The sequence below is a fragment of the Hibiscus syriacus genome, unplaced genomic scaffold, assembly GCF_006381635.1.
Source record: "Hibiscus syriacus cultivar Baekdansim isolate YM2019G1 unplaced genomic scaffold, ASM638163v2 tig00110893_pilon, whole genome shotgun sequence".
In the NCBI taxonomy this organism is placed as follows: domain Eukaryota; kingdom Viridiplantae; phylum Streptophyta; class Magnoliopsida; order Malvales; family Malvaceae; genus Hibiscus; species Hibiscus syriacus.
Genome location: NW_024062901.1, coordinates 4,387,527 through 4,496,217, shown reverse-complemented (window position 1 = coordinate 4,496,217; position 108,691 = coordinate 4,387,527). Strand labels below are relative to the sequence as shown.

The 108,691-nt window shown below is 34.5% G+C and overlaps 4 protein-coding genes and 13 pseudogenes across 4 annotated transcripts; 8 read left to right on the top strand and 9 right to left on the bottom strand.

The window, feature by feature from the left end:
* Window positions 1-2,602: 2,602 nt before the first annotated feature.
* Window positions 2,603-4,721, top strand: LOC120145065 (annotated as a pseudogene).
* Window positions 4,722-9,185: 4,464 nt separating this feature from the next.
* Window positions 9,186-9,729, top strand: LOC120145599 (annotated as a pseudogene).
* A 606-nt stretch (window positions 9,730-10,335) lies between these two features.
* Window positions 10,336-13,626, top strand: LOC120145598 (annotated as a pseudogene).
* An 8,081-nt stretch (window positions 13,627-21,707) lies between these two features.
* LOC120144992 lies at window positions 21,708-24,035 on the top strand (annotated as a pseudogene).
* A 3,705-nt stretch (window positions 24,036-27,740) lies between these two features.
* On the top strand, window positions 27,741-30,447 carry LOC120144990 (annotated as a pseudogene).
* A 218-nt stretch (window positions 30,448-30,665) lies between these two features.
* Window positions 30,666-31,775, bottom strand: LOC120144993 (F-box protein SKIP28). Its single transcript, XM_039158910.1, is given in 3 exon segments — window positions 30,666-30,976; window positions 30,978-31,297; window positions 31,425-31,775. Coding segments are annotated over 3 exon segments (945 nt in total). The 3' UTR covers window positions 30,666-30,702.
* Window positions 31,776-31,991: 216 nt separating this feature from the next.
* On the bottom strand, window positions 31,992-33,289 carry LOC120144995 (annotated as a pseudogene).
* A 652-nt stretch (window positions 33,290-33,941) lies between these two features.
* LOC120144996 lies at window positions 33,942-35,129 on the bottom strand (annotated as a pseudogene).
* A 1,615-nt stretch (window positions 35,130-36,744) lies between these two features.
* On the bottom strand, window positions 36,745-37,663 carry LOC120145597 (protein PLANT CADMIUM RESISTANCE 2-like). Its single transcript, XM_039159414.1, has 4 exons — window positions 37,484-37,663; window positions 37,315-37,386; window positions 37,036-37,248; window positions 36,745-36,908 (listed from the first exon to the last, which is right to left on the bottom strand). Exons 1-4 carry the CDS (start codon window positions 37,611-37,613, stop codon window positions 36,745-36,747), a joined length of 579 nt encoding a protein of 192 aa, XP_039015345.1. The 5' UTR covers window positions 37,614-37,663.
* A 4,909-nt stretch (window positions 37,664-42,572) lies between these two features.
* Window positions 42,573-43,341, top strand: LOC120144994 (annotated as a pseudogene).
* A 6,272-nt stretch (window positions 43,342-49,613) lies between these two features.
* Window positions 49,614-51,823, bottom strand: LOC120145596 (annotated as a pseudogene).
* A 2,927-nt stretch (window positions 51,824-54,750) lies between these two features.
* On the bottom strand, window positions 54,751-57,220 carry LOC120145595 (annotated as a pseudogene).
* Window positions 57,221-59,676: 2,456 nt separating this feature from the next.
* LOC120145593 lies at window positions 59,677-60,837 on the bottom strand (annotated as a pseudogene).
* Window positions 60,781-64,548, bottom strand: LOC120145592 (annotated as a pseudogene).
* A 26,851-nt stretch (window positions 64,549-91,399) lies between these two features.
* On the top strand, window positions 91,400-93,599 carry LOC120145537 (DELLA protein GAIP-like). Its single transcript, XM_039159363.1, has one exon. It carries the CDS (start codon window positions 91,541-91,543, stop codon window positions 93,380-93,382), a length of 1,842 nt encoding a protein of 613 aa, XP_039015294.1. The 5' UTR covers window positions 91,400-91,540; the 3' UTR covers window positions 93,383-93,599.
* Window positions 93,600-99,481: 5,882 nt separating this feature from the next.
* On the bottom strand, window positions 99,482-100,059 carry LOC120145131 (annotated as a pseudogene).
* A 6,742-nt stretch (window positions 100,060-106,801) lies between these two features.
* LOC120145591 (WUSCHEL-related homeobox 9-like) lies at window positions 106,802-107,666 on the top strand. Its single transcript, XM_039159413.1, is given in 3 exon segments — window positions 106,802-106,925; window positions 107,048-107,197; window positions 107,200-107,666. Coding segments are annotated over 3 exon segments (741 nt in total).
* The last annotated feature ends 1,025 nt before the right edge of the window (window positions 107,667-108,691 follow it).

Here is a 108,691-nt window from a genome sequence, read left to right as displayed (position 1 = left end):
TATGAGGTTAAGGTGTTTGTTGTAATGGTGTTTATCACCATAGGAGGATATTTCGTGTAATCTTTTGTATTGGGTATTGTTATTAATATAATTTGAGGTACTCTTTTCTTACTTCGAATGTTCGTTAACATACTTCTTAGTATGTGAACGAATAAGAAGGGAGTTTTTAATGAGACATCCAACTTCTATAAAAAAAAAATCATTCGCCCTAAGAAATTTTTGAAACATGCATTTGAAACTAGGCAATTGCTTTGTTTAGCTTTTGATTCTAGATGGTCTTCAGCTAGGACAATTGCCTTGCCTGTAGTTATTCATTTTTGAATGAAGATGGCGCTTTTCGGCTCTCACCGAGTTAGCTGTAAGTCTTTTTGGGTAAGCTCATTGTCTTCAGACTTTAGTCTATGGGTGAACTTTTCTGTTTGCCTGAGTTCTGAGCTACTTTGCTCGTTGCTATATCAACTTGCACCTTATGATCATCCAATCATGAATCATGATGGCTTTTGAAGCTACTGCTTCTGGTTGAACTCGGTACTTTGAGGAAGGAATGAAAATCCCTTCCCGATGCTTGCATTATTCCGGTAAATATAGTTAATCCCTTTATATTTGTGGATGATTTTTGCTTGACTGCGCATCAGTGTGAGGAAATGTTTGAATCCCAAACCACAAAATGACTCGTCGACAAAGGAACGAAAATGATGTTTCTAGTTAGCCATCTGCCGGAAGTCGAGGGCAAAAACAATATTTATTCGGTCACTACTTTTAGTGTTACTGGTTTGTTGAAGGGTGGATGTCGAAGGACTTCAATCGGTCCCACAAGTTGTGATGGAACTGTGTCGAATGCTGTAAGGCATGGATTTCTCAGGTACAACGGCTTCTTTGTCTCTGACTAATGGGTAACCATAAAAGAGCTTGACAGTCTCTAGTTTGCTTAGATGCTTACTTCTTATGAATTTGTTTTCTCACTGTAAATTTTACTCAGATGGGTAGTGCTTTATGTTTATATATTCAAAAACACTTAGGTTTTTTTTCTTTTCAATATGAATTGGTCATTCTACATACAGGACGGAGTGAGGATCAGACAAAAGTGGGTTAAATTGTTTAACTTCAAGATTAATGAGTTAATACGCATTTAATTTGAAATTTAGGATTAAAGTTTAATTTGAGAATAATTCAAACTAGTATGGACTAAAATCACCATTAGGTAAAAATTATTGGTACACGAAATATACAAATATAATTAGAGAAAAAGCTAGTTCATGGGATTAAACTAGATTTGATCGGATAACTTTTTCAATTTTGAGATATATATATTTTTATTTTTAGATAAACTATGTATTTAATACCTAAATTATTAGTTTTTGTTCGTTTTAATACTTAAACTTTCTTTCTTTCAAAACCATAACTAACATTTAATTTTCATTTAATTTTAGTACTCTGCCGTTAAAACTTTAACGCGTTTATTACTTAAATTATCAGTTTTGGTCCGTTTTAATACCTAAAAATTTTCAATATGTTCAAAATTTAACGTTAAATTTTGAATGAGGGCTATAGAGATGACTATCCAGCTCAGTTGGTCGAGCACAAGGTTCTTAACCTTGAGGTCGTGGGATCGAGTTCCACGGAGGGTATTTCATAATTCCGAGGTCTTCTACAGAAGCTGCTCTCAACCTGGTGTTGGGGGCAGCCTACTACTTTACCTCCCCCTTACTTCATTACATATAGGAACAAGGGACAATCATTTTTGAATGAGGGCTATAATGAAACAAAAATTAAAGAATTAAAGTTTTTAACAATCCAAATTAAAATGAAACAAAAGGTATGATTTTAAAAAAATTAAAAAATTTAAGTATTAATTGATAGTTCAAGTAACCTATTTAATATAAATACTTAACAAAAAGATTTAATAAAAAAATGGAGTGCTGGACCAATCACCAATTGAGACGGGGAAACAAAAAAGTAGGGGGCGTGTATACGTGGTTGAATGTTATTGGTTGAGAACAGGAGGCGTTGAACAGCGTGTTTGTCGTTGAAATCTTTTCACAATTCCAAACTTCCAACTGCTAATGACATGTCTCGATTCATAACGGTTAAGAATCTTAAGATCGATTATCGACAACTCAATAAAACCAAAGTCTCCTCCGAACTCTCTTCTGATCTTCCGAGGTAAAGGTAAACATTTAGAAAAGGCCGCGATACCGATACGAAGTCGATTCTGAATGAACACGAAGAAAATGACCATTGGTGTACTTTACCCTAATTATTTTTAAGTACCTAGATGTTTTGAAGCTAGTCAAATTAAGCCATGCCTCTTATGGCTCCTTAGGTCCCTATCACTTTTAACATTAAGCAATTTCACCCCCATGGTTTTATCCTTGTTATGTCATTTATTGTAAACTTTATAATATGATACCAAAGCCCCTTTATCTTTTGTAGTGATTAAAAAATGGTCTAAATTCTTAGATTAGTTAAAGCAGTAGGTGAAAATGATTTAATAATCATTATAATAACAATATATGAAAAAGAAATCAAAAATGGAAACTCATGTGAAATATGAAGCTAGTGTCCTCCTTACGTAAATTCCCCTCAAAGCAACAATCCTCTCTGTTCTCAAACACACCAAAACAGTGTCGTCCAATTGTTTTTTAATACTCTGAAATCCTCTCCTCTAAGCCATCCCTCACTCTCCTTTCTAAATTCTCTCTTTCAAACACTTCTTTTACTCCCCAATGGCTTTAGCGACGGAAGAAACGTCGGTGATTCTTTTTGTTGTTCTTTTTATATCGTTTTTCTTCGTCAGGCTGTCGTATACAGCCACCGATTCCTTCGTGTTCGGGGGCTGTTCGCAGCTTAAGTACACGTCGGGCTCGCCTTATGAGTCCAACGTGAATTCGGTACTCACTTCCTGGTTAACGCCGCCATGTACACCTCTTATAGTAATTTTACGGTACCGGACACGGCCTCTCAGGACACTGTCTACGGCCTGTTCCAGTGCCGGGGCAACCTCGACGGCGGTGACTGTGGCCGGTGCGTGGCGAGAGCCGTGAGTCGATTGGGTACTCTTTGCCTTGACTCGACGGGTGGGGCGTTGCAACTCGAGGGTTGTTTCGTTAAGTATGATAATACGAGTTTCCTGGGTGTGGAGGACAAGACTGTGGTGGTGAAAAAATGTGGGCCGTTGGGTTCGTCTTACTCGGACGAGTCGACTCGTCGTGATGCGATGTTGGGTTACTTGGGATCGAGTGATGGGACGTACAAGCCATTCCGAGTTTCCGGGTCAGGGGATTTACAGGGTGTGGCTCAGTGCGTTGGGGATTTGAGTCCGAGCGAGTGCCAAGATTGCTTATCGGAGGCGACCGGACAGCTGAAAACCGAGTGTCCGGCGGCCAAATGGGGTGACATGTACTTAGCCAAGTGCTACGTGCGGTTCTCGGAAGGTGGAAACCCCTCCCATAGCCAAAATGGTAAAGGGCTCCCTCAAACCTCGACCTCTAAAATATACTATAACAATAATGTTAAAACAATTTTTATTCTAAAAAAATTAGATTAAATTACGTGTTTAATATCTAAACTATCAGTTTTCATCCGTTTTAATACTTAAACTTTTAATTTTTTTTAAAAATCATACTTGAGTGTTTATTTCATTTTAGTACTCCGATGAAAACTTTAGTTTTTGTTTCATTTTAGTATCTCATTCAAAATTTAACGTAAAGTTTTGAAAAAATTGAAAGTTTCGGTACTAAAACGGACTAAAACTGGTAGTTTAGGTACTAGCGCATTAAATTTTTTACGATGGTATTAAAATGAAATGAAAACTAAACGTTAGGTATGATTTTGAAAAATTAAAAGTTGTGTATACTAAAACAGACCAAAACTAATAGTTTAAGTTATAAATGCATAATTTGCCCTAAAATTAGTATAATTTTGCATGAAACTTACACTATAAAACTTTTCATGATTATTTATTTGGTGAGTCCAAGTAATTAAAAATATCGTCATTCTTACGTTTTGGTTTTTCAATTCACATTTATGTGTGAGATTAGGGATGAGTATATGATTCATGTTCTATTTGATTTTAGGGTCGAGTATATTAAGATAAAAAATTAAATTCGAATTGAGTCGAAATTTTTGAAGGAGGAAATCAAGTTGGGATTAAATTTAAGGTAAAAACATCCGATCAGATCCACCCTAAAAAATAATATAATTATTCTCTATATATTTAAGAATAATCATAAGGATATCACTTTCTCTATATTTTTTATTAGAACCCTATTTTATTTAATAAAAATAATTTTATATTTATATTTTTGTCGATTTGAATCGGGTAGAATACAAATTTTTACTCTAAAAGTCGAATTAAATTTTAGATACGAACATTTACAAAACTAGTCATTTTGCCCTCTATTACTAGTATATTTCACCCATGGGACCTGGATCATACTAATAAATCAGTTATACACTGTAGATACGAACGACGATGACGATGAGATCGAGAAGACGCTGGCAATTCTAATCGGACTCATCGCCGGAGTTGCTCTGCTCATTCTCTTTGTGTCATTTTTATCGACGCTCTGTGAGAAAGGCAAAGGTAAAATACAACTTCACTTTCACTTTCACCTTCACCTTCTTCAAATATTCTCACCCTTTGTTTCTCATTTTCTACCTGAAAATTTGCAGGTGGTAAATAAACAAACACGCCGCCAAGGATACAAGCAAAAACCCTTTAATCTGATGAATCCTTTTGCTTCTTAATGGCCCTTTAGCTGTAATTTTCGATTTTTCTTTACATTTGATGGTACGGAAACAGGTGCCTTTGATCAAAGTGAAGAGAGAGTTGCGGTTTAAGGTGGAAAAAAAACCCTAAGAACTGCGACCAGTTGAGATTTTCATCCATGGCGAAAACCTGTTTCTGAGTGTATAATTAGTGAACACTTTTCGTGGAAGAAAAGAAAGTGTTCTTTCTAGTGATGTAATAGGTGGATATGTCGGCTGTAATTACAACTTCTGCTTACTTTATAGCATATGGTTGGCAAAGCTTGAATTCTTCACCCATACTTTTAGATTATTTACGTATAATTTGTTTTACTTTATATAGTTTTGTAATAATTAGAATAATGTTTTCGATACCGATTTCAAGATACTTTTAGATTATTTTCATAAAAAACCTTTATAATATTGATTTAAATTGATCGATCAATAAATTTTTATAAATACGTACATCCTTCAACAAAACTGACAATATTCGATATTATTATGAAAGGTTTATAATTGAGTATAAGTACTAAAATTTGATAATTATTATATGTCAATGAAAGCTTTGGTAGAGTGTTAGAGGATGTTAGGTATTATCCTTATACATTCAGTTTTAATCTTTATATTGGGTAAAGCATAAAAATTAGGGTATAGTGTACTACTTATTAAGTCCTTTGACTATTAAAAGTTACAAAAGTCTTCCGATTATAGAATATTAAGTCCCTCAACTATTAAAAGTTACAAAATGGTTACTTGAGTATTCATTATGTTTCAAACTCGTCATTTCTGTTAAAAAATTGGTGGTTGTCTAAGTTGAACGTTAATAGATGATGAGATATGATAATCGTTTGAGATTCTAGGATCGGATTTGTCATATCGCATCCAATAGGTTAACGTTTATTTCAGAATACCACCAATTTTTTTAACAAAATAGGACGGGTTGACATAATGAATAGTCGGACGACTACTTTGTAACTTTTAATAGTCCAGGGACTCGACAAAGCAACACTCTATAGTCAAAGGACCATTTCGTAACTTCGATAGTCGGGAGACTTAATAAAGCAATACCCTATAGTCGAGGAACCATTTGTGTACTTATCCCTAGAAACTATTTACGAATATTTTAATTATTAATATGATTATGTCCCTGTGTTTGAATGCTAATAATTGAATGGTTTAGAGTTCATGAATCAGCTAAGAATCTTCTCTCTCATCAATTATCAAACCTAATATCGGCTTGCATTTTATCAAAAGAGCTTTAACCTCTGTCCCATTATGCAAAAAAAACCCCTTTGTCACTTTGTAATTTCTTTTCTTGCATCCCCAATTCATTCTTTTGGCACCTTTCCTAGCGTGGGCTCAAAGGGATATTGGATATAATTGGCGTCGTAATGCAAATTCCAAGGCCCTTTTTGTGTAATTATTCCAAGACAATCATGGAGAAGGAGAAGAGATTAGATAAGGACGGCTTTAAACAAAGGGCAAAAGCAAAAGCTAAAGCTAAAAAGACATGACAAGTTTGAGGACTGTAAGAATTAGGGTTTGGGAATCAAGCAATGTAATGTTGAACATCATTTCAGCTCTTGCTTTTGGCTACATGTATAATAATCCATCAAATCTTTTGCATAACTTATTGGTTTAATCATATCACCACTTTACACATGCCGACATGTTGCCTTGCAGTTTATTATTATTTTTCAGTCCCCCGGATAAATTCTTTTTTCCTTTTGTGAATAGAAAATGATTTTTGGGTTGCACGAATTAATTTATCTTAGTAGTTAAAAGAATCGTTATTATTTAGGTTATATATCGAATATCAGTGTAATTAAACATTCATATCAAAAAGTTAAGAATATCAAATCAGATACTATTTTTGAATCTAGCTTAATAAAAGAAATGATTTTTGGGTTTCATTTATGAGAGATGAATCGTTTGAATTGTGGTCCCTTTGTCTAGTGTAAAATTTCATTTGAGCCCTCTGCTTAACTTAATTTAATACATTTTGATTGTTTTTTGAGATCTTAGGTTTAAACAAAAAAATATCAGAGATATCAAACATTTGATGTTAAATAATTAATAAAACAATATATATATAACTATGATAATCTATTAAAATAAACTAATCAACTCGAAAATAACCAAATTAAATAAATTAGCTTACCCTTTTTTCTATATGTAATGGGGTAAGGGGAGGTAGGATAGTAAGTTGCTCCTAACACCAGGTTGAGAGTAACTTCCGTGGGAGACCTCCAAATTATGAATTGCCAACCATGAGACTCGATCCCACGACTCCAAATTAAAAACCTTGTGTTCTACCGACTGAACTAGAAAGATAATTCAAAATAACCAAATTAACATATATGTGTATATATATATATATATATATATATATATATATATATATAATATATATATATATATATATAAAAGGATCATCATTACCTTTGACCATAAAGTTTAGGGTATGTGTCAAAAGTAGTAATAATGACAAGGGAAAAACAAGTCTCTAGAGACTAGAATGCCTTTTTCTTAATTCATGGTCTTTTGGGGTAAGTAGGAGATATAAATAATAATATTTTGAATGGGATAACTAAAACCAAGTGTTAAACCTAAACAAAGTAATGAGTTGGCACTCGTTGTTTGTGAAATGCCGCAAAGAATCTCCTTTGCATAATTATACGTAATGTAAACGTGGCACCTATGGCACTCAGATGAAACTCCCACTGAATGTAAAATTCTTATGTAATACTGAAAAGGGGAGAGATAGGGATGTTGACCACCGAAGTAAAGAAAAGAATGATGCATGCGTAGATATATGGCTGGTTAGGTTTTCTGATTAGCCAATTTAGTCCTCACACGTGGTTCGGGTTAGTTGGGTTTTGAGTACTTAATTTACTTTTTATTTTTCTTATGAATTTGTCTTTGAATAAGCCATGATTAGAACCCTAATCCCCCGAGAGTATAAAGGATTGGATGTGGGGAAAATTTCAGCCCAACTTTGGGGCCCGGAATCATCAATCCATTGGCAATTCTACTCGCACCCACTTTCAGTTACTTGATTCAATAGAGGAACGTTATAGTAATGATCTTTAAATAAAGGTAAAAAGGTACGTGAAGTCTCTGTACTTTAAAAATATTTTTTAATGAAATCTTGTAATGTAAAAAACCAACATATGATCTTTTAATTAATGTTTTTAGTCATTGATCAACGGCTCCGTTAATTTCTATTGACGTTGATGTTTTCTCAAATCTGTTACGAAGAGAATATTACTTGTGACTGTTAATAGACGAAAATGGTTAGTTTTCGGTTGTAGCCAGTTGTTGAAGGGGAATGAAAAGAATCATGGAGATAGTTTTTGCAAAATTTATGGTTGACTTAGAACATCCTAATAGCGAAGGACTTACATTAAATTGGTCAATGACGAAAAACATTGTTCAAAGGATTACATTATGTTCTTTTTTGAGTTAGAGGGTCACATTGAGAGAGAGAAATAATACGAGGGTCACGTTGATTTTTTAAGTACAAAGACTTCGTGTACCCTTTAACTTTAAATATATATATATATATATATATATATATATATATTTATTTATGTTAAGAGATAAATTTAACATTTTAAAAATAAAAACATTATAAAAAATTTAAAATATAAATATTTACGATTTTAGGAGAATGATAGCTCATTCACCTCGCTTAAATCTATCCATGTATATATGAGAACTATAATAAGTATATTTGATTGGATTAAAAAAATTTACTTTCAACTTCCCTTTATAAAAAAGTTAGGGTAAATTACGCGTTTAATACCTAAACTTTTAGTTTTCTCAAAATCATACTTAAAGTTTAGTTTTTGTTTCGTTTTAATACTCCGCCGTAAAAAACTTTGTTTTTGTTTCATTTTAGTTTCCCATTCAAATTGGTAGTTTAGGTACTAAACGCATTAAGTTTTTAACCATGGAGTACTAAAATGTAATGAAAACTAAACGTTAGTTATGTTTGAAATTTTTTTTGAAAATTTGGGTACTAAAACATACCAAAACTAATAGTTAGAAACTAAATGTGTCGTTGACCCTAAAAGTTTCTCAACACTCAAATTCAAATTAAAAAAAACTATAAAATCAAACTAAACTCATCGGGGTCGAATAATTTACCATCTATACCTTTAACTGCAATATATATAGCGTGATATAAGAGGGTTCAACTAATTGTTTCAAAATTTAAAGATTAATTTTAAACACCGACGATAGTTGGAGGAAATTTGATAATTAATCACAAAAGTGACGTTGGGATAAAATCGGGCCAAAATCCAAATGAATAAAAGCCCAATCCCTACTTAACAGGCCATGTGTACCATCAATGCCACGTGTACTTCGTTACATTCGAAGAAAAAAAAAATCGGTTCTTAATTTTCTTTCTTCTTTCCTCGCTAAGAAAAGCACATTGAAAGCTCCCACGGGCCACCCCGCAGCTCAGAAAAATCAATACCTAAATCAGATCCAGTAATTTTTCCAATTTTCCTGCGAAAATGGCTTTAGAATGGGTAGTGCTAGGCTACGCCGCCGGCGCCGAAGCCATCATGTTGCTGCTCCTCACAGTTCCAGGGGCCTCGAAGGACTCCGCAAGGGTTTAATTGCCGTCACACGTAACCTCCTGAAGCCGTTCATGTCGTTGTTCCTTTCTGCCTCTTCCTCCTCATGGATATTTACTGGAAATACGAGACGCGACCTAGCTGTGACGACGAGTCGTGTGCCCCTTCCGAATATCTCCGTCACCAGAAATCCATCATGAAGAGCCAACGCAACGCGCTTCTCATCGCCGCCGCTCTTATTCTGTACTGGCTCCTTTACTCTGTTACTAGCCTTGTTGTTAAGATCGAGCAGTTGAACCAGTTTATTCTTTCCTTTTTTAATATCTTTTGTTTGAATTTCCTCACTGATGTGCTGGATGATTTGGAATGTTTATCTACGATAATTGTATGATATTATTGCCTCTCTGTTTTTGAATTTATGATTGATTACGAAAGAAAGTTGAGATTGGTTCAAACTATTGCTTCAAAATTGAAACTGCTTTTGGAGTTGAAATTTGGACTGCAATATCAATTAGAACAAGTTGATTATCATTTGGGATTTAGCTATGCAAGGCTAGATGATGATCGAATGGGCATAATGAAAGTTGAAACTGCATTATCAATTGTCTCAATTTGCATTCTCATATTCTATAGTTTCATCATCAGTCGCCCTAAGAAGGTGTTTAGATGCGACTTTGGTGAGGTTATATGAGGTAAGGTTTGTTGTAATGGTGTTATCACCATAGGAGGATATTTCGTGTAATCTTTTGTATTGGGTATTGTAATTATAATTGAGGTACTCTTTTCTTACTCGAATGTTCGTTAACATTCTTAGTATGTGAACGAATAAGAAGGGAGTTTTTAATGAGACATCCAACTTCTATAAAAAAAAAATCATTCGCCCTAAGAAATTTTGAAACATGCATTGAAACTAGGCAATTGCTTTGTTTAGCTTTTGATTCTAGATGGTCTTCAGCTAGGACAATTGCCTTGCCTGTAGTTATCATTTTGAATGAAGATGGCGCTTTTCGGCTCTCACCGAGTTAGCTGTAAGTCTTTTTGGGTAAGCTCATTGTCTTCAGACTTTAGTCTATGGGTGAACTTTTCTGTTTGCCTGAGTTCTGAGCTACTTTGCTCGTTGCTATATCAACTTGCACCTTATGATCATCCAATCATGAATCATGATGGCTTTTGAAGCTACTGCTTCTGGTTGAACTCGGTACTTTGAGGAAGGAATGAAAAATCCCTTCCCGATGCTTGCATTATTCCGGTAATATAGTTAATCCCTTTATATTTGTGGATGATTTTTGCTTGACTGCGCATCAGTGTGAGGAAATGTTTGAATCCCAAACCACAAATGACTCGTCGACAAAGGAACGAAAATGATGTTTCTAGTTAGCCATCTGCCGGAAGTCGAGGGCAAAAACAATTTATTCGGTCACTACTTTAGTGTTACTGGTTGTTGAAGGGTGGATGTCGAAGGACTTCAATCGGTCCCACAAGTTTGATGGAACTGTGTCGAATGCTGTAAGGCATGGATTTCTCAGGTACAACGGCTTCTTTGTCTCTGACTAATGGGTAACCATAAAGAGCTTGACAGTCTCTAGTTTGCTTAGATGCTTACTTCTTATGATTTGTTTTCTCACTGTAAATTTTACTCAGATGGGTAGTGCTTTATGTTTATATATTCAAAAACACTTAGGTTTTTTTTCTTTTCAATATGATTGGTCATTCTACATACAGGACGGAGTGAGGATCAGACAAAGTGGGTTAAATTGTTTAACTTCAAGATTAATGAGTTAATACGCATTTAATTTGAAATTTAGGATTAAAGTTTAATTTGAGAATAATTCAAACTAGTATGGACTAAAATCACCATTAGGTAAAAATTATTGGTACACGAAATATACAAATATAATTAGAGAAAAGCTAGTTCATGGGATTAAACTAGATTGATCGGATAACTTTTTCAATTTGAGATATATATATTTTTATTTTTAGATAAACTATGTATTTAATACCTAAATTATTAGTTTTTGTTCGTTTTAATACTTAAACTTTCTTTCTTTCAAAACCATAACTAACATTTAATTTCATTTAATTTTAGTACTCTGCCGTTAAAACTTTAACGCGTTTATTACTTAAATTATCAGTTTTGGTCCGTTTAATACCTAAAAATTTTCAATATGTTCAAAATTTAACGTTAAATTTTGATGAGGGCTATAGAGATGACTATCCAGCTCAGTTGGTCGAGCACAAGGTTCTTAACCTTGAGGTCGTGGGATCGAGTTCCACGGAGGGTATTTCATAATTCCGAGGTCTTCTACAGAAGCTGCTCTCAACCTGGTGTTGGGGCAGCCTACTACTTTACCTCCCCCTTATTCATTAATATAGGAACAGGGACAATCATTTTTGAATGAGGGCTATAATGAAACAAAAATTAAAGAATTAAAGTTTTTAACATCCAAATTAAAATGAAAACAAAGGTATGATTTTAAAAAATTAAAAATTTAAGTATTAATTGATAGTTCAAGTAACCTATTTAATATAAATACTTAACAAAAAGATTTAATAAAAAAATGGAGTGCTGGACCAATCACCAATTGAGACGGGGAAACAAAAAAGTAGGGGGCGTGTATACGTGGTTGAATGTTATTGGTTGAGAACAGGAGGCGTTGAACAGCGTGTTTGTCGTTGAAATCTTTTCACAATTCCAAACTTCCAACTGCTAATGACATGTCTCGATTCATAACGGTTAAGAATCTTAAGATCGATTATCGACAACTCAATAAAACCAAAGTCTCCTCCGAACTCTCTTCTGATCTTCCGAGGTAAAGGTAAACATTTAGAAAAGGCCGCGATACCGATACGAAGTCGATTCTGAATGAACACGAAGAATTGTCGAGGGATGAATTGGAAGGGTCGATTCAGGTGGTTCTTAGGTTGTTGAGGAACATAGTCAAGGAACCTGGGAATGACAAGTTCAGGAAGATTCGGATGAGTAATCCGAAGATAAGGGAAGCTGTCGACGATGTGTCCGGAGGAGTTGAGCTGTTGGAGCATGTTGGATTTGCGTTGAAGGGAGGAGGTGGAGAAATGTTTGCAGTCATGGATGTTCCTGAAAGAGACAAGATTACTTTGATCAATAGGGTGATAATGTCGTTGGAACCGGCGAAGATGGACGATGTTAAGACTAGTGATAGTGTGAAAAAGAGGAAAAGGTTGAACCAAAGAAGATTGAAAGACAGGTAAATGATCTTGTTCTAAGAGAAGGATTGTTTGCTGCCATTTTTATTGACTTGTTATACAAGCAATGAATTGTATGGTGTTCTATGCGTATGAACTCACCTTGTTACGTTTCTGGAGTATCAGTACAAAACTCGATCATATTGCTTTCGGTTCGATTGTTCCGTTTCTCTGTTTTTTGTTTTCTGTAAACTTGCTTGTCGTTTCAATTGTTCATCCTAGTTCATCTTGTTCCATGTTGATATTCATCGAGTATGCACGAGTTTGACATTAGTAACATGAATTTTGTCATTATAGATCTGGGTCTTCTTCTCCGTACCCGAGAGCGTAGCTGCGAAAATCGAGCTACCGGATTCTTTCTATAACCTATCAGCTGACGAGTTGAAAAGAGAAGCAGAATTGAGAAGGAAAAAGATTGCAGAATCCAAGCTACTAATCCCTAAACTTACAAGGAAAAGAAGGCAAAAGCAACCCGGAGGAGGTACCGAAGAACGATGATTCGCATCCTGTTACCCGACGGAGTCGTTCTTCAAGCCGTTTTCGCTCCCTGGGAACCAACTAGCAACCTCTACAAGGTTAGTCCTGTTTTCCAAATGTATGCGTCACTTCTTATCCGTTTCTTCATTTCAGTTGAGACCATCTTATAACATTAAACTAGCCTGTTGTTTCCGGACATTAGCAGTGCCGGTTTCATATATGTCGTGTATTGCATCCGTATGTTCGGTTTGCATCGAGCTAAAATCGTTTAACCTTCGGAAGACTGCATGCTTAGATGTTCATCCTGTTAGATTATGTGAAGTGATATTGTTCTTTATGACCTCCAGTTTGTCAGCTCGTCCATTAAAAAACCCGCCTAGGCGTTCTAGTTGTTAGGTCCGATTCTGGTCAAACGGCGAGTGATACCATCTTTTCCGGCAGCCGGACAGAAGCTTCGAACACTAGACGAGGAGGATTTGGCCCCTCAGCTCTTATCAAGTTCAAGCCTATCGAAACCGATTTCATCGTGTTCACAGGGCTTTCAAATGAACTCTCGGAATTGAGTGAACCCCTTGTAACCAACTGAAAGAACTCCTAGGTGTTTGAACATACGATTCATCAAAAATTCTTAAGAGTTCATGTTTGATATATAAACTCATGTCTTAAAGATATTTCTTAAACGATATGAATTGATTAAGAGGAATATAATCTCATTTAAATCAAAAGGAATATAATCTCAGAACAAATATGATGAAAAAATGGGGTTACGAGGGAGCATATCACATGGGGAAATATTATCCAACAGGATCCGAGGACCCCCATCAAAAAAGACATCTATAATCGGTCAGCTAACTCAAACTAGCACGTGCTTCAAAGAAGGGTCAATAAACCAGCATGTGGCTGGTCTAGTCCATCTCTTGTAAGCCCCCAAAACTCTTGAAAGATTTCGACACATTATGAGCAGTGACGATGCCATATATTATCATATCATTTAGGGATGGTAATATGACCCGAACGCGACGGGAAAACCCGAAACCCGGTTAAATTCGGGTCGGGTTGAATGATATCGGGTCGGGTTCGGTGATTTTTTTCGAGGATTTTTTCGGGTCGGGTTCGGGTTCGGGGCAAGGAATCCCGACCTGATTATATAATTATATATATAATATTTTATATTTTTTATATTAATTATATATAAAATATTTTCGGGTTCAGATTTAGTTATAATATTTTGGGTTGGGTTCGGGAACGGGGCAAAAAAATCTCACACGGGATGCCCCGATAAAAAACCCATCGAGAATCGGGTCGGGGTCGGGGACAGTGCTTCATTTCGGGTTCGGGGACGGGTGAGCAAAACCCGCCCCGAACATGACCCGTTGCCATTCCTAATATCATTTGATCACAAGGCCATAGAGAATCATTTGAAATATGGAGGGTCTATAAACAATAGTTTCCACTTTTGCTTTCTGTGAAGAAGCCGATTGATGGGACGTAAAGAAGTAAAAAAAAAAAGACCGATGCAGGGTTGGTAACATTTTACTCTTCGCTTGTGTCGTTAAAGTTAAAATAATTATATGTTTTAAATACTCTTAAATATTTAATAATGAATGTTTAATCATTTTATTACAATTATTTATGTTTAAACTAATGACTTTTACGAACAATAATAATTACTTTAATTATAGTTATTTTTCTATTTATTTTCTTTTAAAAAACTTTAAATCTTGACAATGAACGATTAATCACCTTAATATTATCGTTGGTGCTTAAAATTCCTAACTTTTATGAATAATAACGATTCTTTTAACTATTGAAATAAGTTAATTTGTGCACTAATTATATAATCTAAGATAAGGGACTTAAGATCTACTATCAAAAACTAAGATCTAAGAGTAATACAATTTTTGTCTACTCCAATCTCTTAGGTGTACGAGATTTTGAAAATTTGTGTTAATCTCGATGGTCGTTCGTCTATTATTGTGATTACACTCATCGGACCGAATTAGTTTCTAAGGGAGTGGATCACCACGGTTCAGTTTTTGATTCGATTCATTTTATTGTTTATATTTCTAGCCAGTGCTAACAATTTTGTTTTGCAGTTATTACTAACATGTACGAACCAAGCGACCTTGGTGATAAAAGAATTATTGTTATTCATTCAGGTCCTAGATTCGAGCACCAGAAATGTTAGAGATATAAGTGTCCAATGTCAAATGATTAAGAATTATCTTTGAACAAACATTATTTTTCACCTACCATAAATAAATAAAAAAACTTAAGCCAATATGTATATATATATACACTAAAACAACAACAGAGAGTCCAAAAGAACAAAAAGCTTATATAATTATCAATCAGTTCAAATTTGTATAATTAAAAAAGTACTTTAATAAGTTTGGCCCCAACTTAATTAAAATAAAAGTGGCAATCCTGCAAACTAGGTTTTTAAATTAATCAAATTAAAATTCTTGTTGAAATTTTATTAAATAGTATAAAGGTAGGCAATTTTATGTTAAATATATCAAATAGATAATTATTTTAAAAAATAGGCCCTCCACGAATTATTTGGACAAACAACCCCCAAATCATCTATAAAAAATGATCTCACGACTTACAAACAGCGTGTTAAATCCTTACACCTTCCAATACGTAAGATATGTCCGAAGTTGGCGGACTTTTTAGGTAAGCCAATATAAGAATTGAATAAAATGACTTCACGCATTGCGAAGCGAGAGATAATTTGATAACTAAAATATAGCGAGATTTATTAGAGACCTCGCGGCCTATAATGCGCGAGGATATTTCAAATTAAAATTAATAACAAATATAAATTGACTTTTTAGTATTTGTTTAGTTTATTTGTTTTGGTATTTAAATAATTTTTGAATATTTATTTTGTAGGGATATGAACGTGTATTAGAGTGTCATATAAATTGTGTGACAACGCCCGATGCAGATATTATTGACTATTTACATTTAGCGGGTTTCAGATATATCAGTAGTATAACTGGTGACAGTATGAAGTTGCATCTTCCACTTATAAATGCGTTGATAAAAAGATTGAAACCGACGACATGCACGTTTCATTTACTGTGTGGGGAAGCAACTATTACCCTATAAGATGTTGAGCAGACGTTGCCACATAGCATATTCAATGTCGATCCCGGTTTTAGTGCCAGTGGTGGATCGATTCAATATACACCTGTTGATCCTGATGTTAAAGAGAAAGAGAAACTACGCTTACATCCGCGTCGGACTCGTCGTCCAGCACGATGCGAAACTGGTGGATATATGCATTATTAGCTCTTATTTATTTCTTTATTAAAAATTAAAATATTTGTATTGAATTATTTTATTTTTAGTTACTTAAAATATTTTTATTAATCTATCAATGCATTTTATCGAAAATTTTTACTTTAATCGAATCATTTTGAGTTATGCAAACTCTTTTCCATTAATCAAATCATTTTGGTTATATATAAGTGAGATTTTGAGTTATTTTTCTAATAAATTAATAAAAATATGTTTCTGAATTCATAATGAAACTCGCACCCTGCAACCTGCTATATCAACAATCACGTGAGCAGAACATCCAGGTTTGCAAAATTAATACCAACTTTTATGTTATAAATTTAAAAATATATTACAATAATAATAATTATTATTTTATTATATTTAATATATTATACATATAATTTTTTATTATTCCAAGATTTACAAACTATATTATAATTATTATTTATAAAATATATATTTTAATTATTATATTTATTTATTATTATGTTTTAATTGTTTATTATATTTAATAATTTATATTATTAATTATTATTAGTATATTTATTTGTTATTAATTTCAATTTGAAAGATCTTTGTGTGTTGCAAACTGCTAGGTCTCTAATAAATCTTGTGATATTTTTGTTTTCAGGTTACCTCGATCTTCGTAATGTGCGATGTCATTTTATCCAGTTCTTTTATTGACTTATCTAGAAAGTCCCCCTATGTCGGACGTATCTCGTGTGTTAGAAGATGTGATGATTTAAAATGTTATTTGCAGACCGCGATATCGTTTTATGTGGACGATGTGAGGGTTACTCTTTCAAATAATTTATGGATAGCTCTATTTATTTTAATAGATATTTATTTGAGACTCTTAATATAAAATTTCCAAGATAGTGATAGTTGTCAGGTTGTGTTTATTATTATTTTTTAAAAATAGCTGATGTTTTAAAATCCATTAATAATTATATTTATCGATATATTAAATATAAACCGATAATATATGTATGTTTAACTTTTTTTCCATCAAAATGATTGAGAATTTATCTCGAAACTCAAAAATAAAAATATATGACTTCCTTGTCAACTTAAATTGGAGAACAAGAAAGATTAATTAATTAGTTGAGTTAATTATGTCATATGTTTTTAAATTATGATTTATTTTAAGTTAGTTTTTAAAAAATTTAAATATTCCAATTTCATCTTCAAATTATGATATTCATTCTAAATTGGTCTCCAAACTTTTGAATCTTTCAATTTTAACTCAAAATTCGTTCAAATACATAATTAGTTTCGACCATAGTTAAACCTAAACTTTATAACATTTTTCAAATATATTATAATATAGTGTGGCCTAACGATTTTATTAACGGAAGATGTGATTAGCATATGCCTATAGTTCTGGATGAAATTGAATTATTCAAAAGTTGTGAGACCAGTTTTGAATAATGACTATAATTTGAGGATGAAATTAAAATATTTAAAAATTTTAAGGGTTATTCTAGAACAAGAGTTGTAATTTAAAAATAAAATTAGAAAATTTCAAAATTTATGACAAAATTAGAATAAAAATCATAATTTACATACATTAGATGTAATGAACTCTAATTAATTTAAACATAATATTTCTAAAATAAAAATATTTTTAAGATTTCTTGGGAGCGCACAATGGACTTTCCATGTGCATTAATTATTTTTAAAGTACACAATTATTTTTATATAAAATGATTGAGAGTATTTTCTTAAAATAAATATTCTTAATGGAGCTTTCCATGTGCGTATAAATATTTTTTAAGTACACAATTAAAAAAATAATTAAAACATATTTTCTTAATTTTTTTTGTTAAGGTGGTTGGATTTTAAAATAATTAAAAAATAATTTATTAAAAAAATTCAAATGAGTGATTCAAGCTTATTCTAATTTTAAATGTATGCAAGCTTAAACATATTTCCCTTGACCATTTCTTCTAGACGTATGCAAGCTTAAACTATAATACCTCTGAAAATTTAACCTAAAAATGTTCAATGTAATTTTTAAGGGTAAATTATATGTTTAGTACTTAAACTATCAGTTTTGATATGTTTTAATACTTAAACTTTTATTTTATAAAAAATTATACATAATCTTTAGTTTTTATTTCCTTTTAGTACTCGCCGTTAAAAACTTAACGTGTTTAGCACCTAAATTATTTGGTCCGTTTTAATACTTAAAATTTCATTTTTTTTAAATTTAATGTTAAGTTTTTAACGGGATACTAAGATAAAACAACATTAAATATCATTTAAAAAATTAAACATTTAAATAGTGAAACAGACCAAAATAATAATTTAAATATTAACACGTAATCTATTCTTTTTTAATGAAAGAAAAAGTAAAACTAAACAACAACCTTGATAACGTGTTCAAAGATGTTAGGTGCGATCACATCCATGAAAAGATTAAATTTTATTATATTTAAAATATTTTTATTAGTTATATAAAATTTTACCTTAAAAGTTATAATTTTAAACTTTAAATTTCTACTGTAATTTTTTAAATTATATTTTAAATATAAATTATTACGTCTATCCTATTCAAGTTTTTATATCAAATTCAATCAAACACTTTGTCTCTACCATAAAGAAATATTTTAGACATGTTTCTCCCGTGTGAACTTTGTGGTGGGCATTGCAATATTAAATCTATAGGACAATAATTGCTGTCCAGGGGATGACCACCCAAATATTGATATTTTAATCCATGTAAAATAAAAATTATTATTGAAATAATCGCATTGATTTTTTCTAAAATAAAAAAAATAATGAATCAACAATTAATTAGTTTAGTAGGATAAAATATTAAATCTCTTAAGTAATGTCAAAAATTTGAATCGTAACAATTACGAATGAAACAAATTAGATTAAGAAGGGCGGCCTTTACTAGGGGTGTGCAAAAATACTGACCCGATTAACCTTATCCGCCGACCACGAACCTAAAAAACGGGGTAATTTCTAAAAAAATTTACCTGGCCGGGTCGGGTGTCCGACCCGACATTTCTAGAGTCGAGCCCGAGTCACAAAATGAATTTTTCCAGGTAGCTAGTTACCGAGATCCGGTTAGGGATTTTTTTTTATATAAAATAATATTTTGTTATTATTTATTTAATTATGGAACTTTTATATTACCAATTTCCTTTTAATTTAAAACAAAAACAATAATTTTTAAGTTTTGGAAATGATATTCAAAAATGAAATGTTAAAAGATTCAATATTGCTGATTGGTGAGGTTTTTATTAAAAAAATATTTTGTATTGAGATGATAGATAAATAGTGTTGGGATTTAGGCTTCGACTATTGCCATGGCTCCGCTGCAATGCGGCTGATGAAGAGGCTGTCCCGGCCGGAGCTGACGCCAGATAAAGGGTAAAAAGGAATGGGATAATTATATACTTATCAAATTGTATGTTTGGAATGGACTATGTAATTTAAAGTTTTGAACATTTAAATTTGTATGTTTTTTAATTAAAAATTTGAATAAAACTCAGTATCCGAGTACCGTAACATCCAAGAAGGGATATAGATCGAGAAATCAATTACCCGAATTTGCAACCCCTAACCTTTACCTCTACAATAGTGGACAAATGTGAACTATTCACTGTAAAAAAAATAAGCATTCAATCTCATTAAAAAAAACTTTAATTTGGGTGTGAATTTATCTTAACTCTAGATTAAATCCTAAAAATTGGAACAATATAAATTATTTTTTATTTAATTTGATTAAGCTGATGATAAGCTTATTAGTAGCTTTAATTTATTAAAAATCCCTGAATTAGTTTAATTTTATTTAAATAATTTATTCTTACGTGGTTAATTATTTTATATTTACAATATTCTTTATTGATATAAAATCTCTTAAAATAAAGAAATGAATCTATCAAACGATCTTGTGATAAAAAAGTATTAATCTTTCTAAAGGCTTTAAACTTGAACAATAGATTTACAAAATGTCTATACGTTGTCAATAAATCATTTTTTTTTTAAATATATACTACATTACAATCGCCTTAAAATAAAATAAAAAACTTAAATAACAAGTTTATCATATATATATATATATATATATATATATATATAAAGGGTAAACTATACGAATGATCTCTTTTATTTAGGGTCTGTCTGACTTTAGTCGTCAATTTAAAAATTAAAGGTAAACAATCTCAACCATTATCGGTCCGCCCGATTTAAGTTATTCTGTTGTTGATCCTTAACGAATATGTGACATAGCTAAACAATGGCGAATCCAGAAATATTTTTTTTAAGGTGGCTACACATGGGATAACAATATATTTTTTGAATCGATGGACACAAATAAAATTTAAAGTGAACACCATCAGTGAAATAAGGAACTAACCGAAGAAAATTTTGTTTCAAGGTGTGCACAAATAAAATTCAGAGTGGAAATCATCAATAAAATAAAGAACTAAGTAAAAAAAAAATCGTATTCATGGTAGGTATGTGCCCATCCTCAAGTATATGTAGCTCTGCCACTGTAGTTGAAGGACTAAAATCGAACGAAAGTTAAAAACTGAGGGATTAAAATCGAATAAATTAATAATGTTATGGCCTAAAATCAAACGGACCGATAACGTTAGTGATCATATACCCTTAATCTTTAAATTAGTGACCCGGATAAAAAAAAAAGAGTACTATGCAAATAGTTTACCCTATATATAAATGATATTTGTAAACTTGTAGTCTAAATTTTATTTCAATTCAAATGTTTTCTTGTAAAGATCTATTCAAATTTATTATATAATTATGATTGTACATTTTTAACAAAAAATATTTTCAATTTTCCTTACACACTTTTATTTGTAAGTGTGATAGATATTATTTACCCAAAAATCGGCGAGTACCGCGCAGTTATTTCCCGATTAGTCGGCCACCAAAACGTGGTCAAAAATTAAAATCCAGCAATTCAATTGCAATTAAAGATTTAAAGTTCACGAGTGTGGAGGATCACGTGTTTGCACACGTGTCAACCTAACAGACCAAAGAAAATACACATGTGCAGTCACCACCGAGTGATGTCTGGAAGTTAAAGCCCCAGAGCACGTGTTCACTTACAGGTTTATCCGGTTACATCACCGTTTTTTACCGGTGATATTCACACTTGTCTAAATAGTAGAAATTCATACTATATTAATATTAATTTTTATAGAATATATATATATATATTTTTTAACAGAAAAAAATTCTAACAAATTTACATATTAAAATGGTAATCACAAATAATTAGTACTTTTCTATATTCACTTCAACGAAAATAATTAATTACAAATGATAAATAAATAATTTGTTAAAGGACGTGATGGTTGGGGCAGATTTATGCTATAAAACAACCGTCTTTCTTTGCCTTTATTATTTTTTTCCCCACCAGTAGGAAAGCACTTCGGCTTCAGTTTTTATATATTTTTTTCATGTTTGGTGGAGGAAGAAAAAAAGAGAAGAGGGGACTCGTAGGAATTGAAATATTTTTGTCTACGCAGCTTTTGGGTTGATTTTTGAGGTTGGTTTTGCTTGAATTTCGAAACAAGAGAGTCAAAGAACAATGGAGAGAGATTTTCTGGGTTTGCATTCAAAGGAACCATTGGTTGTGGTTAAGGAAGAGGCTAACACTGATGGGTACAAAGGTGCGTGTGCTCTTCTTTTCTCTTTAGTTTTCCCGGAAATTCTTTAAAAATTGCTCTTTTGTACTCTTCTGTGGTTCTGAAATTTGGGTTCTTGTTGAATTATGATATTTTAGTGGGGAAATAAGAGGGATTAAGTGAATAGTGTTTGTTAGTAGAAGTGTTGAATTTGTGTTATTGTTGGATTGGAATCATGTAAGTAATTGCATGGAAAGAAGAAGAAGAAGAAGAAGAACAAAAGGATAGATTTGGTTATTGATGATTGTTCATAGAAAATCATGTCAGTTTATTTAGTTATGAGAATTGTGCCCTGTTATAGCTATTCATTTATCTAATTTTTAGTGGTGTTTTGTTCATTTTTGTTTGGGATTTTTTAGGTTTTACTAAAAGCTCAGGGATAAAATGGCCCTTTTCAAACAAGATTTCTGCTGTTCCACAGCTGATGAACTTTGATTTTGCTCAAGGGGATAAAGTTAAAAAGGTCGGATATGATCCGAAAGTATCCCCTATGTTCATGCCTACCTCAACAATGGATGCTACTGAACTTCAGGTTTGAAACAATCCCCTTGCTTTCGCTGTTCTGGATTAGGCTGCTTGATTACACATTTCGATCGAGTCTTTAGAGATCATTTCACTATGCGATGTCTCGAACTGATATTGTTTTCGCTTCCCTCTTTGGCTTTTTGCAATCTAGAAATTCAACCACAGTAGGATAGGTGGGAGTCATTTTCCATTGACACCTTCTTATGTTCAACACGATGGTAAGATGTTTCCGGTCTCGAACCGTGCACCTTTTATGAAGAATCATTATGCTACCACCGGTCAAAATTTTCCTAGCATGAGACCACAATTGCTTGGAGGGATTCCGGTGACGACTCCACATACGATTCTTCCCACACTTGGTTCTATTGGTGGAAGTGTCGAGCCACGGTAAAGTTGAAAATCTTATCCTTTAGTTCAGTTACTGCAGCAAGCAATATTGTTGACAGTAAGATATTGAGACTTGGTACTAATCTTTTTTATGATTAGGAAAAGCGTCAAGGCCTCTGTATCACCTTCTCAACTGACCATCTTTTACGCCGGCGAAGTGAATATCTTTGATGATATTACCCCTGAGAAGGTTCACTTTTTTCTTTCCATTTTAGTAATAATGCTTTGTTTTAAATGATCTTTAAGTCGGTGGAATGCTTAGAAAGTTAACCCTTCTTTATGGATCTCATACAGGCTCAGGCTATTATGTTCTTGGCTGGGAATGGCTCTTCCATGGCTTCTAGATCGACTTTTCCAAAAGTCCAAGTCCAGACTCCTGTTTTGAAGCCGGTTCAAGTTGAAAGTGTTCCGGCTAACCATATAAAAAATACACAACTAAACTCCGGTACGTCAAGCCCTCATGCTGTTGCTGCTCAGTCAGGGACTGGGTCCACTAGTACCGACGATCAGATGATATGCAAGACCTCAGGAACTCCAACCCCCATCTATCCCTATTAGCAAATTGGAGGCTCCTAAATTGGGGAATGCCATGGGATCTGTTGCTGCCACAGGCATGATGCCTTCCGGTATGCACACTTACACTCTTACAAGATTTTCTGTTCCCGCATCCATATTTTTAACTAATTTTGTAGCTCGGAACGATGCATCATTCGTTTATAACTAACTTCGAATTATTTGCCTCCAGTTCCACAGGCTCGCAAAGCTTCATTGGCTCGGTTTTTGGAGAAGCGCAAGGAAAGGTTAGTATTGAAACTATTTCAAACCACTAATTGGCCATGTTTACATTGTACCGTCGTAGAAAGCCAAAAAGTCGCTAGACGTATAGGATGCAACTGCTATATCGATTGCATATGCGATTATGATTAAACACAATTAATCAAAGCTCGATGTCTGATATCAATCTTGAACGAATCTCCCGTAGGGTAATGAATGCAGCATCACCATACAATTTTAGCAAGAAGCCTATAGATTATGCAACTACGTTGGAGTCGAACTCATGAACTTCGCTGCTACCCTCAGCAGCAACAACGATGACGACTTCTTCCTCGGCAACCAAGGAGGGTAGGGTAAACTGCATGGTTAATGATTCGGAATTAGAAGGTAAAGTTTATATTATGTGTGGTCAATTGCCATCAACTAAAGTTTATTCAGTAGTTGGTACGAGGTTATTATAGACCTTTGGTTTTCTCTTTTGTAACATTAATGTGGATGTTTTAGCTACTCTGTAACCCCATTCAATTGTTGTTACACGGTAGAAATAATGCATTTAAGACCCTTCTTTTGCTTGCTTCATCTGGTGTTTCTTTTATATAATACCAAATAATTTCTATCGATCGTTTAGATTTGAGTAACCGTGTCTATTATTATACGTGAAGCGACCAACGTACGTATACATGCGGATCTACAGTAAATAGAATGTATTATTTTTTTTATATAATCAAATAAATTAATAATTATAAAAAAAAAGAGAATTTTGGTGGCCAAAGATAAAGCATTAAACATACGAAAAGGAAATATATAGTGCAGATGGGTGGCAGTCAGGTGTTGTTGACGTCAGTCACTTTCTCTTGACAGTATGTGTATGTGTATGTGTCTTTCAATAATTTAATAATTAATTTGGTAGACGGTCCACGGGGTCCACACCAAGTTGTGGTGTACATAAATAACCCAACGTACAGTATTCGTCAAATATCTCAACCAATACGTAAAAATAGGGATGGCAACTCAACCCGAATCCGACGGGTTCCGATCCGATCGGGTTGGATTTTTTTAAAAAAAAATTGGGTTCAGATCGGGTCTTTTTTAAATGTACTGTTCGGGTCGGGTCGGGTCGGGTCGGATTTAGGGTGAAAAAAATCCGACCCGACCCGAAAAATATATATAATTTTATCCTATATATTTAGGGATAATTACAATAATGTCCCTCCATATATAATTTTTTTCAATTAAGTCACTGTTTTCATTGAATAAAATTTTTTTTATTATTATGTCGGGTCGGGTTTCTAAGTCATATATTCGGGTCGGATGAAACCTTAATTTCGTCGGGTCGGGTCGGGTCACGTGTGAAAAACCCTTTCTTCTCGGGTCGGGTGGCCCAAAAACCCGACCCGACCCGACCCATTGCCATCCCTACGTAAAAACTATGGTCCCTCTTTGGATCAAGATGATATCCTAGGACCCTACTTATAGAAATATTGAGAAGAGTAAGATATTTAATTTTAAAATAATGAAGATTTGTTATGTATTTAATTTTAAAAATTTGGGGTATAAGTCTAATTTTACTTAAATTTAAATTGATAAGGACCTGAAATGTTATAAAACTAAAAATTTTGGGAGGGCCCTTCCCACTTCCTATATAACTCTATCCTACCTGTAAATGTAGTCGCTCAAATTCATGATCTTAAGAAATAATAATATTTTTTTAATTACTAAGACTATTTGGTAGGTTTAAAATTTAAATATATTAAAAATAAATTAAAAAAATATAATTATATGAGTACAATAATATTTATGATGTCTATAACATAATTAACGTGCGTGGTACGATACAAAATTAGACTCTTAAGTGATGTCACAGTTTTATGTTGATTAAGTGGTTGTTTGTTTACTTCAGAATGATTAAGCGTCGAATGATTCAAATATTGAATGATTCAGAGGCTCTGTATGAATTAGCTCTGAATGTGACATGCTGTTTGATAATGGCTCTGAATAATTCAGAATGTACTTCTGTGTTGAATCATTTAACACTATTTTGCTGAATCAGTCAGCACTGAATCATTCAGATGTACGAAACAAACAACCCCTAACTCTATAATTTATTAAATAAAATCTATTTTAGATTTAACTAATATTATAGTCCAGGTCAATCTTGCATAATTTATTTATTTATTTATTATCAAAAGAAGTTAATATATTAATTATTATGAGAAATTTGTTTTTATTATTAATATTAAGACTCTACAAGGAAGGAAGATAAACACTATCATATGACTTTTCAAGTGAAAAACATGTGTCTAATTAAGACGATATTTGGAGGGTGAGATAGCAATAAAGAAAAGAGTTATTTGCATCACGTCCTTAAATTATGACCTTCATTCTAAATTATTCCCTAATCTTTTAAATATTCTAATTTCATCCCTAAAATATGAATATCATTCTAAATTTGTCCTCATAATTCTGAACATTTCATTTTCATCCCCAAACTATGATCTTCATTCTAAATTGATCCCTAAACTTTTTGAACATTTTAATTTTATCCCAACTTATATGTATATACTAATCACATCCCTTGTTAATAAAATTGTTAGGCCAAATTATATTATTACATGTTTGAAAAAATAAAAATAGGTTAAACAATGATTGGAATGGATTACATATTTGGATGAAATTGGGGATAAAATTGTAAGATTCAAGAGTTTTGGTACCAATTCAACATGAGAGTCGTAGTTTAAGGATGAAATTGGATTGTTCAAAAGTTTAAAGACTAATTTAGAATGAGGCTCATAGTTTGATGATGAAATTTGAACTTTTAAAAGTTTAAGGACTAATTTGAAATGAGGGTCATAGTTTAGGGGCATATCATACAATTAACTCTAAAGAAAATGAGTCAAAGTAAACCAAAATATGTCTAGGTTTTTTTTTTATGTGTTGGGCTTCCGTTTAAGAGTAAATTTGAATTGGATCATGGAATGGCCGGTTTGAGTATTTAATGAATACTATTAGAATTGGGCTAGGGTACTTGCCCCCAAAATAAAGGTGCCACCAATTGGATTTGGAGCCTACATAATTTATTTTTAAATAAATTTTGTTATTATAATATTTTACTATATTTAAATTTATAAAAAAAACTAAATATAAATTTTAAAACAATCTAAAGTATATTTTACGCACTGGTTTTATCTTAGTGACAACAAATACGTATTACAGACACAATTAATTAAATTCAAAATTTTTAAAGAAAATAATATTTTTATCATTAAAATCATTAATGAATTCTATAAACATAGATTAATCGACAGTTATTGATTTTGAAATTATTTAAATAAAAAATAAAAAATATTTAAAATATCATTATTTTTATTTAAAACACTAATTTTTTTAATATTTTTGATAAAAATGTTAAACAATAATAAAAATATAGTGTCTAATAATATTTCAAATATTTTTTTTAAATTCGGTAAAACACCCAATAATAACAAATCGATAGCATCTAATAATATTTCGTATCATCTTTTACCTATTTTATTATTTAAACAATACCATAAAATTAATAAAAATATTTAAAATATCATTATTTTTATTTAAAACACTAATTTTTTTAATATTTTGATAAAAATGTTAAACAATAAAAAAATATAGTGTCTAATATTTCAAATTTTTTTTTAAATTCGGTAAAACACCCAATAATAACAAATCGATAGCGTCTAATAATATTTCGGATCATCTTTACCTATTTTTAAAAATAACAACACCTTACAATACACACAATCTAAAAAAGAAAAAACAATAAATTGTAGATACACGTACACTGCTCTCCTGTGGTAGGCCTCAGATGCTTACAATGCACTACTTTTGAATCTAGGCCGTTGGATCTCTGACACAACCTCTGATCAATATACATGTAGGATTGTAGGCTAGTAAACTAAAAGCTAAAAGCCCCACTCTCTCCTTACAGTCCCAGTTCATCACTTGGTTTATGTCTGGTTCGAAGGCTTGGTTTTTGTTTTTTGGTTTCTTTGGCGGGTGTCTGGGTTCTTTTCGGGGTTGAAGTTAAGAGCTTTGTATTGGTTTCGAAAGATTGAAGCTTTCACTCAAATGGCCATTTTCTTGCTGCTTTTGCTTGTCTCGGCTGTTTCTGCTTCTGATGAAAGTAAGTCTCTTTGAAGCTGTATATGCTTTCATATATGTGTATGCCACCATGTTTGTCTCTGTTTTTTTTTCTGGTTTACCTTCATTTTCTTGAAAGCAAGTCTTTTTCTCATCGTTGGAAACTCTTCTTCTGTTCTTTCCTTTCACCATGGGAATCTCAGCTAGTAATGCATTATTCTCTAGGGACCAAAATGACCTCATGGAAGGCCACCAACTTCCAAGTGTTGGAAGCTGTGGCATCTTAGGGATATGTTTATTTGAGGGTAGTATTGTCATCTTTTATGGTGTGAAGTTAACATCTTTGTCTAGCTGGTCCCGTATATAATATGTAGAGTCTCATCACCTTCCTGAGTATTTTCTTGTAATGAAATAATATAGTAAGATGTGTTCTCAGTTCATGTGCTTTGTTATTATCATGATGGATGATGCTATGCCATGTCTGATGTCTTGTCAGTTTAACTGATGTTCGATTCCTTAGTTGTATGGCGTGATATGTTACCCACCCTTGACCTACTTTGATTTAATATTAAAAAGTTAGCTCCAAAATCAACATTTTTGCTTCTGTCTACCAAGAGAAAAGAAAGGGACGATCCGAAAATGACTCGGTAACCTTCGAATTAAAGCTTACTGCTGAAGAAAACATGGATTGTCTGAGAGATTATATCTGTTGAATGCCGATTTTAAGTTCGAAATTCATCTTGAACTTTATGTAGAAACCTTTAAGACACTGCTCGAATATGATGAAGTATTATTAGCCTTCTAAAAGTTGCAATGACTAGATGAAAGTTGATCGCTATGAAATTTAACATTCTATTTGTGATATTATGAACAGTATTCGTTTGTCGATATTCTATTATCGAGATGGAAGGCCTTTTAGTTTCAAGGGATAACTTGTCTTAGCGTCGGTCTATGGAACTTCCTGTGCAGAAGCCTTCGTTGGTGTGAACATTGGGACAGACCTTTCTGATGTGCCCAGCCCTACTCAAGTGGTGGCCCTTCTCAAATCTCAGAATGTCCGGCATGTGAGACTTTACGATGCCGATCGAGCTATGCTTCTCGCACTTGCTAACACAGGCATCCAAGTGATTGTCTCGGTCCCCAATGAGCTGCTCGTTGGTATCGGTCAATCGAATGCCACTGCAGCCAACTGGGTGGCTCGCAATATTATAGCCCATGTCCCTGCCACCAACATAACGGCAATAGCTGTTGGTTCCGAAGTCCTAACTACACTCCCGAATGCCGCTCCGGTCCTCGTTTCTGCCTTGAAGTTCATCCACTCTGCACTTGGTGCTTCTAATCTCGACAGTCAAATAAAAGTCTCTACTCCGCATTCGTCTTCGATTATCCTGGACTCCTTTCCACCTTCTCAAGCTTTTTTTAACCGTTCATTGGATCCTTTCATGGTTCCATTGCTAAAGTTTTTGCAGTCTACCGGGTCGTACCTTGTGCTCAACGTATATCCATATGATGATTACATGCAATCAGATGGCGTGATCCCATTAGACTATGCACTTTTCCGTTCTCTCCCGCCGAACAAAGAAGCCATGGATGCTAACCACTCCTGCATTACACTAACGTCTTTATGCTATTGTTGATGCAGCATATTTTTCGATGTCTTACTTAAACATCACAAATGTTCCGATCATAGTAACTGAGTCTGGTTGGCCTTCTAAGGGTGATTCATCGGAGCCTGATGCTACAGTTGAAAGGCAAATACATACAACAGTAACTTGATCAAGCATGTAATTAACAACACTGGGACTCCTAAACACCCCGGGATCACTGTTAGTGCTTACATTTATGAACTTTACAATGAGGATTTGAGACCCGGGCTGGCCTCGGAACAGAATTGGGGGCTATTTGATGCCAACGGAGTACCTGTTTATGCTTTACACTTGAGTGGTGGTGGCACTGTTTTTGCAAATGACACTACGAACCAAGCTTTTTGTGTCGCGAAAGAGGGTGCTGATCTGAAGATGTTGCAAGCAGCTCTTGATTGGGCTTGTGGACCAGGGAAAGTTGATTGCTCACCTTTGCTGCAGGGGAAACCGTGTTATGAGCCCGATAATGTGGTCTCCCATTCAACTTATGCTTTCAATGCTTATTTTCAGCTGATGGGGAAGTCGATCGGAACCTGTGATTTCAAGGGGGTGGCTACCATCACTACAACTGATCCAAGTATGTGACTATAATTTTGTTCTTATAGAATAAGTCTACCAGAACCTATTGACTTACTAATGCTGTCCATTGGTGCAGGTCACGGTTCCTGCGTATTTCCTGGAAGGTATGTATAGATTCTCCTTATCATTATCATCATATGTGATGCCTTTGATGAAATCTGATTGTAATATAACTTCAATTTTGACTGTAGTTTCGGGAAAAACGGCACCATAACTAACGGCACATCACTGGCTCCTTCATCGAATGACATAAGTTCAGGCTGCACACCGCATTATTTCTATGTGAGTGATTCACTAACCTCCTTTGTGATTATAGGTGCCTGCGTTTTCCTTGTCACTGTTGTTTTCTTGTAGTACTTGATTGTACTTTATCCCAAGGTTTTAACCGCATTCAAATTTATCGAAAAATTTCGGATTCCATCTCTGTGGAATTGAGTCGAAGGTTGCCAATTTAACTGAACATATCGATGGCAAGTAATTCTTTAGACCAAGTTAGTTCATTGTCATTGGATTATTGTACAAAAAACCAAGAGATTGTTTCAAGATAGTTGATTTGAAAGTGTTCATTGATGTTATTTCTTTTTGAGTAGCTAAAGACATATATCTCATGTTCAAATTATATATATTTCTTCCGTTTCGGGTTAGGGGCCGTGTGGTAACTCGGCTCTGGGATAGATTTATTCAAAGATCATCGTATTTATCATGACAAACGCTGCAAACCCACCCTATCGAACCGGTCGACATTAACTTCATGTTGCTATGTTGGTTACAACATGGTTTATTACAGAAATTACATTTGGAAAGCTGAATCCAACAATCTGAGCAAAGGGTATCAGCACAAACAGTCTCTTCCAAGTCTTCATTTTCAACACACTTCCCGCATTCTTCACACCTCGGAACGCAAAACACGCACATCCGACAACTGGTTATTGAATCGTATCGCTCCTTTTGCAATCCTCCTAGGACAATCGAAAAGAACCCGTACTTCGTTGCACTTGGGACATATTTCCACATCAATAACCCTGCCATGTTCTTCCCATCTGTATGCTTGAAACTTTCTGTAATTATGATATAGCAAAGGCTGTCTCCTTGGCTGAACCAGCTGCAGTTTCGGTTTTGTTTGAAGGTAATATTGAATCCTTTCGAGATGTTCTTTCTTCATGTTGGCGATGCCGTTTACCTGAAGGCTTTTTAGGCTGTGTTGGCAATCAGATAGCTTCTGTACTGCTGTTATTACTCCATTAGGGGTCAAACCAGTGCAACCTGGTATATGCAGCTGAAGCAACACAGAGAAAGACAACAAAATATAATACTCATCGTTTTGAACCACTCATATATAAGAAAAAAGGGAAACTAATCCCAGCCTTTGAAATCCTATCCATTTAAAGGATCAAATTTAATACCTTACTGATATGAGGGTTATGGTCGATGACCCTTTGAAGCCCATCATCTGTAATTTTGGCACAGAACATGAGAGTCAATGTTTTTAGCCTACCATTTGCCTTGGAAGCAATTTTCATCAGAATCTCATCCGATAACCGAAAGTTGAGCGGCTTTTCGACGATTATGTTTAGCCATGGCAGTACGTCGTTTTCCACTGCTTCTTGCAGCGACCTGCAAACTCGACTCATGGAAAGAAGCTCAAATAATGGAAGGTACGCCAAGACAATAAACAAAGCATCATGGGGTAACCCTGAAGAACTGGATTCCTCATGTGAAAGGGGAGCAAGTTCCATGGTTCCTACAATCTCCATTTTAGTTTGGATTTATATAGAAATTGTTATCCTTAACAAAGAAGTAATCAAAATGAAGATGTTGACAGGAAGGGATTCTACTGTAATAAGTCGGCTCGAGTTTGTCAACATATGTTATCCATTTAGATTTCTTGTCCTCGAAGGATTTGCTTTCCTCCATAGATACCTTTTCCATGTTAGTTAACATCTATTGGGTTCTCTGCTAAGAGCAAGAAATTGACAAAACCTATCATTCATTTATACTTCGCAAATACAACATGAATGTTGAAGAATCAACGACAGACATGTTTATCAGTTCTGCACTCCGTAGTTGTACATGTAACTTCAAAATGGAATTGTTACCAACATAAGAACACTCGAATCCGTAGAAATCATCAACTTTCTAAGGGCTCGACGGCTGTCTTGAAGAGAAGGATGTAAATCTTGTCGATCGAAAAATACAAAAAACCTCCTAGTGAATGTGTCACGTACGAGCCAAAGCTAGTTCCGACGATGCTGAGTCAAATTCCTGAGAATCAAAGATCACACGAACTAGTATGACAAAAACAGTAGGTGATCAAATTCTATGAAAAAGTAAAGCTTGACAATAATGAATCAAAGCTGATATAAGCTGCATCTTCTTGCAGTTGGAATAAGTGCTTAAGCAATGTGGTTTAAAGCAACATAAAACACTGGAATTCATAAGAACATTTACAAGCAGGATAACAAACCAAAAAGGAATAAATCATAAATGTCTTCAGTTAAACTGGAACTAAGAAAGGCAAAATTTGGCTTGGATAACTAGAAAAAGAAAACTTCCATCCTACTCTCACTAGAATTCCTATGAACCAAAGTAAAGCTAATTTATCCAACATGCAAAAGTTAAAACTGTGTCAACTAAAGCAATCGAATGAGAAATCTAAACAAACCCAAAACAAGAATCTAACAGACGATCACTGTAACAGGAAGATGGAGAAGAAAAGTCTGATTCTTTTAACCTTCTTAAGGGCAAGAGCTAGGCGTTTCCAGGCATATAGTCAAGCTGGTCTCGGGCACATTTAAAAGTATTGTTTTGAAGAGCTAAAGGCATATCAGAAGCTCTGACTTTAACATTAAGACGTTCAGTTTGCTCTTGTTGTTCTATAGCTTTCTTCTTTTGAATCAAACTGCTCAAGAACTTGCTCTCCTCTTTAACTCCAACTCCGCTCCATCCATTTTTCCTATCTCTTTCTTCAATTCCCCGACAATATAAGAAATACCCAGAAAATGTAAAAGATCAATGAAGCTAAACAACAAACCAAATTAAAAAAAAAGGTTCCTTGATTTGCCAATCGGCACCGCTATGCGTGCCACTCGTTTGATAAAAAGCCTTAAAGGTGACAAAAGAGAGGTAAATGCATTAAAAGAACAAAGCTATGAACGTTATAGAAATACATCTACGTAAAATATTTGGTTTTTCAAATTTGTTGGGCTTGGGGTTGAGGAAACATAAGGAACTAAAATATAGTAGTGATTGGAAAGCGGGAAATGAAGTAATGGAAAATGATGCCCTGCTCCTGCTCGAGCATTTTTCATCATTGTCTTTATAAGTATCACTTCTGTCTTTTGTTTTCTTTTTTTGAAACAAAACTTACGAGTGTACTACTATCTTTGATTTGACAATTTCAGGAAAAGAAAAAAGAAACAGGCAAGATGCCGAATCAATGGCATTTCTCAAGGTTATTTGGTTGGAGGCAGACAAGCGTTAATCACCGGTGTCAAAAGAAGAGTCTGATCTGATGGTTCCCCGACCAACACTCGAGAGTAAAGACGAGACGTGACACTAGTTCCTCGTGTCGTCTTCGTCCTCTATGCAAGTGTAAAGAGAGAGTTTCAGTGCTCCCTAACTTTGCTTCACCTAATCAGCTAAACCTCATGGCTTGACATGACCGTCCACTTGCTTTTACTGTATCAGCGTCGATCAATCGACAGCGTGTAGTTTAACTTATATACAAAATAAACAGAATCGTAAACATCAATCAGTTTGAACGTCGAATGTAACATGTTAAGGTTTGCTATAATAATCAACTGGTGATTAATCAACGTGATGTTGTCTTATCTGTTACGAATCATTGAGTATTGTGTCATCCACAGACACCAGGAGATAAACTAATTACTACCAAATTTTCCAACAAACAAGGATGAATCTGATTCCGACTGAACAAATCTTTCATAAACCAAAAGTCTCTTAGTTTTCTCAAACCAGGAGATAAACACACAATTGTTTCTTATCAGGTCTCGATTTATGCAATACCACACTGACAAACCCTCAAAACAAAACAGTAGTGATATAAATCCAAGATAAATTACACTGGCATCACAATTAACAATATAAATTGTATATATATATATATGGTGGACACTCAGATAATATAAATTAGTACTAGTGGTACTTTAACAAGATGTTCATTTGACGTCTTCTTCGGCTCATGCCATCTTCCACCACCGGTGGCATCGCAGTCATTGCCACTTCACGACTCTGCTTTTCCATGTTCCCATGCCATCCTACACGAATAAATGGTTTCCGATTCCGATAAATTTATATATATTTGATGCACTAACGATGTATACGATAAATAACAGAGGATTAATTACCAATGGATAAATCGTAGCCGCGGGCTTGAAGCTCGCGGTACTCTTGGCACAAGGCGCAGTACTCGCAGAAGCAATGGACGAGGCAATCGCCGCAGGGGTGTTTCTTGAGCATGTGCTGTTGCCTCATTTTGGCTCGGTAAAAGCACGAGTAGCAACACGAGCAGCCGGTCACGCATGCTATCAAGGTGTAGAGTGCTCCGTTCACCCACATGCTGTTCCATTGAAAACAAGTTAAAAGTTTATTCAGATTCAGAATATTTGGTGGCTGTGGGTTCAACTTACATGATGACCTTTGTCTACTATCTCTGCAATCTGACCAAAAGTTACGCAGGGCACCAACATGTGATGCAACCTGCAAAACAAAACACGTACAAATTTGTTCAGCTGCAGCGCGTGAATGAAAGCGCCGCCGTAACCCTCCATTTTGGTTGCAAATAAGAGTTGACTTACAGTTTCTCCAGTCAGAGAAGCAGTCGCATAGCCCCGAAGACCAAGGGACTCGAGTTTTGGTCTGAGAACTGTCGGTGTAGTATTGGTTTGAGGAGCTGACCGGAACTCCAGTTGTGGCAGCTTCTGGGCCGAGCTTCTGTGGTGCTGACGGCGGAGCTGAAAACTTTTCGTACCCACTTGAGTTGAAGGACGCCATGGCTAAAGCTTTGTTCAGTAGAATACAAAACAAAAGCTATAGAATGCAAATTCAGGGAAATTAGATGGAATTTTCCTGGAAATTAGACAAGAATTTGGATGAATATATACATACTGAGAAAATAATAATGTATAATAATAGCTAAGATAAGTCAACAAGGGGTGGATGTTAGTGGAACAAGTCAAGTTTGGCGCTTGTTTATCACGCACTTTCACTTTGCGGGGGTAATTGAAGGAACCGCGTGAATCGTATACACGTGGCACTTTTTTATTTGAAACAGAGCTTGAACTTATCTGAATGGTTTTATTGGTTTTTTTTTAGAAAATCATATTAGATAGTTAATGTAGTGATTTTCAAATTTAGTTTTGGGGTCAAAAAGTATTTTATATTATTATAAAATTATTTATAATAATTTACTAAATTTACGGTAAATACAAAATAGCATATATTTAAAAAAAAATTAACTATTTTGATAATAAACGTTCAAATTCTTGACATAAATAATGATTAAACTCGGTATCTCAAGAGATAAAAATAATTTTTAACTATTAAAATTGTTTGATTTTTACCTAATTAAAAAATTTAATAATAAAATAACTATTTAAACATAATTTAATAATTGTCATTAAATTATATCCAACATCATATAATCTTGTATTCAATATTTTATTTTATTTATCCTTTTATATGAATAATTAGAAAACATAATATAGTTTCACAAAAATCCTTATTATTAGTTGGACTTATATTATTTAAAAAGCAAACAAAAAAAAAACTGAATTTCAAGGGCATAATTAGACTATTTCAGAAACAAAGTCAATTTCTTTTATCATCTCTTGATTAAGTGATCGAGTCATAACTAAATATTGTCAGTGGCCAAAATATTAAATTATTTAAAAATATAAATATTTATTAGATATTTAAAATTAAAATTAAGCACGAACCGAATAACTTCAATGATTAAGAGATTGTTATTATCCTTGAGGTCTTGAGTTCAAGCACTGCACATGTAGGAGTTGAGCGTTCATTGTCAAATAGATGAAAGTCTTTGTACATATATTATCGTGTACACACCCTAGATTTATATAAAGAAACTCAAAATTCATAAGATAACTCCTAATTTGTCTAATATTTAAACTTGTAATGACCTAAATTGTTTAGATCAAAAATTTGAGAACATGGGGTTATCATTCTTTAGTTCGATCCTTACCTAATTACATTCAATAAATTCTTATATTTTTAATTTAAATATTTATTTTTACATGAATTAAAATACATTAGACCAAAATATATCGAATATACAAATTTTAACCGGGCCGGAACCTCTTTGGGCCCTCCGCCCTGTCTTGATTGCAAAAGGAAGTGGAATCCATAGGAGCTTCCATTAAAGAAGGTAATTTAGTTTCCATTATTATGCTTAAATAGTGTTTAAGCTCAAATTACTTCAAAAAATAAATCAAGTTCATTTCAAAATTATATATTTATTTATGTATTTAGTGTGCTGAAAATCAAATAATTTATAGGGGATTTGAATATCCTAGCAGCAATCACAGAGTCCGGTCGACCAAAGGACTTCCCCGGCGGCGTGCATCCGTGCATGTAATAATTTTGCAGAGGAAAAACATAATAGTTTACGTTAGTGGGACGAATCTATTATTAAATATACAAATATATATTGAAACCAGCTTCAGTATATAATAATAACCAAACTCACGTCAACATTACATAAAATAATTGCACTCTCTCTTCAAACCCAGAAGCTTCTCTCTCTCTCTCTCTCTCTCTTTTTTTTCTTTTCATGCCGGTTTCCATAACTGGAGCCGATGACATTTGCTCATCTTGGTTTTGTTGCCTCGCCATGTTTCCATGCCATCCTGCATATTCCAAACAAAAAACAAAATGCACATTAAAAACCATGGGATCGAGTGAATTTAATGCATACGATTGCAAACTATAGTGTAAAATTTTATGTGATTTTTCGATAGTGTAATGAATGACTACCGATGGTCATGTCGAAGCCACGGTTCTTGATCTCGCGATATTCCTGGCACAGTGCGCATCTCTCGCACCAGTAATGTACGAGGCAATCGTTGCAGGGTCGGTCTTCCAACATGTATTGCCTCCTCATTCTTTGCCGATAGAAGCAGGAGTAGATACATGCACACCCCGTGAGTAGTCCGATTAATGCGTACAGTGCTCCGCTTGCTCCACATGCTGCCAATTATTTCGAAGTCAACCGATTTACGGTTTAAGATTTTGGGTATAGAGTTTAGGGCTTACATGTTGATCCTTGGTCGAGGATCTCAGCAATTTGTCCGAAGGTGATGCAAGGACAACAGCATGTGATCCAAGCTATAGGATCCAAGTAAATCAAACAACATTGAGCCATCAGTTGGAAAGAAATAAAAGAGAAGATCATGATAGGTTTATTTGAAAGGAAAAGCTTTACTGTTGGAAACATCGGAGCCGCAGTCGAAGAGGCCCGTCGACCAAGGGACCGGCTCCCCCGGTTGCTGCATACGATATTGCTGGTTCATTGAGTCGACGGGAACACCGGTTGCTGGTTGGTTTGTGTACATGGTGAAGCCCTCATGCGTTCTTTCAGAGTTATTGCAAATAAGAAAATGAAAAATCGTTGAGGGCTTCAAGGGAAATGAAATGGTGGGTCTACATTTATATAAGTGAAACCACGGGAAAGGAAATATCATAAGAATCTTCACAAGTTTTACGAGTCAACTCAGCTTCCGTGAAGATTTCCATTAATACCGATCCGAAGCATCAGTTAGCGCTTATAGACCGAGTCTTCGTTAACCAAACCAAGGAAACCGGTAAACGTGATGACCATATTATGAGCTAATTTTAAGCATAAAATAGATGAAAACAATGAGATTTTTCTACTAAATTTCCACTGAGCCGTCAATCATATCACCTACCGAAATGAGATACTAAATTTTTTAAGTAAAATCATGTATTCAAACCCTAACGTTTACGAATATAATGAATTGCGTTAAGAGGATCATACTCGTCTATGTAGTATCAGATCTAATTTAATCGGTCAATAAATTAAATATCATTGATTAATTAAAATAAATTACGTTGAACTCGACAAAGCCAGTTGCAGTAAGCCGCCACCGGTGAAACCAAAGTGCCAATAATTAACACGTGTATGCCATCGTTTAAAATAGGCTCTTTGTTTTGATCATCACATGGCCAGCTCAGTCGTAAACTCATGAGTTACCCCGAAACCTGAAACATTTTCTGGTCAAATTTAGTTCTGGACACAGTTTTTCTATTAGGACGATAAATTTATGAAATTTTATAAAATGTACAAAAAAATTTTAAATGAAAATTTAAAAAAAATTAAAGGGTAATTTACGTATTTAGAAAACTATCAGTTTTGGCCTATTTTAGTGCATAAAATTTCAGTTCGTTTCAAAACATAACGTTAATTTTTTAACGGTACTAAATGAAACAAAAGCTAAACGTTATGTATGATTTTAAAAAACTAAAGTTTATGTACTAAATGAATCAAAACCGATTGTTCGAATACTAAATGTGTGATTTACCCAAAATTAAATTATAAGAAAATTTAAAACTTTTAAAATTTATTATCTCATCACTTCTCTATCTTTAATCGTAGCAGATCAGAAAATAATTATATTAAAATATTTTATGATATTCGTATACAAATGGCTGATCATACGTTCACGGTCGAATATCCCAAACCTAAAGGATTTTGAGAAAGTGAGAGACGGCTGAAAAATTGGTAGTTCTATTGTACGACAACCTAATATAAGATTAAGGAAAGACACTACGAAAATGTTAATGTTTTTTAATATTTTCGGAAGAGCGCTACCTAAAATGTTTTTTTAAAATAAATTAAAAATTAAATTCATGACTTTTATGGTTAAAGGGATAATACTATTCTTAGAGATTCTTTATTCGAGCATCAGTGACTACAGAATATTTACGTGTTCAATGTCAAATGGTTGGCAGTCTATAAAACATACGTACTCTCAATCACCTAGTTAATAAAAAAGAGCAAGCACATTGACCGGTTGACCAAACTGTTTCCTCACATTTCTTTAGGTCATGAGTCCTACCCTATTAAGAACACTACTGCATTCCTTTAAAGTCTTCCTTCTCCTCCTGTGTAGATAAGTTTAGGATTGGATTTAGAACTCGTCAAAAAGATTAATAAAAACAAAATTGTAGAAAGTAAATTTAAACAATAAGGACGTTAGGCCCAAAAGGTTGAAATGGAGAGGTATGCATTGGAGTGCCCTCTAACGTGCATAAACACCCGTTATTTATAGCCCTATGCGCTAACCCTTAATATCTTTGGGTTTTAAATTTGGAATTTTCAGCCATTCAGTTGGTTTGGATAATTATACAAGTAACGTGGAGGTAAGTTACAACTAAATGATAATTATAATATATCATTTAATTAATTTTTAAATTAACAACAATAACAAAACCCTATTCCCATATACAATGGGATAAAGGAGAGGTAGGTAGTAGCTGCTCTCAACGCCAGGTTGAGAGCAGCTTTCGTGGAAGACCTCCGGCAGTCAGAAAATTTAAAACTAAAAATAAATGCATGCATATAAATAATAATACATAGTTAAACAGTCTTCATATGAAGTCTTCATATACCGTGTCTGTAATGGGAAGTAATCCCTGCAAAATAAATCCCTGCGTAAAAATCTCTGCATATAACATAAACGTAAGATCCGACTAAATTTTTAAATTAAAATTATTATAAAGTATTATTTGCTAAAATAATTCAGTCATGAATGACGTAAATACAATTACTCGATAGAACATTTCTATTGCTAAGATCACTTTTACCACTGAAATCGCTCAATAGATTTATTATTTAATTAAATTAAAATTAATTAATGATAACCTTTGAGATTAGCAAAGGCTTTAGCCCCTCATTCACGGAGTCAAATTCTCCCGGTTCCTTTTGAAGACAATGATGCGGTGGGCCACAATTTTGTAATAACATCATCCAACATAGATAAAAAAAACACGACCAATATTAATAATAACAAGAAATTAGTGTGGACAAAGGCTTCCTACCTCTTTAGATTCACTTACAAAGCTAGAATTTTTATGTCCCCCCCCCCCCAAAGAAAGGTTCTTAACTTTAGCTTAATAGATTCAATTGCGCCGATGGGTCCGTAAAACATCATTTGCCTCTTTTTCGCCCCCCCCCCTTTAACCCTAACAATATATAGTTTTGCTCGTGCCAAAAAACTTCCTACTTGGTCCTTGGTCGCTCTGTATAATAAAACTTCTTTTTTCATAATCTTTGGGATGTGGTGGGAAGCTATGTATTTGAAAAAGCTTAAACATTTTACATGTAGGGTTGTAAACGAGTAGAGTCGATTTCGAATATTGTTGAATTCAATTCGACTTGAAAACTTTAAAATGGAGCTAGGCTCGAACTTGAAATCATGAATTCAAGTTAAAAAAGCTCGTCAAAGTTTGAAGTAAAAAAAAATCTTGAACTTAACTCAGTTGAAACTCAAATTCAAACTTAAACCTAAAAATTAAGTACGTGAACACCTTCTGCTGCATTTTTAAAAGATTAACACATAAATGTTAATTTTATTAATAATTTATTTTTTAAAAAAAATAAAATTTTAATATATAATCTCTTCGATTTGTCGGCGAGCTTTTCAAGTCGAGTATTAAGTAACTCGTTTTGGATCGTTAAGAACTCGAGTATTTATCGAGCGTTGATCGAATCGATCTCGAATAACTCACGATCTGTCTCGTCTCGTTTACAACCTTAATCACACGTTAGGTATTAGCCCTAACATGGCTGACTCATGTAGGACTTATATAGGGACTTAGAAATGTCAGATGAGGAGATTGTGAATGGGTTGGGTATATTAGCCCTAAAACCCACTAAGCAGAGTCACCCCTCCACTCTCGAAAGCAAGAGAATCAATCTGGGAGAAAATGGTTGTGTCGGGCCCTACAGTCGGTTAAAGCCACCGCAAATAGTGCACGCTTCGCTGTGGCAGTGGGGCAAGGAATAATAATCACCATTTGCCATTGCCATCGCGTCTTCAAAAGTTCTTTCTTTTTTAAGCTACCCTAGCGAATCTACTAACCCACCCTCCCCGGCATAATATAAATAACCTTGACGATGATTTGCAACGAAAATGTCACGAGATTAAATGAAAGAGTACATCACATCTTAGATCACATTGAAATAGTACGTTTGTATATTTAAATTTGTAATTTAAAAATTCTCACTCAACACGTTAACGTCACTTTGATTTATTTTTATTAAAATAAATAAATTAACGATAAAATTAACTTCAAGCTAAAGGCCTCTTTTATAGCATCGTATTATTATATAATAGAAGCATTTTAATTGCTTAAATAAATCTACAATTTGGCTTTGACGATTAGGTTGCAAGCCACAATGTTGTGTTATGGTCCATCAACAGTGGACGTGCTTTGTGAGCCACTTGCATGTTTTTGTTAATATATATTTTTTAATTTAAATATTTAATTAAATTTATTTTTTTAATATTTTATCCTGAATTGGTTTGTAGTCCATGCTTAGACCCGATGTCGACTTATTGGTCGAGTGCTTGGTGGATGCACCGCCTCCAAGCAGCCGCTATTTTTAAAGTCAGATATGCTTTAAGCGCTATTTTTCTTCGAACGCTGCGGTTTCACACTTGCACGCGCCACTTCTCCTTGTCTCTACTAGTTAAGCGCTTTTAACTTTCGTTGCTTTTAATTGGTTAATAAATAAATAAAAATAATCAAATTAATTTTATAAATTAATATTTTCAATAAAATAGGAGCATCTAATGTTTTGATCAAGAACAAATACAATTTCATGGATTTTGTACCATATTCATCCTAATTAAAGTGGAGACAGATGTAAAAATCATATCTATCATGAGTAGTGAGTAATTGACGGATTCGAGACCCCACTATCCTGCATCCGTTCGTCATGCATCTGTCTACTTACTAACTATCCACTATATATATTTTGAATCATTATGAATTTAAGTAATTTCAAAAACTATGATATAAATCTTAAGATTTTATAATACGTGGCCTTTAATTCAACCAAATGTTATAATATAAATATTTTTAGAACTGAATATTGTTGTTTCTCCTATCACAAATTGGAGAGCATGAACGTATACATATGGATACGAGATGAATGATAGGTATTTCTAATTAAATAATGAGTATAAGCATATTGATTTGAGAATATATCCACAAGAATGAATATGAATTTAAAATTTTATCCATTATAAATGGTATGTAAGTGATAGATATAAAAATATTATGTGTATAAAGATGGGGAAGAGATGTATGCATCTACTCTGCCGTTTGCCATCCTAATCAAGGGTATTCGCCAATATCGAACAACAATGGCATCCTTGAAAATACACTAAATAATAACGGGGTAAGTATGTAAAAGAACATCCACTCACGAGTCTACAAAACCAGAACCACTGTCCACACTCACTCATCCCTAAAGCAATCGCCTTCCCTTCCGCACAGCAACACGGATCCCGAAATGACTTCTTCTTCTTCTTCGTAAAAAAAAAAAACCGTTAAAATAACCATAGCCATGATGAAATCCTTCCTTCTAACATTCTTCTTCTTCTATCTCCATTCAATCCCAGCACTCAGCTCCGCCGGATATGATTCCCGCACCACCTCATCAAATGCCAGAGACTACATCCGCACAAGCTGCTCCGCCACCTTATACCCCGACCTCTGTTACGCTTCCCTCTCCGGCTACGCCAAAGCCATCCAACAAGACCCAGCTCGCCTAGCACGTACCGCCATTGGCGTCAGCCTCTCCAGGGCCCGTCACATGGCGGCCTTCGTCTCTAACCTCTCCCGCGAGGCCGACTACGGCGCCGACCCACGAGCCAGCTCCGCCTTGCACGACTGCTTCTCCAACATGGGTGGCGCCGTCGACGAAATCCGGGGCTCCTTGAACCAAATGCGGAAGCTGGTGGCTCCCGGTTCCGAGTCTTTCAGGTCCCAAATGGGAATGTCCAGACGTGGATGAGCGCCGCCCTGACTGACGAGGAGACGTGTACGGACGGCTTCGAAGATGTGGGCGACTGCCCGACGAAGGCGGCGGTGTGCGAGAGGGCGGCGAACGTGAAGAAGTTTACGAGCAATGCGTTGGCGCTGGTTAATAGTTATGCAGAAAAGGGTAGGAATTAGTTGTTGAATATATAAGAAAAAAATGTATAATTTATGATCAGACAGCTTTGTTTAATTTCAACTTTTGCTTCTTTTTTGTACAGCGATTTTAAAGTGTTTTTTGTTTGTAATTTGGACTTTCTGAGAATGGTAAAGCTGCATGTTCTTGTTTGCTGGAAACTGAGTTTGTGTTTGTCGAGTTAAACTCTGACTGCACTGATTTTTTTTTCATTTTAATATTGTTATTATAACCTGCATGAAAATATTGATTTAAAAATTATATAAAGCTTAGTATTTAAAATAATTATAATAAATTATAAACACCAATTATTTCTTCTAGGCACCTGAATTTTTATAGTCATGATTAAAAATTTCATTTAATTATTTATGCAAGATTTTAAGGACCCACGTCAGTACTTTACTATTCGTAAACACCAATTATACGTACGCTAATCTAATATGAATTATTTTAACTCAAAATTAAAACTTTATGAGTTAAAATGCTAAAAGAATTATGAATCTAAACAATCATTTAGACAATTTTAAAAACTAATTTTGTCATGTGTCCTGTACATGATAAAATCAATTGAAATAATATTGGATGGATTAATACAATAAATTTTTTGATACAGTTATGGCATTGTCTAAGGTTAACCAGTTCCACTTCATTAATTACCGAGCAGCTTCAAAATCGCCAATGAGAGAGCGACAGCCAGATGATGTCGGGTTCGTTTAGGCGGATTTGGATTTTTGTAAAGCGACAGCGAATCGATGGAGTCCGTGATTAGGGATGTACATATAATCTGAACTTAATGAGTTTCCACGTGATTTAATTTTATCAATGTTTTTAAAATCGGACTAAACCTTAAACCGATAAAAGTACTGGTTCACTGGTTCAATCAGGTTCAATCGGATTTTATATAAAATAATATTTTTAAATTTTACATAATATTCAAAACAATATTAATATATATATATAACACTATTTTTAAGTTTACAATAATAAAAAGTACAAAAATATCACAAGTCATAACATATATAAGTTAAAAACCATAAAATCAAGTGAAACAAAACGATTCAAATCAACTACAACATAATATTTAAGGTAAAACATTTTAAATAATAAATATAATTATATAACTATAATAAAAAATAAATTTGGTGCTGAAAAAAATCATAACAAACGATGTCGTTTGGTTTAATTTTTTTTTAAAACAATCCCACATGGCTAAGAAACATAGAAGAGCATCTCAACTGACTTCTATAAATACTAGAGGTAATTTGACATTCAAAATCATGGAGCCTATTGGTGAGCACAGAGCGAACTATTCTTTCGCTTCAATTGAGCTCGAATTTCAGGCTTTCATCAAGCTTTTAATTTTTTTTGAGTTCGAGCCTTTTCGAGTTCAAGTTTCAATATTATATTTTGAGTTCGAGTTGAACTTGATAATTTTTAGCTCGTGAGTTTTTGAGTCGAGTTGAGCATACTTTTAAAGTTTTCGAGTTTAAGTCGAGCTTAGCAGTACTCGAGTTCGACTCGGCTCGTTTAACAAATGACGTCGTTTAGTTTATTTTTTTTTTTTTAAAAAAAAGAGAATCGGTGGTTCACACCGGTTTTGCCGGTTTTTAGCCGATTCACCCCGATTTTACCGGTTCTACCGGTTCTGTGCTCATCTGGTTTTGGGAGTTAACCAAACCGGACAGGCCACCGGTTCACGGTTCAACCGGTTGAATCGGCCGGTCCGGTCCGGTTTTAATAACATTGAATTTTATCGGTTTGGATTTTTATAAAAATTTAAATTTGGGTAACGTTATTTTTCAAATATTAAGTTCATATCGGATTAGGTTTGGGTTTAATCTAAAAAATATTCGTCCCAGCCCGAAAAAATTATAATTTTACTTTATATAATTAGAGCTAATTGCAATAAGATCCTCTATATTTTTTTTAATTAAATATCTTTTTTTGTCAAATACAAATAATATTTTTTATAAATATATTCTTTCAGATCGGAACGAGTTCATGATTTATCTCAAAATGATGGGTCAGGTTCAGATCGGGCATATAACATATAATTTTTATATAGGATTCGGATAAGATGGAGATATATAATTTTCGAATAAAATCCAGATTAGATGGAGGGTATATGATTTTCGGATAGAGTTTATAAAAAAATCCGATCTATCCGGATCAATACCCATTATTACTCTTGACTTAGGAATAGTCGGGAAAGATTGAAATCGAAAGGAAACCGAGAAAAAAAAAAAAAAAAGAACTTGGCTGTCCTTGTTTTCTTTGCTGCTGTTCATGTCTTGGCATTAGGACCAGCAGCTTTGTCTTTCGGTTCACGAGTCGCACTTACTATCCTTTTTATTATTTTCACTCCCTTGATTAAATCAGTTTTGGTCTTTGGGTCCCAAATAAACTTCTTACTTTCCACAAAATACATATTTCAACTTTCAATAAATGTTTTGTTTTTGTATTTTAATGGGCTATGTATGGACTCATTACTACTAGGGTGTTGAGTTTGATTTGCTTTCACATTGTATATATATATATATATAAATAATAAAGTTACAATCAACACGTTAGTTCAAGTGGTAAGCAGTGTGATATTGCTTAAACAATATCTCATGTTCGAGTCTTAATATATATAGAAAATCTAGTTGGAAGATCCACCCACCACAACGAGTGTGGTACAAGTAGTTGGGATTCCGAAATCTAAACTTATAAAGCTAGGTTGAATCTTCTACTGTCATTCTTGGTGGACAATATGTAAATTCCTATATAAATCTCAATTGGGTCTTAAGTATGCCTTGATCTTTGATCGGGGGAGCCACCCTGATCTAATTTTTTTTGTACCAAGAAAATATTTGTAATGTACATTATTGCTTATCAAATGAAAATATATTTATATAAAATAATATAATATCCATATTTCATTTGGATCCGCATAGATAACATGTGGAGCTTGAATAGGATAACATATTTTTAATATTTTAATTGATTTATAAATTAATTCGATATTTGTTAATATATTATTTATTCAATTAAACATTAAACTTAAATTGTTAATTCAAGTGATACACGTAGTTACTCTCATCGTTAATATTATTTCATTCTAATGCAATATATAAAGATTTTATCAGAATTCATTTTATTCAGTTTTTAAAATTTAAGGAAATATAGAAGATGGGTTAGGCCTTAGCTCCTGTGGATTTCACGAGAGAAGTGTTAGCCCATATTTGAAGGAAATTGGTCTACACTTGTAATTTAGGGCCAATACTTCAATGCAAATTTAACCTTTCGTCCAATAATAGAAGGGATGGGCAAGGACGAACCCGGTGGGTTCCTATTCGAATCGATCTGATCCGAACGGGTCAGATATTTTAAACAAAATTTGAATTCGGATCGGGTTGAGTATATTTAGAGTACAAGTTTAGGTCGGGTTCGGTTTAGGGTGAAAACTGATTCGGCCCAATCCGAAAAAGAATATAATTTTATCTTATATATTTAGGGATAATGATAAGAACACTCCTCTTTATATATTTTTTTTTCAATTAGATTATTTTATTGAATACAATTAATATTTTTTTAAATATATTATTTAGGTCGGGTTCGAGTTTATTTAAAAAAATTAGGCCGAATTTCAAATTGATGAAGTCATTCTAAACTTGAATCGGGTCGGATTCAAATGGAGGACGTCTATTTTTAGGTTAGACCGAGTTAGCCGAAAATCTAGCCCGACCCATACCCATCCATAATCAATAGCACAAACTTAACCAATTTTAACCCCTTAGTCATTTAGTCTTATCTCTTTTATTGTGAGTGCTTAATCTCGTTTAATCAAGCTATAAAACCAATAAATAACTCAACTCGGCTTAAATATTATCATTCTTGATGACGAGACTAAGCATCTTCCGACTAATCAATGAAAGTTACGTTTATCAAGACGTTTGATTTGTTATACCATTACGTCTACTGCATGCAAGACTGAGGAGAGTTGGACATATACAGATTAGTTTAAGATGATTTCATTGTTAATCAACTTCTATTTAAATAAATGCAGTCACGATGAATTGTTTGTGAATCATTTGTATAATTAATTACGAATTTATTTTTTATTTAAAGCCTTTGAAATCAGAATTTGTTTTGTTAATTATTCATTTTTAGATCCGTCGCTGCGTATAACGATCATTCATTAAGCTAAATAAATGAGTGTAAACACGATTTCATGTCATTAATATACGAATAAATGTGTGTTTGATTTGTTACGAACAAACTCGCTGAAAGCTTTTATTGATCTTTTATCAATCCGTTTAAGCTCGTTACTCAATTTTCTTTTCCTTTTGTTTTTTACATTTTATATCTGCGAATGCTAGATTAAATTGAACACATGTTGAACTTGGAGTTACCTAAAGAGTTTAAGGACTAGTGGTGCAATTTTATCATCTCTAAACATATAAATAAATAAGTTCACCAACGTTGAACAAACATATTTATAAATATTAAATGAATCAGACATAAATATTAAATTGAGAACTTTCTGTGCAGTTTCCTTCGTAAAAGAGAGGATATAATCCATGAGGCACTCACGAAGAACAAAAAGGACATGAGAAAAGCCAAAGCCAATCCGCAATTAGTTTGAGTGAGACAGCTACCTGGCGGATGCTGCTGCTCAAATTAATCTATATAATTTTTAGGCTTAAATATAAAATAATTATATGCGTCTAAATTACTTTTAAATGATATCGATATCTAATGTTACAAACATTATCACTTTAAGTGTATGGACCGTCAACAACGTTAATTTCTTCCGTTAAGTGACGTGTCACAATTTGATAATTTTATATAAAAAATTCATAATTTCTTATATTGAAAAAAGCCCCAAAACCCTAACCTAACCCGCCACCCTTTTCGACCACGACTACGCCAATGTAGCTCCTGTCATCCTTCTAGTCATACGTCGCTGTACTTGTCGCCAATTGGCTGTAGGAATCACGATTTTTATCCTAGGGTTCACGGGGGAAAGCTTTCAAATTTTGGTACCTAAACTATTAGTCTTGTCTTTTAGTATCAAAACTTTTAATTTTTTTAAAATTTAATGTTACGTTTAGATGGGTACTAAAATGAAACAAAACTAAACTTTAGGTATGCTTTGAAAAAAATAAAAGTTTGATACTAAACATAGTTTACCTATTTTTATTAACCTGTGATAAGTACAAAGCAATATGTTCAAAGATAAACTCTTAACCTTTCGACATTGAATGCTCACACTCCTGTTATCTATGATGTTCGAACCCGAATTCTAAGGAATAACAACAATTTATTTATCACGTAATCCACTTGTTTCTACCATATATATTCTAAATCATATTCTTTTATATATAAGAAAGGATTTTATTACCAAGTTTTGAACCCTTCCACTTACTATTTTCGACATATTCACATTCTTGAAACCAACTTATTAGCCTCTGCTGAAACTTGGAAATATTAATTGCTTAATCTTCTAGTATGATTGATTTACTGCCCTTTTCTAGACTGGTTTAACCATAGCTTACTTTAATCAATAAGGCAAAAGTGGTAATTTAAATCAAATAGACCGAAATATGAAGACTAACAGGACGGAGCTCCCTTAGAGGCCTTAAATTTATATAGTCGATATAGTTTTGGTAGTATTTTAGTTAATGTAAAATAAATATTTAATTTAAAAAATATAAAATTATTAAATATTTAATCAAGTAGGGGTCGAACTAAAGAAAACGTATGTGTTTTCAAATTTTTGGTATAATTACAATTTAATTCATTGAAAATTTAAATATTAGATAAATTAGAAGTTGACTTTTGAGTTTCTTTTATTTTTAATTTAGGATGAATAAAGGTAATATATGTACAAAGACTTTCAACTATTGACAATTACCGCTCATACTCTCATACGTACTTGAATCGGGACCTCAAGATAACACAATCTCTTAATCACTAAGGTCGTTTGGTTCATACTGAATTCGAGTTAAATACCTAATAAGTCTTTATATTTTTCTTAAATAATAATATTTCATCACCTGCCAATATTTAATTCTAGCCGTCATGAATACTATGATTGTTTGATTAATAATAATACAATTTAATTCATAATTTTGGTGGACAATGTATTAGTAGTGTCTAATTGTAGGAGGGGTCCTTCAAACAAGCTTTAAATTGGGATTATATTGCTGCTAATGTCTAGTACGCTCTACCAACCCCTTCCTTTTAACGAATTTCAGGAGTGCTCTCAAAGGAACTTGCCACCTTACAAAACAGTTCCCTTTTTCTGAATAATTATCTTTAAAGTTAGAATACAGATTCCTGCACATAAACTCGAGTTAATCACAATGATATAAACCAGAATACTACATAATTTAACGGATTTACATGCAAATTACGAGTCACTAAATCCAAACCCTAAACAACAATTAGTGGATGAGAGAACTAAGCACCACCTAAGACAATTTCAAAGAAGTTACACTTTCGGCGGTCGACCACGGCCTCGTTTAACTTCGGGAATTGGAGGGTCGGCGGGCGGTGTCGTTTTAGCCGTCTTAGGGGGGCGGCCGCGTGGCCTTCCGGTCCTGGGAGTGGGTTTTGGTTTAGGCGGAGCAAGTGGATCATTGGGAGGACGACCACGAGGTCTAGCGGAGAGACGACGGTGCCGGCCGGAAGAGGAGCCTTGGGCTTAGGCGACGCCACGTCCACGCTTGGGTGGAGCATTCGGGCGGGTCTCATGTAATTGTTCTTTAACATCACGATTGACCGCTTTGTTTCATCTTGTTGAGGTGGTGGGAAAGCAGAGTGGTGTGAGCCGCCGGGAGATCGGAATGAGTCGACTCGATGTTTGGCTATTGTCGTCTTGTTGGACCCGGCTTTCTCGTCCAATGCGTCTATGGCTTCCAAAATCAGCTGCCAAGACAATTCAAAACGAAAAATAAGATAACATTGAACGCAGCAAAAAAAAAAAACTTTAGGGCAAAACACAAGTACCTGAGTGTAATCTGGAAGTAAGATTGTCGAGCTTGTGGGGGACCTTGAGTACCGTTAGTGACGTAACATTGAAATTTGAAGCTCTCTGTCTCTTCCTTCGTCCGAGGGAAAGAGAACTTGTTGTAAAGTGAGATAGATGATTGTGGGTTTAAACTTAAAAGGAAAAGGAAGTGGGAGGAAGAAGGATAGGAGCTATGATCCAACGGTTGGGAAGGTTTACATCCAACGGATGTGATTTCTTACATAGGAGATCACGAGGATCGGTGACGTCGGAGGTAGCTAAAATATGATTGGAATGTAGTCTCGATTTATCACTTCATCGATTTTGAAAAAGTCTTAATTATAAAATAAGTGTTCAAACTATAGTCTTTTTAAAAAAGATGCCTAAACCTTTTTCTGAATGACTAATGCGCTACAATATTAATTTTTTCATTAAATAACATGTGTCACGTTCTGATAATTTTAAATTTTTTATTTAAAATTAAAAAACTTTATTTCAATCCTTATACCCACGTCAGCAATCTTGTTTGTCGTTGTTGCCATCAAAAACCTCCAATCGATCGAACTGTCACTGGTGACACATCCACCCAAAAACGCAACTACCCTAATCAACGATTTAAACTCGACAAACTCTAAAAAAATCTGAAATTGAAGCATCTCGACGGCTTGACGACAATCAAGATGGATTGGTAGGGATGACTGACAAGGACGGTGTTGATGATTGTGGCTGGCAAGGGTGGTTAGGTTAGAGATTTGGATTGAGGTTTTTGTAATTTTAGAAAAAAATAGGATTTTTATAAATATATATTTTTAAAATTCAAGATTATCACGACATGACACATGTTACTTACGGAATTTTTAATGGTCATTACGTTACGGGCACCTAAAATGTTAACCTTTGTAACGTTAGACACCTGAATTATTCAAAAAATAGTTTGGACACCTATTTGTGAAAAGTGGTTTAGTTTATACACATTTTATAGTTAAGCCTTTGAAAAGAGAGGCTTCACGGGGTTTTTTTAATGTCTATTACATTGCGGGCACCTAAAATATTAACGTTTGTAACATTAGACACCTAGATGATTCAAAAAATAGTTGAACACTTATTATGAAATCGATTTAGTTTAGATACTTATTTTATAATTAAGCCTTTGAAAAGAGAATCTTTTATTTTTCCTCGTGTCAAAATTCTTGGTTCCTCAGAAGGCTTCAGACTTATGAACGAATGGAAGAAGGCCACGTCGTTGAAATCACGAAGGAGAATATAGCATTTGGTCGTACAATAGACCCACTCACTTCGTGGCTGTCTAGAATGTTATCCAAACCGTACAGGTAACGTCAGAGGCATTAGAGTTCCTTTGTCAGCAAAATAACAACCCGACGCATGTCGGGCCGTAATTGCGGATCACCTTGTGTGCATAGTAGCCCTTTGGATGCAGGAAGCTACTGTTCCGGGACTGCGGATGAGGCCAAGACAGGGTCCATCAACTCCAAGCTTTCCCCTTTCTTGTAAAGCTTATAAGCCTGCAACAACAAGAAGACCCCACAAATGCATTTAGCCATTTACCATGTCTTTTCTCCTAGAGCCTTTGACTTCTATATAAAGTTGATGTTTGAATTCTTCTGCAACTAAAACTTATCTTTATGCTTATTGGTGGGAACTTAAATAAACACCAATACAACGTCGTTCTAACCTCTTCTTTCCTCTAATTTGTCTCTACTGCAAATGGTCATCATTGTGTCGTCGGTCGTCGTCTACCGTCGCTGATGGTAGTCGTTCAGTCTCAAAATTCATAAGTCGGTTCTCGACTCCTTAAGTCCAAATTTGATGGTACATTCACCGAAAAATGTCTTAAACCCATGAATCTTGATTCAATTTTTCGATTTCCTCACTTTTAATCCCAATTTGTGAATTCGGAGCAGTTTCAACAAAATGGATGTCGGATTCGACTTAAGGTGTCAAGACAAAACGACCCATGAAATTTGGACCGAACGACCACCATCTACGACAGTCGACAGTGGCCTACTGTGGTATCTAACCACCTTCTACTTTTTTTTATAGTTAGGTGGGCAAATAGGAGCGAGAGTGAAGTTAGTCATGAACGATGTAATTTACCCTTTTATTTTATAATAAAAAATGACACTTCATCACGCCGTTAATGTCGTTAGAAATTTAACAGCATAGTGAATAAAATGATTTAATTGTGAACAAAATAGAAAATTAAAGTTTAATTATTTTTAAAAAATATAGTCCACCAAAAATATCATTCGGACAAAGGAAAAGGTCAATCTTTTTGCATTACACCCTTCTTATTTCAGTGTTATTTAAATAATAACAAAATCGATAATATTTTTTTAACTGTATATTAAGACTATCGTACGTGGACATTCCAAATTTCGGTATATCTGGAAGTCAATTTTGGAGATATTTTCGTTTAATAAAATAGTAGTATCTGAAATTTTCTGAGATGTCATTGAATAGAACGTGTGAAATTATAAGTTCACGTGAAGATTATTAATACATGATTTTCAAGGGATGGATAGTAAGGACTTCAAAGTCATTATCTTTTGATTTGATTAGTTTATGTGATGAACATAAGAAAATTGAATTAGATGACCTTTTTATTAGAGTTTTTTTTATGAATAAAATGATTATGGAGAATGGTAAAACTATTCGAGGGTAAATTATACAAATGATCCATTGACTATAATGTATTATTATTAAGTCTTTCAACTATTAAAAGTTACAAAACGGTTATCTGATTGTAGAATATTGCTTTGTTGAGTCCTTCGACTATTCATATTCCGAACTCATCATTTTCCGTTAAAAATTGACAGTATTTTAAGCTGAACGTTAACTGCTGATTGTGATATGATAAATATGATCATAAAATCTCATACAACTATCATATTTCAGTCATCATGTAACGTCTAGCTCAAATGACCATCGATTTTTAACGAAAAAGGACGACTATGGAACACAATGAATATTGACTGATCATTTGTAACTTTTAATAGTATGTACTCAACAAAAACACCCTCTAATCGGATGACTATTTTGTAACTTTTAATGAACAATAGACTTAATAAATCACTATCTTATAGTCGGGACCATCCGTATACTTTACTCGTATTTCTACTACATCGAAGACTTCAAGGCTTAAAATGGATTGACTTGAGTTCACGTATCTATTTAACTTATGTTGCAGTATATTTTTTTCCATATATAATATTGTATGGTGTATTACATTAAATTTTATATTGTATATTTATAATGGACTAATTTGAATCAACCCTCAATACTGAGGGCTTGATGCATGATCTTGAAACCAATTTTAGATCATAAATTACACCTCATATTGTATTTTTAATTTTTTATTGAAAATAAATAAATTGATTACCGTACATTTAATAAAAGTAAAATAATTTATCGATTAAAGATTTTATTAATTTATCGTTAATTATTGACTAATCTTATTCATTAATAATTTTGCCAACAATTAATGTTAGAACATATAAATTTTTGGGTAAAGTGCACAATATCCTTCGACTATAAGATATTGTTTTATTTTTCAATTATTAAAATTACAAAATATTACTCCAACCATATATTACTTTATTGAGTCATTATACTATTAAAATTCGTTATACCATGCCTTGATATCATCATTAGATAATAGTTACTTCTTGTGCTACAAAGTTAAGGGAAAAGTCGTATTAATGAACTCACGTGAAGTGAATAAACTAAACTAATTTGTGTAGGTATAATTTCGACCCACCTGTGTAGGTATAATTTCGACCCACATTCTTCATTTCTCTTATTTATCCCTAAAGTTTGCATATGATATCAATATTTTTAACTTTTGAAAGTTTAGTGACTAAAACGACCGCTTAATATAACTTAGTGACTTTTGATGTAATTTAACCTTTTATTATTAGTAAACCTTTTTATATAGTAATGGCATCGATTAATGTATTGAAAAAAGTGGTGTTAGGTGTTGTTTTAAGGTTGAAGCAAAAATCAATTTCTGAAAGCAATCTTTGCGTCTTAATATGAGAAATAAAATCAAAATGAGTAAATTACGCGTTTAGTTCCTAAACTTTTAAATTTTTATCAACATTATATATACATTTTTGTTTTTGTTTTATTTTAGTAGCCGTTCAAAACTTAACATTCAGTTCTGAAAAATAGAAAGTTTAGGTACCAAAACTGATAGTTTATGTACTAAATGCGTTAAGTTTTTATCGGTAGGTACTAAATGAAATGAAATTAAACGTTAGGTATGGTTTTGAAAATATTAAAAGTTTAGGTACTAAAACGAATCAAAACTAATAGTTTATGTACTAAATGCATATTTTACCCAAATAAAATATTAAACCATTTCACTGTTGTTTTTTATACTTCTTTTATTCCTGTACAATCTACCTGTCAACCTCTACCATGTCCACTGGAAGTTTACAAGAAAACAAATACAAAAAGAACAGCTCCAAAACATAAACCACTCACTTTATATATACTTTACAAATCGATACATGTAGTTTACAACTAACTCAAATTAGCCCCCAAATATGATGAAATGATGCAATGGGAAAGTGACAGACTTGCGATTTCCGGTCTACCACTTCGAGACTTATCGATCGTTGAAGATATCGCCGATTCATTGCCGGAGTCAGTTTTTTTTCTCTTCCTTTCCTAGTACTAGATTTGCTGTGGTTAAGCAACTCCAATTGAGCATTCTGCAATAATCAAGAGCATGAAATCAATAGGCAGCATCTATGATGTGAAATTATGGATACATGGAAATGTGGATTATGGTTTACCGATTGGTTTTTCTGAGTGTGTTCCGATGAATGCGAACTACATGGCGACATCTTCGATGCTCCTTGCTCGAAGTTCGACGCTCCTCAAATCGCGGAGATTTTGTAAAATCTCTTGAAGAAGATGAACACCTTTATCTCCTTTCCTCAATGAGCTGATGCAATGTTTTAGGAACTCTCTATCTGCCTCAAGTGCTTGTAATCTCTCGTAAACGTGGTTCACTTCTTCCTCGATCGCGAGCTTTTTGGTCTCGAGTTCAGGTAAGGAATGTCGAAAGGCTGCAGAATGGAAGTCGTTTTCGTGTCCATTCGATATCGAATCTACCATGTCTGCATCAGTGGCATCAAAAAGTGGGAGAAGTCTCTTTGCCTCTGCAGCCATGGGGATTGTTTTCTCTTCGTGATGTTTCCCGTTCACTCCCTCGAAATGACCGTTCGCAAAACCGTCCGTTCCGTGGCTGAAATCGGGACTCTCGTGGAAGCCATTACCGTTCTCTTCATACAAATACTCGAAATGTTGTTCTGCCTCTTCATCATTCAATGAAATCAGTTATCTTCCAAGACCTTGAGCTGCTCTAGAATGGATAGCCTCTCTTCCTCGAAGCTAGCCAATGACTCCTCTAAATACAAGACTGCATCAGCAGGGGTATTCGGGTTAACATCCTCTCGAATTTGATGGTTTCTGGAGCTATCTTCTTCCTTCGATTTGTGATTTAAATCGACCAATACACCATCACTGTCCTCAGCATTGCTGCAAGACGCAGAACTTGCATTCCGAATGCTGTCATCTTCCCTTCTTCTCAGCATTATCGTTCTCTCTTTAGCCTCGTAATCGAACACCTTCCTTCGATATACTTCGAGTTCCTTTTCGAGCTGCGCCTTCTCCCTCTCCCGTTTGACCATAAGCTCATTGAGAAGCTGCAAGGCTTCCTGGTCATACTCGGATTGTTCTTCTCATCTGTGATACTGCAACGCTTCCATCTGCATTGCTGCTTTCTCTTCTTGAAGCCTATTTATCATCACCATCGTCTGGCTCGCAGCCACCGCAGAAGCACTCCGCTCTTCCTCGAGCTCCCTATACAAAGCATACAAGGCCTTCCGTTCGGTTTTCAAAGCCGATTTCAACTTGTCTACAGTTGATACCCCATCAGCAGCCTCAATGTCACCGAAAACACTTCGGTCCAACAAATCTTCGGTTCCCGACTCCTTGTGCAACAGGTGGAAACCGTCGACCGTAGTCGGTGTATCGGGAACTTTATCTTCCTCAGCATCCTTGGAGGGTTCAATATCTTCAATTGGTTCATTTGCTGCAGAAATTGCACAAAATTGACAAACTCAACAATATGCATTTGGTAAAAAAATATTGAATTGGATTAGGAAAGTACCTTGATTAACATCTACATTGATTTTCCCTCTATTGTTGCAGCATTTGATTGAACATCATCTTCTTCTTCCTTCTCATTGGACTTCTATGTAGAACTCCAGAAGCTTGGCTAGAATCTCAGGAGATTCCTCTTTGGTACAAGCGATTTGACTCACTTGAGTCAACTCATGGTCATCCACTGACAAAACCAAGTCTCCTTCTTCAACTGATATTTATTGATCTTTCTCCAAAACCACATCGCCTCCATTAGCAGCCGCTTGGCTGCAATCAAAACTGGAAATAAAACATGAAAAGTCATCATTTTCCAGTTTTATCCGTTCATCACCATCAGAAATGATGGATACGCCCTTGTTTTCTTCAATCCTCTGTTCATCTTCTTATCAGCAGACACAAAATCTGATCTGATTCCATCCGAAGCATCGACTTTTTCTCCAGCTTCAGAAATTAAAACGATGCCGCAACAAGAACACTTCAATTTCTCATCACCATTTTCCGTTTCCGGCGGCGACGAGGACAGGCAAGCCGCGCATATCTCGAGATTCAGATAATCTCCGATGATTAGAGCAAAAACCCAGTTTAGAAATCTCATTAGCATGCTCATCACACACAAGATCTATAAGAATCCGGTGCTTTGACGGCTCAAAAATGATCAATCCTAGAACACCAAAGGCATGGCCTTTAAGACCAAAGCAATCAGCAAACTTGATAACCAGATAAGAAAACAGGAATTCAAAAGGAGAAGAGCGATCAGAATCCATTCTAGTAAAACAAAGACAAGACAAGAGTGATTTTGTTTGTGTTTTTATGCAACACGGTCGCGAATTTGTTGGCAGTCATTAATGAAGCTCTGTTTTTTTCCTGCTATGTACAGGGATTCCAGAAGTTATCAAAAAGGAACAAAGCAAACATGAGAAGAGTATGGAAGAGCTTAGCTTTCAATGAAAAAGAGAAGAGAAGATAAGAGAGATAGAATCATAAAGCTTAAAGGAATGAATATATTTTAGACTTGTAAAATTTTAGAAGTCGATTTGAGCAGGAAAATGACAGCCAAGAAGACTGGAAAACTGAGGGAAAAATGAAGCTTGAGTGTGAGTAAAAAAGGGATTCTTTTATTACAATACCAATGGAATTAAGGTTTAATTAAGGAAGAAATAACTGATGTTATGATGAGCAAAAGTGGTAGACTTTTTTCTCTTCTTAAGCTGAAGGTTAAAGGTGAGGCAGCCATGGAAACCCCACCCATGGAGTCCATACAGTCTGGTTTTTTGGGACAAAAAATGGGAAGGTCCCGAACCTTACCAATGAGTTGGTGACCAGTCTCGAAGGTAAAATGTGGGATCCTTTTAGGACAGTTGCTAATTCATGTCCCTGCTTCATTGAACTCTGCTCTTTTTTCATGCAGACTTTTCATCCTTCAACTGTGACAACTTATTCTTTGTGCAAGAAAGAGATGCACTTTTTGAAATCCAGTTTCTGGCTTTGGATTCCTTTAAATAGGATTAGAATGTTGAAATTGTTATTTAAAGGGGGAAATTGAGCATATTAAATTAAAGGAGGGTGTAAATGCATGACCTAAAAGCAATAGTTAAAAGATTGTAGTTACAGTTGAGATAATCAGCCATTGTTGAACTGTCTAAATCAATAGCTATTTCAGTGAACACAATATTGCTTCTCTACTACCATTGAATTGTGTTCGATTTTTTCCGGGGTTTTCCTTCCCGTGTTTATAATTTAGGGTAAATTATACCGTTACTCACTAAATTTTATTGTCTTCTATTTTATTCATCGTATTTTATTTTTTTTAATTTACTCACTAAATTTTACAGGTTGAATCATTTTGCTCACTCATATATCTCTCTAACGTTGTGATGATATGTTATTTTTATTATTATTTAATATAAATAATTAAAAATAAAGGGTAAATTATATCATTCCTCACTCTGTTTATTTCTCTCTTATTTTGCTCATCAAACTCTAAATTAAAACAGAATGTGGCCGTACCACGTCGACCGCTATATATGGTGGTCGTTTGGTCTCAAATTTCATGATTGCTTCGCCTCGACACCTTGAATCCGAATCCGACTTACATTTTTTCGGAACTTGCTTCGAAGTCCATGAATTGGAGATCAAAAGTGAGGAAGTCGAAACGTTTCAGTCGAGATTCACGGATTTTGGGATATTTTCTAATAAAACAATCAACCGATTCTGAATCAGGAGTTGAGACAAACTGACCCATGAATTTTGAGATTGAACGACCACCATCAACGACGGTAGACGGTGACCGGAATGAAAAATGACGTGGTAACCAGTGGCGTCAATCGGTCACCTTATATGCAAATTAGAGAGAAAATAGAGGGAAAGAAGAAGATTCGAGATGACGTCGTTTTGTGTATTTGAGTTTTTAAAAACGTCGTTTTGATGTTGTGCTATATCATAACACCGTTAAAAAGTTAACGGCATAGTGAGCAAAATGATTCAATCTGTAAAGTTCACTGAGAAAATTAAACAATTAAAAATACAATGAATAAAATAGGAGAGATAATAAATTTAAGTGGGAACAGTGTAATTTACCCTATAATTTATTGATTTCCAGGTTCACTTAAATGAAGAATATAAGGCTTCGTGAACTCTTAAATCTTACATTTGATATTAAATAAGTTCAAAGCTCTTAGACAAATTTAAACTGCATGTTGAGGAAATCAAAAAGGAGAAAAAAATCAGTGGCTCGGGCCTGAATATAGTTTTGGAAGAGGGAAAAAATTAGTTGGCATGTAGGGGTTTTGCCATGGCCATGTCGGGAGAAGATGGAGCAAATTTGACAGAGTTTCGAACCAAAAACGAAGATGAAGTTATTGTATAATTCCGCGGAAATTTTATCTAAATAAATTTAGTTACTAAATCAGGGTCGTGACAGGATTTTCGGGGTCATGTACAAATTCGTAAAAGGACTCTATTTTTTAGATATATTCGATTTCAGGGCAATAATAGTGACGTTTTCTTGACAAACGTCGCGATAGATCCATCGACGTTTTATCAAATAAAGCCGCAATATGACGTTTTTTTTTGAAAAAACGTCGATATATACTTTTGGGGTCCTATTTTTTGGGGCCTGCGGAGTCGCGCAGTTCGCGCCGCCCCGGCCACGGCCCTGTTAAATAATATCGATCATCAGAATTGCATCGAAATCTATCAATTAAAATTTGAGTCGACACTGATATCATGTCCAAAAGAATGAACGAAACTAGGAGTTGAAGCTGGTGGTTTCACATGATGAGGTCGTCGATGAGAGGGGTGGTGAATGGGAGCTTGATGACCCCAGAAGCCACTAGCAGAGAAATGGTCCAAATTGGTAGGATCCATTGGAGCACAATCAACAGGATTGTCTTTCCTGCACAAAAACAATTGGCAATCAAAAGAAAAATGGGATTTACAAGTCAAAGTTCACATCTTTCTGCCTTCACATTTGGCCAAGGAAGTGGCTTGAAAAGAGCACTTGAAGAGCTTATTTAGGACTGAGTTTAAGATGAAATACTGGAGGAACGAAAGGTTGCTTCAGTTGTGGAACCGATCCACTCCCCAGTCTCCCGGAGTTTCTTCTCGATTTCACTTTCAAATTTACCACCACCAACAGGCAACAGCCCGTCAAATATCGTTTCCTCCTGTCCTCCTCCAACTCACTGACCATGTTTGACCAAACCAAAATTCAGACGTTACTCAAAACCCGGCTAAAAACAATCAAGGAAGAAACTTTGAAGAACATCAAAGAAAGGGAAGGGGGTTGAAGAAGATATGCCTGGAGTCAGCGTCACGGAAGGAGCCGGCACCAATGGCGCGTTCAATCTGGACGATAGAAGGAGGAGGGTGTGGCTTCTGTTGACGCAAACGTTGTCTCCTTCTTGCTGTTTTGGATTTCGAATTTGTATCAGTTTCTTGAGGAGAGGGTTTATCCGTAAGAGAAGCAAAGGGAAGAACCACAGCTCTGGGCTCTGGCCATGGAAATGGAGCTGCAGGATCAAGCCATTTCCTGCTTCTTTGGCTTTTCTCTGTTCTTTGCCGACTGTCCAAGGACAACTTAAAAAAAAAGCAGAAATATCTTCACAAGATACTAAGGGACAAAATTAGAAGAGAGGCCCTGTTTTGTTAATGGTCAAATTCATAATCACTCCCTGTATTCTGCAAAAGTAATGAGAATAGCCCCATATTGTAATTTGTTCCATTTCAAAACCTATACTTCTTTTTAATTTTAAAATTTGAGTCCTTTGATAATACAAGAATAATATGAAGAAATACTTGTCACAGAAACATGGACTTCCGGTGAAATTATAGCAAAAATGGCTCCTGAATATAACAAAAATGATTTACAGTATCCGTACATCGCCTCCAAAATCTAGTTTTCGTGTTGCCGTCACACAGGTAGATTCCTCAGCAGACGAAGTGCTCGAGTCCAATATGATCTTTGTGATAAAACAATCTTGCTCAATACCGGCACTGCCTCGGCAGCTATGATTGCTGAATGATTCTCATTGTACATACTGAGATTATACAGTATCAATAAGGCCGCTTCGACCGCCCTATCATCCCTTTTTCGACAAGTTTCACCAGTGGAAATACCGCCCCCAGATGCGACAGCTCGGGTGGAATCAAAGAACCCTTCGGAAATTATTCTGTTAGGTTCAACAGCAGCAGCTTCCTGCGTTTCCGGAGAAAACGATGATTGTATCTGCTCTATAAGTCTTGGTATTGCCTCATAAAGGGTTACCTCTATGTTGATCGGATTCTCGTAGTCTACGTAAGGACCGGATAAAGAGCTCAGTTTAACAAGGCAAGCGGCAACCCAATCTTTGGTTTGAAGAGGTATAGCGGACTTTAGGATTTCGCGGATTTAGTGAAAAGGGTAGTGTCTATTTTCCGAGAAAACTGTTCCGAATCGAGAAGTTTCGTAAGTAGCCTTGAAGCTGCACAGACTGATTGAGCAGCTTCTTCAAGTTGGAGAGCGTTTGTCTGGTTCCTGATCTTCTACATCAGCTTCCATGTCTGCAAAATAGCAAAGGTACTACAGTACTTGTCTAAAGCGGTACAGCTCAAGTGTTTCGACAAAGACTTGAAATCTCCTTACCTTTTAGAGCATTTTGTTGAAAAACAGCTTCCAAACCGGACCATATATCTTCTTTGATGATCGTTTCCATGCTAGGTTCGATTACTGTCATGAATTCCAAGATAGAAGCTGCTTTTCTTTGCAAGTTTGATGAAGTCTTCATAATATCAATCAGGCGGGTAATGACAGCAGAGTCCAGCAATTCTTTCCTAAAACACATTTCCAGGATATACAACTGCTCAGAGTAAACAATTAACAATCCAAGTATACGATGGTACAAAGGAGGTGTCATTCGATGGAACATCATATTTCTAAGAAACAAAGACACGAAAAAGAAGAGGAAAAAACCTGGAATCCATTATCGACACGGGCCTATCGCCAGAAGCATCAACGCTGCTTGCAGCACATATACCTGTTTTTAAACCATTCACTGGTCCATTGTAGAACTAGATACAACATTACTAGCGTAAGTCAATAGAAAAATACAGGGTCCAAATCACCCTGTGTGCGTGGGGGTGATTGTGTTTAGAAAACTCTGAATAATTGAAGGTGTTTTAAGTGTCAAAAAATCACAGATAAAATGTCTTCGATCATTTACACTATGATGTAAGACGGATCGACTAACCTTTGACTTCATTTCTTACTGGGTCTAAAATCCTAGCAAGTATATCTAAAGTCTGCAAGTGCAGCAAGAATCCATGTCACTAATATCAAACTAGGGTCATTACAATTCTATCTTGAGAAAACATAGCTTTTACCTTTTCCATCAAGCTTCCGGAGGTCTCCGAGTGTTTCAGAGTACAAACTAAAGGGTGTAAATTCCTTCAGCTTTTAGTCCCGGATAAACAACGGGGCTGCAGCAAACAAGAAATTTCAGAGAACATTCTATCTTATCTAAAAATTGAGATATCGAGCACATTTATTGTTAGTTAACTCCGAAACTATCAATAAAATAAGAAAATGAAAATGGACAATGAATGAGAATACGAGCAACTGGCAAGTAAAGAGACAAAATGTAAGCTTCCTCCAATACCAAAACTTGATAAATTTCCCCCCATTTAAAGCCGAAGACATTATCTAGCAAGACTAACAAAGAGAATAACAATACCAAACAGACAACCTCTCCAAAGCATGGGTCACAGCTGATCTGACAGCATAACTATTGTGGTCTAAAAGCCGAATCAAATGCTTGATGGCTCCTGCTTCCTTGAATGAAATCCGCATAGATAGATGAGTCAGCAATTGACTCGGCAGCCCTCGATATGGGAGAAGAGTAAGTCGGTTATCAGTGGGGGTATCAGACTGAGATTCTCTTTGCCATCCAACTCCATTGCCCCTATACGAGCAAGAAATTGTTGCTGTCTGTCCAAATATTGCATTCTGCTTAGCTTCCTCTATCTCGGCATTCTCGCCAACATTTAACCCGAGGAGTAATTCAGAAGAACCAAACCTCAAAGGACATTTGGAAGTCTCGATCTCTGTACCATCTGGCATAGACGGCCACAATATAATCCTGGCCTGAAAGACTTGTAAGCGCTGAACCAATTATCGGCACAGGAACCAGACCTTCCTCTATGATATTGTTCTTTAACAATATTGTTCCTTAACAATATTCTATAATATTGTTCCTTAACAAGTTCCAATAAAGCATTTCTAGCTTCTTTCTGAATCACTTTAAATTCTTCCAAGTCAGTTTTTAAGAGCTTTGCCTGCATTCGAAATGAGAATGTTTCATCGGGTCCCATTGAAAAAGATTCAATTACCATTAAGTCCAACTGGTTGTTCTTCATCCATTGAAAAAAGTCACTATACTTCATCTACCAGTCAGCGTGAAACCAAAAACCATTAAGCTAAACCCCGTTCAGCAAAGATCCTCACCAGTTTCGGAATGGTGCCGGCTTCAACTATTATGCCGTGATTACAATGGCTCAAGGCCAAATTCGCCAAAACCCCACCTGCTTCCTTCACTTTTATGTCATTATCATCGAGGGAATTGATGAGCAATGGAAGGATATCCGAGTTTGCAATTTCACTCTACGTTCCTCATCTACAGACAAGTTCGATAAGTACACATACTTTGCTCTCTAACCTAAAAAAGTTCAGAATGTCTAAAATTTCAGCAAACAAGACAAACATTTCGAAGGCGAAATACCTTCACTTTACCTCAGAAGTCAAGGAAGGTTTCAATAAACCAGTTATCCCTTCTATTGCTCCACTTTCCGCTACAATATCTCTGTAGAAATTGATTGACGATATAGACCGAAAAGACCAGCAGCCGCTTCACATGTAGCACTAGACTCGGAGCTGAGAAGGTTCACCGTTAAGTTTACGCAGCCCTGAAACTGCATAATGGCATCAATGCACTTCTTTCCACCTAGTGAAATTTTCCATAGTGCTACCATCGCCTGTTCTCGGTCAAGAGCATCATGGTCTAGCCCAAGCATTATAAATAAGGCCACATAATTGTCACCTAAAGTGGAAGAGCTACTGTTTGCCCCTTCACCAACCTGGAATTAGCATAACAAGCTGCATGATTATGTATCTTAAACTAACTACCATGGCCAAAAGAATAAAAAAAAACTGTTTTTAATGTCGTTATAGCTCTGTACTAATTCAATATAAAATTCCCCAACCGGTAAACATGAATTCTGAGTAAAATTACGAGGACCCATATAGGAAAGCAATAAGCTTAGAGTTGTACAACTTACAGAAACAGCAGCAGGATCCTGTAGGGTGCCACCGTCATCGTTCACTTTCCTGAGGACTGAACGGAGGGAACAGCGCTTGGGTTTGAAGATATCGCTCCAAAGAAGGTTGTAATGATGCAAATGATGGGACTTTGTGGGAAAGGAGGAGTTTTTTGTGCTGGATTTGTGGGTGAAAATACTTGCTGGGGATTGAGCAGCTTGAAGTTGAAGCAAGTCGGGAGAGTTGTTGAGGCTATCATTTTTGGCCTAAAACAGTGAGTTTGGAAAGCAGGGATTTTGGGGTTTTATATAGTTCTCGCTATACAAATGGTAGTCAACCCCCCTTGTTCCACTAGTCGGATTATAAACTTACTAGACTGCCGACGGATATTTAAGTTGAAATAAATTACATATTTAATATCTAAATTATTAATTTTAAATTTATTTTAGTGTTTAAACTTTCAAAAAAAATTAAAGATTTAAAAATAAAATAAATGTTCAAACTATATAATTTTTTATGAATTAGTGCCTAAACTATTTTTTAAATCATACAGGTGACTAAAGTAACGTTATCACTTTAGATGTCTCGATTCTATGGTCGTTAAAATAATTTGTTAAGCGATATATGTCATAATCTATTTTGTAATTTTTTTTAAAAAAAGTTAAAAATATTTTTAATTTCAAAAAAGCTTTTTTTTATAAATGAAAATATTATTCATCCAAAGAAATTATTCCTATACAAACTTCAAAATTTATAAACTACTCTAACCAAATAAAAAGTAGAAAGAAACAAACCCACAACATAACTAAAGAATCCAATCAAAACAACACCTAAACTTGACAATCAACCAAACCAAAATAGCATCAATTTATCCCCTATTTAGCAGCTAAACTAGAAGGAGGGGAGACCTTTACATTACCCTTCAGCCCCACAATGCCTTTAATGAACCAGATAATTTCATCAGACATTCTTGGAGGAGCACCATGATACCTACCATTTCTCTCACGTCAGATATGATAGACATAAATGCACCAAGCTAAATGAACAATCTAGCTCGCAACGATTTTCCTTTACCATTGTCCTGTACCTACAACACCATATCCCCCAACTAGAGCTAATTCTACTAACATCGTAAGCCTGCACAACCAAATCCCACACTGTCGACGAAAATCCACATTCAGCAAACAAACGGTCCATTGTTTCAATTCTCCCATCACAGAAAACACAAGACAAATCCAAATAACCCCCAATTAATCATTCGGACTCTAGTTGGTAAGCGGTCTAAAATTACTAACCAAACAACAAAAGAATGTCTAGGAATCGATAATCCCCCCAAACAATTCTAAACCAAGGGACTCTTGCCTGCTTATGTCGGAGGATATCCCAAACTTTCCTAACTTGAAATTTACCATCCGAAAACCATCGCAAGATCATCTCACAGCTTCATAAGTTGCCTTCAGGTCAGCCCAACTATAGGAACTTCTTACTTGTGCCTGCCAAATTGAACAACTCTTTAAAACGTAACTTTCAATCCAAGTCACCCAAAGAGAGCTCGCCTTAACAAAATAAACCATAAACTACGCATCATACAAGCTCTACTCCAAACCTGAATGTTCTTCAAACCAAGACCACATTCACAATTTCGATGACAAACCTTTTACCAACTTACTCGAGCGTCCCTAATCGATCCCTTTGAGCCCTTCCAAAGAAAAACATTACATATCCTCTCAATTTGCTTAAGAACCTTTGAAGGAAAAATGAATACCTTGCACCAAAAGTTCTGAATACTAAAAATTACAACTTGAATAAGTTGTAATCTTCCCGTAAAAGAAAGGCATTTGGCCGGTCAACTTCTAATTCTTTCAATAATTTTTCCCATCAAACCTTTACAATCGGAATAAGTAAGGTTCCTGGAGACTAAAGGAGCCCCTAGGTACCTTACCGGAAGTGAACCAACACAAAAACCAGTGTATTAAATCAACACTTAGACCTCAGGCCCACCTAAATTCGCACAAAAAATCTTACTCTTGTAATCGTTCATCGACAACCCAAATATCTCGTAATATTTTCCCATAATATTTTTTCACAACCATGAGTACCTCCACACTACCCTTAGTAAAAACTAAAAGATCATCCGCAAGACAAGTATCAGTTAGACCAATTCTCTGAATTTTTCGATGAAAATCAAGCACCCTACTTACATGTCAGGTTCAACATACTAGATAAAACATTCATCGCCAGAATAAAAATATAAAGGGACAAGAGGTCCCCCTATTTGACGTCTTTGGTCCACTAAAAATAACCAACAAATACACATTCAAACTAACAAAATACTTTGATTTAGTAATGCATGCACGAATCTAACCCATAAAATGAGGAGGAGACCCCATTACCCTGAGAACCTGAAAAACAAACTCCCAATCCAGGGAGTCAGATGCCTTCCTAAGGTCGAATTTAAGAGCACACCGAGCAGATAAATGTTTTCTCTCATAACCCTTTACCAATTCTTGAGCAAGCAGCACATTCTCCACCAAATCCCTCCCAACAAAGAAAACAATATGGTTAGACAGAATCAACTCAGGGAGCCACATCATTTTATTTACCAAAATCTTTGTTATGTATTTGTGCCCAACAGTACAACAAGAAATGGGTCTGAAATTAGAAACCAACAATGGAGAAAAAAATCTTTAGGACCAGGGTTAAAATCGTAGAACATAAACCACCAAGTAGAGTAGAAATATTTTTTCACAATACTTATGAACTCCTCACCAACTATGCCCCAAGCATGCTGAAAAAAACCCGCAGGGTATCCATCTAGACTAGAGGCCTTGTTTCCATTCAATGCAAACAGAACATCTCGAATTTCCTTAGAAGTCACTAGAGCAACTAAGTTATCTTTCATCTTAGAAGATAACTCCACACCTAGAATTTCTCCCAATAGAGCATTAGAAATTTGCTCCATATTTGAATCAACAGTCCCTAAAGAATCAACAAAATGCCAAATTAGTTCCTTAGAAATGTGCTCAAAAGTATCAAGCTTACGCCCCTGTGAATCATACAATATCTGAATAGAATTAAACTTCTTCCGAGCAGTAACTTGCTTAAAGAAGAAAGTTGAATTCTGATATCCCTCTTTAATACATTGCACTCTATATTTTTTCTTTAGAAGCTTTTCTTCAGCTTGCAACATTTCAGCCAATTATTGAGTAATACTCTTCTCATGACCAATATTTTCAGCCGAAAGACAACTCAAGACAAGCTTTTGCGCAATCTCCAACTCCTTTCTAAGTGCACACACCCTACCAGGCAACTCCTCATAGTGCAATTTGTTCAAACTCCTAGGTGAAGACTTTAATCTCTTTAATTTAGAAAATAGAACCTGCAAAGGATTTTCTGAAACTGGCTTATCCCAAGAATCATTTACTATACTCAAGTACTCCAGATGATCTGTCCAAAAAAAATAAAAACTTAAAGGCTTAGGTGGTGAATTAATAGGTTCCTTAATTACAATATTACTGAGACAATGATCCGAGCAATCAAGGGCAAAAAACTCGACTATTGCATCAGGAAACTGCTGCAGCCAACCCTGATTGACAAGAACCATGTCTAATTTCCTAGATAAATGGCAAGATTCCCTCATATTACTCCAAGTGAACACAGGCCCATCAAAGGGGCGATCAATAACACCAATACATTCCTAACAATTTAATAGGTCTTGCATAGCACCAGAAACACCTGGCTCCCATCAAAATCAGAGCTCTTTTGAGGACCCCTAACAATGTTAAAATCACCAACCAAATGGACAATTCTCAACAACTGAATAAATATCACTTAAACTTATCCACAATTGTCTCATATATTCTCTGTTGTTGCACACATATATAGCAGGAAAATAAAATCTCATACTTTAAAATACATGAGATATGTTGATTCGACTTACAAAATCCACCACTTGTCACAACCCCTAGTCAAAATACATTTTATGTTATTAACTGCCTCATTATAGTTTAACTCTATACTCAAATCCTTAAACAAACCACGAAAAACTCCCTCAACACTAAACTCCTTAACTCAAGTTTCAATCAAACACAAAACCTCAACTCTCAGTTTATTTTCCAAAGAAAAAATTATCTTATTCTTAGAGAGGTCATTACAACCTCTAACATTCCAAGTAAAGATCATCTACAAGATGGGGAGCATCACCCTTCAAACCACCCCGTCCTTGTTTTTTTATTCACACTGCCACCTTTACCCATAAGCTTCAACTACTGTAACAACTCGACCACCCCATCAGTTGCAGCCCTTGTCTTCATAAGAGAATCGATAGACTTTGGAATATCATATAAAATAACATTTATTAGGACTGTGCACCTGCTCAACATCAACAATCTTAGAAACAATAGTAGAAATACACCCAAAAGAGCACCTCCTCAATATTATCTCCAACAATATCCAGCATAAATCCATTATTTCCCACACAATCATTTTCACATGACCCCACAGCATAACTAATAACATTTTTCCCTTCCAAATCATCCGGACAGACAACAACAGAACAACCACTACTACTCCTACAACTATTATCGCTACCATTATCATCCTCAATCACATATACTGATGTAAGGTACTTGTACCTTTTCAAATGATTGTGAATCTAGGAAGGAAGCAAAACAACCTGCAAAGTGAATGGCTCAAAATAGAATGGTTAAGGGTGGTAGACGTATGGGTGAATTGGTAGGCTATTTAAATAATGAGTAATGGAAGCAGAAGATAGTTGATAAGGCTATGGTTATGGTGATGAAATAAAAGGATGGTTGTGAGGATAGTATCTTGAAGAAATCTCAAAGAAGAACCAATGCTATATAGAGCAGAGACCCAATCTTTATATTGTTTCTTCAAGGGATGGTGTTAAGTACTTTGACCCACTAGTTATATGAACTAGGAACCAGAAGTATCAAGATGAAAGGAAGGGGTTGACACCACAAATATAAAATACTTGATAAGTCGATAAAAAGTCACCAGGACTTAAGAAGAGAATAATCTCACTTTAATTGAATAAAAAGGTGTAATTACAAATGATGGAATGTTTTCCTATTTATAGGAAATGGAGAGACATGGCCGAATAAATACAAGATGATTCGGCCAGCCTATGTATCTCCCTATAAAGACATAATTTAAATGCTAAAAGAGAGGATGGTTCGGCCCTAGATGGAGGGAAATGATCCTTGGCCGAATAGTTCTTGTGTCTCCTTAAGTTGGCGCCAATTTGGATGGGAGATGATGCTTGACCGAATAGGGAGAGGGCTCTTCATCTTGGCGCCTAAATGAGTTCACATGCAAGGCACATGGGGGCTGGTCATATGCACGGCACATAGGTGTTCTAGGAAGCCTTGTGGTGCACCCATGTGTATTGGATGATGGCTGGTCATGTGCTTCTTCTTAGGCGTGCATGTGTCTCCTCCAAGCTAGCTTGAGTGTTGAGCTAGCTAGCAAGCATGGGGCTATTTGTGAATGATCTTCCTAGTCGAGTCCTTTTGAGCTCCATAACAGCATGTTCAGCTACATTCAGCTACCTTTGTCATCACTTTTAGCAACTCAGCTTCAAATAGTCCAACTAGCTAAGTTTAGCTAGCCTGAAGCTTCTCCAGCTGAATCGAGCTTCCCTTAGCATTCCATGAGCTGCCTTGTACTTTGTGAGCTGTTTGTGAGCTATATATGACGTCCAAATCATTCACCAAGCTACCTCAACATGCATCACACTCCATTGTACCTATATGTGCAAGGAAACAAGGTAAGTTCATGATATTGAGCTAAAACGAGCTAAATACCTTGCTGCCATGTTTGTTTATGGTAATGTGAGCTAAGTATGATGGTCATGAGCTAAGTACATCATCTCCTAATATGTGTAAGATAATGTATAAAGCCTAAGAGTTAATATGAATGCAAATAAACTAATGAAATGCATTATAAGTATGCTGCCTTGATGTATATTAATAATCATGCTTAATATGATAATAAAACTATCCTAACATGCTTAACATATTTGAAATAACATTGTGCATCAATTATAAAGATGTGAATGCATGAATATCATATAATATAGTATTCATAAATGATAAATGGAAACATGTAATAATAATATCCTAAGAAATGATATGTAATCATAACATATATTTGAATGATATGAAAGACATGATTAACTAAACATAGGATGGAAATAATGATAATTTATACTAACATGTGAATGAATGCTTATGATAAAATAGAATGTATAAATGATATAATATAAGATAGGGTAATGAAGAACTCCCTTAGAAACAGTAATGAAGAGCATCCATGGTGTGTTAAAGTCATGGAGAAAATTGGAGCTAGTTTTGATCGTATCATCCTCCTCTTCTTTTAGGCGATTTTTCCTCAAATCGAAGTAGTTTCTCATTGAAGACCTTCTTGATATAGGAAGGATTGAATCCTTATGTTTTCCTCCAATAAATGATTCACACGATATGTTCAGCCTCTTGGCTTCAAATCTAGTAACTTCACATCCTTTGATGGGAGGACACAATGTTTGGGAACCATCATATGTCCTTTGAATGGAAAAGACGTATTCCTTCACGAAACAACTTGATCCTTTTACTTTATTCTTTGAACCATCACAATGCTTGGAAATGACCTCTATATCTTCAATTCCTCCTTTTAATTCACCATGCTTGTTGGTGAAAAGGTTTGTCTCTTGATTGGAGTCACCATGTCGCTTGGTGAAAATAATTGTTCTTTGAATGACTCCTTTCACCTTTGTGCCTCTCTGAATAATTGCTTTTAAGGTTGGTAGTATTTCATCATAAGGATGAAACAAGTTGTTGCAACACAAATCAAAGTTAGTAAATGAAAAACTATTAACAATAATGGAAATAGCAAACCATGGAGGATGTTTAATGGGTGTTGGTTGCTTGATGATGAAAAATTCCATTGGTTGCTGAAATCTCTTCAACAGTTGTAACGTACTTGGAGCCTCAATGATCACAACTTGTGGCACTTCAAGTGACACATCTTTTTGAACCTCAAGTGGCATAACTGTTGGAACGTCAAAGGACATGTCTTGTGGATCACCAAAAGTGACTTCTATTGATTCTTCAAAAGACATGTTTCTTGAATCTTCAACTTGAAGTGGCATGTCTATTGGATTGTCCTGCACAACAAAAGAAAGAATAGGAGTAGGATTAGATAAAATATGTTCTTCAACCTCATTTTCCTTTTCCTCTTTGCTCTCATATTCAATCCTTTCATTTTGTTTATTTTCAACTCTATCCACTCTTTTCTCATGCAAAATTCTCTTTCAACTTTCTTCATGGCTTTAGCTTTCTCCCATTCCTCTATACGTGATTTGAGGGTAACCTGACATTCATGTACTTAATTTGGAAGCATAGGCGCCAATATGATTTTCTTTCCTTGATGTTGGAAAGAGTACTTGTTAGAAAATCCATCATGGGTAGCCTTCTTGTCAAATTGCCAAGGACGTCCTAATATATGTGGCTTGCACTCATGGGCACCACGTCACAAAGGACTTCATCATTGTATCTTCCAATTGAAAAAGGAACAATAACTGTTTGGTTACCTTGGCTTCCCCACATCATTGAGCCACTGAAGTTTGTAAGGATGAGGATGCTTGGAAGTCTTGAGACCCAACTTTTCCACCATGTGAGACTTGCTACGTTTGTACAACTTCCTCCATCAATCACCACATAAACTTTATCTCCCACGTGACATTTGGTATAAAAGATGTTCTCTCTCTTTCATCATCTTAACTTTGAATGTTCAAAGTCCTTTGACTACAAAGATGTTGGATGGAAGAGACATGTTAGCAAATAGAAAAAAATGAAATGTGTAGGACCTTACCAGAATGTACTCTCACAAAGCCTCACGAGTCACTCCAAGGAAACTTGAATGTCACTCAATCCGCTCGTGTTTGCACTCTAGGACTTTAATGGCTTTTACTTGTCCTCTTCTAATCTCACACACTCCAGCCTTTTTCCTCTCGATCTCTTGTCTCAAGTTCTAAAAACTTTTACTCAAGACTATATCAAGTAATTTTACTTGTTTGACGTCGGCTGCAAATGGGTTAGTAGGAATAAAAAGAAAAATATAATGAAATGGTGGCTTAGAAATAGAAGAAGAGAACAAAAGGGTTACTTACACAAGTCACTTCACAACCTTCTATCACCACAATCAAAGGCTTACTTGAATGGCTTGGTGATGAGAATTGTTGATGATGCTTCCAACTTTTCTTTCTTTCCTTTTTTTTTTTTCTTCTTTTTGAGTGCTTTGACTTTTGAGTCTTTCAATTTTCTTTGCTGATTTTTTTCTTTTTTCTTTCACTTTGCACTTCACTTTACACTTCTTTTGTATTTTTTTTTGTTGTTGTTGCACGTTGCTTCTTCCACCAAAGCTCTGATTACCGCTTGATGTAAGGTACTTGTACCTTTTCAAATGATTGTGGATCTAGGAAGGAAGCAAAACAACCTGCAAGTGATGGCTCAAAATAGAATGGTTAAGGGTGGTAGACGTATGGGTGAATTGGTAGGCTATTTAAATAATGAGTAATGGAAGCGAAGATAGTTGATAAGGCTATGGTTATGGTGATGAAATAAAGGATGGTTGTGAGATAGTATCTTGAAGAAATCTCAAAGAAAACCAATGCTATAGAGCAGAGACCCAATCTTTATATTGTTTCTTCAAGGGATGGTGTTAAGTACTTTGACTCACTAGTTATATGAACTAGGAACCAGAAGTATCAAGATGAAAGGAAGGGGTTGACGCCACAAGTATAAAATACTTGATAAGTCGATAAAAAGTCCCAGGACTTAAGAGAGAAATCTCACTTAATTGAATAAAAAGGTGTAATTACAAATGATGGAATGTTTTCCTATTTATAGGGAATGAGAGACATGGCCGATAAATACAAGATGATTCGGCCAGCTTGTATCTCCCTATAAAGACATAATTTAATGCTAAAGAGGATGGTTTGGCCCTAGATGGAGGGAAATGATCCTTGGCCGAATAGTTCTTGTGTCTCCTCAAGTTGGCGCCAATTTGGATGGGAGATGATGCTTGGCCGAATAGGGAGAGGGCTCTTCATCTTGGCGCCTAATGAGTTCACATGCAAGGCACATGGGGGCTGGTATGCACGGCACATGGGGGTTCTAGGAAGCCTTGGTGCACCCATGTATTGGATGATGGCTGGTCATGTGCTTCTTCTTCGTGCATGTGTCTCCTTCAAGCTAGCTGAGTGTTGAGCTAGCTAGCAAGCATGGGGCTATTTGTGAATGATCTTCCTAGCCGAGTCCTTTTGAGCTCCATAAGCATGTTCAGCTCATTCAACTACCTTGTCATCATTTTAGCAACTCAGCTTCAAATAGTCCAAAGCTAAGTTTAGCTAGCCTGAAGCTTCTCCAGCTGAATCGAGCTTCCCTTAGCATTCCATGAGCTGCCTTGTACTTTGTGAGCTGTTTGTGAGCTATATATGACGTCCAAATTCACCAAGCTACCTCAACGTGCATCACACTCCATTGTACCTATAGTGCAGGAAACAAGGTAAGTTCATGATATTGAGCTAAAACGAGCTAATACCTTGCTGCCATGTTTGTTTATGGTAATGTGAGCTAAGTACATCATCTCCTAATATGTGTAAGATAATGTATAAAGCCTAAGAGTTAATGAATGCAAATAAACTAATGAAATGCATTATAAGTATGCTGCCTTGATGTATATAATAATCATGCTTAATATGATAATAAACTATCCTAACATGCTTAGCATATTTGAAATAACATTGTGCTCAATTATAAGATGTGAATGCATGAATATCATATAATATGGTATTCATAATGATAAATAGAAACATGTAATAATAATATCCTAAGAAATGATATGTAATCATAACATATATTTGAATGATATGAAAGACATGATTAACTAAACATAGGATGGAAATAATGATAATTTATACTAACATGTGAATGAATGCTTATGATAGAATAGAATGTATAAAGATATATAGATAGGGTAATGAAGAACTCCCTTAGAAACAACAATGAAGAGCATCCATGATGTGTTAAAGTCATGGAGAAAATTGGAGCTAGTTTTGATCGTATAATACACCCAAAAGAGCACCTCCTCAATATTATCTCCAACAATATCCAGCATAAATCCATTATTTCCCACACAATCATTTTCACATGACCCCACAGCATAACTAATAACATTTTCCCTTCCAATCATCCGGACAGACAACAACAGAACAACCACTACTACTCCTACAACTATTATCGCTACCATTATCATCCTCAATCACATACCTTAGGATCAACAGTGACCAAGAACATTAATCCCTCTTTCAAACCTTTATTTCTCTCATTACCACTTATCTTACCCTTACCACAATCAACTACCTCAGCTGTTGCACTCTTCTTTGAATACTGCTCCCCTAGATGACCAGATATTGCATCGAGAACACATTAAAGAAGCCCATACCAGCTTAACTTTAATATCAACCCTATTTACTCCCTCAATTCCACTGTAACCGAACTTGAAAGTTCAAACTTCGCATTAATGTCAACACAAATTTTTTACATAATCAAATTGTTGCTTCATAGGAGTTGTCTGATCTGTATATAAAGGCTTGCCAAGTACACTCGTAATGTACCCAACAAAGCACATCAGGGATCATCCCTAGCAGTCATCACCTCAGTATTATAACCTTCTGCTGGATATGCCAAGAACATGACACCAAAACCCAATCTCTTACCCTTTGTGGGGTAATTGAGGATATAAACACTAGGTGTTAAAAATATAATCTCAATAGACCCCTCCTTTCCTCGTAGTTTGTTCATTGTTCTTTGAAAAACACTAAGAATTGGGGACTTCCCCAGAAACGTACCCAACAAAGCATTCTCTCATTGTTTTACCCCATCAATTAAGGCTTCCTTAAGGGGTTCCATCTCTCTCAACTGGGGGGAATAAATTCAAAATCAATAAAGAGAGATTTTCATTCCTTACCTGGAATCACCGACCCAACTTAAGGTAATATTGATCCAGCCTCAGGTAACGCCAACCCAACCTCAGGTAGCACCAATCCAATCTCAGAAGACATCAATCCATCCACAAATGACACTAGACCACCCTCGTGAAGAACCGGCCCAGCCCTAGGAATTACCAAATCAGATCCAGAAGGCACCGATTTATTAATAACTAGAACTGCTCCCCCAGCAGAAGCACCTAATGGCGGGAAATTTTTCAAACCCAAACCAGCAGACCCACAAGCATTCAAACCTCCACCCTTATGAGAGATCATGAACAAAACCAAACGAAACCTAAGCAAAGAAAAAGAAATCAAATTGAACGGAGAAATCAATCGATTCTGATCGAAGCTAAACACGGAAATCTTATAACCCATTAGATTGACTAACATGCGCCAAAAGAGAAAAAACATGCTCCGTCAATTTACCCTAAGCCCTTATTTATCTAAAATTCCAAAAAATGCCCAAACTCTTAAAATCTCTTATTCTAGTCCCATTTACTCCAATCGTCAGTCATCTTCAGTCACCCATTCGCCGGTGACCAACCACCCACTGACAAATCACAACTCTTATTACCATCCCAAAACCAAAAAATTTCAAATCCCTACATTTTAATCTATAATCTCTAAAATCTCAAATACTCAATTCTTTAAATTTCTTTAGTCGATCGTAGTAATCAGACGTTTAACTGAATGTGGCAGCCAACCCTTTGATTGATCGTTTGGCCATGGAAAATGAAGAATGAAAGCAAGGTGGGACGCAGGTTGGGAAAACATGTTATTTAACTATGTTTTATATTGGTTGTTACAGTTGAGGCACCTAAAGTTTTAATGTTTGTAACATTAAGCACCTGGATGATTCAAAAAATTATTTAGGCATCAATTCATGAAAAGTGGTATAATTATGGCACTTATTTTATATTAAATCTTTTCAAAACCATACCTAATTTAGTTTTTGTTTCATTTTAGTATCTCATTGTTAAAAACTTAATGTTAGTGCCTAATATTAGTTTATGTTCGTTTTAGTACCTAAGTTTCAAAAAAAAATTCAAAATTTAACGTTAAAGTTTGAATATGAGTACTGAAATGAAACAAAAATGAAACTTTAAGTATGATTTTGAAAAAATTAAAAGTTTAGATATTAAAATAGACCAAAACGATAGTTTAGGCATCAAACATGTACTTTACCCTTTAAATTTTGGTTAAACTATATAAATTGTTACTTATGTTTGAGTAAAAAAAAATTGAATAACGATTTGATCACTTATATTATCGATCCATACTAAATTAGACCTTCACCATTAATATTCGCTATTGGGATAGTGAACTATTTAAACCAACCATGAATTCCTTTCGACATCAAGGATTCAAGATACTACATTCAATGAATGGAATCATTAATCAAACAACTAGAAGAATAATAAGATGGAGCCCAACATGAAATCTGAAAATTGAGGCCTTTATTTTTTTTTGGGCCCTAAATTCAGTTCAGGATGCACAAAGCTACTAAGTTTTGATCATTCAACCGAACTATAATCTTTCTCCTATTTTACTTATTGTGCTTTCAACTTTTCTAATTTACTCATTAAACTTTCGAATTATTTATGTTTTGATCATTCAAAATTATTTTATTATTATTTATGTATTACATGATATTTTTATTATTATTTAATATAAAATAAAAACAAAATGTGGTCGAACGTCATCTTCGACCACCATCGTCCGCCTTAGAAGGTGGTCGTTTGATATCAAATTTCATGGGTCGATTTGTCTCGACCCTTGAGTTCGGCTCTGTTGGTTGTTTCACCAAATATATCCCAAAACCCGTGAACCTCGACTGAAAAGTTTTGGCTTCCTCACTTTTAGTCTTTAATTAGTGGACTTCAGAGCAAGTTCCGACAAAATGGATGTGATATTCGGACTCAATGTGTCAAGGCAAAACGACCCATGAAATTTGAGATCGAACGACCACCATCTACGGTGGTTGATGGTGGTCGGAATGGTATCCGACCACCTTTTTTATTTTCAATTATTTTTATATCAAATAAAAATTGGGTAAACTACAAGGAGACCACTAAACTATGGTCAAAAATCAATTTGACCACCGAGTTTTCAATTAAATCAAGAGAAAATCGCCTCAGTGACCAAAAATACCTTATAATATACGATTTTAACCAATTTTTTTTGGATTTGCCAAAATGACCAATAAAATCGCAACGCGATATCAAAATCGCAACGCGATTTAGAAAATCGCAACGTTAAAAGGAAAATCGCAACGGTCAAAAGAAAATCGCAACGCGAGCTTCCAAGTTCGCAACGGTCAAAAGAATAGTTAAAAAAATTTTGTTTCTTAAGAATTTTCTCTAAAAAGATAGTATCCGCGCGGACGTGTCGAAGACACGTATTACCAGACCACACGACCACGACCACGACCACGACCACGACCACGACCACGACCACGACCACGACCCGAGACGAGACGGCGGCGGCGGCGGCGCGCGAGAGTCCCCCTTGTCCTCTTTCACTCAACAAGGAAGTGCAAAATACAAGCCTTAAATACCATTCCCAATAGTATTTCCAATACTATGTGGGATTGAGCATTACCAACACTTGTTCCAAATATCATTATTCTTCATAAGTTATCATCCATTACAATATGAATTAGTCGTGTTAATGAACCAATATACCTCATTAATATGGTATTTTGAACAAAGAATGATGATGATGATCTTATTAAAGACCATCTAATACGAAAGAATCCAATGCATAACCGATACCTTATTGTGAAACTAATTCACATAGAGGTTGTACGTGAAAAAAAAATCTTTTACTTTTATAGTAAATATCTATCTCAATAATTTTAATATAAAAAATATTTTTTATTTAATAATAGAATTATTTCATGTATTTCAAGTTATAATTTAAATACTTATTAAAATGAATTAATTTATTATCGATAATTCATATTGTAATGGATGATAACTTATGAAGAATAATGATATTGGGAACAAGTGTTGGTAATGTTCAATCCCACATAGTATTGGAAACACTATTGGGAATTATATTTAAGGCTTGTATTTTGCACTTCCTTGTTGAGTGAAAGAGGACAAGGGGGACTCTCGCGCGCCGCCGCCGCCGCCGTCTCGTCTCGGGTCGGGTCGGGTCGGGTCGGGTCGGGTCGTGGTCGTGGTCGTGGTCGTGGTCGTGGTCGTGGTCGTGGTCGTGGTCGTGGTCGTGGTCGTTGCGATTTTGATATCGCGTTGCGATTTTATTGGTCATTTTGGCAAATCCAAAAAAAATTGGTTAAAATCGTATATTATAAGGTATTTTTGGTCACTGAGGGGATTTTCTCTTAAATCAATCAGACCGTCAAATTTTTTAATTGATTTAATCAAGCCACTCTCCGTTAAAAAAATAACAGCACGTCCGAGACGTGACTGTTCAATAACCTTATTATTTTCAGGTTGGATATGCATAAGACCACGTCACAATACCACATAAGTAAAAAAAAATAGCATTTAAAGGAACTCAAAACTCTTTGTTTCAAATTTTTCCTCATTTTAAAAACCCTAACATATGTGATACTGAAATAAAAGAAACAAAGAGTGAAGGAAGAAGAAAAGACTGCTTCGAAATATGGATGAATAAAATGAGAATCAGCTGTGCTTCAATGGAGTTCGTTCGACGTCAACAACCGGCTGGACCGACGAAAATTTTGGTAGAAGATTTGGGTTGTACCTCAGATGGGAGGTGCAGTTTATAGGTTGGAAGAATATACGAAGAGAGGACAGTGTAGGGGAAAGCGAATGGCTACTTGAGGGCCTCCTATTGGCCTGCGTATGCTGAGGTATATATATGGTTCGGATAGGTCGATGAAACGGTGGAGCAAGAAGATTCCAACAATAGAGGCCATCGTGGACAGTGTAGTAGAAGTTGTGGGAAACGAAGAGAGTGTATGAAGGTTGTTGTAGAAGGGTTGAAGAAGAACGACGGTGGTGTGTGGAATTTGATAGAGCATGAAGTTGGGAAAAGGGGTTTATGGAAAGTGAAAAAAAACAAGCAATGAAGACTCTTCTTGAGATTGGCATTCGGGATCAAAGCTATTAGCTTAAGCAGTAGGAGAAACAATCCTTTTGATTTATTTTACCCTTTTGTTTACCGTGTTACAATTTTTCATCTACATTTGATGTTACCACGATGTAGCTGACAAATATTGTTGCAATAAACTAAACAGTTAATCAGGTTTGGATTAGCAAAGTTTAATGTTTGATCCATTTTCAAGTTTATACCGTGCCAGTGGAGATGGATATAATGTGCGCTTTTGATGTCATCGTTATACCTTGATCCAAATTGGCTACAGATTTACCGACTCTAACTTCAAGAGTAACGATAACACCCATAAATGTAGAAATATCGAATGATTAAACATATTTGATCATATATCAACTCGTATTTTATCTATATTTTTAATTTTCTGACTGCCGGAGGTCTTCCACGGAAGCTGCTCTACCTGGCGTTGGGGGCAGCCTACTACCTCCCCTTACCCCATTACATATGGGAATAGGGTTTTGTTGTTGTTGTTGATCATTTATCAACTCGTATAATATAACGATGACCGAACTAAACCAGATGGAAGGTAAGCTCACACGTTGATTATTTGTTTTATGTTGTATATTGAAGTGTTTATTTGACTAACAGATGGTGTTGAAATTACATGATCTAACACTTTTTATTCTATAAATAAAGAAGCTACATAGCTTCGATGTTTCAAATGGCTATTTATGGTTGCACCTGAAACCAAACTAACTAGATTGTTGTTGGTTGTAATCATTGAGCGTAAGCACATCCAACACCTTTCAGTACCTACATGCAAAATGGTTCCATCGTTCTGGAATCCACCCATCGCACGGTTCTACGTTGACCACTATCTAACCAGGATTTGCATACCTGAGACACTCATTTTGATTCGTCAGAGGCCTGATGGTCCCGTCTGGGTATATTTCTCATTCTTGTTCAATATCCTTACTCGCACAGTTTTCCAGCAGCACCATGCTTCCATTTTCTACCAAGCACATGCCATTGTAACTGACAATGGTGGTCACGGTGACATTGTGTTTTTGGTGACAGTAAAAGCTTGTTTAGAAGCATTAACATTGAACTCTATATGTAGATGAATTCCGCTATATTATGGAAATCCCGTCAAGACCACCGGTTTTAGGATCTTATACTTCCATCACTCTGGATTTCTCATTTGGTGGCATTAAAGTCTGCCTTGTCACAAGCATAGATCATCACATCGGCTTGGGAATAGTATCCATTTTTCGTTTGATAGAATTGCGTTATCGTCTGATCTCAATGTCCACAATTGATTGGTTCGATTATGTCCACATGGCCATAAGACTACTTGGTGCCCATCCTGCAGTCGAATGAGCTCCAATAACCTAAAGAATGCCTTCCAAAATCACCTACAGCAATCAAATGAGGTAACACCTCCAAAGAAACCGTTGACATAGCCATGACGCCAAGAGCTTATCCTGCTGCCGATGATCAGAAATGAGGATTTTCAACCAAACACATCCTCAGTCGAGATAAACTACTCCGGATAATGTAAAATATCGGAGAAAACTTCATAAACTGTATCCATCCACAATCAATAGAATCTGGTGCTTCCAGAGAAAGTATTCTTGGAGAGTTTGAGTATATCTAGCTTTGGTAGATGTTGAATAACTGTCGTAAAAGAATGTAAACTGTCGGACGAATCGGTAAAATCACTCATCGCCGAAGAGGTACGACCAGCACTACCTGTATGAGAACCATCAGCCATGGCAAAGCAAAAAAGAAGATAGAATCACGCTCAAGAAACCAAAACGGAGCTTGCGAACAACGCCCAATGATACCATGTTAGAATAACCAAGGAAATCGGAAGAGAGACGACACTGCATTTTATTTAATTAACCTGTAATATCCCAAAAAAACCAGGTGATATACAAGGGAAGGAGGTTAGTGCACTGCTGAAGATACCAAAAGAGTGCCTTTAAATGTTGTTTTTTTATGTGGTATTCTAACGTGGTTTTATGCATATCCAACCTGGAAATAATAAAGTTATTGAACAGTCACGTCGGACTCACCGTTATTTTTTTTAACGGAGAGTAGTTTGATTGAATCAATTAAAAGTTGGTGGTGATTGATTCAATTGAAAGTTCGGTGGTCAAATTGATTTTTGACCATAGTTTAATGGTCTCCATGTAGTTTACGCTAAAAAAATATATAATGTCATACAAAAATCATAATAAAATAATTCATAGTGATCAAAACATAAACAATTCGAAAGTTCAGTGAGTAAATTAGAAAAATTGAATGTACAATGAGTAAAATAGGAGAGAAGGGAATGGTGTAATTTACCTTATATTTTATAAAAAAAAATTAGGTTAAATTGACTTTAGGCCTATATTTGTTTTGAAACTATGCAAATTAAGCCTTGAACTGTCGTGTTACAGTTTCACTTGCTAAACCTCTATTAATTTCAAAATTAAGTAAACTAGATCCTTTTCAAATTTTTAAAATTTTAAAATTTTAAATCAATGATTTAACTATTAGATTATGGCCTCTATTTATTATTGTTCAAGTTTGGGCCTATGAAGTTTCATCCTGACCCGTCCGTGTCTTAAGGGTTTAGGTTCAATTGGTATATGAGCATGACTAGTTGGTTCCGATTAATACTTAGGTTTTTTTAACTAATTTGATCCGAAAGATCAAATTCATGTATTAATTTAACCTAAGAATACACTATCAAAATTGAATCTTGAAATTAAATCCATATACTAAAATATGAGTTAATTTTTTTTTTGTTGATATTTTTAATGTCCAATATGATGCATTAAACTTATTATATGGAGTATTGAGTTCAATTTAAGGTAACAATAATTTTCTAATATTTAATTCATAAAATTAAATATGACATCTTATTTAAAATATCAACTTTGTTAACTTTCAATCCAATATATATATTGAACTCATTAGATGATTTTAGTAGTAAAAATACTTTAACATTATTTGTAATGCGTATATGTTCTCAACAAGGGCGGAACTAGGATAAAATTACGGGATGAACCAAGTTGCTTATCTTTGAAACTAACGAGGTTTTAAAAGTTGAGTAAACCACAAAAAACAGAGGGTCGGGACTTAATTTCAATAATTTCAAAACCACCATGCCTTAAAAACTAATTAAACTAAAAACTAGGAGTAAGAATTAATTTATTTAACTTAAAACTGATAGTGTCTTGAAAATAATTAAACAGAACTATTTGGGGGGGTCGGGACTACTTTAACGGTCTCAAAACTTTCAAGTGTTAAAATGCAATTAAATCATAAAAGTTGGGTGGGCCTAGGGATGTACACGGGACTTGAATCGAATGGGCTCCAAACTGACCCATCCTTATCGGGTCATATTTTTAAAAAAATTGAATTCTAATTCAGGGGTTGGATTTTTAGATATTATTTTGTGTCGAGTTCGAGTTTATGATGAAAAATATTCTACTCAAACTAACTCGAAAAAAAATATAAGTTTACTTATATATTTAGGGATGATTGCAATAAGATCTCTCTATTTTTTTCAATTAATTTTTATTTTTATAGAATAAAATAATATTTTTATAAATATTATTTCTAATTCAGAAATAATATAATTTTTGAGTCGCGTCAAATTGACCGAAAACTCGACGTAAACCAATCTATGCTCATCACTAAATGGGACATGTTCCCCCTCCACCTCACGTGGTTCCATCGCTGATTCTCAATAAACTAAGAAAATGTAATACAAATATTATATTATAATATCCCAAAATATTATATATATGGATAGGGGTCACCTAAGTGAAATTTAAACACGTGACTTTTCTGCAATGCGAAATGAATAACTTGAAATCTCTGCTCCCCGGCGGGGGGCGGGGGATGTAAGAATTATAGGCATTAATGTAATGAAGGGGGGCATGCGCTGGCTGCTGTTGATTGTCGAACAAGTCGGAGACAGTCGACGGAAATGGCTGACATCTTTACATTATTTTTTGAAACTTCCAATCCATGTGATCCCTCTCACCATGTTTCCTGTTTTCTCTTTCAATAATGTCATTATGTTTTAATTTTTTTCATTTTTCGTTAAAACATTGAAGACGATTTAAGTTAGAGTTAATCTGCTTATAAGATGATAAAATTTGATCTTAGAATCTCAAATGACTATCATATCTTTTAGACAACAGAGTAATATTCAACTCAGACTATCGTCATTTTATAATAAAAAAGAACGAGTTTGGAACATAACGAATAGTCAGGTGATCGTTTTGTAACTTATAATAATCGATGGACTCAACAAAATACCATATAGTCGGAAGACCATATTTAATAGTCAGAGAACTTAATAAAATAATATTCTATATTCGGGGGACCATTTGAGCATTTTACCCATAGTAATTAATTACTTTCAAATTTGAATTTTATAGATAGAGAAAATAACAAATCTAATGCCCCCCACTTGTAAAAATTGCCTTTGAAGTAATTTTAATTATTTCAATCGAATATATTTAATAAAAAATTAAAAAAATTTAGGTTGAATCGGTTCACAGTCTGATCCGATTCGAACGATTCTTTACGGTTCATTAGAACCGATTCAACCGAGATAGAATGGACCAGACCAGACAGCGATTCCCGATTGAACCGGCCGATCCGGTCCGATTTTCAAACATGCTCCACCCCCCCCCCCACCCCACACTCCCTAAGGAAAATATAGTTTGATGAGGAACAATTTATCTATCAAATGTTAACGGTCTATTCTTTTGGTTTAAGCAGAGAATTACGATAATATAACGATCGCTAGTCGGTGTCTGTGTATGAAAAAGGTAAAAACGTAAAGGGAGAGATATGAGTGAATAATAAGGGAATAATAAGAATTTTCCTTTTCTCGTATTTAGCTTAGAAGTATTTATAATTATTATAATTGATGGTATATGTGATAAAGTAATTAAGATTATTCATAAGTCAATAGATTAAATAGATTTTACCGTTAAATTTTAAATTTTATTTTGATAAATCATGTAGATCTATTACATATATTATATTATCTATGTATTGTAGATGATTCGGAGATCGTATAACTGCCCCATTTCATAATGCTCCACTATCACTAGCCAGTAACCACACTTTAGTGCCTATAAGAGATCAAATTCATCGACAAATCAACAAGTTTTGAATCCCGAATTCCTTAACAACGTTGTCTATTTTCTAAAAAGAACATATTTTTTTACAATATTAAAGGTTAATATTCAATAAAGCAGCTTTTTCCCACCATGTTGAGTCGACATCTTTTCAACCCTTCACACTTTGTTCAGCCGCCTCTAACTGCCAAGTTTTGGCGACTGAGTTCCTAAGCACTTTATATTATAATTTGTCCATTATTTTCCTTTTACGTGTGGAATTAGACATGCTCGTGCATGTTAGAAGGGAGTTACGTAATCCCAAGATTTACAACGATAGATCTCTAATACAAAGTATTCTTCTAACACAATCCTCTTGTGCGTGAGTTTATGGAATTTGGATATCATTATTAGGGTTTTCTCTAAAGTTTAAAAAACATATTGAAATACCTAAACAATAGAAATATGAAGATGTAAAGAGTTTGTCCATCGAAACCCAGCCTCGTAATCTTATGAGACACTCTAAACGCTAAAGTAATCTTATGACTCCCTATAAATCTCGTGTACAAGCAGATCAGTCCATATTAATCAGGTGAAATCCTAGAACGGGAAAACAAAAAAACATATGTTAACATACAATAACCATAAAGTTTCAAGATTAGTTTTGAGATTACAAGGTAGTGACTAGAATATGAGACTCCAAAAGTCCATGAATAATAGTGTTGAAATTGGAATTTCATCGTCATGTTTCATACACAAACTTTAACTAAATTGACCCACAAGTTTGAGTGGCCTGATAAACACCACTCTGCAGTCGCCAAAAGCTTGTAGGTACAGTGGAAAGGACGGTGAAGTGTAGGGTAGTTTCCTTTATACGTGGTCGCAGAAGACAGTTTCTTAATTTCCTAGCCTTTAACCTTTTTTAGAACATTTGATTTGACACCATTCCACCCTTTTTAGAGCTATCATAAAACAACAGCACGAGTTTTTTTTCTTTAACTTTTAGGGTAAAATAAATGGAAAATGAAAAGAAACAGGTGTCGGTAAATCGACCGGAGGCCTCCTCCACCACCACCAAACGGTGGTTGGAGTGGTGGACCCCACTTACCGGACGGGGAATCTTAACACGTGTAAGCATCGAATGGTGTATGCCCACCAAGTACTGATTCCCTCATCAAAGCATGTTATTTTCACACGTGTAAGATCCACGTTGTGCCGTGCTATTGTCAGGGTCATCTTCACAGAGCCCTTTTTAATTTCTTCTTTTTCCCTCTGAAGAACTTCAGTGTTCAGATTTCAGAGCTGAGACCGAAAAATAAATGAATGAATGGACCTACCTAACGGCGTTAAGACGGGACGGAGATTGGTAGATCTCTTCGTACTTTCCGTTAACTAAACGGAGCGAGAAGCCGGCTGACGCTGTTATTATATTTTATCAATTTCTTTTAGGACAAAGCACCGACTATAGGATAAATTAACTTATCATATTCCCTTGTGTAATGGGGTGAGCGAAAGTAAGGTAGTAGGCTGCCCTTAACGTCAGGTTGAGAGCAGTTTTTATATATGACATTCGATAGTCAGAATTATGAATTTTTCACCGTGAGACTCGATCTCACGACCACAAGGATACATTATATTAATTCCTCGACTATTAAAAATTTAAAATAATTTTCTAACTATAGAATATAGCTTTGTTACGTACATCGACTATTGAAATTTACAAAATGATCACTTGATTATTATGTACAAAACTTTTTTTTCTATTAAAATTAACGATATTCTGAGTTCAACATTAACCTGCTAATTGTGATATGAAAATCTGATCTCATAATCTCAAACGACTATCATATATCAATCATCGTGTTAAGGTTCAACTTAAAAAATTGTCAATTTTAAACGAAAAGAGACGATTTTGAAACATAATGAATAATCGAGTGAACATTTTGTAACTTTTTATTAGTTGAATGACTTAACAAAATATTATTCTATAATTTTAAGATTTTTATAATTTTTAATAGTCGAGAAACTTCTATTAAGCTATAAAGTAAATAAAAAAAAAACGCAATTCAAGTCATCAAGTGGATGAGCATTGGATAATTTGTAGATAAGAATATGTCATTACATAAATGAAGTTTCATACTAATGTTGTACCTATTCTCCGTGTCATGTTGAAATCTATCTCTCATCTAAATAAAGAGTAAATTACGTATTTAGTACGTAAATTATCCGTTTTAATACTTATATTTTAATTTTTTAATCATATATAACGTTTAATTTTTATTTCATTTTAGTTTATTACCGTTAAAAATTTAACGCATTTAGTGCCTAAACTATCAATTTTTGTTTATTTTACTACCTAAAATTTGTTTATTTTCAAAATTAACGTTGAATTTTAAACAATTATACTAAAATGAAATAAAACTAAACTTAAATAGATTTTAAAAAATTGAAAATATAATATTAAAATGGACCAAAACGGAAAATTTTATACATTAAACCATGGTTTTCAGAACCGGCCGTGCTACATGTTCACTGGTTCAACCGGTCAAACCGCTCAGACCGGTCAAAAGAACTGGACGACGTCATAATTAATTATTATTTAAAAATTAAATAAAAATATAAAAACATTTAATAAAATAGTTTATATCACAAGTCATATTCAAAGCAAGTTATAACATATAAGTTAAAAATCATAAAATCAAGTGAAACAAAATGTTTCAATCAACTACAACATATTTTAAGGTAAAACATATTAATAATAAATATAATTATAACTATAATCAAAAAATAAATTTGGGGCTAAAAAATCATAACAAACGATGTCGTTTGGTTTAATTTTTAAAAAAAAAATCCCACATGGCTAAGAAACATAGAAGATCATCACAAAAGTCTAAAGAGAAAATATAAAAACAAAACAATCCCACATGATTAAAAAACATAGAAGAGCATCCCAACTGACTTCTATAAACAATAGAGGTAATTGACATTCAAAATCATTGAGCCTTTTGGTGAGCACAGAGCGAACTATTCTTTCGTTTCATTGATTTTGAATTTCAGGCTTCAATCGAGCTTCAAAATTTTTTTGAGTTCAAGTTTCAATATATTTTCGAGTTCGAGTTGAACTTGATAATTTTTAGCTCGTGAGTTTTGAGTCGAGTTGAGCTACTTTAAAGTTTCGAGTTCGAGTCGAGCTCAACAATACTCGAGTTCGACTTGGCTCGTTTAACAAATGACGTCGTTTGATTTAATTTTTTTTAGAAAAAAAACAGAACCGATTTTCAACCGGTTCACGGTTCACTAATAACGGTTTAACCAGTGTAGAATGAACCGGATCAGAAAGCGGTTCTCAGTTGAACGGCCGATCCGATCCGATTTCAAACACTGCATAAACACAGTTTACCTAAGAAAAATCAACCTACCTAAATCATCCTAACCTATATTTTACCATCAATAAAGTCAATCTCAAATACATATGGTCTTAGTTTAACTCAAATATAAAACAAAATTTTTCAAAGTCTTAAATGTATCATTGTCCCTTAAAATATATCATTTGTATCGAGTTGTCTCTTAAATTATTTCTCAAGACATTTTATCCCATTAACTTTAAACCTTTACTCTGTTTACCCCAAATCGTTAATTCTATTTGGAAAAAATTTGGTGACCAATCAAAACACGCCACATCATCCTATCATTTTTATTTTCTTTATCTAAATAAATAAGAATCGAATAAAAATTAAAATAAGTGATATCTCTAAATACCCCTCTTTTCACCCACCTCCACCATCAAACCCCCCCCCAACACCCTCCTCTTTTCTCTTCTCACTGTGCCCCTCTTCCCCAGCCGTCTTATCCATTTTTTTTTTGTTTATTTTCAATTCAATCAAAGGCAAGCGAATATGTGAATAATTGCATGTAGAAGAAGCAAGAGAATTTCATGGAGAATATAAATTTATATTCCCGTAACACCAACTCTTTTCTTCCGACCAACAACCTGCGAATGAGCCGTCGTGGTCTAACTCGAAATAAATGATATAATTTAGAGATTAAAATGTATTTAAGCATTTTTTTGAATGATATGTCGGGTGAGACAAGTTGGCGGCATAACATAACCCCTCACGTTGGGGACAACATGCATGAACCAACCAAAAACGTGTTTTTATGTTTTCGCCAAAATAATTAATTATTTGTCCAATGTAGCAGGGCACGGCAGCCGCATGACTGCTTCATGAACCGGCTTGGATAAATGATAATTTGACGGTCAACGAAATTAACCACTGAGCAAAAACATCGACTCTTAAGCCACAAGTTTTGCATGACCATGTCACCCGATCCTGACCCAATCCTCAATTATGGTACACGTGTTCCTTCATGGCCATTGTTGTTTATATAAGCTCACGGTTCAACAGTGACAACGGTCCATAAATATTTTAGATCATAAACAAAATTTTAGAATGTATATTTTAAACGAAATGAATAACTAATATAGAAAATTTTAGGTCATAGGTGAGACCTTATTCAAAATGAGTTATATATATCTATTATCTATCATGACCTGATATTTCTTATATTTTAAAAAGATACATATTGAATGAATTTAAATATTTAATATTATTAGTGATATTCGAGTACGAATTTGATGTAGATTAAAGGCATGTGTTAAATTTGTCAAATGCGATTTACACCCTTCGTTTCGAACCCAATAATGTGCATTACTTGCCTTAAAAATTTTACTACAAGGGGTATTGACTTGAAGCATATATATTTTTAACGTCAACTACAAATCTAAACTTGTCATTTTTCGTTAAAAAATTTTGGCACTGAGCTAGATGTTAGTCTATTGTATGAGATATGATAAATCTGATCACGGAATCTCAAACATCATATCTCAGACAACAGACTAACATCGAACTCAGGCTCCCGTTAAATTTTCATGGAGAATGATGTGTTTAGAACATAATGGATACTCAAGTGTTATATTATAACTTTTAACAGTGGAGAGACTCATCAAAACAACATCTTATATCGATACACCATTGATAACTTTTAATAATCGATAGACTTAAGAATCATTTGAATACCTAAATTTTAACCATAATCATAACGTGAAGTCTCCTACTTGAATAAAGTTCTCATAAATTAAACTCTTCCCTAATTTCGTAACATTTATTCTGATAGTAACACTTTAATTAAATTACAAGCTTACGCTACTAAACTGGTCCTAAGCTGTAAATTGAAATTATTATCTTTTAGGGGGCGTTTGGACGGGGGAATGTAAGATTCACATGGAATAGAATTCACATTCTCCAGTTTAGTTAACCCGGAAATCTCATTCTCGGTAATGTAAAATTACCAATAGTGGATTTTTTTGGGTATATTATCGAGAATGTCATTACATCAATTTCCTTAGGTATTGTTGGATTACTGGCGTTTTGGACTAAAATGCCCTTAAAATTTTTTCTCTAAAAAATATCATTCTTCTGTCATTGAATATAAAAATTCTACGAAGATTAAATTACAAATTTATCCTTAAACTATTTTAGATTTACAAAAAAAAGTATATAATTAAAATTTATATGAAGTTCAAGGGTTAAAATAAAATTTTACCCTTTCATTAAACCTTTTTATTTTTCAATTTTATAAAAAAATTATATAAATTTTATGAATTTAAATTTTCAAATAAAATATATAAATATTTTCCAACTTAAAAAAAACAAATATATAATAAAGACAATTTGGTCAAATATATATTCTAATAATCTTTTATTTATTTAACCAAACACGGTAATCTTTCATTCGTGTTAAACCAACCAAACACAAAATACATCATTTTCAGTAACCTTATTCCCAAATAATCTTACATTCCGTGAACCAAACGCACCCTTATTGATCAAAGCTTAGATTCTTCCCCTTAATCTAACGCTACGGCGGCGGCACCCATTAATTACCGAAACCTGTTCCGATTCCCAGGGTTAAAAAACAGGATTATGGATAAGAGGTCACGTGAATTATTACATATGATTAGGGTCAATTCTTTTATTTAATTTTGATTTATTTCAGCTTTGACGACGTTTTAATTGTCTTAATCCATTAATATTTGTATGGTACAAACTCATTCGACCATCATTAATAAATAGTAATAGAATATTTTTTATTTTTATTTTTCCATGTTTAAATATAACGTAGGAGGATAGGCTAGGGAAGCCCATAGATAGGAGTCGGTAACTTTTCTGATCAAATGACGGGGAGATGGGAGGTAAGTGGTTAAAACCTAGTAACCAAATAGGAATTCAGCTGTAAAATAAAAATAATTACACTCTTAAAAAGGTTGTCTATAAAAGGTGTGAAGAATTAATTGAGGTGGGGATGCATTTAGCGGGAAGTTTTACGGTCTTAATATACAGTTATAAAATATATTATCTATTTTATTATTATTTAAATTATAAAATTGATAAAAAATAATCGAAAATATTATTATTTATACCAGTTTTAATTATCGACATAGATAAACGCAGTAAAAACACTTGGTAAAAAATAATGTTTTGTGTTACGTTTGAATAATTTTTTACCGTTTTTATTATTAAAAATAATAACAAAAGTGATAATATATTTTTAATCGTATATTAGAATAACATTTCGCCGCATTTAACAGCTCCACATTACTGCATTTTCAGTAAAAAAAACCCAAAAAACTATTTTTTAAAGAATTAAAACATCTCAAAAAATAATTTTTTTAAACAAGTGAGGGTAGAAACGTATATTTTCATCTTATTCGTTTGAGCTGTAGTTGTTGTAGTTAGCCTCCGTGGTTCATCGGTTGCCGCGCCATCACGAGCTTTTTTTTCCTCTCATTTGATTCCTTTTTAAAAATATGGATTTTCTATTAAATTGTTAATCTTTTGCTCTGATGGTGAAGTAGAGTAGTGAAAAACCAAGCAAAACCCCCCAATCCCCAATGCTTAGATTCTTCACCCATTCATCTTTTTTCTTTGGTTTTTGAGCAATCGACACAAATCCATAGATACCCAGAAATTGATCGACCATGAAGAGAGACAATAATCATCTGCAACACAACCCAGACCCATCCTCCTCCCTCTGCGGTGGTTCTTCGGCTGGAAAGGCGAAGCTTTGGGAGGAGGAAGCAGCCCAACAAGACCGCGGAATGGATGAGCTTCTGGCGGTTCTGGGTTACAAGGTCAAGACTTCGGACATGGCCGAAGTGGCCCAGAAGCTTGAGCAGTTGGAGGAAGTTATGTGTAATGTTCAGGATGATTGGATTTCGCATCTTGCTTCCGAGACTGTTCATTTTAATCCTTCCGATCTGTCGACTTGGCTCGAAAGTATGCTTTCTGAATTTAATCCTCCTAGTTTTGACCCTTTTGGTGCTGCTGGAACGACGGCGGATGCGATGGTTACTTTAGATTATCCGTTCCTCGGTGGCCCGGCTGAGTCGTCTACTTTAACGACGTTGGATTTTGAGAACAACAATCGGAAACATCAGAAAACTGGGCAACAAATCTTTGATGAAGCTTCCTGCTCGGATTATGATCTGAAATCCATTCCCGGTAAGGCTATTTATTCTCAGAACACCCAGACTCACGATTCGTCGTCTTCTTCAACTCACAACAACAACGTTAAATCCGAAAAACGTTTGAAATCCACATCCGGGTCGCACTCGGATATCTTCCCTCCTGCTGCTGTTTCCTATGGAATTCCGACTGAGTCAGTTCGTCCCGTTGTCCTTGTCGACACACAAGAGAATGGAATCCGACTCGTTCATGCTTTGATGGCATGTGCAGACGCTGTGCAGCAAAACAATCTCAATCTCGCTGAAGCCTTGGTGAAACAAATTGGGTTCTTAGCGATTTCCCAAGCTGGGGCTATGAGGAAAGTGGCTACGTATTTCGCCGAAGCATTAGCTCGACGGATTTACGGACTATATCCTCAAAACCCACTCGACCACTCTTTATCAGATGTTCTTCACATGCACTTTTACGAGACTTGTCCTTATCTCAAGTTCGCTCATTTCACAGCTAACCAAGCGATTCTCGAAGCTTTTGAAGGTAAAAAACGAGTCCATGTTATCGATTTTTCGATGAATCAAGGCATGCAATGGCCTGCTTTGATTTTAGCGTTAAAAGCCAGTGGTCCGCCGGCTTTTAGGTTAACTGGTATCGGACCTCCTAGCCACGACAATTCGGATCATTTGCAGGAAGTTGGTTGGAAGTTGGCTCAGTTTGCTGAAAAGATTCACGTTGAGTTCGAGTATCGTGGGTTCGTCGCTAATTCTTTGGCCGATTTGGATGCTTCAATGCTCGATCTCAGGCCGAGTGAAGTCGAAGCGGTCGCCGTTAACTCGGTTTTCGAGTTACATAAATTGTTGGCTCGGCCCGGTGCCATCGACAAAGTCTTCTCCGTGGTGAAACAAATGAAGCCCGAAATTGTCACCATCGTCGAGCAAGAAGCGAACCATAACGGCCCGGTTTTCCTGGACCGGTTCACCGAGTCATTGCATTATTACTCGACGCTGTTCGATTCGTTGGAAGGGTCGGTGAGTAGTCAGGACAAGGTCATGTCGGAGGTTTATTTGGGCAAACAGATTGTTGTGGTGGCCTGCGAAGGCGTGGACAGAATCGAGAGGCACGAGTCGTTGACTCAGTGGAGGAACCGATTCGGCTCCGCCGGGTTCTCACCTGTTCATCTGGGCTCCAACGCGTTCAAGCAAGCCAGCATGCTCCTCGCCCTGTTCAACGGCGGGGAAGGGTACGGTGTCGAGGAGAACAGCGGGTGTTTGATGCTGGGATGGCATAATCGCCCTCTCATTACAACCTCAGCTTGGAAGCCCGCCATCAAAAACACCGCAACGTCCACCATCACCAACTGAGTCGACTCAACGAGTCATGAACCCGAACTCAAAAGTCTGGTCCCTAGTACGAAACCCTTGTCTGTAATTATCTGTCAATGTTTTGGTCTCAGAACTGGCTGCCTTTCCCAGTCTCCCAACCCTTTATTATCATCGTTTTTCTATTTTTCTGCTTAGGATAATTTTTCTTTCAAGTTCTTATTTTGGGAAATCTTTTTGTAATTTTCAGGGTGAAATCGAAAAAGACTTGAAGTATTATATATATATATATATATATGTAGCCTTTGCTGGAAATAAATGAAGAAAAGTAATTGCAGAAGCTTTAGTTGAAAACCCAGCAGTTACTTCACAAAATATCCGACTGCAAATATCCTCAGCTTCCTGGCCGCAATAACGGCACGGCACTGAGGAATCACCAAATCCGTGATAGACTCTTCTTTCAGGCATTTAATCAAACACATTGGCTACAACAAAGAAAGCATCAGCGGGGAGCCATTTTTGTTTGCATTATTGCTGAAGAAAAGAATATTGCATTACCTGGAGACAACTATTTACAGAACCCCGTCTGTAGTTTTTAATGTCGGCTAAAGAGCACAATCATAAGTGAAAAGAAATGCGCACTTCACTTAAATGTCAAGTTCTCAACTTTATTTAAGAAGGCTTTCACTTTCTTATCTTCCCCTTTTTAATTTTCTCGGGAAAACATTTTTTTTTCACTTCTCAACTAAGAGTCTTCACTGATTATGTCTCGTGTAGAACCTTTTTTTTCCCACCTGTTTTCTTCTTCTTTTTTTCACTTTCTTGTTGATCTATAACATCATCAGCGTATGTCTACTAATCTTTATGTCTACTAATCTTTTTGATCTACATCATCATCGTATGCCTGACACCAACACTTAAGATTAAATTTATTATATGACGATTACGTCTACTAATATTGTTGATCTACATCATCATCATCATCGTATGTCCGACACTAACACTCAAGATTTGAACCTAATTTTTTTTTACTCTCGTAGAATCATTGATCATGATTATTCGTTCAAATCAAAAAGAAATAAATCTCTAATTTTAAATTAGGCTAAGCTCTCCATGATTGGTGTGGGAAGGCAAAACCCAATGGTATTGTGATGCCACGTCATGTTGTCAACATCAAAGGAGGGATCTAATTGCCCACTAACTCGTCGGATCATGAAAGAAGAAGACACCATCTTTCATGGGTTTTAGCCACTTGTTCTCTAACAAGTTCGTTTTTGGTTGATGCAAAGCAACCCCATGAGAATGAAATGAAATGGAATTAAATTCTAAGCATTTTTATCGAGAGTTGGTTTAAGTAATAAACAGTTTAATAATATACGACCAAAGTTTTATGTTTAAATCTTTATATATGCATAAAATTATTCACCCGTCAAAATCAAAACCAAGTGTAAGATGTAATCGATTCGAATTAATTGAGGTGAAACTCTAAATCGTGGATTCCCAACACTCTTCACTGTGGTGTAACATCTATATTAATTGTTAACGTACTTTTGCCTTTTCCAAACATGTATCATATACCTAATATCCAACCCCATCTCTCCTTAAACCTTCACGACATTTGCTCGACTTAGGGTTGCTTCAATTGTTAGATATAAAAGAAATTCACTTGTTAAATATACTAAAAATGACAAATTGCACTAAAGGCCAAAATTTTAAGGGTACTTTCACTTTGATCACCAATTTTTTTTAAAACTTGTATTACAATTATTAAATTTTTAACTCGCTTTCATTACGATCACTATCGTTGAAAAAAACTGACATGTCATGACACGTTAATAAATCCTAAACTTTTCTTTTAAATTGACAAAAATTGCTCCTTCCTTCGTTGTCGTTTCTATCATCGTTCTATGGTAAATTTTTTAAAAGTTCAATCATTCTAATATCTTTCGATCCACCCCGACATAATACATTAAATTGAATCTTTATGATGTTAATAATTATAAAATGTATCAAGAAAAACAACACAAAATAAAACATGAATATGGTATTTCCTTTTGATATTCAAAATATAAAAATCAAAAATAATATTAAACTCATACATTACACGGATTCATTTTAGTACTCCACCATTAAAAACTCAATGGACGACTGACGAGACATAGTTCCTATGGATGAACAACCAATCCGAATGGTGGACCACGAGAGAATGACAAGTCAACCAACATAGTCCAGTTTCATGCCATCGGACCGTTAACGACGAAGATCGGAGGATGAATAGTCGAAGAGTCGATCATCGATTTGAGGAGATTAAGGTATTTTTTGGGTAAAACGGAGGCGAAATCGCGTTCATGGGTCGACAGGGTGCGAGCTGGAAAGTTTGGGCTTCATCGACAGACGGATGTGATGACCGACGACTGTAGGCGTATCGGCCGGTGAGCCCATTCGTTAAGTTTTTAACGACAGAAAACTAAAATGAAACAAAAATTAAACGTCATGTATGATTTAAAAAAATTAGATACTAAAACAGACCAAAACTGATAATTTATATTCTAAATACGTAATTTACCCTATAATATTATATGCTTTCTTAATCTTATAATTGTGACATGAAATTCTATATTTGACCAACGAGTTGCCAAAGCTTTTCTTCACTCATGTTTTGCCATTTTGAACATCGCGTCACATCCCATTTCAACTCACCTTTACTTTTATTTTAATTTCCATATCAATTATTAAGGGGAAAAAAAGAAATTGACAAATGAATATCAAAAAGGTAGGCGTGCAACCATATTTTCCTTTTTGTTTAAAAAATGGTTTAATTTATTATTATTTTTTAAATTATAGTCATGTGACTGGACATTTGTGGTCCATTACTTAGAATATTAGGAAAGAAAATATAATTTTTAAAATTATTTTTGTATTCATTTTACCAATTATATTTAAAATTTATGATTATTTTAGTAATATTATTTTTAAAATTTAAATTGTTTTTTAGAATGTAATATATTTTATCAATACCTCCCATATTTATCACTCCTATTAAATTCCAACTCTTTGGTTGGTTAACAAATACAATCACAATAGAGTTAAATTGTCACATAATTTGTGTTTTATTTTTACTATACATGTAGTTTCAGAAAATATATTTGATCGAGAAAAACGACAAAGTGATCTCTGAAATGTGATTGATAGATTTGAAAATTTTATTTTAACAGGGGGTAAAAGAGTGAAATAGATAAGGATAAAAAGGAAAATGTAAGTGTTGTTATCGGTTGACTTTTCAAATAAGATATTTTAAATGTGATAATTTTAAAAAGTAAAAGAGACAAATATAGTGGAACAGAGTGATTATCGTATTTAAACAAATTTTGATCAAATCCTATTTATTAAGATAATTTTTTAAGGAAGATTTGATTTGAATTATTTTTTCAGAGATAAGATTGGATTCGAATTTATGATAAAAAAAATATCATATCAACCTGATCTAAACATTATAATATATAACTAATCTTTATATATTAAGAGATAATTGTACTAACCTCTATATCTATACATATTCTTTTAAGTAAGTTTCTATTTTACTTAATAAATATATATAATTGAATTAAATTGAATCAAATGTGAATTTTATCCTCAAAATGGGTTTGAGTTTCAAATCCCAAGAGAGAGAGAAAAGAAAAGAAAAAGCAAACAAAATTGTGCCTTTTAAAGTGTTTGTTTGGTGGGCTATAGGCCTAAGACCTAACATTATTGAGGTTTATTTGGGAGATTATAATGGGTTCTTCCCCAAAAGGCCCAACAGTTTTATTAATAGCCCAATTGAATATAGAAGTTCATTTTAAAATCTACGGTGCTTGTTATAGTATTCAAATAACTTGTCACGTCGAGGTGACGAATTTTTCTAAAAAATAATTTTTTATTCAAACTCGTCACGTCGAAAATGGTAAATTATAAAAATATATTTTTTATTAAATTTTATCACATCGATGTAAAATGTTCGAATAAAAAATATTTTTGCTAGAACTCATCACCTCGACGTGACAAGTTCCAAGCCACTATAACAAATATCGTAGATCCCTAAATAGATTATTTTGAGTTAGTAAGCCTGGCTACCTACTTATATGGATATGAGATCATAGTTGTCGCGACCGTCTTTCGGTTGGGCCCCAGAATTGGGCTTTGACGTGAATGAATTGGGTTAGAGTCGCCACCAATCACTTTAAAACAAATTTAAGTGGGTCGGAAACCATCTTACCTGATCTGCGTTGTACCAGAAACGTGTCGGGTTCGGGAGTCGGTTACGGTCAAGGAATGATTAGCACCCTTGAACCGCCCTTTCGGTACCAATTAATTTTTCGGTTATCTTTAATTGCGAAAATTGAAATTTAAAAACCCGATTCAAATTATTTACCTTCGGTTGAAATTACTACCGAAGAAAAAATAAACAAAATGGTAGATGACAAAATAAAATGTTAAATGCTAAACAAAAAGGAAAAAAATGAATAATAAATAATAAAATAAATAAATAATAATAAATAATATATTATCATTTCTTAATTCATATTTATTATGACAAATGAACATAAAAAATACCAACATGTGAAATAAACACAACAAATATAGAATTCGTCCATTTTAAAACAGTCAGCGTTGATATTTTATAAAACAGAAAAAAATAACAATTGTACTTATTAGAATGTAAGAATATAGTTAAAATATTATTAATTATAAACAGTAAAAACGTCCCTTTAGATAAACCGTAAAAAAGTCACCATCACAATCCATGTACTTATTCCTAATAAGGCGTTTAGATTTAAAATTTAGGGTTTTACTCCTCCCAAGATTTTAATTAGGGTCTACAACCTTTGTTACAGTATCGAATAAACTCGTCACTTTGAGGTACGAGTTTCTTAAAATAATATTTTTAATGGACCCGGATGAATAGTTCCATGTGGGCACATGGGGCCATTAATTTATTATTTTTAAGCATACTTGTCATGTCGAGGTGATAAGTCCAATAAAAAATATTTTATTATTATTGAAAAAATGTAAAATTAAAATTTAAAAAAAAATAGTAACTCGTCACCCCTCGAGATGGAAAAAAACCCTAAAATTTAAATCTAAAAGCCTATTGGGCCAAAAAAAGCATTTGGTTATTACTTATAAACCGTAAAAAAATCTCTTTAGATGTTAGCCGTGAAGGATTAATATCAAAATAAGTGATCAAATTATATTAATTTTTATAAATAGGTGTTTAAAATATTTTTGACTCATCCGATGTTTAAGTTATAAACATTATTATTTTAGGTGCTCGAACCGTCAACGACGTTAATTTCTTCCATTAAGTGACACGTGTAATATCTGCCATATTCCTAGTCACAAATCCCTAAAATCTCCTAATCCTAACCTTAAACCGCTATCGCCACCCTTTTTGGCCACGACCATCGTCGTCGATGTAATATCTGCCATATTCCTAGTCATACGTTGTCGTAGTTGCCGCCAATTAGGTCCTTATTTTATACCAAGTCGGTTCGGATTTATACTCTAAAAATCTTAATAGAGTCAGAGTCAGGTGGATAATATATATTTTTGGGTCAGGTCGGGTCGGATGAAGGATATATCATTTTTTATTCGGGTCAAGATGTGATAGAGGATACATATTTTCGGATCGGGTTGGCTTGACCAAAAATCTGACCTTAACCCGATCTGTTGCCATCCTTACACTCAATCGAATGTCAAACTCATTTTCTGGTATGTAATTTAAAATTAATTTTTATTAAAATAATAAATATTTTTTTGTTGATCCAATTACACCTTAAACAAATATAGAGGTGATCTTCTATTTATATTTTTTATTTAAAAAACAAGCTTAAGTTAATTTTTCGATTTTAAATATACGTTGAACAGCTTCCAAACCCCTAAAAAGTGAATATATTTAGAGTAGCGTCGATCTCAACATTGAACTCGAGCTTGCCGATCACAGGCGACGATTGCCATCGTTCGCGCCTCGATTTCTCATACATAGAAACACATAAAGCTGAGCGCTCCACCCTTACAGCCTTGTAAACAAAACATGAAGATCCCACTTTTATCTTAGATTGGTACTTGAGATTAATAGAAAACGCACACGGTCAACATGGGATTTTGTCATATAATAATGGTATAACTTATTTTTCGTTGACGAGGTGACCGCCCATATCGCCGGTAAGTTCGATAAAGAACTGACGCAAACTCTCTAGGTGTCCGATGCCGTCGTGAAGCATTTCGTACTTCAAAGTCCAGTGCGCTATGCTGCCTTCACCATCCTTCTTGGGGTGACTTTTAACTGCAATCACGAAGCTCTTGTATTCCTCCATCAGGTCTCCTTCAAGCATCTTGAATCTTATGGACTTGTTCTCCTCGTCTATTTCTTCAACTACCTGCTTGGCTGTTTTAGCTTTCCCATCTATTGGATATCCAAAGAAAAATCAGAGAGATGAAATGGAAAAAGAAACGAAAGATTTGTTGATTTGGGTTAAAACTAGCTATACATTATACCGTGAACATATTTCCAGCAAATTATGACACCTGGCTTCCCGAACTCGCCTTCGTGTAGGTCGCATCCTTGTACTTTGTCGAAGCTGGTGTGGTGCACATGGTGCGGCCTGTATGCCCACATGGTGGAACTGTTCGGGAGTAGCGTCAATCTCGAGCTTGCCGGTCAGAGGCGACGATGCCATTGTTTCGTGTTCAGTTGAACTGCTTATGTATTGGGTGGTGACCTTTTTTATAGGCCGTTGTCCATGCATGCTGAGACTCGCCATGTGTGTTTTGGGGGGGGGGGAGCAGATGTTGAATTTTTGTTACAATATTGAATCGCAGCAGCACCATGAGAGATCATTTCATCTAAAAAACGAGTCATAAGCAACAAACGCTATTTTTCAAATAAAAACAAGGCAAAAAATCAAGATGTTTTTTTCCATTTCTGGATAGAAGCTTCGTTGAATAGTAGGGTTATAGTTCATTCGTTTAAGGGGATTAATATCTTAACCTAATTTCCTCAAATCCATCATTCCAAAAGGGTAATTTTCAAGCAAACTCGGTGCGAAATCCTGTGGCCAAGAATTCTTCGAGTTAGGGTCATATCTTTAGAGAAACCCTTATTGATTACTTAGCCAATGAACCTTAAATGCAAGATCTTGCAATCACATAAGTGGGACGTAAACTATCAGAGTGTTCGGTGATCTATTCATGAACTGTTCGTATAATATTCGTTTATCAAGCTAAATAAACAAGTATGAACAAAATTTTTATGTTCACAAACAAGCTAAGTTAAAAGTTCATTTATAATCTCATTTAGAAGCTCGTTTATTTTTTATATTTTGTATATTAGTGAAGGTACATGCTAAATTGAATATATGATGAAATTTAGAGTTTAAACTATGAATCTAAAGAAGTTAAAGCACCAGTTGTGTGGTTTTACCATTTTCTCTATTATAACACAAAAAGTAACTTTTTTTGTCGTCCTCTTTTATTTTTTATTCTAAACTAATATGTTGATAAACGCTAAATGAATATGTTCATAAATATTAAACGAATATGTTTACGAACATTGAATAAACGAACATGAACACTTTCAAACTCAAATAAACGAACACGGAAACAATACGAAAAATTAAACAAACACGAACTGAACATTAACACCTTCAAAATTAAATAAACGAACACAAACACAATTTAATTAATTTAAGTAAGGTTCATTTACACCCCCTACATATACCTACACATAAGCTTAAGATCTAAGGGGGTGTTTGGATAAAGGAATGTGGGATTCACATGGGAATAGAATCCACATTCCCATGTTTGGTTGGTCGGGAATCTCATTCCCGGTAATGTTTTATTACAAATAGTAGATTTTTTGGGGTATATTACCGGAATGTCATTACCTCCCTTTCCTTAGGTATTGTTGGATTACGGCATTTTGGACTAAAATGCCCTTAAATTTTTATTTTTTCAAAAATATCATTCTTCTGTCGTTGAATAATAAAAATTCTACGAAGGTTAAATTACAAATTTATCCTTAAACTATTTTATATTTACAAAAAAATCTATAATTAAATTTTTATATGAAGTTCAGGGATAAATTAAAATTTTACCCTTTCATTAAACCTTTTTATATTTTCAATTTTGTAATATATATATATATATATAAATTTTATGAATTTAATTTTTTTAAAGAAAATATATAAATATTTTCTAACTTATTAAAAAAAATATATATATATAATAAGGACAATTTGGTCAAATATACATTCCAATAATCTTTTATTCTTTTAACCAAACACGGTAATTTTACATTCTTGCTAAACCAACCAAACACAAAATACAAAATTCTCAGTAATCATATTCTCTGGTAATCATATATTCCCACTAATAATCTTACATTCCGTAAACCAAACAAACGCTAACAGATATACCCACTTTCCGGTATAACCAAACACCTTTTCAGCAATGTCCTGAGACAGGCACAGTGATATAGAATCTGTCATGTCCTGTAAGAGAATTTAACAGCTTTCCTAGTTTCCAATTTGCATCATCTGTCCTGTCACTCGATGTTCCACCTTAATTGCAAGATATAGAGATGCCCGTGTAAGTCTTCCAAATCCAATGCTTCAATATGTTTATGGTTTTTTTTTTCCTCCTACTTCTGTCCAAATTAAGTGCATAAACCAGATTATTTTCAGACATTAAAAGGCTGCGACACATGCAGACACATTGAATGAATTACACATTCTCGGTCAATGCATCAGTCAATGAAAATGCTGAAAATTGAAACTTGAAGGAAAATATTATTTCTCTTTAAAAGTTTGATACAGCAAATCTTTTTGTATTTCATTTTATAGCTTGGCTGTTTGTTGGTTTGGAGAGATAGGCCTCAATATAGGTTAATTACATTAATGATTTATTTTTTTCTCCTTTCAGATTATAAAGCTTTATCTTGACTAATTCGAATAAACTCGGGTAATACACCTGGTTCTGATGGATGAGTTTCTCGGTGAAAATTTTCTGCATACACTATAACTCAAATTCGAGACATGCTTAAATGATATCAAATTACTTATCATTTGAACCACCCTGTTATTTTCGTTAAACGAGTCACAACAAAAATCTTTTATATCAATTTAAATAAAGCTTGAATCATAAACATTATTTTCACTCGTGAGCCCATTATTTGAATAAAAATAAAGTTGAATCTATCGAGAAGAGCAAATAGGTGGGTGGAAGTTAAGGGAAGAGAGATGAATTTATTAACACACCATCTTAAATGCCACTTCCCTCTATAATGCCTCCCAAGCAAACATTCATTTCATAGGGATTATTTTATATTCTTTGTGTCAAATAATTATATTTGGAATAATAAATAATATTTAATCAAATTCTTTGCAAGGACACCCTATCCCTGCAACAAGAGAACACTCTTATTTGTACATGGTATTAAATTACACCAAATGGTTTTTAAGGCAATTAATAACGTGCTGTGAGGGTACAGTGTCCAATGTGTTTTGAGAAAGCGTGTTGGCCCTGATGTGCATTCAAGTCGATAAAACCAGACATGCATGGCTGCCATTTCTAGGAATACTATTAAGAATCCAATCAACTTAAACCCTAGAATTCCTCTAAACGAGCGACGTGGCCATCTTATGAGCCGTCCTATCACCTCTTTTTCACTCCCGTTCTCTATCTTCATTGATGATCATCACCCCATAATTCATGGTCATGATTTATGTATAATAGTTGTATCATGTTGATGAGGGTGATCATTAACTAATAACTAGAATTTATCGGAATTTAATATCATGTATTGTCAAGAATTTTTAACTTGCATGATACACTTTATGAGTTCTGCAATTTAACCTAAACACCCTGTGCTAAGAACCCTAATTATAGAATAAGTGTCAGAATTCTTTCAGCTTCAACTTGTTTATTTGTCTTTTTGGAGCATTAATGTTGTTGGCAGAGTCAAAATAACACTGGTTTTGGTCTGTCTCATTCACATAATATATATTGGTCGAATTTTTGTTAGGGTAAATTACAAATTTCATCGCTTTACTTTCGTCTTATTCTTGTTTTGGTTATTGAAGTTTAAAAAAATTAACTTATTAAACTTTTGATTTATTCGTATTTTGGTTACTCAGATGCTAAATCATAAATGGAAGAGTGACTTGATAGTAACCTTTGCTGATGTAGACTGATTTTTTATTGATTTCATCTTCTTCCACCAAAGATGGAAGTTATACAATTTCTTTCATTTCTCACACCGATGCTGCAATTACCATTTTCATCATCTTCTCTGATCATTCAAGATGTCGACGAACTCGTCTCATTGTCTCCTACGACTCTATAAGTTTAGATTTTACCTAATCACTTTAAAACTCATAAAGTTCAATCTAAACCCAAAACTCGTGAAATTCTAAAACACTCTAATCTATAATATTCATCGTTCGATAAATGTGGAATCAAGATAAACAACTCACTTACTCATTCTCCACCTCCTCATCATTGGAATTTTAAAAAAGACGCTTCATCTAAAGTTAACATTTTTTTTCACCAAAAGATGAGGAAAAATTTGGGATCATTTCATATTTTTTAAAATGTCCAATCAAGTGACTAAAATAGGAATAAGAAGAAAATTGAATGGTGAAATTTATAATTTACCCTTTGTGTATATATAAGTTTTGGATGTAGCCAGCGTGGTATGCTTCGGATAATTTCAATCCTTATATTTTTCGAATTTTAAAATTTTAATCTTGACTCTAAATAATACATGAATTATGTAACTAAATTATTGAGATTAAACACGATTAGAGAACAATAACTATATTTACAACTTACACGTAATATAATATGGGCCAAAATTGAATTATATTTTTTTCAGTGTCGAAAATGTAATTTTAAAATAACATTAGCTTATAACTTTATAATTTTTTAAGGGATTAAAAAAATTACTGTTTCATGGTCAAAATAGCTAACTTACACTTTTACAATTTTAAAGGGACTAAAACTATATTTCTTCACTTTGTGGGAGCTAAAGCCCCAAACTCTGCCCTCTAGCTATGTCCCTATAATATAAGGAGTAATGGTAGATTCTAACTCATTAATCGTTTGGGTTATAATAAAAAAAAAATTAAAAATCTGAAAAGACTAATAATTTTTTTTTAATAGCTCGTGATGATTATAGGATAATATTTTAATTTTTTTTAATTATTAATAATGTATATACGTCTTGTAAATACGATCATATGAACCTTGGACATTAAAGAAAAATAACACTCTTTTCGATTATTAAGACCACTCAATAAATTTAAAAGTACTATAACGATTAAAAATGATAAAATGATATATAAATATTAATATCAGAGTTTTCCTATGCTATATGGATCAATTAGGTATTTAATTTGATCAATTCTACGTCCAATATTTTGTTGAATGAATTATATATATCTAATATTATTGTTTAAGGTAAATTACATATTTAGTACATAAACTATCAGTTTTGGTTCATCTTAGTATCTAAACTATTATTTTTTTTCAAAATTATACCTAATATTTAGTTTTTATTTCATTTTAGTATATGTTGTTAAAAACTAAAAGTGTTTAGTACCTAAACTATAACTTTTGATCCGTTTTAGTAGCTAACCTTTTTTTTAAAAAAAACTTAGCGTTAAATTTTGAAGAGAGATAATAAAATGAAATAAAAACTAAACTTTTAAGTTAAATTTTTTTTAAAAAATAAAAGTTTAAGTATTAAAATGGATAAAAATTGATAGTTTAAGTACTAAACACGTAATTTACCTTTATGTATATTATGTTAACCGAAAGTTATGGGCACACAAAACAATTACTGAAGAGAGCAAAGTAGATATTTCACTATTATAATTCAAAAACAATACAATTTAATTGTTAACATTAACACAACAGCAATACTACAGCAGAAGAAGAATTAAAGAACACAGGAAAAAGAAACAAGAGCATTTACACTAGCCTTTCCCCTTGTCTTCCCCTTCCTCATTTAAACATAACTGAAAAGGCTAAAGTCAATGCTCATGCTTGAATTCGAACATTAATGAACATCTAAAAACATGTTCTTCATTATGTTGTCACTAGTTGTGAAGAGGATTTGGACCTGTATGGACTATCCTCTTATCATCTTCATTTCCAGCAAACTGATAAGGTGAGCTTGATGATGGAGGGCCGTGAAAATATGCACTACTGTCGAAATTGAACCTAGCTTTCCTTGGGGGACTTTAAAAGATTGCTGATGAGTACCACTTGTGTCTTCATGAACAGCAAGATGCTGACCCAACTGAGAACAAATTAAGATAGTCCAGAAGAAGAAAACTGCAGCTCTACTACCTCCATTACTTGTTTTCACTCCTCTGAAAGCCCTCATTTGGCTATGAATCTGTTAAACCAGATAGAAAACTGGGTTTATGTTAACAGGGTTTTTGAGTACGGGGATTTGAGAGAACTGAGAGGGGAAACAGAAGGAAGAAGGTTTAGATGTCTGGGTTTTGGTTGTGTTAAACATGAGGTTGGACCTTGAATCGTGGAACCTTATTTATATACTAAATCTGTATTTAAAACTTAATGAGGTGGGACTGTAAGGTATTAATTGCTGTTATCTGCGGGAATATATTCAAAGCTTGAAGCTCTCAACTACACCAACAAAATCGTCATTGTCTCTGTATTGCATATATGTCTAGATAGTGTGTTGGAAATGAACCAAAAGGCTCAAGGAATCAGACCCAATGGTTGTTGAAAGATAGCCCACGAGCCATATGTCCAGCCCAGGCTTCTATTTTCTAACCGAGCATGATGGGTTCAGACTTTAATCAAAAGGCTTAAGGAAATCAGACCCAATGTTTTGTTCTCACTTAATTCACAGTTCTTTTCTAGTGTGAATGTTCTCTCTTTTGATTGTGTTTTGAGAACCCATTTATGTGTTTGCTTCTGATTTTTAGAATGTTGACGAGCCTCTGTTGAATGTTAATGAATGATGATATGTTCTTTGGCATGACTTTAATCTATGTTTTAATATAATTACATGTATATAATCTATTCATTAATTAATTCGAATCATTAGATAGATTTGTTATAGTATAATCCTCTCAAATCAAATTGCTCTTCAAATCTCTGATGCTTAAAAAATCTAAAATCTTATTTTACTAAACAAACTGATTTTTACCTAATATTTAAGAAACCATGCATGTTTACTTTTTCCTTTTTACCTCAATCTTCTCTTACGTGACTACGCTCTAGGGATAGACAAAGCGAGTATATGTTACAGATAAGTATTTATATTTATATATATATATATATATATATATATATATATATATATATATATATATATATATACAAACTTCACAACAACAACGACAAAAACCCAGTAATCTGTGCTTTGTTGCTTCTTCAAAGAAAATGGGATACCCTCATATCATTGATCTGAACTTATCTCTTTCATTCAACAACGCAAAGGCTTCACCTTTGATTCTAAACCCTACTAACCCCACCAACCTTTTGCCTTTCAATCATGGAGATTTCGGTAAACCCCATCTTTTTCTTCCAACTTTTCATTTATTATTTCTTGTTGTTTACACTGATAAATGCGTGTGTGCGTGTGTGTGTTTGTTTGTGGATATATATGATTTCTTGTAGGTGATACAGTGGGCAATGCAAACGAGGGAAGTCAACAGCCATCAGGGAGTTCACGTTGGAATCCGACGCCGGAGCAGTTACTGACGCTCGAGGAGCTCTATCGACGCGGCACACGGACGCCGTCCACCGCGCAAATTCAACAAATAGCGGCGCTGCTTCAGAGTTCGGTAAGATCGAAGGGAAGAACGTTTTCTACTGGTTCCAGAACCATAAAGCAAGAGAACGTCAAAGACGCCGCCGTCAACTCAACATGACTCCCGATCAACAACAACAGTATCATCATCCCGCCGATAGCGTGGAGAAGAAGGGATCATCAGGTAAACCTTTAGATACACGTGGAATTACAGAAAGTGGAGGAAACAAGTGGATGCAAATTCACGACAAGGAACTACGCTTGGAGCTGTCTTGTTCGGGAACAGCTTCATCATCAGACACTGGAAATTCATGTCCATTGAAACCCTACCAAGAAAAGAACATCACTCCCGAAGAAGACAACAGACAAGACCAGACCCTCGAGCTGTTTCCCCTTGGAGCCGGCATTAATATCAGCAACAAAGACACCCACCAAGAAGTTCCCATCACAACAACAACACCACGATATTTCGAGTTTCTTCCTCTGAAGAACTGAACAAGAAAACGGGGAGGTGGTGGCCGGTGGGTATCTATTAGCTAAAGCTCAGCATGTGGGCAACAGATATGCAGAAATTAAATACTAGTTTTGCCATTTGAGTTAAGAAAGGTGTTAAAAGTTAAGCCTGTCGTTAGTTTTGTTTTTTTGTGACAAACTAGGGACTGTTTCATGCTGTGTCTGTCACGCATGGTGCAACTGTGAAGACAAGGACATGTAGTTAATCTTTGGGAGTTTTGCCTTAAAACACATATTGGACCATGCTGGGCAAACCCAAGGAAAGAGCCTCCTTTCATTTTTTCTTTACCCTTTAAACAATGCAAATGCAGGTTTTTAATTTCTTTGTTGACATTATGTCCATTTTACATGAACAATTACAAAAATGAAATAGAATGGGGGAGACATAGGACAAGAGAAAGATATGAAAAGAGCTTTGATGTAAAAGTGACCCAAAACTTGAACTGCATATATCTGGTGAGGGTTTTCAGGTAAATGTCAGTGATAATTTTTGTTTTTCTCATGTATGTTCAATTCCCATATATTCCCAGGAGAAATAACTAAAATTCGACTCGATTCGAAACTTGAACTGCATATATCTGGTGAGGGTTTTCCAGGTAAATGTCAGTGATAATTTTTGTTTTTCTCATGTATGTTCAATTCCCATATATTCCCAGGAGAAATAACTAAATTCGACTCGATTCGAGTTTTCGATATTACACGGTAGAATCATAGTTATTTGGTGATCATGTTCTTTTTACCACAGAAGGTGAAAAAGAGAAGCAATAGTTGAACTTGACGATACACCTGTTTTTTTTTTGTCCTTTCGCCACTTGAAATACCCAGACATTCATTCAATCACCACAACATAAGCTTTAATTAGAACATAAAAATGTCAAGAAAAACTCCCTTGGTCTTTGCATACGATAAAAGGGCCAATTGAGACTTTGTCACTGAAACTTCTGCATGCAGGACATGAAACAAGCAGATAAAAAAAATATGCAAGAAACTGAGGAAGAAAGCGCGTA

What these genes read in the sequence shown, in the direction of transcription:
- LOC120145597 (XM_039159414.1), bottom strand. Translation starts at nt 37,613, where the DNA reads ATGTACACAAACCAACCAGCAACCGGTGTTCCCGTCGACTCAATGAAC. An exon ending in CGGCTCCGATGTTTCCAACA is followed by an intron (nt 37,387 to 37,483) that starts GTAAAGCTTTTC and finishes TGGATCCTATAG; the next exon opens with CTTGGATCACATGCTGTTGT. An exon ending in TGGCTTCGACATGACCATCG is followed by an intron (nt 36,909 to 37,035) that starts GTAGTCATTCAT and finishes TGGAATATGCAG; the next exon opens with GATGGCATGGAAACATGGCG.
- LOC120145537 (XM_039159363.1), top strand. Translation starts at nt 91,541, where the DNA reads ATGAAGAGAGACAATAATCATCTGCAACACAACCCAGACCCATCCTCC.